Source organism: Rutidosis leptorrhynchoides, chromosome 1 (genome assembly GCF_046630445.1).
Source record: "Rutidosis leptorrhynchoides isolate AG116_Rl617_1_P2 chromosome 1, CSIRO_AGI_Rlap_v1, whole genome shotgun sequence".
Classification (NCBI taxonomy): domain Eukaryota; kingdom Viridiplantae; phylum Streptophyta; class Magnoliopsida; order Asterales; family Asteraceae; genus Rutidosis; species Rutidosis leptorrhynchoides.
The window spans coordinates 589,196,505-589,340,683 of NC_092333.1; the positions used below are offsets into that span (position 1 = coordinate 589,196,505).

A 144,179-nucleotide genomic window follows, 5' to 3' on the forward strand; every position below is an offset into this window, starting at 1 on the left:
TTTGACTCGAATGACAAAGGTTGAATTTCCTAAATTCGAAGGGGTAGATGTGAAGGGATGGCTGTATAGATGCAAGCAATTTTTCTATGTTGATCAGGTTAAAGAAAAAGACAAGGTAAGAATTGCTTCCATCCACGTGTACAAGAAGGCATTGAATTGGCACCAACAATTTGTCAAGATCAATGGTGAAGATGTTGAATGGCGAGTGTATGAAGAAGCAATCTAGAAAATATTTGGATCAATTGTGGAAGATCCTTTGGCTGAACTCAAGAACTTAAGGCAAACAGGTTCTGTTCAAGCATATTATGAAGAGTTTGAAATGTTATTAAACAAGGTTGAAGTTAGTGATAAGCAAGCTATCAGTTTGTTCTTGGCTGGCCTGCAAAGGGAGATTGAATTGACTGTGAGAATGTTCAGCCCTAGAACATTAGAAGATACTTATAGTTTAGCTAAACTCCAAGAAGATACTATAGCTGCAACAAAGAATAGGTACACTCCATTGTTATCAACCCCAAGAAATAACACCAACAACTTTGGTGCTAAAAATGTGGCATATTCCACCAATGTTGCTGCTAGTTTACCACCACCCCAACACGATTAGCTTTACCTGTTACACCTTTTAACAACAATAAAGGGCCATAACCAAGAAAATAATTGACACAAAAGGAATATGAAGAGAAAAGAATGAAGAATCAGTGTTTCTATTGTGACCAAAAATACTCTCCTGGGCATAATTGCAGCAGTCAAATATACAATATAGAGATTGCGGTGGATCAAGAAATGGAAGAAATGGAAGAAGAGGGGGTTGAGCAAACTATTGAGGAACCGGATGAGGTGACAGAATTTTCACCACAGCTATCACTAAATGCTCTTACTGGAACAAATGCTTATCAAACCATGAGAGTGGTTGGGCATGCTCAAAAGCAAGATTTACATGTTTTGATAGATTCTGAGAGTACTCACATTTTTTTGGATGTGAATTTAGCTAAGAAATTAGGCTACAGTATTCAAAACATCAGGCCAATGACAGTGATGGTACCTGGAGGAAATAAAATGATGAGTACTGGTGAGTGTGTAGGTTTTAAATGGCAATTCTATGGCAATACTTTTGTAGATGATATGCTTTTATTGCCTTGGGGGGATGTGAAATGGTATTTGGTATTCTGTTGGTTGAATGTGGATTAATGCACTAAACGATAAACTTAAGTATGATTAACCAAAGTGTGATTAACCAAAGAATATGTTTTGATGATGACACATACATATGCATAAGTGATGACTGACATCTTAACATAAAACACGCTAGGTCACTAATCCATACTTTATCTTGCAAACGACCAAGTCAAACATAGGTTAAAGAATGAAATTAAAACTTCAGCTAAACACACGATCGAGGTACGGTCGACCGCATAGTCAACCGTGAAAACTCAAACTGAATTGCAACACAGTTTTGTGAAAACAAGTTGCACGGTCGCCACCACGGTCAACCGCAATGCGACCGCAGTTTTCTCGGTTACCATTTTCGACCAAATAAAGTTTGACTAGTTCCCGACAACTATAATTCATGAAACCTTTCTCAACATGCTTAGAATATATGCCTTCTTCATACTCAACCGAGGTTTGGTCATAAAAACACTAATTTTGATTAATTGCGCCTAATGACATCTTAATGACAAATTAACCAAGATTAGGCATAACACATAAGTGTTAATCAACAACTCGTGATCTTAATTCTTATCTAGATATCCTTAGTATGATCATCAAGTACCAACACACTTAAGCCAATGTCACTAGAACAATGATTGCTATTAGAAATGACTTAGTGATTAATTAAGGCTAAATGAGGAACAATGCTCTCAAGATTAACTAGTAATGACTTGTAGTCCTAAAACACACTTAGATACATTTAGGATGGTCACCAAGTCCCAACTAGAGATTGCTCTTCCCTTGTGCATGTGTTGGACATTAATGTCTGCTTACACATTAATCATGTAATGTGTCATATTGCACATTAAATTATAAGTTATGCAAGTATCTATATAATTGATCCTGGAATAACTATCTCTTGCTATGTGAGTATTACTTGCTACTTGCTAATATGCTTAATACTCATAAACTTGTCAACTTGATTAATATGTTTGCTATGTGCTCATTAGTTAGGATTCAAGTAACTAACCTACTCCAATATATTAAGTGTAAAATGGTTCACAATGAAAGTATAGTAAATTATCTATTTAATCTAGTCTAAGTAACTAAGGGTGATTGCTTATGACTTAACTTTGATGTCTCTACATGCTTCATGATTATCTTATAGAGACATTGTTCAATTAATCTCTAACTAAACTTAAAAAGAACATGACTTGTGATTAATTGAAACTAGGAAGTTAATAACATAGTGACTAGTCTTTAGAATTGAACCAAAGACATTAATGTGACTAACTAAGTCTTGACCAAACTGAAATTTCCCTAAATATCAATCAAGACACTTCTCCAAGAATGTTGGGTTTTCCACTTTTGGAATGATTAGTCACTTTCATGCATTAAGACCAAATCTCACACACTTAATGCATATAGTACTTGTATAGGATGTTGGATTTCTTTTGCAGGTGCTAGAAGGAGTAAAGGTGCCAAAATGTGGTGTTCAAATTTGAGTCAAACTGCTATACAACGGATACCTAATTTTGACTGGAGCACGTACGGTTGCACCACGGTGACCGTGCAGGCAACCGTGTGTCAACGGCTATTTTTTGAATCTCACTATAAAAGGTAAACATTTAAGAGCATTTGAAGCTGACCCTCTTGCATATTTCAAAGGCTTATCTCCAGTGATCACAAGTGCATCAATTACTACTAAAATGTGATCAAGCAAGAGAAGATTCTATGATCTTATAGATATAGAATTGGGTTGTTGTAAACTTATTAATCAAAATCATTTATCTTGTGAGTTTACTTAATGTAATGTATGTCCTAGTATTGTGTTAGGATCATCATTGCAAAGTGTATAAGTCTTGTAACTTCAATTAGTAGAAGCATAGGCTAGCTTAGTGATCTACTTCCTTAAAGGGACTTAGGAAGTTGATTAATCTTATTTGGAGATTAATACTTGTCCAAGATGAAGACAAGTTGATCTAGGTTGGAGTTGATCTTTCAAAGGGAAAGAAAGATTAGGTTTGTTGTCTACCAAAGAAGTTGAAGACTTGTAAATCGGATCTCCACCGGGTTTGGAGAAAAGTGCTTAGTGAAGCAACAAATCCCGATTAGTGTAATCGGGGAGTAGATTAAGATGGATTAGTTAACATTCACCCGAACCACTATAAATCCTTGTGTCTATGTTCTTTACATTACTTCATTTATCATTTTGAACATATACACTACACACATCAAATTTGAGTTGAGTTGGTTGATCAAAGTTAAATCGAATTTGGTGATCAATCGAAAAAGTGTTAAAAAAACGTATTAAGTAACTATTCACCCCCCTCTAGTTACTTACAATTGGTATCAGAGCGGTTGCTCAAATCATTGCGCTACAAATGATCGCGAAAGCGTCAAAATTCATTTTGTGCAAAAACTTGAGTCAACGATTCTCGGATCAACTCAAACTATGGGATACTTAGAAGAATTGGTGAAAGAAGCACCAATCTTTGATAAGATGAATATTGATGTGTGGAAATTAAGATTTGAGTCTTATCTCAAATCCAAGGATTACTACTTGTAGAGAATAATCAAAGTAGGAGACTTTGTACCACAAGCTAGTTCAAGGCTAGTGAAGTCAACATTTCAAAACAATGATGTTTTGAAACAATTTGATGCAATTTCACTACTTCATGGAATTCTTCCTAGTGAAGAAAGGTTAAAGATAATTTCATGTGAAAGTGCTAAAGAATGTTGGGATTCACTATGTTCTCAAAAAGATTTAAACTCTAGAAGTTTAAAGGGTAAGGAATTGGGAAGGATTTGGAAAAGGTTGGTGATTCTCAAGCAAAAGGGTTGGATGGAAATGAAGACTTTTGCCTCATAAGTTCTTTGAACGATTTGGATCAAGATGTTCAAAGTGAAGAAGAGGTTGAATCTCCATTCAAAGAAGATGACGTCTCATGCATGGATTGCAATGAGGTACATGTATTCCATCCTTCTAATTATGAAGTATTGTTAGATGATTACAAGACCATTAAATTTGTGTATGATAGTAGTCGTGACAAAGTAAAACTTTTGGAGAAAGAATTACACAAAGTTAGACAACTTAACAAAGTTTTAATTGATGAAAATAACACCTTGAAAAGAAAACTTGAAAGGATAACTATTTGTGATTCATCAAGAGATAAACATGAAATGAATATATGTCACGACTCTAGCAAATACAAATCTTGTATCAAAGTCCATTTTCCATTATTAGGAAAATGGAGAATATGGGAAAAATGGACCAAGCTAGCAATTCTATGGTAGGGATAAGTCAAGGATTGGGTAATCTTAAAATCAATCAAAATCAATGATCAAAATGCTAGTGAGAATAACCTTCTCAAAAAGACTTGGTATTAATGAAAGGTTTTTCTTACAAATGCAAAATTATTTTTGAAAAATGATTTCAAAAGATTAGTGTAGGAAGCTTACTTGCCTTAGAATTGTGTGTTTATGTGAAAATATGTATTGCATGATAAATACTAGATTAATGCATTTTGTGTATACTATATGAATGATTAAATATGAATATATATATATATATATATATATATATATATATATATATATATATATATATATATATATATATATATGTATATATATATGTATATATATATATATATGTATATATATATATATACATATAGATATAGTATATTACGTGTCATTGATGATTAAACATCGGGAGGATGTAATCATTCAATGTTAGGAAAAGAAAACTTGTCCTCAAGTATTCTATAGAACCTAAGAATCGTCAAAACGCGTTCGAAGAAAGAAGAAGTGAAGAAACAAGTGATCAGAATGATCCACGGCAGCACCACGGCTGACCATATACACGATCGCAGACTCATGTTCTGTACGTGTGAAAATATCTGCACGGCTAACACCACGGTCGACCGTGCTTCGACTGTGCGTGGTCTGATTCTGCTTTAAATTAAACTAAACCCTCACTTTTATTTCTTTTCAACCCACTTCAAAACACACACACCAACACACGGTTGAGGAGATCGACCGCACGGAGAAGAACGCTCATTCCTTCAATTTCAATTCCTACTTTCGGTATGATTAATCCTTGCTTTCCTAACATTTAATTGTGTTTGTATGATGAATAAGGGTTATGAAGAAACCCTAACTAGAATGAATCAAAACCTAAATTGATGCAAACAATTGAAATTGTTCTTGTAGAACAATTTAGAAACGATTGTGGTAATGATTATTGTATATCTATGCATTAATTCAACTTTGGATAATTTTAGGGTTCATTATACATCTAGGTTAGATTTTCATAGAAGCATTGTTCATATGATATGAATGACATTGTTGCAAATTGAGTGTAATAATGTTGAATGTCAAAATATGTGTTGATGATGATTTCAAAAGTCTAGAACACATATGAACTTTGTGAAAATCTTAATCTAGTTGCAAACTCATTGACACTAATGAAGAGTGAAAATGTGAAGAATATTAACATCAAAACACCTAAGTATTGATGATAATTAAAGTTTGCAAAACTTGTTGCCTACAATTGAATTATACACCTTGAATTAATTTGGAGTATCATCATGTAGATAATGGCAAGAACAATGGATGATCAGTCAAGAGGACAAGAAATGGCTCAAAACAAGAACAATAGCAGAAGGAAGAATCATAAGTCTTGGAGCATTCCCTGAAGTAATTGACAAGCTGTTTCAGAGGGATCTACGTTCGTTCGTTCTAATCAATGGACCTATATATCATGAGTTAATAAGAGAATTCTATGTCAACTATACCTTCAACACAGAAACTAAGATGGTAAGATTTCATCTTAACAAAAAGTGGTGGGAATTTTCTCTCAGCACTTTTGGTGAAATTCTGGGTGTTCCTACTGAAGGAATGGAGTTCTACAGTAGACGACACAAACTAGAGCATCTTCCTGGGTTTATTCAAGCTACCGATGTATTAACCCTGCTTTGCAAACCTAACGCCAATCACTCAGAAATCCTATCCAAGGGACTAACCGGAAAGGATCTCCGATTAGATCTAGATATTCTTAACAAAATCATTGACCACAACATCTACTGTCGACTAGGAAACCACTCTCACATTCATGTCACCCAAATTTTTGTCATGTGGGAAATTGAATTAAATATGGGGATTAATGTGGCATTTTTGATGGCATCACGAATGAGCAATCTGATGACTGAATCAACTAGATCTCTTCCGTATGGAATGCATCTAAACAGTCTGTTCAGCTACCTCAAAGTAACACACGCTATTGTTCAACAACCTTCATTCGAGCCACTGGATAAGTCAACTATCATTAGAAGTGGTCATCGAGCAGAATCCTATAGTGGAAGAAGATATAATCTTCAAGAGGATCTCGATGAGATTGAGAACTATCAACCAGAGGAAGAATCGGATGAAGAGGAAATAGAAGATGAAGAAGCAAACTTACGGGAACACCAAGAATTTGTGAATTCGAATTTCAAAACCAAGATCGACAGGATTCTGAAGCGAGAGGAAGAGATTAGTAAAAATCACTCTAGGTTCAAGACAGCGTTGAAAGGATTTGTCAAAACAATTTCTTGTAATAGGTCATAACTTGTGTGTTTGGGATAATAATCTTTAGTTGTGTACTATGTGAAGTGCTTAAATGTTGGAACTAAAATAATTATGTGTAAGATAACTAGTATTGTGATGTTTATTATGTGCTTAAGTTGGTTTTGCTTGCAAATATATAAATCCGTCACTGTACGGCTTCTCCCACAGTCGACCGTGATTCGACCGCAGAACACCTGACAAAATTGATTTGTCCTAACACCTTACATAAATTCAATGATCAATAGATTGCAAGAGGACAAATTGATATCTCTGTCAAAGTACTCTCAATCTAGCTACCTACTCCATTAAAGTTTACTAGAAAACATTCATCATTTGTCTATTAAAGCAAATACATTCAACAAATTCACTTCAACTACTCCAAACATCTCTTTACAAAGCAAAAGTTTTTTTCACAATGAGATCTATTGTTGAAGGGAGAGAAGCTCTTACACATCATCTTACTACCTACTCTCTTGAAAGCTTCTCAAACATCAAGTGGGATGCCTTTCTTAATCTAAGAGGTTCACTCTATCCGCTTCACATCAATGAATTCTATGAGAATTTTCAATTCACACAAAATAATGAGAAAATCTCATTTTCTCTTTATGGAAGAAGTTATTCATTAACGCTTAAAGAATTTGGAAATATTATGGATGTTCCGAATGAAGGTCGAACATTCTTTCTAGAACCAAATTCATTCAATGAATTTCTTGAATGGGTAAAGAAAGACAATGCACTAGATATTATGTGCAATGGAACTCTTAGACCCGAATTAATCAAAAAGGATGGATTCCTTTGTCAACATCTTGCATCGACATATGATCTCTGGCAACAGATCATCACTACAAATGTTTATGGAAAGAAGTAACTACTGGATCAACTGGATGAAAATTAAGTCACCTTCATATGGTGTCTTCTGAACTCCATGAAAGTAAATGTTGCACACTTCATGGCATCAAGAATGCAAAATGTAAGTCAACATTCCCACATGTCACTTCTGTATGGTCTCCATCTAACCAAGCTTTTCGCATATGTTGGAATGACATCTCCATTTCATCATTTCATTCAAGTCTCTTCATATCCAATATGCAAAGCTTCAACCAAGCATATCCAAGAACCTCCTCTTGAAAATCCACCCAACTTTTATTCTCTTTCGACACAGGGACAAAACAGTGTAATTCATGGAAACATTCTAAAACTTGGTCGAAGATTATCACGACTTGAGGACAAGGACAAGGGTCACTCCTCTCATCATGAAAATTGAGCTTCTTTTGACTATCATGTATTATCTATGTATGAATTATCTGTGCTTAGTACGTGCCTTGAATAAAATGTGTGCTTGTTGTGTTTTAATATATATGTTTTTCCAATATGCACAATTTAAGGGGGAGTTTTGTTCTAAGGGCGAGCTTAGTTCTAGGGGGAGCTAACCTTTTTGCTTCGACAAAAGGGGGAGAAAGATGGATACAAGTGATTGTTAACACTTGCGTATTTATAGCAAAATGTCCCTCATCACTTGTATGTTTGTCATCATCAAAAAGGGTGAGAATGTTGGTTGAATGTGGATTAATGCATTAAACGATAAACTTAAGTATGATTAACCAAAGTGTGATTAACCAAAGAATATGTTTTGATGATGACACATACATATGCATAAGTGATGACTGACATCTTAACATAAAACACGCAAGGTCACTAATCCATACTTTATCTTGCAAACGACCAAGTCAAACATAGGTTAAAGAATGAAATTAAAACTTCAGCTAGACACACGGTAGAGGTACGGTCGACCGCATAGTCAACCATGAAATCCCAAACTGAATTGCAACGCAGTTTTGTGAAAACAAGTTGCACGGTCGCCACCACGGTCAACCGCAATGCGACCGCAGTTTTATCTGTTACCATTTTCGACCAAATAAAGTTTGACTAGTTCCCGACAACTATAATTCATGAAACCTTTCTCAACATGCTTAGAATAGATGCCTTCTTCATACTCAACCGAGGTTTGGTCATAAAAACACTAATTGTGATTAATTGCGCCTAATGACATCTTAATGACAAATTAACCAAGATTAGGCATAACACATAAGTGTTAATCAACAACTCGTGATCTTAATTCTTATCTAGATATCCTTAGTATGATCATCAAGTACCAACACACTTAAGCCAATGTCACTAGAACAATGATTGCTATTAGAAATGACTTAGTGATTAATTAAGGCTAAATGAGGAACAATGCTCTCAAGATTAACTAGTAATGACTTGTAGTCCTAAAACACACTTAGATACATTTAGGATGGTCACCAAGTCCCAACTAGAGATTGCTCTTCCCATGTGCATGTGTTGAACATTAATGTGTGCTTACACATTAATCATATAATGTGTCATATTGCACATTAAATTATAAGTTATGCAAGTATCTATATGATTGATCCTAGAATAACTATCTCTTGCTATGTGAGTATTACTTGCTACTTGCTAATATGCTTAATACTCATAAACTTGTCAACTTGATTAATATGTTTGCTATGTGCTCATTAGTTAGGATTCAAGTAACTAACCTACTCCAATAGATTAAGTGTAAAATGGTTTACAATGAAAGTATAGTAAATTGTCTATTTGATCTAGTCTAAATAACTAAGGGTGATTGCTTATGACTTAACTTTGATGTCTCTACATGCTTCATGATTATCTTATAGAGACATTGTTTAATTAATCTCTAACTAAACTTAAAAAGAACATGACTTGTGATTAATTAAAACTAGGAAGTTAATGACATAGTGACTAGTCTTTAGAATTGAACCAAAGACATTAATGTGACTAACTAAGTCTTGACCAAACTGAAATTTCCCTAAATATCAATCAAGACACTTCTCCAAGAACCTTGGGTTTGCCACTATAAAAGGCAAATATTTAAGAGCATTTGAAGCTGAACCTCTTGCATATTTCAAAGGCTTATCTCCAGTGATCACAAGTGCATCAATTACTACTCAAATGTGATCAAGCAAGAGAAGATTCTATGATCTTATAGATATAGAATTGGGTTGTTGTAAACTTAGTCAAAATCATTTATCTTGTGAGTTTACTTAATGTAATGTATGTCCTAATATTGTGTTAGGATCATCATTGCAAAGTGTATAAGTCTTGTAACTTTAATTAGTAGAAGCATAGGCTAGCTTAGTGATCTACTTCCTTAAAGGGACTTAAGAAGTTGATTAATCTTATTTGGAGATTAATACTTGTTCAAGGTGAAGACGAGTTGATCTAGGTTGGAGTTGATCTTTCAAAGGGAAAGAAAGATTAGGTTTGTTGTCTACCAAAGAAGTTGAAGACTTGTAAATCGGATCTCCACCGGGTTTGGAGAAAAGTGCTTAGTGAAGCAACAAATCCTGATTAGTGTAATCGGGGAGTGGATTAAGGTAGATTAGTTAACATCCACCCGAACCACTATAAATCCTTGTGTCTATGTTCTTTACATTACTTCATTTATCATTTTGAACATATACACTACACACATCAAGTTTGAGTTGAGTTGGTTGATCAAAGTTAAATCGAATTTGGTGATCAATCGAAAAAGTGTTAAAAACGTATTAACTATTCACCCCCCTAGTTACTTACATATTCAATGGTTGAAAAGGTTAGGAGATATTAATTGGAATTTTGATGATTTGAGGATGTATTTTGTGTACAAGGGTAAAAGGGTGGTCTTAAGAGGCACAAAAAAGTCAATGTTGCAGTGGAAATATGGTAAAAGTATGGCTAAAGCAATGAATCAACCTCAAGCCCAGCTGTCATCTATGTTTCTGTGCATTTATCCATCAGTCTGTTGTAGTATGCAAGCCACAACAGAAAAGGTAACAAAAGATGACAATACTTTACCTTCTGTGGTTAAGCAATTGTTGGTCCAATATGATGATGTTTTTGCCATACCAAAAGAGCTGCCTCCCAAAAGGAGCCATGAACACAGAATTGTCTTGAAAGAGGGCACTAAACCCATCAATATTCGCCCATATAGACACCTACCTGCCCAAAAAGATGCTATTGAGACTATGGTTGGGGAGTTATTGGAAACTGGTGTTATTAGGCCAAGTAATAGCCCTTTCTCTGCCCCTATAGTAATGGTCAAGAAAAAAGATGGCACATGGAGGATGTGCATTGACTATAGGGAACTTAACAAGCATACTATTAAGGACAAATTTCCAATTCCAATAATAGAAGAGTTGATAGATGAGCTACATGGTTCAAGGGTCTTTTCTAAGTAGGATTTTAGATCAGGCTATCATCAAATCCATATGTATGATGATGATATTTCCAAGACAACCTTTAGAACCCATGAGGGACATTATGAATTTTTAGTAATGCCATTTGGGTTGACTAATGCCCCATCAACTTTTCAAGCTCTAATGAACACTGTTTTTAAACCATTTTTGAGGAAATTTACATTGGTCTTCTTTGATGATATATTGGTGTATAGCCCTACTTTAGAAGATCATATGCAACATTTACAGCAGGTGTTACAAGTGATGAGGAAACACACATTATATGACAAACAATCAAAATGCATATTTGCAACTGCTAAGGTTGAGTACTTAGGGCATGTTATATCAGCTGAGGGGGGTAGCTACAGACCCTACTAAATTGCAGGCAATGAAAAATTGGCCACAACCTACCAATCTTAAACAACTAAGGGGGTTTTTAGGGTTGACGGGCTATTATAGAAGGTTTATAAGAGGCTATGCTAGTATTACCAGACCATTGACTTTGTTACTGAAAAAAGATGCTTTTAAATGGTCCACAGAAACTACTGAATCATTTGAACAGTTGAAGAAAGCTATGATGCAGGCTCCGGTTTGCATTTACCATATTTTAGTCAAGAATTCATCATAGAAACATATGCTTCTGGGGTTGGTATAGGGGCAGTCTTGCAGCTGAATGGTCATCCAATTGCATACTTAAGCAAAGTTTTTGCTGCTAAACACCAAGGTTTATCTACCTATGAAAAGGAGTTTTTGGCAGTGATCAATGCTTTAGAGAAATGGAGAGGTTAATTACTTGATAGGCACTTCAAAATTAAGACAGACCACATTAGTTTGAAATACCTACTGAATCAAAGGGTAACAACTCTTACTTAAATGAAATGGATGCCTAAGTTGTTGGGTTTTGATTATGAAATCATTTATAAGAAGGGAAGTGATAATGTGGTGGCAGATGCTTTTTCTAGAGTGCCCAGTTGCAAATTCTATCAAATTACTGTCACCAACATTTTTAGTGGGTTGCACGATAGAATCAAGGCTAGTATTGATAATGATGTTGACCTACAACAGCTTATTCAAAGGTTACAAATAGATGATGCTGCTTCAAAACATTATCAATGGAAGGAACAACAACTGATCAGGAAGGGTAAAATAGTCATTGGGGCTGATCCACAGCTTAGGTTGGATCTTATTAGTCATTTTCACAATGACTCAATTGGTGGACACTCAGGTTTGCATTCAACTATTAACCAGTTAGCTACTTGTTTCTATTGGAAGAAGTTACACAAGCAGGTCAAGCAATTTGTGAGAGAATGTACCATCTGCCAAAGGTACAAACCTGATTTATCAAGTTACCTACGGTTATTACAACCCATACCAATTCCAACCACTGTTTGGTCAGAAATCACTATGAATTTCATAGAGGGTTTACCTCCTTCTGCTGGAAAGACTGTCATATTTGTGGTAGTGGATAGGCTGAGTAAATATAGCCACTTTATTCCTTTGGCACACCCTTTTACTGCAAGTCAAGTTGCTTAGTCTTTTTTGGATCAAGTGTACAAGTTACATGGGCTGCCACAAGTCATAATTAGTGACATGGATAAGGTATTTGTGAGCACTTTTTCGCAAGAGCTTTTTAAGAGGTTACATTTAAGCATTAGGTTATCCACAGCCTACCATCCACAAACAGATGGACATACTGAAGTGGTCAATAGATGCTTAGAATGTTTCCTAAGGTGTATGACTGGAGACAAGCCAAAAGAGTGGGCCAAATGGTTAGCACTTGCAGAGTATTAGTACAACACTAATTTTCATACCTCTATCCAAACCACCCCATTTGAAGTGTTATATGGTCAACCACCACCAGCTCAAGTGTTATACATCCAAGGTCAAAGTAAAGTGGATGCAGTTGATAGGACCTTGATGGCTAGAAATGAGGTTATCACTATATTGAAATATCACCTCAAAAGGGCTCAAGATAGAATGAAGGTTAATGCAGATAAGCACAGAAGTGAAAGGGAATTCAATGTGTTGGATTGGGTTTATGTTAAACTGCAGCCACATAGGCAGGTTACATTGAGAGGAAGCAAGCAACACAAACTTTCACCCAAGTATTGTGGCCCCTTTCAAGTGGTGGAGAAGGTGGGAAAGGTTGCTTACAAACTGCAACTACCCCATGCTGCACTGGTACACTCAGTTTTCCATGTATCTCAACTCAAAAAACACAAAGGAACACCCCCACAGCATATGGGTAGCTTACCTCATTTGAATAATGATGGTGTTTTAGCTCGTGAACCACTTAAGATTTTGGACAGGAAAATGATGTAAAGGGGCAATTCAGCAGTGGTATATGCTTTGATCCAATGGGTTAATGGGACGATGGAAGATGAAACTTGGGAATTATTGGAGGATCTTATTCAAAAATTTCCAGACATTAGCACTCAATTGTAATTTCCTGTGGACAAGAAATGTTTTAAGGGGAAGGGATTGATATGGAACTTAAGGTCACGTGCTGCTCACATGTTTGTTCAGCTGTAAAAGACACGTGCTTAGCACATGATTGGCGTTATTCTGTTGTAACAGAATTACCTGCTCCAATTAGGGTTATAAGGATTGCTAGTACTCTGTTCTTAGTTAGTTTTTGATTAACGAGTTAAACTCAATTCTCTCTATAAATTCTCAATTGTCAATTGTAATTGAAATGCTATATTGATCCAATACTTGTTCTTGTCTGTAAGTATTCATCAATTTAGCTAGATCTCCTCCAATTTGTATAAATTCAGGTGATCTATATCATTGTATTACTCCCTATTTCTTTTTTACTTCTCCAGATTAAAATTATCGTCACGATAGGAGTTACAACTGCATCGGCTGCTATTCAGCCTATTCTGATATGCAACAGACATGAAATATATTTGTGGAATATTATATTCGACCTATATAAAATAAATAAATATAAATACATAAATATAAATAAATAAATAAATAAATAAATAAAGAGTAATAGTAATATACAATAATAATTATATTCGTAACTTTTTTCATTTCAGTTTATTCTTCGCAATAAATGTAGGTGCTATTTATTTTTTAAGATGTTTTTGTCTGAAGATCTGCGGACCATGTCTGTTAAGAAGATGTGGTCTAAAGGTATGTATGCTGAATAATGAAGAATGTTTGTTTTTATGTCTGCAACATAACTTAATTCTGTCTGCAACACTTAGAAGCACATTTCTAAGTCAGCGAGGCTGCAGACATAATAAGACATTATTTTATCTTATGTCTTCAGAAAAACAAACTGTCTGCAGTAAAAACGTCTGCGGGCGCGCAGACATAAGACATAATAAGGTCTGCAGACAGAAAAACAAACAACTACTACGTTTCAATATAGTACAGTATTACTTTGGTTCATGCCATGTTGATTTTTTGTGGCATGTGTTGTTGATCTACATATGGATTTTAATTTTAAATTTATTTATTCAATTTACAAAAAAATTGCACTATCTAAGAAAACTTGAATTTTTTAAAGGATGATAACAAAAAGTTAAACTGGTTTAAAAAACTAACTTTTAGAGAAAAGCCAAACATTATTGCAATTCAAGAAACTAAATGTAAAAAATTCCCTGAATTTTGGATTGAAAAAATATGGGGGAATGAAGACTATAAGTATGCGGTTAAGAATTCAAAAGGCAAACTCGGGTGAGATACTTACGATTTGGGATCCTAATTCATTTAAAAGTTAACCGTGTTGTTGAACGAGAATCCTTTATTGCGATAAAAGGAATATGAAAAAATGCAAGTAGTGAACTAATAGTTGTCAATGTGTATAGACCTCATACGGACGAAGCTAAAAAGAAAATGTGGGAAGACCTTCGAGATGTGATGAATTATGATAAAGCAATGTGAGTCCTTGTAGGTGATTTCAATGAGGTATGATCCATATCGGAAAGGAAAAAAACCAACTTCCTAGAATATCGGGCCAAAATGTTCAACAGTTTTATCAAAGATAACAATCTAATAGATGTTCCACTCGGGGGGAGGAACTACACACGGGGTAAAATTCAATAAGCTCGATAGATTTCTTGTCATCGAAAACTTCCTCCAGCATTGGCCAAACATTCATGCCATGGTTTTAGATAAAAAAACACACGGATCATTGCCCGATAATTCTTAAGAATTCCAGGCAAGATTTAAAATCCATAAAAATTTGATTCTAACATTTTCATGGCGTCTCAATTTTATTTTACTATTATTATTTTATTCTTAAAATTTATTTTATTTTTTTATTTAAAAAAAAGTTTCTACTTATTGGCCGGAGGTCCACTCGGAAGCAATCTCTTTATTCGTCGAATAGAGACATGGATGACTTTCTCTACTTTTGAAAGTGTTTCACTCTGAGTGGAGAAATGACTGTTTTTATTTACGGATAAGGGAAGGATTGTCTAATCCCACCTCCCTATACACCACTCATGTGATATTGGGTTTTATTGTTGTTTTTGTTATTGTTGTATCGACCTTATAATGTGTTGAAAAACACAAAGTATAGTTGAACAAGACTTTTAACCTTCAACCAGATGAGTAAGTTCACTTACTAAATCTTCCAACCGTTTAGAATATTATAAGAACAACAATTTTATGGAGTAACTCACTCACAAATATGTTATCAGTATGATAATAATCACTAACACTCAAACAATTCTTTGTATTAGCATCAACATCAGAAGGTCATTTGTTCAAATTATTTGAATTTTAATTTTAACTGGATATGTCCCTGAAAGATAAAAACTATATTATTGAAGCAATTTGGCAATGTATCATATAAACAGTAGAAAACAATGTGGAAGAATACTTGTGACATAACTTACAAAATTGCATTATTAACATTGAGTACACGGGCTGAAGATCCAAGGTACTTGTCATTTTTAACAACTACATAAGTGTTAAACCAAGGCTGCTGAAAATCTCAAAGCTTGGAGCACATTCCAATACGAAATGGGAAGCACTAAACGCATAATTTGAATATTAATTAAAGGATAAAAACCAACTCTTTAAGAATCTCTAAGTGTCAAGGTATAACTTACTACCTCCGTCCCATCTTAAGTGTCCCCTGTTGACTTTTCAAAATCTTTCTTTATCAACTTTGACCGTAAATAACTTTATTTGTGTTATATAATATTTGATGAAAATTATATGGAATGAAAACACATTTAAAACTCAATTCATTCATATAATTTCCATCAAATATTATATAGCACAAATAAAAATATTTATGGTCAAAGTTGACAAAGAATGACTTGGAAAAGTCAACAGTGGACACTTAAGATGGGACGGAGATCTCGAGGTTGTTTCAATAAAAATTCCATACGGTTAACTTAATATAGATATAGATTGCTATAAGTCTTCGTCTCCAAGTAAATGTACTCAAAATGACAAACTGAGAAACACAAAGGATGAACATGAAATCATTGATGATTGAATTAGTATATCTTACCTCATTACTACTTTGCACCCGTGTGACACGAGCTTCGTTAGCAAAGCCAGGTTGCCAGGAGAAATGCGGTAACCTAACAATTCCTTATCCGTACGGGATCGGTACAAGCTGTTACAGTCACAAATCATTTGAAGTCATGTGTGATGGATCTGCAGAAGATATTGCTCCTCTACGGTTTGTAAACAATCACAGATTCCCTATTTTAGATATCTCAACAGAGTGGGTACGTGTAGTTCATAAGGTATATTTGACATACGGGAACGGATCAGATAGTAAACCAGCTCCGTTGGACCGATATTTCAGATACTCACATGATAAAAATGTCTATGTTGCACTTGGATGTGACTGTTATGTGTTTTTTCAAGTTCCTCATACCGGCTCCGGAACATGGTTTAATTGCACTGCGATGTGTGACGAAATTGTACCCGATAAAGATATCTCAGACATTTGTAACGGTATGAATAGATGCTGCGAAAGTGGCGTACCAGTAGGAACAAGTGCATATAGTGTTGTAAAAAGAAATAGTGAGGGACTCGAAATGTGCTCTGCTGCGTTGATTACAGAAAAGAACATCACATCCATCTTGTCCAACAGAGAAATTATACACAATTCGTCAGTGGCCTTGAATTGGTTTGTCGCTCTGCATACATGTCTTGAAGCTAAAAAAAGAGGGAACAGTTTGTGTGGCAGGAACAGCCATTGTGTGGACTACAATTTGGGCATTGGATATAACTGTCGCTGTATAGATGGTTACGAAGGAAACCCTTACCTCCCAACTAGGGATGGCGCCCGCGGGTAACGGGCACGGGTTCTATATACCCGCGACCCGCCCGTCGGGTTATTTTTTTTCCTCGTTGAGACCCGTTACCCGCCCACGGGTAAAAAAACTTCGCTCATGCCCGTGACCCGCGGATACCCATGACGCACGGGTTACCCGCGGGTAATAATAATATACAACTTCGTTAAATTTCTTTTAGAAAAGTTAGATAATTTTATTAATTATAAACTATATGTACAAGCTACATGTGTAAATTGACGTGAAAATCAAGTTGTTTACTTATATCGAATATTATATTTTTAATTATTATTGGATTACAATTAAAATCATTTTTAAATTTGATAATTGTATGTATAAACTCGCGGGTAAAGTAAAAAATGTCTCATGAATTAGCGGATCGGGTTTTACCCGCGACGGATAGTATGTACCCGCAACCCGCCCGCGACCCGTCGGCGGGTATAAATTTTTACCCGTACCCGTGCCCGCGGGTAGGATTTAATGATTTTACCCTCCCATCACGGATCGGGTACCCGCGGGTCACGGGTTTTTTCTCGCCCATTGCCATCCCTACTCCCAACTGGATGCCAAGGTAAACCAAATAATACCTCAAAATAAGAGTATAAACTTCGCTAACCTAACATTATGTTCATGTATCTAAACTGAATGTGATGTAAAATCATACATTTTATGATGTACGGAGTGACATCATACTCTACTGAACCATTTATGTTCTTAAAATCTACCCTAAAAATAGTTCAGTGGCAATGTTTGTTGCATTACAATGTATTAGAAAAAGTAACTAAACTATATCGTGGGAACGTCAAAATAGGTATCAACAAATGTCAGGAAGACAGCGACTCTATTTCCGGAAAGCACCATATATTTATTATTATATCAGGTAAAATGTCATTACCATATGTGTAATATAACAAAATGCCTAACTGCCTCATCTAACCTCAGTTTACATGCATGAATTTCAGTAATAATTGGAATTTCAGCTTTTGGTGCATTTGGGTGTTGGGTATTCATAGAATTTAAAAGAAGAAAGAATAATACGATGAGACGAAAGTTCTTTATAAGGAATGGTGGAAACCTATTGAAGCAGAAAATATCAGCTGATAATTCATGTGTTATGAAAATAAAGATCTATGATGCAGATGAGATGGAAAAGGTAACTGACGGTTTTAGTAGACATCGAATTCTTGGAAAGGGAGGACAGGGTACAGTTTACAAAGGTCTGTTACAGGATGGAACGGTTGTTGCCATAAAGAAGTCAAACATAATAGATGAAGATGAGGTTGTACGGTTTGTTAATGAAGTTCTAATTCTAATTCTTGCACAGATAAGCCATAGAAATATAGTTAAGTTGTTAGGTTGCTGTTTAGAATACGAAGTTCCCCTATTAGTCTACGAGTATCTATCTAACGGTAACCTCTCACAGCATCTTCATGATGGGTCACGAGTTTCCAAATTTTTATGGAAAGATCGTGTACGAATTGCAAAAGAGGTTGCAGAAGCATTAGCTTACTTACATTCTTACGCATCCCCAACGATATTTCACAGGGACATTAAGCCAGGAAATATCTTACTGGATAAAAACTACAATGCAGTAGTGTCAGATTTTGGAATTTCAAGGTCAGTACCAATTAGCAGATCGCATTTGACTACACAAATTGAAGGTACATTTGGATACTTAGATCCAGAGTATTTTCAGTCAGGAAAACTAGGTACATTTGGATACTTAGATCCAGAGTATTTTCAGTCAGGAAAACTAACTTCGAAAAGTGATGTGTATGCGTTCGGTGTGATCCTCACTGAGCTCCTAACTAGAAGAAGAGCAGTTTCCCCAATAAACTCGGGAGAAGGCCTGGTTCCACGATTTCAGGACTTGATAAAACATAACCTTGTGATTTCTATATTAGATATGCAAGTAGTTCAAGAAGCTCGAATGGATGATATTCTTCTACTCGCTAAGCTTGCTAACAGATGCATGAAAAAGAATGCAAAGAAACGGCCAAGCATGAAAGCGGTGGTGGCAAAGTTCGACCAATTAAAAGTAGTACAACTTGAGTTTCCTCATCAACGCGTTTCAGATGATGAATGCACTTTTTAGAAGAGCATATTCTCATAACATGTACAAGGTGAATGTGTAGCTCTGATCAAATCTTCTAGAATACTACAGTCAAATCGTATGTTACTGTTTGCATAAGGGATGATTGTTAGCTCAACCGTGAAAACACTACGCACGCTATAAACATATCTGCATCAAGTCCCTAAAATAATGTAGCTTTGGACTCGGATTTATCTATGATATAAGTGATAAGTGATAACCCATAAATTACGAACATGACACCTTTGGTCCCTCTTTTTTCGTATATTTAAAAACTGGCAAGCCAAGGGCAGGCGGGCAGCTAGCCTATTGCCTTCTGAAATTCTTCGCTTTTTCTATGTTACGTCCAGCTCAAGTTTGACCATATGCTAATTTTACATCGGGCTCAAATTTAATATTTTTCATTTTGATTATTACCTGAAATTAAGAGTCATTGGTCCCGGAGAGACCATTTTCTCTCGGAGATATCATCATCATCATACTCAAAATTAATATTTTTCACTAATATCGGTTGGTATCACGATATAATATGTCATGTTGTTCAAGCTCTCCGCCACTGTATGCAATAAGCTCTCTTCATTTCATACGCGTCACCTTTATATTTTTGAAAGCAACTCTATTATAAAAGAACCCGTATCAAAACCACTTTCGGTCAGTACTCGCCAGAATCAGTTCCCAAGATCAAGGGAATACTAAGTGCAAACACACACAAAAGACATATAAAATCAAGGGGATGCTAGGTGTATCTTCAACCATATTCGGGAGCTAGAGGTCAAAAGATTCAAGAAGCAAAAAGTAAACCCCGTTGCAAGTTTTATCTAGTCTAAAGACCCGCCAGCAAGGACACATAAAAAAACTACTCGAATAATATTACAAATACACTAACGAGAATATAATGCATCATAGAAAACTAAAATCATTTAGCATCTTTTAAAGTCAAGCGACAAATCCATTGTATCCCCCTCGACTTGTCCAAACCTCACATTTCAATAGAAGATTCTGCAGATCAAACATATACGTGTTACTTTCGAAAACAATGATGCATGATGATTTCTACTGCTACGTACTATATAACCATAAATTATGTACATAAAACCTGAAAGCTTAGCTACAAATTGATGTCTTAGCATTAAAAATAGATATTGATAATGAGCATGATATAAAGATGATTAGAAGTGGACCAATCAACATCTAGGGTCGATTACTTTAATCTAATTTCCTGTAACAATAACTAAAAGGGAACCACGGGCACCTGCCCCATCAGTACAATCAAAACAAAGTTCCGATTAAACCCAAAAAGGTTCGAGTCTGTTAGGCCACTACACCACCGCCACACGCCACCTTATTCTGCCGCTGGAATATCGTGTTTTTTGCCGGAAACCTAACTTGTCCGGCGTGTTTACTGTCACCACCATCGCCATTGGAATACCCTTGAAATTCCGACCCTAACTTCACCTACAATTAACAATTAACACCGGAATCTCCCACCATATCGTCTGCAATCACCTTGGTGAGATATCTTTCCATATTGGAATCTCCCACGTCAAAATCGTTTTTCCACTGAATCGTAATACAAAGCTCTTGCTGACACAGTTGCTGAACTTACATGGCTTCAAGCTCTTTTTCGTGAACTTGGCATTCACACATCTTCGGCACCTATACTATGTTGTGGTAATGCAGGGGCAATCTACCTATCAGTGAATCCCGTCTTCCATGCACAGACAAAACACAAAGAAGTCTACTTTCACTTTGTTTGCAAAAAGGTTGCTCAAGGAGATTTACGAGTACAATTCATATCTACATATGACCAGATTGCAGCCATTACCTACTCATCGGTTTCTTTCCGAGATCTAAGCTACAGGTCTTCCCCGCTCTTAGCTTGCAGGGGTGTATTATACATATAATGTATAAGCTCAATCAAATAATGGGCTTTAGGGTTTTAGATTAACTTAGGCCCCAAGATATATTATGCTATATATACTTGATGTAATACATTATTCAAGAACACAATAATACAACACAATTTTTCCAGGAATAATAGATAAATTGACTAATTTATTGGACCAACACCCACCCACACCCACACCCACATCTACATAAATATAAAAGTATAACCAGATTTAGGGAACAGTTATTACTTGAATCAATTTGACCATGTTAGGGAAGCAGCAAGAGCTTCAATCAGATGCTTCCAGCTACCAAAATACGCACAAAATACCCCAATATACAAAGGGTAACCAAATTAAACCATATATCAAAGAACATAAGAAAATAACCACATATCAAATTAAACAATAAAGATAAGGAACTAGGTGCACGGGAAATTTACGAATGTCTAAAAGAAATCAAAAACTAAATGGACATTTATGTTACACAAGAAGCCAAAACCCAAGTTAATCCAGATTTTACTTGTTACATTTATGCACCTGCAAAGGAAGAAAGCTGTGATCTGTACTCAATGACCTTGGACTACATATATAGCTTCTGAATCACATATAAATTAATTTACATTCATAGTGCTTGCTCCTTCATTGAGGCATAAAAGCTTGTCAAGAAAGGCACTGAATTTGATGGTAAGCGAATTGACAAATACACACTTTAGTTGAACACCAAATTCCATGAAAACCGAGCTGGCACCACATTATTATTCGGCATGTTGGAGCTTGGTGCATCACCGCTCTCGTGACCATAAGTTATCTGAAAATACAAAGATGAGGAGCTATGTAGTCACCAGAAATTGGCGAAGATGCAAGTAAGCACAGCCTGTGGTAGATGAGAGAATAGTAGGGCTGGCAATATGGGCGGGTCAGATGGGTTAGGAAGCACCAAAACAAGTAAGTTGTTCGTATGGGCCAGTCCTAATCATCCCAAAACGCTCTTGTCCAAATAACTTAGGAGCATTTGGTGCGTCAAATACATTCTAGAATTATATAAATTCGATGACATGTAATTTTATTACTAGCTAACCTAAAAGGTTTATTACATCAGAAGTACACTTCGAACAATTTCACCATATAAATTTACCTGGTATCTCACTTGGCAGAAGATATACGGCGCAATGAGGAAATCCAGCTGCTAGAAGGAGCTGTACTATCTGCATGATTAGTGTTGGATTCTGAAATATTAGCAGGTTTTGTGGGGTATCTTTTTGGGGCAGCAGCCTGAGTAGATGAAGATGGTGGCATCTGTGAATGGCCCATGGTCTGCATTATCAGCATTATGCATTCAGTCTTCATATATACAAATATCTAGAAGCTAGTATTGTGACATCGTTAAAAGCATAATTTTCACCAACAATCTGATATGTAATTGCAAAACTCTAAATGTAATTGCAGCACGAAAAGAGCCCCCTTAAGAAACATTTTGCTATAATACTTAACATCAAGACAAATACATTTTCTTCACTATTTATTTATTCTCTAAACAAATGAAGAATCATTTTGTAAATATAATTAAGTGAAAAAACGTAAAGTCTTCAACTTTTCCTATGTCAATTTGACACATCTCCTGAACTGATGGGATTTTTATATATGTAAATTATACAGTTAAAAAGTGTGTGTGTGTGTGTGTGTACGCGCGCGCGCACACGTGTATGAGTGTACGTGCCTACAAGTGTATAATTCCTTTGATCCTTTCTAAATCAACTAGAAGCAGATGACTCACGTTTCTTTCAGGATTGTCTGCGCTCGTTCTATTCACTGGCGATTTAAATTGCATTCGGACACCAGGACTAGCAGCAGTGTTTGACCTCATACGGTCTGTTAATTCAGCTGAATAAGTAGCCATGTTGCTTCCTGCCATTGAAAAGAAAACAAAACTTCGTAAGTAATTCCTCTTTATGATCTTCAGTATGTAAAGTACAATTTGAATCATGCAAAGAGCACCAAGAATATGTCTAACCTTGATGTTTTTCCATATCCCTACGAATGGCCCCGCTGCTGCTTTCTCCATGAACTGGCTGCAAAACACAGGTATTGAGTTTATGTAACCAAATGAGAACATTAATGCACATTGAAAATCACAATGAAATACATGTAATGCAAGTATTAAACACTAACCAATGCATTTGGCTGAGGTTTATTCTTTTGTGTTTGTTGATATTTCAGGATAGTCCAATCAAAGATGTAATCAAATTCAAATCCTGCATGACAAACATAACATTATTGTTTTTTATTCAACCGTGTTGATTGTTGAAATCACACGATAACACAGAATAATCATCAAAATGCCAAAAATACATTAAAATGTCTAAATGCTTAAGATGCGTAGTATAATCAGAAATTACAATTTAATTTAGATTCACTTCAAATACCTTCACGAGTGAACAACTCTCGAAACAGACGTTTTAAAAATCCATAATCAGGCCGCTGATCAAATGTCAATGAGTGGCAGTAATGGAAATATGATGCAAATTCTACAGGGTGAGACTTGCATAGAACCTTTAAAAAATGAAGGTGAACATAACTATACAAAGAACAACAACAATACTTAAACCTTAATCGGAGTTGATAGAGACAAACCTCAATGGGAGTTGATAACTTCTTTTCACATATTTTGTCATACTTCTGCTTTTTTGTGGCAGCTTTTAGACCCTGCCATGGAAGACTATACAAAAACTTTAAGTCAGTACAATATAATGCTAGAGTCCCACCATAATACAAATAGAATACATACACACACAAAGATCTATATTTGTGACTTATTTGATAATACACCACATATTATAGGAAAAAGTATACCTTCCTCTCAAAAAATATAGAAGTACATAACCAAGAGACTCCAAATCATCACGTCGGCTTTGTTCTGCAAAAAGACCATCAAGATAAAAGTTTACCAAGATTGGGGGCTATTTTGGTAAAAACTACTCTTACCAATTCCAAGATGAGTATTGCAGCTTGCGTAACGTGCTGTTCCAGTTAAGTTTTTATTCTCCCTACAAAAGTTGGTAATTCACATATGACAGTCAATATGCATGTGACGTGACACATTCACATATACATAGATATATAGGTATACGCTCATCAAAAGAAAAGAAAAATCATCAAACTTCATTCAATGGAAGATAACACAAGGAAGTATGTCAAAATGTCAATTTCACTTTATATGTAGACACGTAATATAAGATGATTGAGAATTAGGCAAGGGAAGATGGATTTGGCTTTAATTAGTCTATATATGCTAGCTTTAAATGTATACCTGTACGGAATATGCCGATGGGTTGTTGCATCACGATATCTTTTAGCAAGCCCAAAATCAATAATATAAACCTGATAAAGACGAAAAAATTGAAGTGATATAAGGAAATAATACAAGCATATATAATGATGACATAATGGAAAAATGTCTGGTGAAGCTCTTGTTATCACCTGATTTGCTTTTCGGCCAAGACCCATTAAAAAATTATCAGGCTTTATATCACGATGTAAAAACCCTTTGGAATGAACATATTCGATTCTCGTTATCTGCACAAAGAGATTAGCTACTTAACCTTATGTATAAACAACGGGCGGAAGTATCACAACAGCAATAAAGTTTACTCCAACACACAAACGGAAGAGAGATTACGAAACTTAATGATAATAAAAGTGAGTAACTGTATACATAACTAAAGTAGATGGGCAAGGTATAGATACCATTTGATCAGCCAACATTAATACTGTTTTCAACTGAAATTTCCTCCCACAATATACAAACAGGTCCTCAAGACTTGGTCCCAGTAAATCGATTACTAGAATGTTATCCTCACCATCTACCCCTGACCATTTTATTGCAGGTATACCACCTGCAAGTGGCAAAAGAACATATATATAATTTTTACATAGTAGGAACATAAAATAAAATGACACAACATATATAATGCAAAATTAAACACATACTTCCTCCCTGAAGAATATTGTATAACTTAGCTTCATATAGAAGTTGTGGATGCTTCGTCTTATTGCTCTCCTGTAAAATGCGAAAAAAATATCAAAAATGATGTTCATGTTACACTAAAACATGGCATGAACAGGGGCAAAAATTAAAGGGGACAAGGGGGCCTCGCCCCAAGTGGATTTGCAATCTTTAGTACAAAAATTTTAGATTTTTCGATTTTGCCCCAAAGCTTCCATATTTTGCCCAAAAACCTCCAAATTTTGCCCCAAGGCCTCTATAGTTTTTGCCCAGAAAAAGTTGCTACGCTTTAAAACAAATTTCGCCCCAGGTGAAAAAAGTTCCTATTTCCGCCACTGGGCATGAAGTTACTAATATCATACAGATAACAGACGTGTGTGTATCGATTATGTACATAAGATAAACTACAAATGCTAATAATCAGACATCAACCTAAAACCCAGCAAATTATCTAAGGCAAAAAAAAAAAAAAAAAAAAAAAAAAAAAAAAAAAAAAAAAAAAAGAGCTTAAATTCAGATTCTAAACCTCAAATCCCAAACCCTTACAAAACAATTTCACATCACTTCATCTAACTTTGTACTTCATTTCACTAACATCAATCATTAAAAAAAAAAAAAAAAAAAGAATTGTACAGCTAATTAAAAACACGAAATGAAAATAGTAATTGACTTGAATACTTACGATCTTAACGGCAACGATCTCAAACGTATCAACATGCGTAGCTGCACCAGAAACCTCAACTCAATCAAGTTCAATTTCAATTTCAACTTGAACAAAATCAAAATCAAAATTAAGGTAAATAAAAAAGTAAAACCTAGATGAATTTCACCGAAGGATCCACTTCCGATCTTACGGCCGAGCTTATACTTTCCACCAACTATTCTATCCATTAACTTACAGACCAAACCCTAAGACGAAAGCAAAAGACGCAAAAACGAGAAAAATGGAAGCAGATGGTCTTCGAAGAAAATTTGTATTGTAGGAGATAGAGAAGAAAGAATTATTGGACAGATAAACAAGATTGCGTGTATAATTCTATATTTTTTATTTTTCAATTTATACCATAGCACCCCCCGTCTACGGTCTGCCTTATTTTTTTTTTTTTTTCTTTTTTTCTCAAAATATTATTTTTTATTGAAAAAATTGCACCATTGATGACTTATGTTTACTCCAAATTTCAAGTTAGCCATTAAAGTTTGTTTTTAACATAGTTGGTCACTCAAGTAAGCAAAAGTTTCATGGAGATGGTTTTAAAAATTTTAAGCAAGCTCGAGTCCGGAGACGACTTTAGATATATCCCCAATTATTGAACCCGTATCTAAATTCTTATGAGTTAAAAAGTTTTGTTAGAGGATTTATTAAGATCTGTCAAATTAATTCATTTGCTAAAGTGGAAGATTGGAAGGGAAACAAGTCTTTTTCTAAGAATAAAATTAGCATCTCTTGAGAAGTTTCAAAATTTTATGGGTGGTTACGAAGATGATGATGGTAGGTAGTCTAGTTTCGGTCTTGGTTTATTTCTTGATGGTGTTGTAGTGTTGTTTTTCTTGTTGGTTTTGATCGTTTTATTAAGTTTGTTCTGTGTTTTTGTTGTTCAGGTTTGTCTTGTCTTGTTGGTTCGATTCTGATTATGGTTTGTAGCTATTTGGTTTCGTTTAGTTTATTCAACTCGGGTTGTTTTCATTTTTGAATGAAGTTTCCCTTGAATGTTTGTTTTTTTAGCCGAATAAATTATAAAAATCTTGTTTGACTTTTTTGCAGTCAAATGAATATGATATGACTTTTAAAAGTTAAAAGAATATGAATTTGACTTTTAGTAGGAACTAGTGATAGGGGACGCGCGTTGCTGCGCCATCGTGTAGACATTTTTAACAATATCATGAAGCCTTCAACACTTGTTTACGAAGTTTACATTAACAAAATGTTATAGTGTGCGTTTGATCTAAAGAACAATTATGTTTGAGAAACACATAATTAAATCTTATAAATTTTTATTTGTGTTAAAGTTAGTAGCCCAAATATATGAATTAGGATACAAACGTTGTTGATAAAAGTTTAGGAAAAAAAATTGTAGGAAAAAAGAAGGGTAAAAATAACAAAATAAAAATTAAGCGTAACGTCTTTTTTGAAAAAAAATTAGTTTTAAAAAAATCGGATCAACGTTTTTGTGAAGTCTTTTGGTAAAATTTGTAGAAGAGAATGGGGGGAGAACTAAAAAAAAAATGTAGCTCAGTGCTACTCCTTGTGGGTACAACAGGTTTTTGCGCGATGTACAAATCGGGAAAACGTAAAGTCATGTACTATCCAGTTACTATTCCCTGGCTATGTATATTAGTATTTAGGTATAACTAGTTGTGGAGCCCTCGCTTCGCGCCGGGGGCTCCGTTTTGAATGCGAGTTAAAAAAAAGTCTTGATCTATTTTGTAAAAAAGAATTTTTTTTCGACATCTAACATTGAAGGGTTGTTCATTTTGTGAAAGTTGATTCTTTTAGCGTTCGTTTTTTTTTTAAAAGAAGTTAGTTGATCTATTTTGAAGGGTTGTTCCTTTTATGAAAGTTGACTCCTTTATCGTTGAGGAAGAAAAAAAAAAGTTAATTGATTTTTTTGGTAAAAAAAAAAAAATTTTCGACATCTTTTGGTAACATTGAAGGGTTGATTCTTTTATGAGAGTTGCTTCTTTTATCGTTAGAGACCCAAAAAAAAATGTGAAATGACGAAAATACACCTGGTTACTATTGATGAATAGTGCTTCAGGGTTTTGTCTATTAGATATATCGATAATATAATATAATATAATAATAAAAATATACATATAAATATATAGATATATTAAACCCTAACCTCTAAGACTGTATTCCAGAGTTGAAAATTAGAAGGAAAGATTTAAAGGAAAAAACACTAAAACAATCAATCCCTTTCGTTTCCTTACCTAAAATTAAAACTCAGGAACACCCATTTGTTTTTAATTTTCCTTCACTTCCATTCTTTTCTCTCTAAAGCAAAACTTGGAAACAAAGACTAAATGTAACCCCTAAACCCTGCTAATAACCTATAAAACTGATATAACACGAGAGTCAGCATCACCATTTTGAAAAATGTAAGAATCCCCAATTGAAATACATGTCAATATAGAAGTTCAATTTGACACGGCAAAATTGGAACACAATTGTTAATACGAATACAACTGCAACCATAGCTCTGAAGCTTGTCGTCTCATTTGAGCAGATGGTACTAACTACTTCTTTTCAACTTTATATTAGATTAGATATACTGTAATTGGAATGCCCTACTCATTGCTTATGGACACCTTATATAGGATATTGTCTAGCCCAAGTCTGTTGCCATGATGATTATTGCCCCATTATTTTTTGTTCTATGAATTGAATTTAATATATCAAGACCTTTTTCTTGAATTTAAACATATATCCTGTTGGTGCATAAATGTAAGGCCCTCGCTCAATTGGACTACACACGAGAACTAAGAGTTATACTGTTAGAGTCCATCTATACGGATAGAAGTTACATCCATACGGATAGAGATCCGTAGCACGGAAATGTTGTATCCGTACGGATGAAGATCTCATCCGTACGAATAGAGCTGCAGAGCCTATAAATAGGTAATTTCGGGTTCATTGTTAAGTTTACGAACCCTAACAGCTCTTAGCTGATTCCAGTCATTCATAATCGTTCATAATCAAACCCTAATTGATTCCAAGTCGTTTCTCAAGGTAATCGATCAATTAATCAAGTGTTTTCGACTAAAAACACCATATCGAGGATTCCGCACTCGATTTAGCATTATACGATTGTTAAATCCGTTTAAACGATCCTACATATTCTTCAAGTCCCTCCCATGTTTAGTTTTTTTTAGGATCTTAGGTGGTGAATAGTGCTTGACAACCATTTCCTGCATACATGATTACAAGTCTCCTTGAGATTCATCTAAAGGGAGGTGATGGTTAGTTAAGATTACTTAACCCAACCATATTGTATAAACCATTTAAGGTTACTTAAATAAATTTTGAAATTATGACTTAATTGTACATGAATCTAATAATTTTTTTTTTTTTTTTTTTTTTTTGAAAGATGAATCTAATAAATATAATAATCTAATAAGTTTTGCTTAGACAGGTTCTCTGGTTCTATCAAATGTTTTCCAAATACCTGATTCTTTATGAACTACCATTGATCCACCTTGGAAACAAATACACGGCCAGTACAACAATCTCAAAATAAAATCACTTATTTGGACTAAAACTCATCTTAAAAACAATTATAATGTAACCATTTATTGCAACAAAACAAGGCTGGCTGTCTTCTAATCAATGTGGACCCAAATACCAGTTCCAGGAACACCAAGATAATTCACGAATAACATATAGTATCCAGGCGGCGCAAACTTCCCAGATGGTGGGGCCAAAACGCTGATCAAGTTATCAGTGATATCAATCAACGCAGGAACAATCATTCTTTGGTTTTGCGAGAACCCGTGAGTAGTAAAAGGCGGGTAAACCATTGTTACTTTAACGTCACCTAGTAACAAGGTTTGTTTCTTCGTTTGGAGACTAACTGCAATCTTGAACGGTTTACCATACTTTAGTATCTTATTGCTACCTTTTTCGTCGATCACGGGTCTTATTTCATCGAGTTTAGGGTCTAAGTAATGTGGTGAGAATTTTTCAACTATTAATTCAGTTGGAAAATCAACATTAAATGTGTAGTTTCTGTGTGGGTTGCTACCAGCAACCAACACTTTAGTGTCAGGTAATAATGCTGAAGAATGATGATACATTCGGGCTATGTTTGTGGGCTTCATTTCTTTAAATCTGTTACCAAATGGGTTAAATGGTTGATATAAAAGAGGTGTCAAATTGGGCTCAATTGCATTCTCCCAACCGGATGTACCCTTTTGGGCCCCATTTAGCATAATTAGATCACCTGTTGGTAGGTGTAATAAGTCTCCCATGACTCTAGGTGATGTCATATCTTGTTCATCTTCCCATTGTGCATCTTTTTTCATGGGCTGGATTCTATGACAATCGTTTAAAGCGGGCTCGAATACTTTTTCTATGTAGTTGACTTTTTCAAAAGAATCGGGCTTATTCCCGCCACATATGACAACTTCGACGTTAAGGGCTTGGGTGTTGTCTTGCGACATTTTGAGTGGGAGAAGAGCGGACATTCCTGAAGCAGGGTAGTTTCGGGACCCACCTGGACACTCGGGGTGCTCTTGAATGATTTGTCCTGATGCGGGGTTAAATGTGATGGCTCGATTTTTAGCGAAAAGGAAGACATTTCCGTCTGGAAGAAGGAAAAGGAACGGGTAGAGGTTGTTCTCGATGTATTTGATTGGTTCTTTGGGTGGTGTACATGTTTCTTTAAGGAAAGGTAGGTCGATTTTATTCGGTTTGAATTCGAGTGAAGGTGGAACGATCTCGTAGCTGAATGCATCTCGACCTCCCACAATTATCGCACTCCCGTCTTCTAAGATCTGATTAGATGAATACCTGCGGTTGAGCGAATATATATTAGAATGAGATCTAAACCCACAACATTTGATTATTAGGCTAACGTATACTGCTAGGCTACAATATAAATTTGTTTTATGTCTACACGCCCGCAGACATTTTTACTACGGATTTTTTTTTCTTCTTTTTCCTAAAGACATATGATAAGATAATGTTGTATTCTATCTGCAATGTATTTTTTTTACATACATGATTGATAAATCATTAGATAAAAACATCTTAAAAAACAAATAGCACACTAAAAGCCTTTTAGTATGTATTCCTCTCTAATTGTTACAAGTACTATATTCGACATACCATCTGGAGTCACCAAGAGCGTCGTTTAGTACTATAAAGTCTGCATCTGAATAATCCACAGGCATCATTCTAACCGCTTTATCTCCCGTGTGCGTACCTCCGGTGGCCACCATGTTGCCATTAGGCCATAAGTTTCCCGATGAGCACCACGTGTCACCCGACAACTGAAATAAACATAACCTATGTAAAACAAAATATATACTAAAGCAGTATGATTACTTGATTAATAAACTACAAACCATACCATAACTGTGTTACTTTTTGACGTTTTCCAGTCATAAGCGAGAGCATGAGCCCAACAATCGGGCTCATTGTTTGCATCCGGATTAATCGGGCAGTTTCCCTCGGGTTCCAATTTCCTAGATGAAGGCCCGAGCGACGTAGCATCATACCAAATGACCTGATCATTAGGCATCAACTGTAGTTGCATAGCACTAACACCCACATTTGGGTTATCAATCTCCCAAACGCCATTATAATCTGTCTCAATCTCCGGTGACGAATAATCAGACCTTCCATCGTTCACAATTTTGTTACTGTCGGCACCATTAACGATACTTGGGGCAGGGGCAGGGGCAGGGGCAGGGGCAGGGGCAGGGACAGGATCATTCGGGCAGGCAAACATGGAAATTGCTAAAAATTGGAGGAGAAAAAGTGAAGCCATTAGACCATACAAAGTTTGGTCTTATGTTTTTTTATTTATGATATTTGTAATCTCATTAACGCGTATATTCAATGTGTAATGAAAATTAACAGTAACGGATACTTAAATACTTGTTGGTTTGTTTAAGGCTTGATATAATGTCCTTCAAAGTTTTGCATTTACTGATTCTTGTATCACTAATAACAAAACTTTGAAACTCTTATGAACTATAATTTCCCATGGTCAAATGGTTACGTTTAATAATTGTTTAGTCAATTAGTCGTTAATGTTCTTTTTTTTTTTGTGCTAAATACTTTCATCTAATCACTAATTCACAACAAATTAGGTTGACTTTTTTCAGGCAACACACTCAGACTACAAAACCAAACTTTCACATTTTCATCATACTAGTAAGCTCGCCCGCCTGCCCGCCCAACCCGCCCTGTTTGCCACCTCTAAAATTCAAACACAGTTAAAAAAAAATGTGTGATGTACACCACCAAAAACACCACAAAACATGCATTATAATGTTTTACCGTACAGCTCTAAAAAAAGCAAATTCATTGGTGTATGGTCGTACGGATAAGTGTATGGATCACTTCCCTTAAATATTACTTGCTGAGCATTATATACCAGACTATTTGTAATTGAGTGTGTGTGTGCCGTTTTAACAAAAAACATGTTTAAATTTTAACAGGGTCAGATATAGAAGTCTAATTCATATCATAGACAATTCAATTTCAAACTAGGTTTATACAGAAAAAAGATACAAAAATATCAAGAAAATATCTACCGTTACAACAAACTAAGATTCATTGTTAATCTACTAATCAATATGTACCCAAACACCTTGTCCAGGAACACCAAGACGATTCACGAACAACATATAATACCCAGGAGGTGCAATCTTTCCTGAAGGTGGTGCAACTGCCCATATTATATTATTCTCAACAGTCATTAACTTAGGAACAATCAATCTTTGATTCTGCGAGAAACCGTGCGTTGTAAACGGTGGGTAAACCAACGTCACCTTAGTCTCACCGATTTCCATCATTATGTTAGATTTAAATTTAACTCCAACCATAAACGGTTTTCCATACTTCAACATTTTATCAGTATGAGGTTCCGAAATTGTAGGCCTATCATTATCGAGTTTACAGTCAGTATAAGGCGGGGAGAATTTTTCAACGCGTAACTCTGTTGGAAGTTCGATGTTGAACGTGTAGAACTCGTTCGGGTTGCTACCCGCAACGAGGATTTTGGTGTCGGGTAATAATGCTGCAGTTGAATGATACATTCGAGCAATGTTTGTAGGAACTAGTTCGGTAAATCTTTGACCCATTGGCTTGTATGGTTTGTATAAGATTGGCGTAAAGTTGGGTTCAATAGCGTCCCACCAAGCAGCCGTACCTTTTTTTGCGCCGTTTAGCATTAGAAGGTCTCCGGTTGGGAGGTGTAAAAGGTCACCCATGACACGTGGTGAAGGCATATTTTGTTCGTTTTCCCATTTTGCCCCTTCTTCCATAGGATGAATTCTATGACAATCACTCAAAGCGGGCTCGAATACTTTATCTTTGACATGTTTTAAGTCGACCTTTTCAAATGCGTCGACCTTATTGCCACCACAAACGACGACTTCAACGTTTAGAGGTTGTTGGTTGTCGTCCGAGAACTTTAGTGGGAAAAGAGCAGACATTCCGGAAGCAGGGTAGTTACGGGACCCACCTTGTAACATAGGATGTTCCTTAAGAATCTTGCCTGTTCTTGGTTCAAAGTTAACTGCTCTATTATTGGCGAAAAGGAATATGTTGCCATCGGGTAGTAAGTAAACGAACGGGTACAGATTGTTTTCGATGAATTTGAACGCTCCTTTGGGAGGTGTACATGTTTGTTTGAGAAAAGGGAAGTCGATTTTCTTGGGTACAAAATCGAGTGATGGTGGCACGATCTCGATACTGAAAGCATCTCGACCTCCAACCAATACCGCGCTACCGTCTTCTAAAACCTGATTAGATGCATACCTATGATTGATACAATATCACATTTCGCTTTATATCGATTATGTAAAAAGTACATGTATTAATCGCTAAACTCATTCGACACATACCATCTGAAATCACCAAGAGCGTCTCTCTTTTCGATAAAGTTTGCATTCAAGTCATCTTTAGGTAACATCCTAATAGCTTTGACACCACTAAAGGTGCCTCCGGTGGCCACCATATTACCGTTAGGCCACAAGTGTCCCGATGAGCACCACGGTTCGCCCCATAACTACAAAAGATGGAAATTTATTTAAATGACATACTTATCTAATACATAAGACAAAATATCGCAGATGGTCTATGTGGTTTGTATCGGAATTCACTGGTTGTCTCTGTACTTTTATCCGTGATGGATGGTCCGTGTGGTTTGTTGGAATCACTGATGGTTTTTGTGGTGCAAACCACAAGGACCATCCTTGACGAAAAAAATGCAAACCACATTGACCACCGATAATTCAAATGCAAATCACATGACCATTCGTGATATTTTGTCAATACATAATGATGAAAAGTAGAAACATATATGCATACCACAATGGTTCTACTTTTGGTTGTTTTCCAATCATAAGCGATAGCATGAGCAAAACAATCGGGCTGGTTTTTGGCATCGGGGTTGATGGGACAAGTTCCCTCGGGTTCCAGTTTTCGAGCAGAAGGCCCGAGTGATGTGGCATCATACCAAACGACCTTGTCGTTAGGCATTAACTGTAGTTGCATGGCGGCCACTCCTGCATTTGGGTTATCGATAGCCCATGCTCCTTTATAATCGGTCTCAATCTCAGGTTTCGTGTAATCGACTGCGCCTGGCTGGTTCGGGCCAACCCCTATGTCTCGTGCATCGACGTAAAACCGAGACGTTTGAGATATAAAGAGAATGAAGAGATATGTTCCTGTTAAGGAATCCATATTGAACCATTAGGGTGTTTGCAGTTTGATTATCATACAATACGTATCTTTTATGTATGTTATAGCTTAAGAGTTTGTGGTTGATTTTTTACTATAAAAGAGGTTGAAGGAGAAAAAGTTTCTAACTATAGTTTGAAGGCATTGTTAAACCGTACACAATCAACGATATATGTTTATTACTATTTTTTTTTTTAATAAAAAGCGATTACTATTAAAATTGATTACTACAGTATTAAAATTAAAGGATCATTCATCAGATATCATATCAGATGAAAGACTTCAAACCGATACAATCAACACAACTATAACGAAAGGGCTTGAAAATAGGACTATAGTGCTGTATTTCATCGTTGACTTTTAGGACTATAATGTTGTCCAGGACGTCTAATATTTTATACGTGTAATTTAATAAATACAATACAATAAATTTTTCGGTTATTCCACATCGGATTAGAGGTTGAAAAGGTACATTTGGATCACAAGATTTGTGTGGTTTAAAAATTGGAGTATATTGGTCAAACAAGTGTATGTGGTTGACTAAGGTTGATGCAGCCTTGTAAGATAATCTTTAACGTAGCTTTTTGATCGTTATCACCGTTGTGGCTCACGCCACTAATTCTGCGTGATAGACAAAAAGTTAGAAGACATGATTGATATCATCACTATAAGAAAAAAAGGGGTGAGTGAATTATTACCATACTATCTATTATACAAAAGTTATGAACAGTATTGACGGTATTTTTGTCTTTTTCATTTTTTTTAAAAAGGCCCCCACAATTTGTTCAAAAATTAAAATCGACCTCCCAAACCGGGGGTAAAGTGTCAAATCAACATTTTTATAAAAAATCTTAAATAAACTCCACTCAAATATTCAACGAGTCATATCTTCTCGTCCGCAACGAGTTAAATTTTTCCGACACCATCGTTAAGCTCGAAATAACTTTACGAACACAATGTCACTAACTATACGCAAAACGGACGCTTTTTAAAAAATGCTAAATATTTGAGTCCACATTTCATACACGTTGATTTTTTTCTCACGGGCTCCGTAACTATTTTCATCTATTAACAATATATACATATGGGTCTTATTATTTTTTTAAAATTTTTTTTGTAATTTTTTTGATATTACTCGGTAATATTCTATTCTTAAATCATACGGAGTGTTAATATAAGCTAACGAGTTAATTGCGTTAAATTTTAAAAAGTCAACAACTCCATAGCGAAACGCGAAAATACACATATATTGTTAATTTAAGATAACATCTAAATCTTTGACGGGTTATACCTTTTCGTTCGACTCGAGTTCGCTTCAACGACATCATCGTTAACCACGAAATAATTTTACAAAATAAATGCAATAAAATACATTAGAAACCGAACCCCGGCGCGAAGCGAGGGTTAAAAAACTAGTTATATCTATATATCTAAAAGACATGGTGTAAATGAATAGTAACTTTTATAACCTTCACAAATCTACCCCAAACTTTTTGTTTTTTTATAATTCACATATACTCTTTTTAATAGTTAACTTTACAACTTTTATAAACTTACCACAAACTTTTCCTATTTTATAATTTAACCATTAAACTTCTCATTCATTATAAATCGACCACATAATTTTTCCTATCTAATACCTATTCATCATCATCATCATCATCATCATCATCATCATCATCATCATCATCATCATCATCATCATCATTATTATTATTATTATTATTATTATTATTATTAAATCGATCACATAATTTTCCACTTTATTATTGCATAACTTTTTTTTTCTTATTATAGATTAACTACGTAACTCTTTTTTTAATAAATGTTTTATATATATATATATATATATATATATATATATATATATATATATATATATATATATATATATATATATATATATATATATATATATATATATTGTTGGTTGAATGTTGGTTAATGAACTAAACGACAAACTTAAGTATGATGATTAACCAAAGAATATGTTTTGATGATGACACATACATATGCATAAGTGATGACTGACATCTTAACATAAAACACACAAGGTCACTAATCCATACTTTATCTTGCAAACGACCAAGTCAAACATAGCTTAAAGAATGAAATTAAAAGATCAGCTAAATACACGGTCGAGGTACGGTCGACCGTATATCCAGCCGTGAAACCCCAAACTGAATTGCAATGCAGTTTTGTGAAAACAAATTGCACGGTCGCCACCATGGTCAACCGCAGTGCGACCGCAGTTTTCTCTGTTACCAATTTTGACCAAATAAAGTTTGACTAGTTCCCGACATCTATAATTCATGAAACCTTTCTCAACACGCTTAGAATAGATGCCTTCTCCATACTCAATTGAGTTTTGGTCATAAAAACACTAATTGTGGTTAATTACGCCTAATGACATCTTAATGACAAATTAACCAAGATTAGGCATAACACATAAGTGTTAATCAACAACTTGTGATCTTAATTCTTATATAGACATCTTTAGTATGATCATCAAGTACCAACACACTTAAGCCAATGTCACTAGAACAATAATTGTTATTAAAAATGACTTAGTGATTAGTTAAGGCTAAATGAGGAACAATGCTCTCAAGTGTAACTAGTAAAGACATGTAATCCTAAAATACACTTAGATACATTTAGGATGGTCACCAAGTCCCAACTAGAGATTGATCTTCCCTTGTGCATGTGTTGAACATTAATGTGTGCTTACACATTAATCAAGCAATATGTTATATTGCAATTAAACTTGTTAAAAGCTTGAATTATAAGTTGTGCAAATATCTATATGATTGATCCTAGAATAACTATCTCTTGCTATGTGTGACTATTACTTGCTACTTGCCAATATGCTTAATACTCATAAATGTGTCAACTTGATTAATATGTTTGCTATGTGCTTACTAGTTAGGATTCAAGTAACTAACCTACTCCAATAAATTAAGTGTAAAATGATTCACAATGAAATTATAGTCAATTGTCTATTTGGTCTAAGTAACTAAGTGTGATTGCTTATTCAAGAATGACTTAACTTTGATGTCTCTACATACTTCATGATTATCTTATAAAGACATCATTCAATTAATCTCTACCTAAACTCAAATGGAACATGATTTGTGATTAATTGAAACTAGAAAGTTAATGACATAGTGACTAGTCTTTAGAATTGAACCAAAGGCATTAATGTGACTAACTAAGTCTTGATCAAACTGAGATTTCCCAAAATATCAATCAAGGCACTTCTCCAAGAATGTTGGGTTTACCACTTTTGGAATGTTAAGTCACTTTCATGCAATAAGACCAAATCTCACACACTTAATGCATATAGTACTTGTATAGGATGCTTGGTTTCTTTTGCAGGTGCTAGAAGGAGTAAAGGTGCCAAAATGTGGTGTTCAAATTTGAGTCAAACGGCTATACAACGGATACTAAATTTGGACTGGAGCACGCACGGTCGAACCACGGTCGACCGTGCAGGCAACCGTGTGTCAACGGCTATTTTTTAAATCCCACTATAAAAGGCAAACATTAAAGAGCATTTGAAGCTGACCCTCTTGCATATTTCAAAGGCTTATTTCCAGAGATCACAAGGGCTCTAACTACTACTCAAATGTGATCAAGCAAGAGAAGATTCTATGATCTTATAGATATAGAATTTGGTTGTTGTAAACTTACTAATCAAAATCATTAATCTTGTGAGTTTACTTAGTGTAATGTATGTCCTAGTATTGTTTTAGGATCATCATTACAAAGTGTATAAGTCTTGTAACTTCAATTAGTAGAAGCGTAGGCTAGCTTAGTGATCTAATTCCTTAAAGGGACTTAGGAAGTTGATTAAACTTATTTGGAGATTAATACTTGTCCAAGGTGAAGACAAGATCTAGGTTGGAGTTGATCTTTCAAAGGGATAGAAAGATTAGGTTTGTTGTCTACCAAAGAAGTTGAAGACTTGTAAATCGGATCTCCATCGGGTTTGGAGAAAAGTGCTTAGTGAAGCAACAAATCCCGATTAGTGTAATCGGGGAGTGGATTAAGGTGGATTAGTTAACATCCACCCGAACCACTATAAATCCTTGTGTCTATGTTCTTTACATTACTTCATTTATCATTTTGAACATATACACTACACACATCAAGTTTGAATTGAATTGGTTGATCAAAGTTAATCGAATTTGGTGATCAATCAAAAAAGTGTTAAAAACCTATCAAGTAACTATTCACCCCCCTCTAGTTACTTACAAATGGTATCAGAGCGGTTGCTCAAATCATTGCTCTATAAACGATTGTGAAAGTGTCAAAATTCATTTTGTGCAAAAACTTGAGTCAACGATTCTCGGATCAACTCAAACTATGGGATACTTGGAAGAATTGGTGAAAGAAGCACCAATCTTTGATAAGATGGATATTGATGTGTGAAAACTAAGATATGAGGCTTTTCTCAAATCCAATGATTACTACTTGTGGAGAATAATCAAAGTAGGAGACTTTGTTCCACAAGCTAGTTCAAGACTAGTGAAGTCAATATTTCAAAACAATGATGTTTTGAAACAATTTGATGCAATTTCACTACTTCATAGAATTCTTCCTAGTGAAGAAAGATTAAAGATAATTTCATGTGAAAATGCAAAGGAATGTTGGGATTTACTATGTTCTCAAGAAGGAGGAAACTCTAGGAGTTTAAAGGGTAAATGAATAGGGAAGGATGTGGAGAAGCTTGGTGATTCTCAAGCAAAAGGTTTGAATGGAAATGAAGACTTTTGCCTCATGAGTTCTTGGAATGATTTGGATCAAGATGGTCAAAGTGAGGAAGAGGTTGAATCTCCTTTCAAAGAAGATAATGTCTTAAGCATGGATTGCAATGAGGTACATGTATTCTATCCTTCTAATTATGAAGAATTGTTAGATGATTACAAGACTATTAAATTTGTGTATGATAGTAGTCGTGACAAAGTAAAACTTTTAGAGAAAGAATTACACAATGTTATACAACTTAACAAAACCTTAATTGATGAAAACAACGTGTTGAAAAGAAAATTTGAAAGAATGATTATTTGTGATTCATCAAGAGGTAAACATGAAATGAATATGTGTCACGACTCTAGCAAACACAAATCGTGTAATCAAAGTCCATTATCTATTATTAGGAAAATTGAGAACATGGGAAAAATGGACCAAACTAACAATTCAATGGTAGGAGTAAGTCAAGGATTGGGTAATCTTAAAATCAATCAAAATCAATGATCAAAATGCTAATGAGAATAACCTCTCAAAAAGACTTTGTTTTAATGAAAGGTTTTTCTTACAAATGCAAAATTGTTTTTGAAAAATGTTTTGAAAAGATTAGTGAAGGTAGCTTACTTGCATTAGGATTGTGTGTTTATGTGAAACTATGTATTGCATGCTAAATACAAGATTGATGCGTTTTGTGTATCCTATGTGCATATAAATATATATATATATATATATATATATATATATATAGTATATTACGTGTCATTGATGATTAAACATCGGGAGGATGTTGTGACGCCCTGTACAAAACCATCATGTACGAATCGTCAACAACAGGTTCATTACACGGTATAATACTACATGATGTTTTAAAATGGGTTTTTGCATTCATGAAAATATAACTTCAAATGTTTTACAAAAGATAACGTGACACAAAGGTCGTTACAAAGCCATTATTCAAAATAATATAAGTTGCGAATGCAAAATAAAAGTTCCATGATTGAGACATCTCTAATTAATGCAGCGGAAGTCTAACACAACGAGTCTGTAACAACAAGTCTATAACACCAAGACAGCAAGTTTAACAGCGGAAGCAACAACGTCTAAGCACATGAGAAATACACGCTTAAAAGGTCAACACGAATGTTGGTGAGCTATAGTTTGTTTGTAATCAGTAATGTAATGTAGACCATGAGATTTCAGTGCTTCAACCAGCATTTCAAAATAGTATGATAAAGTATATGCTTATCCGTGGGCACCCGGTAACTAACTTAACGTAATATTACCCCCTAAAAGTACACTTGGCGAGTGCGTCTGTTTACGAAGTATTAAACACCCGTTGAATGCTAGCACCACTAGCCCGAGTGGGGATGTCAAATCCTATGGATCCATATCTAAGATTCGCGTTCACCGGTCATAAACCAATGACTAAACGTTACCGAGCTAAGGGGAATCTTTGCGCTGTTATGTCACCCACACATATATAAAGTTTAAGTACTCGTGTCTAGTATGTGAAACATAAAAAGCGCATGTATTCTCAGTCCCAAAAATAGTAAAGTAAAAAGGGAAGCTATAACTCACAGTGAATGTGCGGTAAAATCGATACGAAAATGTAAGCAAGTAGTAAGTCGGTCCAAACAAGTAAGTTGGTCGATCCAAAAGGTCCTCAACCTAAGTCAATGGTTACTAAGTCAGTATATTGTCCCCAGAAGTTTAAAAGAGAATGAATTAAGTTTAAGTATCATCATCATCATCATCATTCGTAAAAGATAAAGTAAGTTTTCAACAAGAATAGAGATCGAAACAAAAGGCTAACTTCGGACAGCTGCTACGATCTCTATACAAACTGAAAAGAAGCGTGGTCATTGGCCAAGGCTCCGTATGTGAGTCCTCGTACAGCTGTACAATTTTCAGATCCTACCTCGATGTCGTTTGACCATGGCGACGGTTCAAGCGCGAGTAGGTCAGAATTTTCAGCACGTCGTTACAAAGCCGTAGTGACTTTCGGAAGGCTATAAATCCTAAACCGTATATCGGATTTAGGCGAGTCCTAAATGAAAAGTCATATACTCGAACCGATCTATCTGAAAATGAATTTTTCAGAAGTCCTAGGAGTCTGATCAGACCCCGAAAAACAGCAAACAAGTGCTCCGATGGGTTTCTTGGTGCTTGATGCTCATCACGGTTCTCATCCTTGATGCGTGTAAGCTTCAAGTGTACAACTCTTTGATGTTTTAGCATCACTTTGACCAAGTTTCAACCATCAACACATAACTAAGAGTAAAAGCTAACATTCTACAAGTTTTGAACATCAAGGTTGTCTCTTTATTGCATAAACACAATAAAGCTTCAACCTTTGTCCTTTTGACACAAGTTTATGCATCTTCATCATATGAGATGATGAAGACTTGATTTTTATCACCATAAAGATCATAAAAAGGTTTCAAGTAAGTGAGATCTACAATAATAGCTTAGATCTTCAAGTATTAAGAAACCCTAAGCTAGAAAGCTTGGATCTTTACAAGATTAATGAGACCATAAGCTAGAAAGCTAAGATCTAGTAAAAGTAATGAGACCATAAGCTAAAAAGCGTAGATCTTTAACAAAATAATGAAACCCTAAGCTAGAAAGCTTGGATCTTTAATGTTCTTGAAGATCCTTAAAGCAAAAGGCTAGATCTTCAAGTTTCATGAAGATCATAAACACAAGTTTTGATCTTTTTAACAAAATAAAGGGATCATAAGCTAGAAACTTAGATCCAACAAAGTAATGGAGATTCAAAGCTAGAAAGCTTGAATCTTTCATGTTCTTGAAGGATTCAAATCAAAGTTTGAATCTTTAAGATATAACAAGATCAAAAAGCTAAAAAGCTTGATCTTATAAAGATGATGATGATGTCAATTCTATGAAGAGAAAAAGAAGAAGAAGAAGAAAACTTAAAACTTACAATTTTTAGAGTGAGAAAGACTAGAGAGAAAATAAGAGAGCAAGTGTGCGTAAAATGAGAATGAGATCAAGTGTAAAATGGATGAGATTAGCTTGGTATTTATAGGGGAATGGGGTGGTGGTGGCCGTAGGTTGTAATGGGGGACAAGGGGGACACCTTTTTGCTTTTTGGTTAGTGGTGGTCTAAAGGTGGTGCTTATTGTTAGGATCCCATGCAACATGTGTGGTAATGATTAACAAAAATGCTAGTATGTTGGCTCTTATAAATGGGTTTTTATCCTACATCTTAATGGGTCACTAATCCATAAAAATTGGGCTAATTAAATGGTCCATTAGCTAGAGTAGGGTGGGCTCAAGTCCAACAAGGTAGAAACTCCAACAAGACTAACTAGTATGCATTAGTAAATTACTAAGCGTAATTAAGCATCCAATAACCAATGAATTGTCATTAGAAAATAACAATTAGTATTACGTAGTCATAATATTCCGATTACGACAAAATTTAAACGTGTACCAAAGTACATAGCTCGTTTAAAACGTCAAGTGACACTAACGGTCATAAAAGCATTCGAGGATCAAGTTAAGTAACTAAGTACTTAATAGCACGTTTAGAAAATATAAACGAAAGTAATCAACATAAGTAATGATCCCAGAAAATATAAACCAACACAGTACGCACAAATACGCAGTTTCGTGAAAGTAATAAGCACAGATACAAGTTGAAAAGGTCGGGTCGTTACATTACCCACTTGTTAAAGAAAATTTCGTCCCGAAATTTTGAGGAGTGACCAACAACGGTACCGAATTTGAAGAAGAAGGGGCGTCTCAAAGTTCCGTGAGACTCGTGGGTTCAGAAGTGAACTATTTACCTTGGAAGGTACTTGGGTGTATAAAAGTAAGAATATGTATATGCCATTGATTAAGTCTCTTGTCCTAAGAGATCAACAAATTGATTTTGTTTCTGGTTAACATGAGTATGTCGTCTGAATATATATCCACAAAAGGAAAGATGATGTTTTTAGCCTTACAGGCATCTTCAGTAAGCTGGATGCATGAAATGCATCATGAATGTTACCCAACTCATCTAAAGCAATTGAGCGCTTATGCCGCAATACAAAGTTGACAGGTAGAATGGAAAACATGGTGATCACAACCATGCGATCATATCCTTAGATGGAATGAAAGCACAGTTCCATAATGTAACTATATCCTTTCAGTTACATGCTGAAGTTAGGGTTAACATCAACTAGAACAACATATAGTTGCAACCAACGAAGGAAGGAATGTATAGAGTAACCACATCAGTGTTATAGACGTTTTAAGTAGTCCCTTCCAAGAGGATAACAAGATTCATAGATTCTTAAAATATTTTACATTACATTTCCGAAAGAAAATCGCACGAAAGGTGTGATCTTTGAACGAGAGTGAGCTCTTCCAGGCGGGTTGATCTGAATTTATCCTTATACTTAAGGGGATGCGCGGATGAGAAGATACGTAAACCCTTGGTCATAAAGAATGGTTTACTCTAAGTGAAAAGAATCTCAAAAACGATTCCTTGTATCTCAACCTACTGATTCATAGAGATGATGTTTACGAGGGGGTTGCGATTAGCCGTGAAATATCGAGAGTAGAAACCCACCTAGTGCCTTTCCTACAATGGGGTGACCACTGAGTGTACCTTAGAAAACTGATTTATCGGCCCGCGTTTTTGCCATGTCTAACCTTAAAAGGAACATTTTACGAGCGCAAAGACTTCCTAACAAATTTTTATAAATCTGCCATCCAAAGTGGCTCAAGAGTTTTTTAATAAAGATCTTAATAGTAAGCTTCATCCCTAACGGAGGGCGAGAAGAAGTGTGATCCATACATGGTGTAGTCTAATACGAAAACCTTTAATAAAATCAACCAAGGAAGTTTTGAAAAACCTTTAAACGTTTGATGTGAAAACATAAACGGAACGAAGTTCCTAGTAAACTTAGAAGTATGTATAATGTGTACCATTTTGCACAAAACTATTTGACCTAAGTAAAACAACTCAATAAAGGAGCGATTTTTAAATAATTTGAAGGTGTAACTTAGTATGTACTAACCAAAATAAGTAAGGGGGAATTTATTAACTTAATTATATACATACATATATGATTTAATAAATCGCATAAGTGACAGAAAATTTTTATTACTTTCATTTATCCATAAATCTCGTGAGGACCGCACAAATAAACAACGTATAAATTTTTTGAAAAACATAGTTTTTCGTATTTCAGAGGTTACGATTTGAAAAGTTCGAGTGAAAAATCTTTGACATGAAAACTATGAATTAAATGTAGTTTTGATAATTATTAGGACATAAGTCTTTGGGCCAAAAATGTTCACATGCGAAGCCGTTGCTAAAAAGTGAGGTATGAAGGATAGAGCATGAGGATGAGAAGTTAATCGCTTCTTGACTTTGCAAAATGCCAAGTAGGTTATGACTAATATTAAAGTCGGAATACTGATGGTGTTAATATCACTAAGTGAGAATCTCTTGGAATAAGTCAGGACTTAGAGTTATGTATGTAACACCCCGTCAAATCCCTTTAACAGAATGTTAACTCTGGTCCCAGTGCTTGGCTTGACTTCTACGTAACAGCAATATTCTACAGCGAAAGCAATTAATACCCGAGAATAAAACACGCAAAACGGGTCAACAATAATGTCGAGTGAATCTACAGGTTTTAGGTAAACAATACAGTATGTTTAAAAAATAACATTTCGAAAACGTTTACTAGTGAAAGACCACCAAAGTTTAATGTTAAAGTTTTTAGACAACACCGTTTCTCATTTCAAAAGTTTGTTGACACTACCATGTCAAATTTCAATCATTTGTAGACAACACCCTGTCAAGTTTTATCTCATTTGCTCGTAAATCACAGTTTAAATATCGTTGCATAGTATCTGAAAAACAGTTATCAGAAAAATAGTTTAATTTCCTTGACCATGAGATTCTATCGCTGCATACACCGAGCACCTAAATACTAGCATTAACCCGAGTATAGAAGCCACTATACCCGCCTTTACCTCCTAAAATGTTATACACTTGTTCAAATGTATTTAATGTTCAAAATAAATGCACCACTGCTTTTATAGTGGGTGAGGTTGTCAACCTAACGGATCCGTCCATCTAAATTGTGCTTACACCGATGGTATTAAAAGTATTCAAGCTAGAGGCTTTTTGAACAAAACTCAGTATGCATATGTGTAGTACTCATGTCAATATAAAGTAATTTGAAAATGTAAATATAACAGCGTGTATTCTTATCCCTGAAAACATATATAAAAAGCGGGACTGTAGACTCACCTTTGAATAAGCTCGGAATGAAAAGTGAACAAATAACTTGTACGGGTTATAGCCGAGTATGCAACCTAAGTATACGTATGTAGGTTGGTCAATATATGTACCTTAAATAAGTGTGATTTCATAGTGTACGTTGTCTTATTGCTCGACTCGACGCATTTCAAAGTAAAAGTCAACTATATAATGCAAGTCAAACAAAGTCAACCGAAGTCAAACCGAAGGTCAAACTTGGTCAAAGTAGTCAACTAAAGTCAACATCAGTAGGTTCATGTCAAATATTGGTCAACATGTCAAACCTAATTCAAACAATACGTTTTAGGTCATGAATGATCATTTTCGCAATTTCAGTTTATCGTTATGCACAAAGTTTATGAACACGTAGCATACTTAGCACATTATCTCATAGTAAAAAATTCATGTAAATATGACAAACTCCAGATCATAAATATACTTAAAATCTATTCCAAAAAGTCTGGCTAGGGACTCATACGACAATTAAAAGTCAGGAATCAGAAGGGATACATTTGGGGTTTGCCAAGTCAGTTTCTGACCGCGCACTGATTTCATTTTGGCTATAACCGGAGTTAGGAACATGAAATTGCTACAAGACCAGTGGTCATAGTTCAAGGATAATCAAAGTAACACATATAAAAAATCTAGCAACTTTTGTTTAGCCAATTTGTACAGTTTATTCGTGCAAGTTGAACATTCAGTTTTCAGGTCAAATCAGAATTCACATAAAGTATGGCTCTATTGTGCCCAATGCATAAGGTTTCAGAGATTGACATAAACTAACAATAAGTCATATATCATGTTAAGTTTCATTTTCCATAAGCATACATTCTCAAACAATTCATATATTCCACAGAGTACAAAACCGTGATCAATTTATAGATTCGATTCTCATTTAGTTAGTCACATTCGCATGCAATTATCCGAAGATCTAGATACAATTAGCCAATAATATCCACATGAAATATAAAGTAATTTTTGTCTACTTTTCAAATATACAAATCTTTAATCACAAAAGTTAACACATTTTATCATACAAGGTTATTTTCATGCAAGTGCTGTATAAAACTACTTTTACACTAATTCAAGCATATCTCGGGCTATACATAAGCAAAAGACATGATATCCTAGTCTAACTTGAGTGTTTTTAAATTATATTTCCAGTGGTATAAGTCTCACATGAAAATTCATTGTCTATCAATACCAAATTTCTGATCAAGCAACAAATACACAACGATAATTCAAATCGACATAACTTAATCATACGGAAACGAAATCAAGCGAATCCGAAGCCTAAACTTAATATTTTTTCGCAAGGAATCTGATTATAACATAATAATTAACATTTGAAAAATCAAAAATTACTGATCACATATAACAGACTGAAACCCGGGCTAGTTGTAAGTTGCCTATTTTACCCTTAGGGTTTGTACTTAGTCTTAAGTGCTTTTATTTCAATTATTTTATTAGTGTTTTATTTTAATTGTGTTGTAACCAGTTTGTGACAAGGGTCCCAGAATAGGTTTGTTTATTTTAATTGGACCTCGTTTGGGTTACCTAATCTTGTGCGAAAGATATCAGATAACTGGTAAATACCCGTGTGTTGTGGGGTATGGGTTTTTAACCCCAAAATAAGTGTAAAGGCAGCTAATTCCCCTCATTTTGTTCCTGAACCTTCCTCCCACTCTCACTCTCACCTAACCTCATCTTCATCATCTTAAACAACCCTAAATCATTTGATCTTGAATTAAAGCTTGATTTTGGTGTCAAATCATTCCTTGTGTCATTGTGATTCTAACAAGGTAAAGTTTGTAAGATTTCATGATCAAATCTGTGATTAAATGGGTTTTTAAGTTAGTTTTTATTAAAATGGGATTTTGTGTCAAATTGGTTCAATTTGTTGTTGTTTGTGCATAAAAGTTGTGGGTTTATGTTTTTAAATGTCAAGTGTACGAGTCGTGTTCAGTTTTGAGGTCAAAAATGTGTCCAAAGTCGAGATTTGGTGATTTTGGGTTGAAACCCGTCACTTTGCTGCTGTTGCAGCTGATGAACTACCTTCGGCAGATGGTCGTTGACCATCGACCGATGGTGAGGACGATCGGCCGATGGACGAGACCGTCGACCGATGGTGTATGATTTCTGACCAGCGGATGTAATTTTGACGATCAACCGATTGGGGGAGACCATCGACCGATGGTGTGTTGACGATCGGCCGATGGATGGGACCATCGACCGATGGTCTTTGGCAGTGAAATTTTACTAAGTGTTGAATTATAGCTGTTATGCTGTCCGTGTGTTTTTATGATTTTCAGGATGTAAATTCTGAAAATGCATAAGTGTTAAGTAGACCTTTTGTGGCGCTTTTTGTGACTGATTTTCTGTACTGTGTTGTTTTGTGTTAACGGACAGAAACTAACTTGATTTGCCTTATGTTCAGGTGATAAGGATAAGGAAGCCGCTCAGTGATAGATTATCTGAGCTAGTTGCTGGTATTCGGTGAGTGGGTCTATCTACGGATAGAGTTTAAGTAGCATATCATGCTACTGTGGTTGACTCTTTTACCATGCATAGTGTAGGAATTTCTATGTTAGAATAATATCGTTTGCCTGATGTTGTATGTGAATTATGTATACACTGTGTGAATGGCACCAGTCGGGCCTAGGGAGACTGGGGACTCGAGACCGTGCCTAGGAGAGGTTAGAGTTCGTATGAGGTCAACCGTGCCTAGGGGAGGTTGGGTCCATAGGCTACTAATTGTTGAGTATAGTGTGAACGATGCACCCCCTGCATCTGGATAACTATACTGTGAATTGAGTAGCAGGGACTATCGGTAGACTCAGGCCCGATCAGCTGAGAGTCGTGTGCTCGTACAAGCCGCCGATCCTCGTATTGTCTTATTGTATGCTAGTTGGTAGTTAGAAAGTGTTGTTGTTAGTATATAGCTTGTGTGTGGCTTAAGCTATATCTGTTAGATAGATTCCATTCACTTAGCGGTGCGCTAATCCCCCACATGTTTTCCCCTTTGCAGGTTTAGGTACTGCTAGTCGAGATGGGTATGGATGCAGAAGACATGTTTGACAACCCTACTCTGATGTGGACTTTTGTTTAAATAATGTTTTGTAATAACGTAACACTGTTGTGTAAGCTTAAACTTAATTATACGGTTTAATGTAATGACGTGACTTATATTGTGTTTATTATTAAAGTCTTCCGCTGTGTATTGAAAAAAAAAACAATGGCCGGTGTTACAAGTTGGTATCAGAGCATGGTTTGGCAGCAAGTACGTGCGCGTACTTTGTTCCCAAACCCTGAGGCAAGTCAAACATGTCTGTGGGAGTGGGGGCTAAGTGAAAATAGGATATGTGTGTGTTAGTTGTGATTGAACTAACTGTTATCCACTAAGCTTTTGTGTGAGCTGTTTTGTAGCACAGGTATGGCTGATAGAAACGCAACTAGCCCATCCAACCCCGGAACATTCAGAGCACCAGAAGAGGGTGTTGATTCAGATGAGGATCAGAATAGTTACATCCTTCAGTTAGAAAGCAAGCTAAAAGAGGCTGAAGACAAAATTAATGAGCTTGAATTAGCGAGGCATTCTGGGAATGATGCTACACCACCTGGTTTCCCAACCGCGCAATCCCAAACGATACCCAATGTGCACCAGAACCAGTTTCAGAATCAAATACCTAACCAATACTATATGCCACCGCAAAACACTTTTACTTACCAAAATCCCATGATGATGAACCCATACCAAATGCAAATGTTTCATCAACCTTACATGCAACCACCCAAAAGATGTACTTATAAGAACTTCTGTGATTGCAAACCCTCTGAGTTTTCTGGAAGTACTGATCCGACTGTAACTCTTAATTGGTTGCAAGAAATTGAAAGGGTGTTTGAAGCGTGTCAGTATGAACCTGAGCTGAAAGTAACATATGCTAGTCGACTGTTGAAAGGTAGGGCTATGATTTGGTGGGATTCCTTGATTTCCAGTATACCGAAAGAACAAGTGAGTATGATCACTTGGGAGCAGTTTCATGGGAAGGTGTGTGAACAGTATTGTAATCCGTTTGATATGAACCGAATCAAGACTGAGTTTCTTGAAATGAAGATGACACCTCAAATGACGATCGATGAGGTAGTAGAGAAGTATATGGATAAACTGAGGTTTGTACAACAGTGGGTGCCAGACGAAGCGTCTCGTATACAGCATTTTGTTAATATCATTTTGCCAGAGTACCGAACTTTTGTTAGAATGGCTACGTCGTTGTCTCAAGCGGTTGTGATGGCTAAGATGGTAGAAAGTGATGTTCAGGCTGCCAGAAACAGAATGTTTGGTAATGTGCTACAACAAGGTGGGCAAGTATCTGGTCAGTCAGGATCTAAATCCAAGAATTCTAGTGGGTTTAAATCGAAGGGTAAAAGTGGTCAGAGTAGTTCTGGGTCTGGATCAGGTAAAGGGAATTGGTGTCACATGTGTCAATCTTCTCATAGTGGTCAGTGTTCTGAGGCTACAAGAAGATGTTTAAAGTGTGGTGTTGTTGGGCATGAGTCTTCAGCATATCCGTATCAGAATAGTGTGTGTTGAAGTTGTCACAAACCAGGGCATCGTGCAGTTAGTTGTCCGTCGAAGAGCGGTAGTTTTGGGGCAGGGTCAGGGGCGCGTTCGGCATCAGTCGGAGGGTCAACTGCCTCGAGTGGGCAAAAGAGGAAGAACCCTCCAACAGCAGAGGCTAGAACTTTTCAGATGTCGGTTGAGAATGCCGTGGCAACCGACGAAGTGATCACCGGTATGTTTCTAATCAACTCAATACCTGCTCGCGTATTGTTTGATTGTGGTGCCAGTAGGTGTTTTATGTCCCTAGATTTCTGTGCTAAGTTGAAATTACCAGTTACTGTGTTACCAAAGCCGGTTAGTGTAGAAGTAGCCGATGGTAAGATCACACCCGTCACAACGTATGTGTCTGGGGTTTGTATAGAGATTGAAGGGAAGTCTTTCCCGGTTACTTGTTTAGTGTTACCTATTCCTAGCTTTGATGCAGTATTAGGAATGGATTAGTTGAGCTCACTTAGGGCTAATATTAAGTGTGATAGGAAAATGATTACCTTTCGTTCGACCGATGGAACCCGTGTTGTGGCCCGAGGGGAGCGGGGTGGGTATAATTTTCCATTGATAAAAATGATGAAAGCGAAAAAGTCGATGGCAAAGGGTTGTGAATCATTTCTTGCATATGTGATTGATGCGAAGAAAGAAAAGAGAACAGTGGCCGATATTCCGATAGTATCAGAATTTCCCGGAGTGTTCCCAGATGAGTTACCAGGTCTGCCGCCGGTAAAGGAAGTCGAATATAAGATTGAGTTGGTTCCTGGAACAACTCCAGTTGCAAAAGCTCCATATCAATTAGCGCCGTCTGAAATCCGTGAAATGATGTCACAGATTCAAGAGTTATTAGATCGTGGGTTTATCCGACCGAGTTCTTCACCGTGGGGTGCTCTGGTATTGTTTGTTAAAAAGAAAGATGGGTCAATGCGTATGTGTATTGATTATCGTGAACTGAACAAAAGAACTGTGAAGAATAAGTATCCGTTACCTCGAATAGACGATCTGTTCGATCAGTTACAGGGTGCTTCATTCTTTTCTAAGATAGACTTACAATCCGGATATCATCAGGTTCGTGTTGCTGAATCAGATATACCAAAAACAGCGTTCAGAACAAGGTATGGTCATTATGAATTTCTTGTCATGCCGTTTGGGTTGACGAATGCGCCAGCAGTCTTCATGGATCTAATGAATAGAGTGTGTCATTCGTTCTTAGATAAGTTTGTGATTGTGTTCATAGACGATATACTAGTGTATTCAAAGACAGAGAGTGAACATGCTGATCATCTGAGACAGGTTTTGAACTTGTTAAAACGTGAACAACTATTTGCAAAATTTTCAAAGTGTGAATTTTGGTTACGTGAAGTGCAGTTTTTGGGTCATGTGATTTGTGCTGAAGGTATAAAGGTTGATCCGATAAAGATAGAAGCGGTAATGAATTGGAATTCTCCGAAGACTCCAACTGAGATTAAGAGTTTTCTGGGTTTGGCTGGTTATTATCGCAGATTTATCAAAGATTTTTCTAAAATAGCAGGTCCGTTGACTAAGTTGACTCGTAAAGATGTAGCCTTTCGATGGACTGATGAACAAGAAAAGGCTTTTCAGATTTTGAAATAGCTACTGTGTCAGGCACCAGTGTTAGCTTTACCAGAAGGTTCAGACGACTTCGTGGTATACTGTGATGCGTCATATGCTGGGTTGGGTTGTGTATTAATGCAAAGAGATAAAGTAATCGCCTACGCTTCTCGACAGTTGAAAGTTCATGAGAAGAATTATCCAGTGCATGATCTTGAAATGGCTGCAGTAGTGTTTGCTTTGAAACTGTGGAGACACTATTTGTATGGAACCCATTGTGTTATTTGTACAGATCACAAGAGTTTGCAGTATATCTTCTCACAGAAAGAATTGAATATGCGTCAGAGACGGTGGCAAGAGTTGATCAAAGATTATGATTGTGAAATTAAATATCATCCGGGTAAGGCAAATGTTGTTGCAGATGCGCTAAGTCGTAAAAGATCAAGTGAAAATGTGAAATTCCTTCGTTTGAATATAACTTCAGATCTGATCAACAGCTTAAGAACCGTTCAGGCCTGTGCTTTGGAGGACGAACATATTAAATCTGAACAAATGATCAAACGAAAAGTGGACTTAATTGATGACTCACGTGGACTAAAGACTTTAAACAATCGTGTTTGGGTGCCTAAGCTTGGAGATTTGAGGGATTTAATTATGACAGAAGCTCACAAATCCAGATTGACAGTACATCCGGGTAGTAATAAGATGTATCATGATTTGAAAACAGTGTATTGGTTGCCGACAATGAAAACAGATATCGCTCGATATGTCGAAAAGTGTCATATTTGTGCTCAAGTGAAGGTAGAACACCAGAAACCTTATGGTTCGTTACGTCAGTTACAGATTCCAGAGTGGAAATGGGAACATATAACGATGGATTTTGTGACAAAATTACCTAGAACTCAGAAAAGACATGATATGATTTGGGTAATAGTGGATCGTCTAACTAAAAGTGCTCATTTTCTTGCTACTCGTGAGACAGCCTCGTTAAGTGAGTTAGCCGAATTGTATGTGAAAGAAATAGTTAGTCGACATGGTGTGCCGTTATCGATCGTTTCAGACAGAGATTCCAGATTTGTGTCAAATTTTTGGAATAGTCTTCAACAGAATCTGGGTACACGTGTGAATTTAAGTACAGCTTATCATCCTCAGACAGACGGTCAGAGTGAAAGAATGATACAGACTTTAGAGGATATGTTAAGGGCTTGTGTGTTAGAATACGGTGGTTCGTGGGATACACATTTGCCGTTAGTCGAATTCGCGTATAATAATTCATATCATTTGAGTATAGGGATGCCGCCCTATGAAATGTTGTATGGTCATCGTTGCAGAACTCCGACTTGTTGGTTAGAAGCCGGGGAGAAATAGTTTGCAGGTCCCGAAATTGTTCAAATGACAGCCGAAAAAGTTGCAATTGCTCGAGAAAAGTTGAAAGCCGCTAGAGACAGGCAGAAAATGTACGCTGATCCGCGTAGACGCCCGGTAACCTTTATTGTGGGTGAACGGGTGTATCTGAAAGTTTCGTCGTGGAAAGGGGTTATCAGATTCAGTAAACGTGGTAAGTTAGCACCAAGATTTATTGGTCCGTTTCCGATCAGTGAAGTGTTGAACGATCAGACTGTGGTGTTAGATCTTCTGCCAAAGTTAGCCGGTATTCATAATACATTTAACGTGTGTTATCTTCGTAAGTGTAAAGTCGATGATGAAACGCAACTTCTTCCTTTAGAAGATTTAAGGGTCGATTTGAATAAGAAATTGGTGGAAGAGCCGGTCCGTGTAGTTGACCGAAAGGTGACTAAGTTGAGAAATAAAGAGATACCGATGGTGTTGATTGAGTGAAAACATAGTTTGGGTTCTAATATTACGTGGGAGACAGAAGAGTTGATGAAGACTCGTTACCCTCGTTTGTTTGACCAAGACCAGATTCCGAGGACGGAATCTTCTTAAGGGGGGTGGATTTGTAATAGACTAAAACCCGGGCTAGCTGTAAGTTACCTATTTTACCCTTAGGGTTTGTACTTAGTCTTAAGTGCTTTTATTTCAATTATTTTATTAGTGTTTTATTTTAATTGTGTTGTAACCAGTTTGTGACAAGGGTCCCAGAACAGGTTTGTTTTTTTTAATTGGACCTCGTTTGGGTTACCTAATCTTGTGCGAAAGATATCAGATAACTGGTAAATACCCGTGTGTTGTGGGGTATGGGTTTTTAACCCCAAAATAAGTGTAAAGGCAGCTAATTCCCCTCATTTTGTTCCTGAACCTTCCTCCCACTCTCACTCTCACCTAACCTCATCTTCATCATCTTAAACAACCCTAAATCATTTGATCTTGAATTAAAGCTTGATTTTGGTATCAAATCATTCCTTGTGTCATTGTGATTCTAACAAGGTAAAGTTTGTAAGATTTCATGATCAAACCTGTGATTAAATGGGTTTTTAAGTTAGTTTTTATTAAAATGGGATTTCGTGTCAAATTGGTTCAATTTGTTGTTGTTTGTGCATAAAAGTTGTGGGTTTATGTTTTTAAATGTCAAGTGTACGAGTTGTGTTCAGTTTTGAGGTCAAAAATGAGTCCAAAGTCGAGATTTGGTGATTTTGGGTTGAAACCCGTCACTTTGCTGCTGTTGCAGCTGATGAACTACCTTCGGCCGATGGTCGTTGACCATCGACCGATGGTGAGGACGATCGGCCGATGGACGAGACCATCGACCGATGGTGTATGATTTCTGAACAGCGGATGTAATTTTGACGATCAACCGATTGGGGGAGACCATCGACCGATGGTGTGTTGACGATCGGCCGATGGATGGGACCATCGATCGATGGTCTTTGGCAGTGAAAGTTTACTAATGGTTGAATTATAGCTGTTATGCTGTCCGTGTGTTTTTATGATTTTCAGGATGTAAATTCTGAAAATGCATAAGTGTTAAGTAGACCTTTTGTGGCGCTTTTTCTGTACTGTGTTGTTTTGTGTTAACGGACAGAAACTAACTTGATTTGCCTTATGTTCAGGTGATAAGGATAAGGAAGCCGCTCAGTGATAGATTATCTGAGCTAGTTGCTGGTATTCGGTGAGTGGGTCTATCTACGGATAGAGTTTAAGTAGCATATCATGCTACTGTGGTTGACTCTTTTACCATGCATAGTGTAGGAATTTCTATGTTAGAATAATATCGTTTGCCTGATGTTGTATGTGAATTATGTATACACTGTGTGAATGACACCAGTCGGGCCTAGGGAGACTGGGGACTCGAGACCGTGCCTAGGAGAGGTTAGAGTCCGTATGAGGTCAACCGTGCCTAGGGGAGATTGGGTCCATAGGCTACTAATTGTTGAGTATAGTGTGAATGATGCACCCCCTGCATCTGGATAACTATACTGTGAATTGAGTAGCAGGGACTATCGGTAGACTCAGGCCCGATCAGCTGAGAGTCGTGTGCTCGTACAAGCCGCCGATCCTCGTATTGTCTTATTGTATGCTAGTTGGTAGTTAGCAAGTGTTGTTGTTAGCATATAGCTTGTGTGTGGCTTAAGCTATATCTGTTAGATAGATTCCATTCACTTAGCGGTGCGCTAATCCCCCACATGTTTCCCCCTTTGCAGGTTTAGGTACTGCTAGTCGGGATGGGTATGGATGCAGAAGACATGTTTGACAACCCTACTCTGATGTGGACTTTTGTTTAAATAATATTTTGTAATAACGTAACACTGTTGTGTAAGCTTAAACTTAATTATACGGTTTAATGTAATGACGTGACTTATATTGTGTTTATTATTAAAGTCTTCCGCTGTGTATTGAAAAAAAATGGCCAGTGTTACATCACACAATAAACAATTCGGTTTTTGCATTAAACAATCACAACGAGCAATTTTCGCATCTAGTATTCATCAAACATCAAGACTTGAGCAATAGACAACCTAATCCATGAAACCTTAACAAAAATCTGATTTTAAAGATTAGGGTTTATGTAAATATACCTTTGATCACAAAATTAAATACACCAATGCGTAGAGGATGACACGAATTGCGATCTTTGTGTTCATGACTTAAGCTAAAAATCAAAATTGATGGATGTTGTGTTAGGGCTGTTGATTGACGAGCAGAAGGAGAAGAGTGGGAAGAGCTGAGTGCTTTTTCCTTTCTTAATTAGGTTATGGGATTAAATTTTTGCTCCAGGGATCTTTTAATTAGCTTAACTAGGGCCTAAGTAAACTAATACATGGACTAATTAAATCCCTAGTGGCCTAACAAATAAAATAAAAGAGTGTGGGGTGGCAATCGGCTGAATGGGCCCCATGGGGTATCCCCGGGCTCTCGTTTTGCAATTCCGTGTAATCGTGGTCCGTTTTAAGTGTCGTTTAGTCGTACCGAAGGCCCAGAACGCTAACCCGATAGTTAAACGCAACCAATTGTTTAATTTATTAAAAAACCCAATAAATTAAATATTTTAAAAAGTTAATAATTAATAAAATTAATTATTAAAATAAACCCGAACGTTTCGTTGCTCAAAAAGCTATTATCAAAATCGTATCGTTTTTATCGTATTCCATTATCCGAAATATTTATTTGAATTAATATCAACCCATATTAATTATCGTAACCCTCCGAAGATCAAGTATGCATTTATTACACATAAACACATAAAAGTTAAATAATCGCCGTTAAATAAACTAACGAAGGCTAACGGAAGTAACGGAAAAATCAGGGTTGTTACATTACCCACCCGTTATTGAAAATTTCGTCCCGAAAATTTAGTGATCGCCCGCTGAAGTAGTTTCCTAGGGGAACAGTTGCGGATATTTCAGCCTCATCTGGTCTTCACGCTCCCACGTGAACTCTGGTCCTCTTCTTGCGTTCCACCGAACTTTAACGATAGGAATTCTGCTTTTCTTCAACTGTTCGACCTCACGGCCCAAGATTTCAACAAGTTCCTCAATGAAATGAAGTTTGTCGTCGATACGTAGTTCCTCTAAAGGAACAATCAAATTATCAGTGGCTAGGCACTTCTTTAGATTGGATACATGGAAAACATCATGAATACCGCTGAGTGCTTGTGGCAGTTCCAATCTGTAAGCTACCGGTCCAACTCTTTCATTTATCTCAAACGGTGCAACATATCTAGGACTCAGTTTACCTCGTTTCCCAAATCGTACAACACCCTTCCAAGGTGATACCTTAAGCATAACCTTATCACCAACTTGGAACTCTATGTCCTTCCGTCTAACGTCGACATAACTCTTTTGATGACTTCGGGCCGTTCTCTGTCGTTCCTGAATCTGTAAGACTTTCTCAGTTGTCTCCTGAATAATCTCAGGACCTATCAACTGACTATCTCCCAATTCGCTCCAACAAACGGGAGATCTACACTTCCTTTCGTACAACGCTTCGAAAGGTGCAGCTTTAATGCTCGCATGGTAGCTGTTATTGTATGAGAACTCAGCCAGTGGTAATTACTTATCCCATCCGTTTTCAAAATAAATGACACACGCTCTCAACATGTCCTCAAAAGTCTGAATAGTTCGTTCGCTCTGGCCATCTGTCTGAGGGTGATATGCTGTACTCATATCTAAACGAGTCCCCATTGCTTTCTGTAATGACTGCCAAAATATGGAAGTAAATCTGCTGTCGCGGTCGGATATAATAGATATAGGCACTCCATGCCTAGAGATGACTTCCTTAATGTAGATCTGAGCCAACTTCTCCATTTTATCAGTTTCCCTTATTGGTAAGAAGTGTGCGGACTTAGTGAGATGATCCATGATAACCCAAATAGTATCGTGACCTCCCGCCGTTCTTGGTAGTTTCGTAATGAAGTCCATGGAAATACCTTCCCACTACCACTGGGGAATCTCTGGTTGAGTTAATAATCCTGATGGATTTTGATGCTCAGCCTTGACTTTAGCGCAAGTCAAGCACTTTCTGACATAGGTAGCAATGTCAGCTTTCAAATTTGGCCACCAATAAAACGCCTTCAAATCTTGGTACATTTTATCTGATTCTGGAGAATTGAGTACGTTGACTTGTGTGCTTCCTCCAACACTAGTTCTCTCAATCCACCAAACTTTGGTACTCAAATTCGGTTAGCAAAGTACCGTCTTCCGTCCTCCTTGATGTCAAATTTCTTATCCATTCCCCTGAGAAATTCAACATCGACATTTTCTTGTTTGACGGCCTCTCGTTGTGCTTCGCGGATCTGTGATGTGGGATTCGTACGTACAACTATGTTAAGCGCTTTAACCCTGAGGGGTTTCTCTCGCTCTTTTCTGCTTAAGGCATCTGCCACAACATTCGCCTTGCCCGGATGGTATTGAAGTTCATAGCTATAATCGTTAAGTAGCTCTATCTAACGTCGTTGTCTCATGTTAAGATGTTTTTGATCAATTATGTGCTGTAGACTCTTATGGTCGGTGAAGACAGTAAATTTGGTTCCATGCAGGTAGTGTCTCCACATTTTAAGTGCACTTAGAGCTACTTAGAGAACTTTGCATACAACTACTCTTCTCTATGCAAGGTCAATATCGATCGTAGATGCTGCTCATGCTCTTCCTTGTTCTTGGAGTACACCAATATATCATCAATAAACACAATGATGAATTTATCTAGGTATGGCTTACACACACGGTTCATGAGGTCCATGAACACTGCTGGTGCATTCATCAAGCCAAACAACATCACTCTAAACTCATAATGTCCATAACGTGTTCTAAACGCTTTCTTCTGGACATCAGCTTCTTTGACTCTCAATTGGTGATACCCGGATCTCAAATCAATCTTCGAATAATAACTGGATTCCTGCAGCTGATCAAATAAGTCATCAATTCTCGGTAGCGGATACCGATTCTTGATTGTCAACTTGTTCAATTTTCTGTTGTCGATACACAACCTCATCGACCCATCCTTCTTCTTAACAAACAAGACTGGAGCTCCAACTCGGATATTCATGGCTATGTGACCCACCTTCTAGTACCGGTCGCAAATTAGGGCATTACAACTCCGATGTTCTTCACCACAGGAAGCTCTTGTAGTTCTAAAGGTGCAAGTCCGTATATCGTACGCGTAACGGGTGCAGCTGCTGGCACCAAATTAATCCGAGGGCCTTTGGCCTAGCGGTATCAAGGAGTCCTTCTGACTCTGAGGTAACGGGTTAAATTCTCATTTAGTAGATTATTCGTGTAAAATTATCGGATGTTCGACTCATTCAACCCTTTATCAACTTCACGGTGGGGTGGACGTGTAACCTCAGGGCAATCTCTAATGGTCGGGAAATGCTCGGGTCTCTTAAATGTCGGCTCATCTTTACTCACATGTGCCAGAATTGCGATACATTCTCATATCATGTACTTTTGGACCTTCGAGTAATTAGCGTAACATGACGGTGTACTGATCTCTTCTCCGTACACTATTATTATTGGTGAAAGAAATTCGAATAGTCTTCGGGTCGTAGCTGCCTTGGTTGTATCATTAGATAACCAGTTTGTTTCAACCACGAGGTTAAAATTTCCCAGTTCAATAGTTCTATAAAGTACATGTTGTCTAAGGGAGGCACAGGGTTATAAAGGCCGTGACCAATTTCTTTAGCGTTAAGGCTTCCATCAGCACCGGTGTTGACATCATGTATAAGCATTATGATCGGTGAGTGAGAGCAGTTTTGTGAAGAATTTCATGGAAAACGAAATTGAATAAGGTATAATGGAAACCCGAACAAAATCTGATATTTAATCGAAAAGGGTTGGTACAATCTCCCAGACGTGTGTGCCTTGCGGGAAACAGATGAAGTGTAGTTCGCGTCGATGCGTTCAAAGTTGATTGGTAATGTTTGTGGGTATAACGAAAATGATTGCCGCTTAAAAAAAGTACGTTGGGGCAGAATGAGAAAGGATATAGTGACAAGTAGTATTACTAGTAGTAATGAGTGATGGGGTTAGCGATAAGTAGCGATGGATGGTGATAAGCAGTGATGATAGCGGTGGCGAATAAGTTATTAGATAGCATGCTCACATCATAAGTATATGCACATGTACTCTAATGCACCCAATAAGGCATAATGGTCTTCAGTCGGTAGGCTCGTGTTGGAAAACAAAATTATGGATGGCGGATGGCTGAATGATAGGTAAATTGGTAATCGAGTGGACAATATTTACTATGTATTGTGCGGGCGGTTATCAGGAATTCCTCCTCTAAAGACGTATCAAAAATGAGTTGTGATGCACATTAGCGAGTAGTAAAACGCGGAGGTGTTGGTAGTGTCTAGTATTACTTAGTAGTGGTAAGTAGTAATGAGTAGTATTAAGTAGTAGCAAGTAGCAAGGGGTAGTAGTAAGTAGTATTTAGTAATGACAAGCAGTGAGAAGCAGTGATCAGTCGTGACTAGCAGTGAGAGGCAGCGTTGAGTAGTAGTTATCAGTGATAAACAGTACTGAGTAGTGGTATGAGATGACGAGTGTGTTCAAGTAGTGTCTTAGTAGTGACAAGTAGTGATTGGTGGTGACAGACAGTGTCGAGCAGTGATGAGTTGGGTCAAGATCACAAGTTACTTACAAGCTATATTAGCGATTAATTTGCACATGATAAGTTTCTTCTCACATTCGGGGTTATACGGTTTGTGTCCTAAACGTTGTCTATCCAGGTAACCTACTTGACTTGGCCCCAATTCCTTATTTTGCGATGTCGAAACTTCTATATGAGTCACCGTAATGTAATCCCGGTCATTACATTACGCTATCTCACATTTCCATTCGACATTACTCCATAAGTTCAAGATGGCGTAGTCCACATAATTTAGTTAAATCTGGCTTCGTGTGTACGTATGTGTCTCGTGATATAGTATATTTAATCCAAGTCCATGTTGTATGGTATAAGGCATATGTGTATGTGGTGTAATGTGTAGCCCTACATGTAGCATTGTGAAGCAAATAGTGCAGGTATGGTGTATAAAAGTCATCCAAGACACACAGCTATAGACTAGACTTCACGAATGCGCCCTACGGCTAGACACACTAATGTATCCTAGTTCCCTATAGCCAAAGCTCTGATACCAAATGTAACACCCTGTCAAATCCCTTTAACGGAATGTTAACTCTGGTCCCAGTGCTTGGCTTGACTTCTACGTAACAGCAATATTCTACAGCGGAAGCAATTAATACCTGAGAATAAAACACGCAAAACGGGTCAACAATAAAGTTGAGTGAATCTACAGGTTTTAGGTAAACAATACAGTATGTTTAAGAAATAATATTTCAAAAACGTTTACTAGTGAAAGACCACCAAAGTTTAATGTTAAAATTTTTAGACAACACCGTTTCTCATTTCAAAAGTTTGTTGACACTACCATGTCAAACTTCAATCATTTGTAGACAACACCCTGTCAAGTTTTATCTCATTTGCTCGTAAACCATAGTTTAAATATCGTTGTATAGTATCTGAAAAACAGATATCAGAAAAATAGTTTAATTTCCTTGACCACGAGATTCTATCGCTGCATACACCGAGCACCTGAATACTAGCATTAACCCGAGTATAGAAGCCACTATACCCGCCTTTACCTCCTAAAATGTTATACACTTATTCAAATGTATTTAATGTTCAAAATAAATGCACCACTGCTTTTATAGTGGGTGAGGTTGTCAACCTAACGGATCCGTCCATCTAAATTGTGCTTACACCGATGGTATTAAAAGTATTCAAGCTAGAGGCTTTTTGAACAAAACTCAGTATGCATATGTGTAGTACTCATGTCAATATAAAGTAATTTGAAAACGTAAATATAACAGCATGTATTCTCATCCCTGAAAACATATATAAAAAGCGGGATTGTAGACTCACCTTTGAATAAGCTCGGAATGAAAAGTGAACAAATAACTTGTACGGGTTATAGGCGAGTATGCATCCTAAGTATACATATGTAGGTTGGTCAATATATGTACCTTAAATAAGTGTGATTTCATAGTGTACATTGTCTTATTGCTCGACTCGACGTGTTTCAAAGTAAAAGTCAACTATATAATGCAAGTCAAACAAAGTCAACCGAAGTCAAACCGAAGGTCACACTTGGTCAAAGTAGTCAACTAAAGTCAACATCAGTAGGTTCATGTCAAATATTGGTCAACATGTCAAACCTAAGTCAAGCAATACGTTTTAGGTCATGAATGATCATTTTCGCAATTTCAGTTTATCGTTATGCACAAAGTTTATGAACACGTAGCATACTTAGCACATTATCTCATAGTACAAAATTCATGTAAATATGAAAAACTCCAGATCATAAATATACTTAAAATCAATTCCAAAAAGTCTGGCCAGGGACTCATACGATAATTAAAAGTCAGGAATCAGAAGGGATACATTTGGGGTTTGCCAAGTCAGTTTCTGATTGTGCACTGATTTCATTTTGGCTATAACCGGAGTTAGGAACATGTAATTGATACAAGACCAGTGGCCATAGTTCAAGGACAAATCAAAGTAACACATATAAAAAATATAGCAACTTTTGTTTATCCAATTTGTACAGTTTATTCGTGCAATTTGAACAATCAGTTTTCAGGTCAAATCAGAATTCACATAAAGTATGGCTCTATTGTGCCCAATGCATAAGGTTTTAGAGATTGACATAAACTAACAATAAGTCATATATCATGTTAAGTTTCATTTTCCAGAAGCATACATGCTCAAAAAATTCACATATTCCACAGAGTACAAAACCGTGATCAATTTACAGATTCAACTCTCATTTAGTTAGTCACATTCGCATGCGATTATCCGAAGATCTAAATACAATTAGCCAATGATATCCACATGAAAGATGAAGTAATTTTTGTCTAATTTTCAAATATACAAAGCTTTAATCACATAAGTTAACACATTTTATCATACAAGGTTATTTTCATGCAAGTGATGTATAAAACTACTTTTACACTAATTCAAGCATATCTCGGGCTATACATAAGCAAATGACATGATATACTAGTCTAAATTGAGTGTTTTTAAATTATATTTCCAGTGATATAAGTCTCACATGCCAATTCATTGTCTATCAATACCAGATTTCTGATCAAGCAACAAAAACACAACGATAATTCAAATCGACATAACTTAATCATACGGAAATGAAATCAAGCGAATCCAAAGTCTAAACTCAATAGTTTTTCGCAAAGAATCTGATTATAACATAATAATTAACATTTGAAAAATCAAAAATTACTGATCACACAATAAACAATTCGGTTTTTGCATTAAACAATCACAACGAGCAATTTATCGCATCTAGTATTCATCAAACATCAAGACTTGAGCAATAGACAACCTAATCCATGAAACCTTAACAAAAATCTGATTTTAAAGATTAGGGTTTATGTAAATATACCTTTGATCACAAAATTAAATACACCAATGCGTAGAGGATGACACGAATTGCGATCTTTGTGTTCAAGACTTAAGCTAAAAATCAAAATTGATGGATGTTGTGTTAGGGCTGTTGATCGACAAGCAGAAGGAGAAGAGAGGGAAGAGCTGCGTGCTTTTTCCTTTCTTAATTAGGTTATGGGATTAAATTTTTGCTCCAGGGATCTTTTAATTAGCTTAACTAGGGCCTAAGTAAACTAATACATGGACTAATTAAATCCCTAGTGGCCTAACAAATAAAATAAAAGAGTGTGGGGTGGCAATCGGCTGAATGGGCCCCATGGGGTATCCCCGGGCTCTCGTTTTGCAATTCCGTGTAATCGTGGTCCGTTTTAAGTGTCGTTTAGTCGTACCGAAGGCCCAGAATGCTAACCCGATAGTTAAACGCAACCAATTGTTTAATTTATTAAAAAACCCAATAAATTAAATATTTTAAAAGTTAATAATTAATAAAATTAATTATTAAAATAAACCCGAGCGTTTCGTTGCTGAAAAAGCTATTATCAAAATCGTATCGTTTTTATCGTATTCCATTATCCGAAATATTTATTTGAATTAATATCAACCCATATTAATTATCGTAACCCTCCGAAGATCAAGTATGCATTTATTACACATAAACACATAAAAGCTAAATAATCGCCGTTAAATAAACTAACGGAAGTAACGGAAAAATCAGGGTTGTTACAATGTAAGAAAGAGCATTGCTCCAACAGGTGTGGCAAATAGTATCCTTGGGGTAACGCAACAGTTTCGAATGGTTTAAGTGTTAGTGGATGCCCGAAGGCTCTGCATGACGTGACAGTAAGTGCCTTTATCACATACACACACACACACACATGAATCTCTCGATTTCGATGGTTGTAAAGTCTTCATGATGACTTGGATACAAATAACACGAAAAATTTTATATAACAAGCAACGAAAATTTTATATAAATCGTTTAAGGTGACAATGTAAGAAAATAAACGAAGTTCTTAGTAAATATAGACTACTCTAAGTAAAATATTTTTTTGATCAAAAGAATTGATTAAAGTGAAAGTAAAATTTCACATGTACTAGTCAAAAATAAGTAATTATTTACTTTATTATATATAACATATACGGTTTCTAAAATTTATATGAATGGCAATAAAATAAATTTATTTTTATAAAATTTTGAGAGGATCGCACAGTAAAATAGTGTGAGTAAAATTTTGGCAAACAAAATTTTCATATTTCGGAGGTTACAAGTTGGAAAAAGATAGATGAGGATTGGGCAAAAGATTTTGAAAATTTCGGGTGATATTTGAGGTAATAAAAACTATTGAATTTAAATGTGGTTGATGACTATTAGTAGGGCATAAGTCCTTCGACCAAAATTTCTTAAGTGTGAAGTTGTTACTTATAAGTGAGATACGAATGGGAGAGTATGAGGATGAGAATTAACCATTCATTGATTTTGAAATTTTTTTGAACTGGTATGACTAATATCGAAGTAAGGAGGATGATGGTTTGATTATCACTAAATAAGAAATCTCTCGGGATAAGTTAGGATTTAGAGTCGCGTAAGAATGGGTATCAAATAAGATTCTTGGGTAGTCTTTAATATAGAATTTGAATTGCTGAAGTGACGGGATATAATTTGCTGTATCGTTGTGCAAGTTTGTCCATCGTATTGGTCTCCTTCATGGCTAGAAAGTGAGCAGTTTTGGTGAGGCGCTCAACAATAACCCAGATAGTGTCATAACCGCCTAGCTTCGTGATGAAATCCATTGTTATTCCTTCCTATTTCCATTGTGGGATTTCTGGTTGTTGAAGTAACCCAGATGGCTTTTGGCTCACCATTCTCGTGAGGTATACGAATAATCTTTTCACTATAAATAACTTTCGCTTTCATTCTTGAAAGCCAGTCCGTTCTAACTATTTCATCAAAGCTTCCTAACTTGATGAGTATTAGGTTAATCCTAAAGTCCATTCCAACTATTACATCAAGCTTCCCAAATTGATGGGTGTTAGGTTAATCTTAAGGTTCATTTCAACCAAATCTTATTATACTACCGTGAAAAATTCTATCAATCTTCTCAAATAACATCTGCTTGTGCGTAGATAACTAAATGTAATACCCCGTCAGAATCCACTAACGGAATATTAACTCCTGGTCCCACAGTTTAGCGGTCACGCCCTCTATATGAGACGTTTCCGAAAAGTATTTGCATTAATCATGAGAACAAGTCATTTATTTAAAAAAATGTAACTGGAAACATTTGACATCAATGACTAAAGTATATGAACCCAAAACATCAAAGAAAACTGTTTAAATGCGAATATTTGTTCTTGAAATAAAAATAGAAATCATGCTGGACGCCGTCCAGTTCTAGCAGTAAACAACACATAACTTCAAATAAAGCGGAAACACTAGCTCTATGTACCTGAGATGAAACATGCAAAACGTCAACGAAAAACGTTGAGTGAATCTACAGGTTTAGTAAATCATTTCGTAAGTTAGGCCACAAGATTTTCTTGGAAAACATCATAGGAAAAGTATACATTATCATGAGCACTTGATTATAAAACTTTAACCTTTGCGTAGGCCGAGCCCACGTCTTTCGTTTACCCTATACTGGTGATACACCGATCAAGTATACGTGTAACAACTACATAAGCACCTGTTTAACGTTGCGGTGAGGTTTGTCAAACCTAATGGTACCGTCCCTATAAGTCGAGCTTACAAAGTAACTAATATAATCAAGCTAAGGGATTTTTGATCTGAACTCATATGTATATTCTTGGTAAGTTACTTGTGCCAAACACGTAAAACATTTGTAAAAAGCATGCATCTCATCCCTGTAAAAACGTAGTAGGGACTGTAGACTCACCTTAGCAAAAGCACTCGTAAAGATCTTAGCAAACTGTACTGTAGTCGAACACTCTCGACTGAACAACGCAACCTAAATAAGTAAATCATCTTAAGTATGCACTAATAGGTCAAACTTAGTCAACCCATAGTGTACGTAAAGTCCTAGTGCTCAGACTGACTCAACAAACATGTAAAAGTCAACTAATCCAAGCAAGTCAACGAAAGTCAACCAAAGTCAAACCAAAAGTCAACACGGTCAAATAGGTCAACCAAAGTCAAACATCTCAGCAAGTCATGCAAATATAGTCAATGAATCATACTTAAGTCGTATAACATGTTATCGCTCGTAATTTAGTAAATCGCATTTTCCACATCTTAAAGTAAACCTTCGAAAATCATACGTCGTAAAGAAATACACTCATAGCACATAGCACATAATTCATAAAATTATGATCAACTCCAGATATTAACTAGACTTAAAATTGATTTCAAAAAGTCTGGCCAGGGCCTCATACGATAAATAAACATCCAATATCAGAAAGGCTCAAGTTCAGGTTCATTACAGAAAATTCTGCTCGCGCGTCAGTTTTTAAACATTTTTCATAAAATATAGAAAGTATATTTTAATGAACGGCCAATTGGTGTCATCTCAAGACATCCCAAAATTTAAGTGATAAAATAATCAGAAGCATTGCTTTAGCCAATTCGTATAGATTTGCAAAATATTACAGACTCATTAGTTTTTGACCATCAATCAAACATATCATTTGGACGAGCATTTATCTCATGGAAAATCACGTTCTCGCAAGTTCTCATACAAATGAAACATGTCAAGGAACATCTAAAGTAACATATTCCAGAAGCTCAAAGTCTAAAAAAATTCCTAGTTCATTCTAGCAATTTTTATGTAAACTTAAAAACAGATTCAGCATTCTTTATGAACCAAAACTTCGTTTAATCATATCGGAAGCATTACATAACCTTTTGACGCAAATCATTAGTCTAAATTGCATAAATTTTTACAAGGAATACATTAGCACAACTTTCATAAGCTAATACACATAGCATGCAACTCAGAAAATTCGGATTTCATGCAAACCCTAACGTAAACTTCGATTACGCATATCTTGAGCATACGATAACGAAATCACGCAAAATCGGAGTCTAAAATTAATAACTTTTCGATATATTTCTAATTAAACATATTACAAGACCAGATCTCATATCAATTTAATCAGATCATCAATAAATAAATTCGTTTTTCATGTAAACAACGTTAATTTCGCAATCAATCAACAATTAGCAATACTAGACACCATTAATTGAGCACTAGACTCTAATACACCATGTAATTGATCAAAAAACTGAATTAATGAAATTAGGGTTAACAATTATACCTCAAACAATCAAATTGCTTATACTATCGCGTAGAGAACGACGATTCGAACAACGTTCGTATGCAAGCTTTCTTCAGATTTTGAGTTTTGAATGTGTGTGTGTGTGTGTGAAGGCCGACGGCCAAGAGAGGGGAGGGAGGAGGGAGATGTCGACCTCTTTCTATGAATTGTGAGGGTTTACAAGTTTTCTTTTCCTTTTATATCCTAGTTTAGGGCCTTAATCTAATCCACTAATTAATTACATAGCCCAAATAAGAAATTAAAAGTCCAAAAGGGGTGTCCATGGGGTATTCGGACGAATGGGGCCCTACAGGGGTGTCCTGGGCTCGTTTTTCCAATTTACTTGTACGCGCGTGGTCCGTTTCGTTGCCGTTAACTATACCGGGTCTCCGGAACGTTAACTAGTCGTTGAAACGCAATCACCGAGTTTAATTCATGAAATAAATAATAAATTAAAAATAATTTTCTTAAAGTCAATAATTATTGAAAATAATTATTGTGTCATTTTTCCGAGTTCCGTAAACTGAAAAGTCTTCTAGACGATAAACTTAATCGTAACGTTTTCTAGTTCTTTCGCTATCCGAAATAAATCGTAAATTAATATAACATATTAATTCAAACATTTCTCTATTAAGTATGTATTTAATTTCTAATTAAACACACAAGTCTAAGTAACCACCGTTAAATACTTAACGGACAACTAACAATAGTAAACTAAAAAAGTCGGGTTGTTACATTACCCACCTGTTATAAAAAATTTCGTCCCGAAATTTTAGTGGTCATACGCTGTGACGACCCGGGAATTTCCGACCAAATTTAAACTTGATCTTTATATGATTTTGACATGATAAGCAAAGCCTGTTATATTGAGTCTTGGGAACTATATTCATGTATGTAATTACCATTCGACCATTACCGATGATTCACGAACAAATTGTTACAATATATATATATATATATATATATATATATATATATATATATATATATATATATATATATATATATATATATATATATATATATATATAGATACATAAATAAGTGTGTGTATATATATATATATATAAATAAACAAAAGTATATATATAATAATTTGAATTAATAAAATACATTTAATCAGTTAGAATTAAAAATGTAAAAATAATAATTTGAGTAACTAAATTACTGTTAAAAGAAATATATGGATGATATTATCATGAATATATATGATTTCTAATTATTGTAACATATGTATAATGTATAAATAATGAAAATTTAATAAAAAGTTATTATTATGATTATTAAATATTCTTACTTTCATTACTATTAAAATAAATATCAATATTAATAATATTATGATACAAATATGAAATTCGATATGTGCAAACTAGTATAGTATTACTATTATAATTTTTTTTTAATAATTTCTATTATTTAATAATACGAATTATTATCCTTATCATTAGTAATATTAATTATATCATTATAATTATCTTTATCATTAAAAATACTAATATCATCATTTTTTATAATGTTTATCAGAAACATTATTATTTATTGTTATTAATAGTAGCATTATTATTATTAAGATAATTATTATTATTAGAATTGTTAATATTATTATTAATATTATTATGTTATTATTATTAATAATATTCAGTATTGTTATTATTATTTATTAATAGGATTATTATTATTAAAATTAAGTTTTATATTTAAAATTAGGGAAAAAAGGATCCAATCTGTTATGTCTAACTGTTATATATGCGATTTACTATCTCTGATTGATTACAAACGATTCCAAACACTAGCATAAATCCAAATTCTGTTACAGATCGATACAAAACTCTTATCTTTTTTATTTTTTTTTCTTTCTGTTCTTTGATTCTGTCTGACGTCCAAAAACCGTACCAATTGATACATTGTCATTAAATTTTCAACACACTCATTCACAGTGCTACATCAATTCCTTCAACTCCTCATACAACCCTTTACCCACTAAATATCGAAGTTGAAACAGATGAAAAGTAGTCAACCTCTGTTCTTGACTAAATTATTCAAAAACCTCGAATACGAGTTGTTTTTCAGAATCCTTAAATTCGGTTGTGTTTAAAATCATCTTCACAAACTCTCTGTAAAGTTTCATAGATCAATTTATCTTATCAAATTTCAATTTTCAAGTCAAAGTTAAGTATTTAAAAGTCAAAGACTTTGTTCATAGAGAAAATTCGATTTCGGTGTTTTGTTTCTGGATAAATTAAGAATTGATAAAGTTTATAGGATTGAATTAAAACCTTTTTCATGTTTTAACTATTGTCTAAAACATCCTAAAAATTGAAATTTGGATTTGAGTTCTTCGCTAATTTTTTTTTCGAGCATACATTGACTGTATTCATCCCTTCAAATTCGTTTTGTTTTGTGTCTGTTATTTAATCTCACAATGGCTATTGATTCTGTTTTAACACTACATGATTTAATTAAAAAAAAAGAGTTGATGTGGTTTTGGTCGATGATTGTTATGAAGAGGAAGAAGAATATGAACGATAAATTATACGGGTTATATAGTTATAGATATGGTATAAAATCAGAAAATAGGCAACAGTCTGAATGGTTAAGGAGTTATTCGGGTATGCGAGAGGTCAGGGGTTCGAGCCCGGGGGACGGCAGGTTTTTTTAGGAAGCCTATTTTTAAAGGTAGCCATTTTATTATTATTATTATTTATATTATTATTATTATTATTATTATTATTATTATTATTATTATTATTATTATTATTATTATTATTATTATTATTGTTGTTGTTATTATTATTATTATTATCATTTTCATTATGATTATTATTATTATTATTGTTATTGTCATTATAAATTGTTATTATTATGTTAAAATTTATAATATGATTATTATTATTATTATTATCATATTAGTTAATAATAAGTAATATCACTAATTATTATTAGTATAATTATTAAGTAATGGTATTATTATTATTTGTATTACTATTATTATGTATCATGAATATCATTTATTATTATTACTATCAATATTACTATTGTTATTATTAGTATCATAATCATAATTATTTTAGAACTGTTATCATAACCATCAATTTTACTATTGTTATCATTAAATTACTAGTGACTACTAATAGTAATATCAATATCTTTATTATTAAAAGTATTATGATTATGGAAATAAAAGTTTTTCTTTTTAAAGATATTATTATTAAGAATATAAGTATATTATTAGTATTAATATTATTATTTATATCACTAATGAAACCATAACCATTATTATCTTAATTAGTAATATTAAGTAATATAATTATTATCATTTTTATTATTATTAATATTACTATAGTATTACTATAACTATTATTTTTGTAAACAAAAGATTATGTATATAAAAATAAATATAATAACCATAACTTAAATATATAAATACTTTATAGGTTAATAATATAAAAATTATCACTAATAATAATATAAATATTGGTTCGATTACGATTATATGTATTAATGAACATACAAATGGTATAGGTTCATGAATCCGAGACCAACCCTGCATTGTTCAGTTGTTCAATGTCGTTATATGTATTTTTACTACAAAATACATGATGGTGAGTTTCATTTGCCTTTTTACCCTTTATATTTTTGGGCTGAGAATACATGCGAAATCTTTATAAATGTTTTACGAAATAGACACAAGTAATCGAAACTACATTATATGGTTGAATGATCGAAGCCGAATATGCCCCTTTTGCTTGGTAACCTAAGAATTAGTAAACCGATCTACTAATTGACGCGAATTCTAAAGATAGATCTATGGGCCCGACGAACCCCATCCAAAGTACCGGATGCTTTAGTACTTCGATGTTGTTTTATATCATGTCCGAAGGATTTCCCGGAATGATAGGGGATATTCTTATATGCATCTTGTTAATGTCGGTTACCAGGTGTTCAATCCATATGAATGATTTTTGTCTCTATGCATGGGACGTATATTTGTGAGAAATGGAAATGAAAATCTTGTGGTCTATTAAAATGATGGAAATGATTATTTATGTTAAACTAATGAACTCACCAACCTTTTGGTTGACACTTGAAAGCATGTTTATTCTCAGGTATGAAAGAAATCTTCCGCTGTGCATTAGCTCATATTAGAGACATTACTTGGAGTCATTCATGACATATTTCAAAAGACGTTGCATTTGAGTCGTCGAGTTCATCAAGATTATTATTAAGTCAATTGTAGTTGGATATATTATGAAATGGTATGCATGCCGTCAACTTTGGATGTAATGAAAGTTTGTCTTTTAAAAATGAATGCAATGTTTGTAAAATTGTATCATATAGAGGTCAAGTACCTCGCAGTGTAACCAACTATTGTGAATCGTTTGTAATCGATATGGACTTCGTCCGGATGGATTAGGACGGGTCACTTCATCCGCCGTAGTCGTCTCCTCGGGAAACAGTTGCGGATACTTAAGCCTCATCTGGTCTTCACACTCCCACATGAATTCTGGTCCTCTTGGGGCATTCCATCTAACCTTAACCAATGGAATTCTGCTTTGCTTTAGTTGCTTAATCTCGCGATCCATAATCTCAGCAGGTTCTTCAATGAAATTAAGCTTAGGATCTACTTGCACTTCATCTAATGGAATCACTAAACTTTCATCTGATAAGCATCTCTTCAAATTGGAAACATGAAAAGTATCGTGAACCTCGCTAAGTTCCTGCGGTAGTTTCAATCTATACGCTACCGGTCCAATTCGTTCGGTAATATCAAACGGTCCAATATACCTCGAAATTAACTTTCCTCTTTTTCCAAAGCGCACTACACCTTTCCAGGGTGACACTTTAAGCATAACCTTGTCTCCAACTGAAATTCCAAATCTTTCCTTTTAAGATCTGCATAGCACTTTTGACGATCTCGTGCTATTTTCATCCTTTCTCGAATCTGCACGATTTTCTCAGTCGTTTCATGTACAATCTCCGGACCAGTTAACTGACTATCTCCTAACTCAGTCCAACATAAAGGCGATCTGTACTTTCTGCCATACATTGCTTCAAAAGGCGCTGCCTTTATACTCGCGTGATAACTATTGTTATAGAAAAACTCTACTAACGGTAGATGTCTATCCCATCCAATTCCAAAGTCAATCACACAAGCTCTTAACATGTCCTCTAGTGTCTGAATCATTCTCTCACTTTGACCATCAGTCTGAGGATGGTATGCAGTACTCATGTCTAAACGAGTTCCCATAGCTTCTTGCAAAGATTGCCAAAATCTGGACGTAAATCTACTGTCTCTGTCGGAAATAATAGATAGCGGCACTCCATGTCATGAAACTACTTCCTTTATGTAAATCTGTGCCAACCTCTCCATCTTATCCGTTTCCTTAATCGGTAGAAAATGAGCAGACTTTGTAAGACGATCCACGATAACCCATATCATGTCATAACCTCCTACCATTTTAGGCAACTTAGTGATAAAGTCCATTGTAATATTCTCCCACTTCCATTGGGGAATCTCTGGTTGTGTCAGTAGTCCTGACGGCTTCTGATGCTCTGCCTTAACTTTAGCACAAGTCAAGCACTTACCAACATAGGTAGCGATTTCAGCTTCCATATTAGGCCACCAATATAGTGCCTTAAGATCTTGGTACAGCTTGTCAGATCCAGGATGAATAGAATACCTTGTCTTATGTGCCTCTTCTAGCACTAGCTCCCTTAATCCGCCAAATTTCAGTACCCATATTCTGTCGATAAAATACCGGGTTCCATCATCTCGAATGACAAACTTCTTATCAATTCCTCGAAGTGATTCGGTAGCAACATTCTCTTCTTTCAATGCCTCTAGCTGTGTGTCACATATCTGGGAAGTAAGGTTCCTTCGAATAGTCAAGTTCAATGCTCTAACTCGAATAGGTTTAATTCTCTCCTTCCTACTCAAAGCATCTGCCACTACATTAGCCTTACCAGGATGATAGCTAATGTCGCAGTTGTAATCGTTTAACAACTCAATCCAACATCTCTGTCTCATATTAAGCTGTTTCTGATTGAAAATATGTTGCAAACTCTTGTGATCCGTGAATACAGTGAACTTCGTACCATACAAATAGTGTCTCCACATCTTCAATGCAAAAACTACTGCACCAATTTCTAGATCATGAGTCGTATAATTCAATTCTTGTATCTTCAATTGTCGGGATGCATATTCAATCACTTTCGTACGTTGCATTAACACACAACCATAACCTTGCGGTGAAGCATCGCAGTAAACTACTAAATCCTCGGTTCCTTCGGGTAAAGACAAAATCGGCGCAGTCGTTAACTTCTCCTTTAACAACTGAAATGCAGCTTCATGCAATTCTGTCCACTCATACTTCTTACCCTTGTGAGTCAAAGCTGTTAACGGTCGAGCAATAGTAGAAAATCCCTCAATGAATCTCCTATAGTAACCAGCAAGACCTAAAAATTGTCGTATCGAGTCTCCCATTTCTTCACTGTCTCTATCTTTGCAGGATCAACTTGAATACCATTGACACCTACAATATGACCCAAGAATTGCACTTCTCGCAACCAAAAGTCACATTTTGAAAACTTCGCGTATAACTGCTCCTTCCTGAGCATCTCTAATAACAAACGGAGATGTTGTTCATGTTCTTTCTCACTTTTAGAATATACCAATATATCATCGATAAATACTATAACAAACTTATCTTCGTCAATCTAAACGGCATTACTGTAAATTCATGATGACCATAGCGTGTCCTAAACGCTGCCTTTGGTATATCTGATTCCTTCACCATCATTTGATGATAACCTGATCTTAGATCGATCTTAGAATAACATCCAGATCCTTGCAATTGATCAAACAAGTCATCAATCCTCAGCAACGGATATCTATTCTTGATAGTCAACTTATTCAACTCTCTATAATCAATACAGAGTCTCATAGATCCATCCTTCTTCTTCACAAACAGTACTGGAGCTCCCCACGGTGATGAGCTCGGTCGAATGAATCCTTTATCTAAAAGCTCTTGCAGTTGACTAGACAATTCTTGTAATTCGGGTAGTGCAAGTCTATACGGCGCACGCGCTACTGGTGCTGCTCCGGGAACTAAATTAATCTGGAACTCTACGTCTCTATGCGGAGGTAATCCGGGTAACTCATCTGGAAAAACATCGGGAAATTCTCTAACAATGGCCACATCTTCGAGTTTCTTGCCTTCAGATTCAGTTTTTCTTACATGAACTAACATAGCAAGACAACCCTACCTCATGTGTTTTTGCACCTTCAAACAATTAATAAAATGTAACGGCGTATTGCTTCGCTCTCCATACACCATTAAAGGTTCACCTTCAACAACAGGAATACGAATCGCTTTCTGATGACAGATAATGTCGGCTCTATTCTCGGCTAACCAATCCATTCCAACCACAAGGTTGAAACTTCCTAGCTTAATAGGTATCACATCTATCTTAAATGACATTCCAGCCAAAGTCAAAGTACAATCACGGTAAACCTTATCCGCACTCATTAGATTACCATTTCCTAGTTTTATAGAATATAAATTTTCTAATGACGATACAACATTTTTAAGATTATGGCAAAAATCTCTAGACACAAAGCTTCTATCAGCTCCGGAATCAAAAAGTACATAAACATGTTCATTATCGAGAAGAAACGTACCTGTGACTAGCTTAGGATCATCACGAGCTTCACTAGAGTTAATGTTGAAAGCCCTTCCTCTTGCAGGTTCATTAGTCTTACTAGCAGTTGGGCAATCCTTCCGGAAATGACCTTCTTTTCCACACCCATAACACATATTTGTACCAGTCCTACACTCGGCAGCCAAATGTCCATTCCTCTTACACTTATCACACTTTTTCAAACAATCCCCCGGATGATGCCTATTACACTTAGCACACAATGGGAACTTTTCCTTATAACCAGAATTAGAATTTGGGATTGCAGCATTACTCTTAGCAGTATCTTGTTTCTTAAAGGGCTGCTGATTGTAATTCTTCCCTGAGTTATTGTTATTATTCCATTTCCTCTTGTTATCATGAGTTTTAGTCTCATTTGAGGCAGGAGTCTTTCCTCGCTGTTCGGCCTGATCGATTAACTCACTAGCCATCTCAACAGCTTCTTGTATAGTTCTCGGCTTCGAAGAAGTTACACTACTTTGAATCTTCTCGGTCAAACCTTTCGCATAAAGAGTGATCTTGCGACGTTAGAGAGTAACCATATGTGGACACATAAGGGCAAGTTCAAAGAATCTCTTATTGTAACTAGTCAAATCAGTACCCACTAGCTTCAGGTTTTGGAGTTCTCGCTCCATCTTAACATTTTCGGCGTAGGGACAATACTCTGCGATCATTCGTCGTTTCAAATCCTCCCATGAGGTCTCAAATGCTTGATCCATACCTAATGAGTTTGCATAGGTATTCCACCATGTCAACTGTAGTAACCCGAACTTTTCCATGTTTATATATATATTAAATGAAATTGTTATTTACATGATTAAGTGTTTCCAACATGTTAAGCAATCAAACTTGTTAAGACTTGATTAATTGAAATAGGTTTCATATAGACAATTGACCACCCAAGTTGACCGGTGATTCACGAACGTTAAAACTTGTAAAAAACTATACGATGACATATATATGGTTATATATATAGTTAACATGATTTTATTATAAGTATGTATCTCATTAGGTATTTTAACCATGAGTTATATACATAAAAATGAGACTATTAATTTAAGAAACTAGAAAACGATATATATAACGATTATCGTTATAACAACGTATTACTAGGTACATATGAATCATATTAAGATATTGATACACTTGGTTAATTATGTTAAATGATAAGTAAATATATTATTAAGTGTATTAACAATGAAATACATATGTAAAAATAAGACTACTAACTTAATGATTTCGAAACGAGACATATATGTAACGATTATCGTTGTAACGACATTTAACTGTATATATATCATAATAAGATATATTATATATCATAATATCATGATAATATAACAATTTATCATCTCATGTGTTATAATAAACAATGGGTTAACAACATTCAACAAGATCGTTAACCTAAAGGTTTCAAAATAACATTTACATGTAACGACTAACGATGACTTAATGACTCAGTTAAAATGTATATACATGTAGTGTTTTAATATGTATTCATACACTTTTGAAAGACTTCAAGACACTTATCAAAATACTTCTACTTAACAAAAATGCTTACAATTACATCCTCGTTCAGTTTCATCAACAATTCTACTCGTATGCACCCGTATTCGTACTCGTACAGTACGCAGCTTTTAGATGTATGTACTATTGGTATATACACTCTAATGATCAGCTCTTAACAGCCCATGTGAGTCACCTAATACATGTGGGAACCATCATTTGGCAACTAGCATGAAATATCTCATAAAATTACAAAAATATGAGTAATCATTCATGACTTATTTACATGAAAACAAAATTACGTATCCTTTATATCTAATCCATACACCAACGACCAAAAACACCTACAAACACTCTCATTCTTCAATTTTCTTCATCTAATTGATCTCTCTCAAGTTCTATCTTCAAGTTCTAAGTGTTCTTCATAAATTCCAAAAGTTCTAGTTTCATAAAATCAAGAATACTTCCAAGATTGCAAGTTTACTTCCAAGTTTTCTAAATCCATTCCAAGTAATCATCCAAGATCAAGAAACCTTTGTTACTTATAGTAGGTTATCTTTCTAATACAAGGTAATAATCATATTCAAACTTTAATTCAATTTCTATAAGTATAACAATCTTATTTCGAGTGGAAATCTTACTTGAAATTGTTTTCGTGTCATGATTCTGCTTCAAGAACTTTCAAGCCATCCAAGGATCCTTTGAAGCTAGATCTATTTTTCTCATTTCCAGTAGGTTTATCCAAGGAACTTGAGGTAGTAATGATGTTCATAACATCATTCAATTCATACATATAAAGCTATCTTATTCGAAGGTTTAAACTTGTAATCACTAGAACATAGTTTAGTTAATTCTAAACTTGTTCGCAAATAAAAGTTAACCCTTCTAACTTGACTCTTAAAATCAACTAAACACATTTTATATATCTATATGATATGCTAACTTAATGATTTAAAACCCGGAAACACGAAAAACACCGTAAAATCGGATTTACGCCGTCATAGTAACACTGCGGGCTGTTTTGGGTTAGTTAATTAAAAACTATGATAAACTTTGATTTAAAAGTTGTTATTCTGGGAAAATAATTTTTATTATGAACATGAAACTATATCCAAAAATTATGGTTAAACTCAAAGTGGAAGTATGTTTTCTAAAATGGTCATCTAGACGTCGTTCTTTCGACTGAAATGACTATCTTTACAAAAACGACTTGTAACTTATTTTTCCGACTATAAAACTATACTTTTTCTGTTTAGATTCATAAAATAGAGTTCAATATGAAACCATAGCAATTTGATTCACTCAAAACGGATTTAAAATGAAGAAGTTATGGGTAAAACAAGATTGGATAATTTTTCTCATTTTAGCTACGTGAAAATTGGTAACAAATCTATTCCAACCATAACTTAATCAACTTGTATTGTATATTATGTAATCTTGAGATACCATAGACACGTATACAATGTTTCGACCTATCATGTCGACACATCTATATATATTTTGGAACAACCATAGACACTCTATATGTGAATGTTGGAGTTAGCTATACAGGGTTGAGGTTGATTCCAAAATATATATAGTTTGAGTTGTGATCAATACTGAGATACGTATACACTGGGTCGTGGATTGATTCAAGATAATATTTATCGATTTATTTCTGTACATCTAACTGTGGACAACTAGTTGTAGGTTACTAACGAGGACAGCTGACTTAATAAACTTAAAACATCAAAATATATTAAAAGTGTTGTAAATATATTTTGAACATACTTTGATATATATGTATATATTGTTATAGGTTCGTGAATCAACCAGTGGCCAAGTCTTACTTCCCGACGAAGTAAAAATATGTGAAAGTGAGTTATAGTCCCACTTTTAAAATCTAATATTTTTGGGATGAGAATACATGCAGGTTTTATAAATGATTTACAAAATAGACACAAGTACGTGAAACTACATTCTATGGTTGAATTATCGAAATCGAATATGCCCCTTTTTATTAAGTCTGGTAATCTAAGAATTAGGGAACAGACACCCTAATTGACGCGAATCCTAAAGATAGATCTATTGGGCCTAACAAACCCCATCCAAAGTACCGGATGCTTTAGTACTTCGAAATTTATATCATATCTGAAGGGTGTCCCAGAATGATGGGGATATTCTTAAATATGCATCTTGTTAATGTCGGTTACCAGGTGTTCACCATATGAATAATTTTTATCTCTATGTATGGGATGTGTATTGAAATATGAAATCTTGTGGTCTATTGTTACGATTTGATATATATAGGTTAAACCTATAACTCACCAACATTTTTATTGACGTTTAAAGCATGTTTATTCTCAGGTGAATACTAAGAGCTTCCGCTGTTGCATACTAAAATAAGGAAAAGATTTGGAGTCCATGTTTGTATGATATTGTGTAAAAACTGCATTCAAGAAACTGATTTCGATGTAACATATTTGTATTGTAAACCATTATGTAATGGTCGTGTGTAAACAGGATATTTTAGATTATCATTATTTGATAATCTACGTAAAGCTTTTTAAACCTTTATTTATGAAATAAAGGTTATGGTTTGTTTTAAAAATGAATGCAGTCTTTGAAAAATGTCTCATATAGAGGTCAAAACCTCGCAACGAAATCAATTAATATGGAACGTTTTTAATCAATAAGAACGGGACATTTCAGTTGGTATCCGAGCGTTGGTCTTAGAGAACCAGAAAATTTGCATTAGTGTGTCTTATCGAGTTTGTTAGGATGCATTAGTGAGTCTGGACTTCGACCGTGTTTTCTTTAAAAATGATTGCTTAACATTTTTGTTGGAAACTATATATTATTAACATGTATATATTATGTGATATATTAATCTCTTAACATGTTTGATATTGTGTGATAGATGTCTACCTCTAGCACAAATTCCATTGACTCACCTAATAATAACGAAGAGTCGAATATATATTGGACTGATTCACAAGTTCCCGAAGAAGATCCGGAAGAAGAATCAGAACCGGAAGAGGAGGAACCGGAGGAGGAAATAGAACCGGTGGGGGAAATAATAAAACGGTTAAGTAAAAGAAAATCCTCAACCAACCGACCAAGGTTAATTATGGTCAATGGTGTTTCCGCCAAGGAAGCAAAATATTGGGAGGATTACCAATTCTCCGATGAATCGGATTCCGATGAGAATTCAGATGATGTTATAGAAATTACCCCAACTGAATTTAAAAAGGCAAAAGAAAATAATAAGGGAAAGGGCATAAAAATAGAGAAATCTAATTCCAACCCCGATGAACTTTATATGTATTGTCAACCCCCGAAGCCCTTAAGTTGTAACAATGACCCGGGAACCTCTAAACCACCAGGTTTTTCTAAACCGTTGTGGAAAATGACAGCTCGTATTAGGGGAACATCATATATCCCTAGAAACTTGGCAAAACGAACCAAAACCAAAGAAGAAGAAATGAGCGAGTCGGAATAAGATAGTTGTATTGGTGTGGTGTAATATATGTAATATAGTGTGCTTATGCTTTATGATATATGTAAAAATTGCTTGTATTAATAAGTATTTTTTTTTATGAATCTAACTCTTGTCTATTTTATAGTATAAAAACACAAAATGGATAGACAACCCAATATTTTAAGAGACCTACCCGGAGACATGATTGATGAAATCTTGTCTAGAGTCGGTCAGAATTCTTTGGCACAACTATTTACGGCGAAATCAGTTTGTAAGACATTCGAAGAACGTTCCAAGAATGTCTTGGTTTATAAGAGACTTTCGTTTGAAAGATGGGGGATATCACATTGGGAAACCCATAAGTTACGATGTGTTTACTTTGACGCATATATTGCGGGGAACCCAAATGCTATTTTACGCAACGGGTTAAGAAATTATTTTGACTCAATGTATCCGAATATAAGACTTCATGATTTAGAAAAAGCGGCTAACATGCAACATAAAGAAGCATGCTATGTTTACGGGTTAGTAATGTTCGCTTCTCACCAAAGTGAGAAAAAGAACATCGGGCTACAACTATTAAACAAAACATTCCCACAAGTGACGGAGTCGGTAATTGGGGTAAGAAATGAGGTTATTAGGTTATTACGAGACTGTTGGTCATTACGTAACCCTCGTCCCTTTGACGACGTTACAACACGCTGTCTTATCAACGGCCATAACGGTTATGTTCCACAAGACCAAGGATGGGAAGTAGTCCTAGTAAAACCAGAATGCATGACTTGTTTCTGGACGTATGAATTACGTGTCTTTATTTCCTTTGCCGAACGACTTGTGTACTAGCTAGAATTATCTTCACAACTATCTTGTATCAAAGTTATTGTGTGCTATATTTCATGCTTTATGTAAAATAAGCGGTATTGTAAGTTTGTAAAATATTGTATAAAAGTTTGAACGCGAAATATTATTATAATCAGTTTTTCATATAGAATTATAGTAGTTGAATTGTATATTAGCTACTAAGTATGAACTTACCGGGTAGGTACTACCCGAATTTAAACTTATAAAACGCTAATATGAAGAAAAAGCTTTTATAAATGAGTTCATATTATGCTACGAAATACTATTAAATACTCTTAATATTCTGTATGATTAACTTGTTCCATTTGACTATTTTGAAGGAAATCGCACCGACTACTCAACACACCGTGAATATGAATGAAGAGGAATTCCGTACTTTTCTAGCTTCAAACATAGCCGCAGTACAGGCTGCGCTACATACCAACAATAACCTTGGATCTAGCAGTACAGGAAATCGTGTAGGATGCACCTACAAAGAATTCACTGCCTGCAAACCTTTGGAATTTGATGGAACCGAAGGACCGATCAGATTGAAACGGTGGACTGAGAAGGTCGAATCGGTGTTTGCCATAAGTAAGTGTACTAAAGAGGACAAAGTGAAGTACGCTACGCATACCTTCACAGGTTCTGCATTAACATGGTGGAATACCTATCTAGAGCAAGTGGGACAAGATGATGCGTACGCACTACTGTGGTCAGCATTCAAGCACTTGATGAACGAGAAGTACCGTCCCAGAACCGAGGTCAATAAGCTCAAGACAGAACTTAGAGGGTTACGAAACCAAGGATTTGATATTACCACGTACGAAAGACGATTCACAGAATTGTGCCTATTGTGTCCGGGAGCATTCGAAGATGAGGAAGAGAAGATCGACGCGTTTGTGAAAGGATTACCGGAAAGAATCCAAGAAGATATAAGTTCACACGAGCCCACCTCCATACAACAGGCATGTAGAATGGCTCACAAACTTGTGAACCAGATTGAGGAAAGAATTAAAGAACAGATGGCTGAAGAGGCCAATGTGAAGCAAGTCAAAAGAAAGTGGGAGGAAAACGGTGATAAGAATCACCAATACAACAACAATAGCTATTACAATAATAATCGCAACAATTATCCCAACAATCGCAACATCAATCGCAACTACAACAAATGGCCCAACAACAACAACAACAACAACAACAACAACAACAACAGCAGTAACTACAACAATCATCCCAACAACAATAACAACCGCAACAACAACAACAACAATCAGAAGCAGCTATGCCAAAGGTGTGAAAAGTACCACTTGGGGTTCTGCACCAAATTTTGCAATAAGTGTAAAAGAAATGGTCATAGCGCGGCGAAGTGTGAGGTCTACGGACCAGGGGTTAACAGAACGAAAGGAACAAATGGTGTCGGAACGAGTAATGGCGGAGCAAGTAGTGTCGGAGCAAGTTATGCCAATGTAGTTTGTTATAAATGTGGAAAACCGGGCCACATTATTAGAAATTGCCCAAACCAGGAGAACACGAATGGACAAGGCCGCGGAAGAGTTTTCAATATTAATGCGGCAGAGGCACAGGAAGACCCGGAGCTTGTTACGGGTACGTTTCTTATTGACAATAAATCTTCTTACGTTTTATTTGATTCGGGTGCGGATAGAAGCTATATGAGTAGAGATTTTTGTGCTAAATTAAGTTGTCCATTGACGCCGTTGGATAGTAAATTTTTACTCGAATTAGCAAACGGTAAATTAATTTCAGCAGATAATATATGCTGGAATCGAGAAATTAAACTGGGTAGCGAAATATTTAAGATTGATTTGATACCAGTAGAGTTAGGGAGTTTTGATGTAATAGTTGGCATGGGCTGGCTGAAGAAGGTGAAAGCAGAGATCGTATGTTATAAAAATGCAATTCGCATTGTACGAGAAGAAGGAGAACCCTTAATGGTGTACGGAGAAAAGGGCAACATGAAGCTACATCTTATTAGTAATTTGAAGGCACAAAAACTAATAAGAAAAGGTTGCTATGCTGTTCTAGCACACATTGAGAAAGTACAAACTGAAGAAAAGAGCATCAATGATGTTCCCGTCGCAAAAGAATTTCCCGATGTATTTCTGAAAGAATTACCGGGACTACCTCCACATCGATCTGTTGAATTTCAAATAGATCTTGTACCAGGAGCTGCACCAATAGCTCGTGCTCCTTATAGACTCGCACCCAGTGAGATGAAAGAACTGCAAAGCCAACTACAAGAACTATTAGAACGTGGTTTCATTCGACCAAGCACATCACCATGGGGAGCTCCTGTTTTGTTTGTCAAGAAGAAGGATGGTACATTTAGGTTGTGTATTGACTACAGAGAGTTGAACAAACTTACCATCAAAAACCGTTATCCACTGCCGAGAATTGATGACTTATTTGATCAACTACAAGGCTCGTCGGTTTATTCGAAGATCGATTTACGTTCTGGATATCATCAAATGCGAGTAAAGGAGGATGATATTCCAAAAACTGCTTTTAGGACGCGTTATGGTCATTACGAGTTTATGGTTATGCCGTTTGGATTGACTAACGCGCCAGCTGTGTTCATGGACCTTATGAACTGAGTGTGTGGGCCATATCTTGATAAGTTTGTCATTGTTTTCATCGATGACATACTTATTTACTCAAAGAATGATCAAGAGCACGAAGAACATTTGAGAAAAGTGCTAGAAGTATTGAGGAAAGAAAAACTGTACGCTAAGTTTTCAAAGTGTGCATTTTGGTTGGAAGAAGTTCAATTCCTCGGTCACATAGTGAACAAAGAAGGTATTAAGGTGGATCCGGCAAAGATAGAAACTGTTAAAAAGTGGGAAACCTCGAAAACTCCGAAACACATACGCCAGTTTTTAGGACTAGCTGGTTACTACAGAAGGTTCATCTAAGACTTTTCCAAAATAGCAAAACCCTTGACTGCATTAACGCATAAAGGGAAGAAATTTGAATGGAAGGATGAACAAGAGAAGGCATTTTAATTATTGAAGAAAAAGCTAACTACGGCACCTATATTGTCATTGCCTGAAGGGAATGATGATTTTGTGATTTATTGTGACGCATCAAAGCAAGGTCTCGGTTGTTTATTAATGCAACGGACGAAGGTGATTGCTTATGCGTTTAGACAATTGAAGATTCACGAGCAAAATTATACGACGCATGATTTGGAATTAGGCGCGGTTGTTTTTGCATTAAAGACTTGGAGGCACTACTTATATGGGGTCAAAAGTATTATATATACCGACCACAAAAGTCTTCAACACATATTTAATCAGAAACAACTGAATATGAGGCAGCGTAGGTGGATTGAATTGTTGAATGATTACGACTTTGAGATTCGTTACCACCCGGGGAAGGCAAATGTGGTAGCCGACGCCTTGAGCAGAAAGGACAGAGAACCCATTCGAGTAAAATCTATGAATATAATGATTCACACTAACCTTACTACTCAAATAAAGGAGGCGCAACAAGGAGTTTTAAAAGAGGGAAATTTAAAGGATGAAATACCTAAAGGATCGGAGAAGCATCTTAATATTCGGGAAGACGGAACCCGGTATAGGGCTGAAAGAATTTGGGTACCAAAATTTGGAGATATGAGAGAAATGGTACTTAGAGAAGCTCATAAAACCAGATACTTAATACATCCTGGAACGGGGAAGATGTACAAGGATCTTAAGAAACATTTTTGGTGGCCAGGTATGAAAGCCGATATTGCTAAATATGTAGGAGAATATTTGACGTGTTCTAAGGTCAAAGCTGAACATCAGAAACCATCAGGTCTACTACAACAACCTGAAATCCCGGAATGGAAATGGGAAAACATTACCATAGATTTCATTACTAAATTGCCAAGGACTGCAAGTGGTTATGATACTATTTTGGTAATAGTTGATCGTCTCACCAAGTCAGCACACTTCCTGCCAATAAGAGAAGATGACAAGATGGAGAAGTTAGCACGACTGTATTTGAAGGAAGTCGTCTCCAGACATGAAATACCAATCTCTATTATCTCTGATAGGGATGGCAGATTTATTTCAAGATTCTGGCAGACATTACAACAAGCATTGGGAACTCGTCTAGACATGAGTACTGCGTATCATCCACAAACTGATGGGCAGAGTGAAAGGATGATACAAACGCTTGAAGATATGCTACGAGCTTGTGTTATTAATTTCGGAAACAGTTGGGATCGACATCTACCGTTAGCAGAATTTTTCTACAAAAACAGCTACCATTCAAGCATTGAGATGGCGCTGTTTGAAGCACTTTATGGTAGAAAGTGCAGGTCTCCGATTTGTTGGAGTGAAGTGGGGGATAGATAGATTACGGGTCCGGAGATAATACAAGAAACTACCGAGAAAATCATCCAAATTCAACAAAGATTGAAAACCGCCCAGAGTCGACAAAAGAGCTACGCGGACAGTAAAAGAAAATATATAGAGTTTGAAATTGGAGAAATGGTCATGCTTAAGGTTTCACCTTGGAAAGGCGTTGTTCGATTTGGTAAACGGGGGAAACTAAATCCAAGGTACATTGGACCATTCAAGATTATAGATTGTGTCGGACCAGTAGCTTACCAACTGGAGCTACCTCAACAACTCGCGGCTGTACATAACACTTTCCACGTCTCAAATTTGAAGAAATGTTTTGCTAAAGAAGATCTCACTATTCCGTTAGACGAAATCCAAATCAATGAAAAACTTCAATTCATTGAAGAACCCGTCGAAATAATGGATCGTGAGGTTAAGAGACTTAAACAAAACAAGATACCGATTGTTAAGTTCGATGGAATGCTCGTAGAGGACCCGAGTTCACCTGGGAGCATGAAGATCAGATGAAGAAGAAATACCCGCATTTATTTCCAGAAGATACGTCAACACCTTCAACTGCTTAAAATTTCGGGACGAAATTTATTTAACGGGTAGGTACTGTAGTGACCCGAACTTTTCCATGTTTATATATATTAAATGAAATTGTTATTTACATGATTAAGTGTTTCCAATATGTTAAGCAATCAAACTTGTTAAGACTTGATTAATTGAAATAGGTTTCATATAGACAATTGACCACCCAAGTTGACTGGTGATTCACGAACGTTAAAACTTGTAAAAAACTATACGATGACATATATATGGTTATATAAATAGTTAACATGATTTTATTATAAGTATGTATCTCATTAGGTATTTTAACAATGAGTTATATACATAAAAATGAGACTATTAATTTAAGAAACTCGAAAACGATATATATAACGATTATCGTTATAACAACGTATTACTAGGTACATATGAATCATATTAAGATATTGATACACTTGGTTAATTATGTTAAATGATAAGTAAATATATTATTAAGTGTATTAACAATGAAATACATATGTAAAAATAACACTACTAACTTAATGATTTCGAAACGAGACATATATGTAACGATTATCGTTGTAACGACATTTAACTGTATATATATCATACTAAGATATATTATATATCATAATATCATGATAATATAACAATTTAACATCTCATTTGTTATAATAAACAATGGGTTAACAACATTCAACATGATCGTTAACCTAAAGGTTTCAAAACAACATTTACATGTAACGACTAACGATGACTTAACGACTCAGTTAAAATGTATATACATGTAGTTTTTTAATATGTATTCATACACTTTTGAAAGACTTCAAGACACTTATCAAAATACTTCTACTTAACAAAAATGCTTACAATTACATCCTCATTCAGTTTCATCAACAATTCTACTCATATGCACCCGTATTCGTACTCGTACAATACACAGCTTTTAGATGTTTGTACTATTGGTATATACACTCCAATGATCAGCTCTTAGCAGCCCATGTGAGTCACCTAACACATGTGGGAACCATCATTTGGAAACTAGCATGAAATATCTCATAAAATTACAAAAATATGAGTAATCATTCATGACTTATTTACATGAAAATAAAATTACATATCCTTTATATCTAATCGATACACCAACGACCAAAAACACCTACAAACACTCTCATTCTTCAATTTTCTTCATATAATTGATCTCTCTTAAGTTCTATCTTCAAGTTCTAAGTGTTCTTCATAAATTCCAAAAGTTCTAGTTTCATAAAATCAAGAATACTTCCAAGATTGCAAGTTTACTTCCAAGTTTTCTAAATCCATTCCAAGTAATCATCCAAGATCAAGAAACCTTTGTTACTTATAGTAGGTTATCTTTATAATACAAGGTAATAATCATATTCAAACTTTAATTCAATTTCTATAACTATAACAATCTTATTTCGAGTGGAAATCTTACTTGAAATTGTTTTCGTGTCATGATTCTGCTTCAAGAACTTTCAAGCCATCCAAGGATCCTTTGAAGTTAGATCTATTTTTCTCATTTTCAATAGGTTTATCCAAGAAACTTGAGGTAGTAATGATGTTCATAACATCATTCAATTCATACATATAAAGCTATCTTATTCGAAGGTTTAAACTTGTAATCACTAGAACATAGTTTAGTTAATTCTAAACTTGTTCGCAAATAAAAGTTAATCCTTCTAACTTGACTTTTAAAATCAACTAAACACATGTTCTATATCTATATGATATGCTAACTTAATGATTTAAAACCTCGAAACACGAAAAACACCGTAAAATCGGATTTACGCCGTCGTAGTAACACAGCGGGCTGTTTTGGGTTAGTTAATTAAAAACTATGATAAACTTTGATTTAAAAGTTGTTATTCTGGGAAAATAATTTTTATTATGAACATGAAACTATATCCAAAAATTATGGTTAAACTCAAAGTGGAAGTATGTTTTCTAAAATGGTCATCTAGACGTCGTTCTTTCGACTGAAATGACTACCTTTACAAAAACGACTTGTAACTTATTTTTCCGACTATAAACCTATACTTTTTCTGTTTAGATTCATAAAATAGAGTTCAATATGAAACCATAGCAATTTGATTCACTCAAAACGGATTTAAAATGAAGAAGTTATGGGTAAAACAAGATTGGATAATTTTTCTCATTTTAGCTACGTGAAAATTGGTAAGAAATGTATTCCAACCATAACTTAATCAAATTGTATTGTATATTATGTAATCTTGAGATACCATAGACACGTATACAATGTTTCGACCTATCATGTCGACACATCTATATATATTTCGGAACAACCATAGACACTCTATATGTGAATGTTGGAGTTAGCTATACAGGGTTGAGGTTGATTCCAAAATATATATAGTTTGAGTTGTGATCAATACTGAGATACGTATACACTGGGTCGTGGATTGATTCAAGATAATATTTATCAATTTATTTCTGTACATCTAACTGTGGACAACTAGTTGTAGGTTACTAACGAGGACAGATGACTTAATAAACTTAAAACATCAAAATATATTAAAAGTGTTGTAAATATATTTTGAACATACTTTGATATATATGTATATATTGTTATAGGTTCGTGAATCAACCAGTGGCCAAGTCTTACATCCCAACGAAGTAAAAATCTGTGAAAGTGAGTTATAGTCCCACTTTTAAAATCTAATATTTTTGGGATGAGAATACATGCAGGTTTTATAAATGATTTACAAAATAGACACAAGTACGTGAAACTACATTCTATGGTTGAATTATCGAAATCGAATATGCCCCTTTTTATTAAGTCTGGTAATCTAAGAATTAGGGAACAGACACCCTAATTGACGCGAATCCTAAAGATAGATCTATTGGGCCTAACAAACCCCATCCAAAGTACCGGATGCTTTAGTACTTCGAAATTTATATCATATCCGAAGGGTGTCCTGGAATGATGGGGATATTCTTAAATATGCATCTTGTTAATGTCGGTTACCAGGTGTTCACCATATGAATGATTTTTATCTCTATGTATGGGATGTGTATTGAAATATGAAATCTTGTGGTCTATTGTTACGATTTGATATATATAGGTTAAACCTATAACTCAGCAACATTTTTGTTGACGTTTAAAGCATGTTTATTCTCAGGTGAATACTAAGAGCTTTCGCTGTTGCATACTAAAATAAGGACAAGATTTGGAGTCCATGTTTGTATGATATTGTGTAAAAACTGCATTCAAGAAACTGATTTCGATGTAACATATTTATATTATAAACCATTATGTAATGGTCGTGTGTAAACAGGATATTTTAGATTATCATTATTTGATAATCTACGTAAAGCTTTTTAAACCTTTATTTATGAAATAAAGGTTATGGTTTGTTTTAAAAATGAATGCAGTCTTTGAAAAACGTCTCATATAGAGGTCAAAACCTCGCAATGAAATCAATTAATATGGAACGTTTTTAATCAATAAGAACGGGACATTTCATCAACGCACCATCAGATAGCTTACTAGATGCAAACTTCTTTTTATCCGCCTCTCTACAACCATTGATACGGAAAACTGACTCAAGCTTCTCAAACCAACGAGTCAAACCAACTGGACCTTCGGTGCCGTTAAATGAGGATGGTTCATAACTCAAGAAAGTCTTGTACGTACACCCTACTTGTCCATTGTTTTGAGTATTAGTCGTATCTTGATTTCGCTGATTTGTAGCGTTCACATTGTTACTATTAGTTCCGTTTCGGAGTTCTGCCATAGCTTCGGTTATTCCTTCGGAAATCCACCGACGAACATCAGCTTGGAAAACTGGCTTGGGCGGCATTATCTTTCTGGTCAAGATAACACATTCGGTTAGTGTCAATGAAATCGACATATAAAATATACTAGCAATGGAACGATGCATAGTAGCTAATATTAAATCGTAGCGATTCTAGTAGCACTAGTGATATTTAATAGCGATACATAACGTTTAGTAGTAGCAGTAGTAAGAACAATGTACACTAGTAACATTATCACTAACACAAATTGCCATTAGTAAGCCAACACTTAAAGAAATAAACTTCTTGTTCCAAAATTCATGAATAACCAGTAAAAGTAACATATTCCTCATGTCATAAGTAAAACCACATAAGCAAAGCCACAACTAATAATGTAAGTGTGAACATCATATAATAAACAGTAATAATCAAATAATGTTTGATTGCGTGGAATAATCTAGTCGAGCGATCTCTATTTGCGTTTCTGGAGTTCCTTCAACAAGTACTCGACCATTTTCTCCAAATTTTCAACTCGCACGGTGAGATCATTTGGGTTGTTGTCATTAGTAGCAGCAGTGGAGGTACTAGGCTTAGGAGTAGACGTAGAAGCATCACAGGGATGAAAACGGCGACACATCTCAAGTGACTGATTATCATAACGAAAACTCCTATAAAATGGGTTTTACGCCGAGCAGGTCCTTTCGGGATCCTACGGTGGCCTCTCGGTCCATAGGGGTTAACATAATCGGGTTTAACAAAAGGTGTTTGGGGTGAATTGGGTACATCAGGTTCGGATTCGGATTCGGGTTCCGATTCTTCTCCGGAATCCTCTGCAGGTTCCTTTCCCTTAGGCTTATTCTCATGCTCGGTCTCCATCTCGGGTTCCGATTCATTATCATCCACAAACTCGAGTATCGTGTTTCCTTGTGCTTGCACGGTTTCCTCGAATTCCGTGTCAGAGTCGGTGAGAATGATAGGATTAGAAGAAGTCATCTAGCACTCAAAGAAAACACAAAGTTAGTCACTTAGTAATCATATCATATTAGATACCAAGTAATCATTGCAATTTCATCTATTATGGTTCATGCAACTTAACGAGTCTACGGTTACAGTCTAGACGCACCAGTTTTCCTAACGTTCGACTCTCTAATGCAGCCTAGTCCTAGGTAACCGATCTGCTCTGATACCAAATGTAATACTCCGTCAGAATCCACTAACGGAATATTAACTCCTGGTCCCACAGTTTAGCGGTCACGCCCTCTATATGAGACGTTTCTGAAAAGTATTCGCATTAATAATGAGAACAAGTCATTTATTTAAGAAAATGTAACTGGAAACATTTGACATCAATGACTAAAGTATATGAACCCAAAACATCAGAGAAAACTGTTTAAATGCGAATATTTGTTCTTGAAATAAAAATAGAAATCATGCTGGACGCCGTCCAGTTCTAGCAGCAAACAACACATAACTTCAAATAAAGCGGAAGCACTAGCTCTATGTACCTGAGATGAAACATGCAAAACGTCAACGAAAAACGTTGAGTGAATCTACAGGTTTAGTAAATCATTTCGTAAGTTAGGCCACAAGATTTTCTTGGAAAACATCATAGGAAAAGTATACATTATCATGAGCACTTGATTATAAAACTTTAACCTTTGCGTAGGCCGAGCCCACATCTTTCGTTTACCCTATGCTGGCGATACACCGATCAAGTGTACGTGTAACAACTACATAAGCACCTGTTTAACGTTGCGGTGAGGTTTGTCAAACCTAACGGTACCGTCCCTATAAGTCGAGCTTAAAAAGTAACTAATATAATCAAGCTAAGGGATTTTTGATCTGAACTCATATGTATATTCTTGGTAAGTTACTTGTACCAAACACGTAAAACATTTGTAAAAAGCATGCATCTCATCCCTGTAAAAATGTAGTAGGGACTGTAGACTCACCTTAGCAAAAACACTCGTAAAGATCTTAGCAAACTGTACTGTAGCCGAACACTCTCGACTGAACAACGCAACCTAAATAAGTAAATCATCTTAAGTATACACTAATAGGTCAAACTTAGTCAACCCATAGTGTACGTAAAGTCCTAGTGCTCAGACTGACTCAACAAACATGTAAAAGTCAACTAATCCAAGCAAGTCAACGAAAGTCAACCAAAGTCAAACCAAAAGTCAACTCAGTCAAATAGGTCAACTAAAGTCAAACATCTCAGCAAGTCATGCAAACATAGTCAACGAATCATACTTAAGTCGTATAACATGTTATCGCTCGTAATTTAGTAAATCGCATTTTCCACATCTTAAAGTAAACCTTCGAAAATCATACGTCGTAATTCATAAAATTATGATCAACTCCAGATCTTAACTAGACTTAAAATTGATTCAAAAAAGTCTGGCCAGGGCCTAATACGATAAATAAAAGTCCAATATCAGAAAGGCTCAAGTTCAGGTTCATTACAGAAAATTCTGCTCGCGCGTCAGTTTTTAAACATTTTTCATAAAATATAGAAAGTAGATTTTAACGAACGGCCAATTGGTGTCATCTCAAGACATCCCAAATTTAAGTGATAAAATAATCAGAAGCATTTCTTTAGCCAATTCGTATAGATTTGCAAAACATTACCGACTCATCAGGTTTTGACCATCAATCGAACATATCATTTGGACGAGCATTTATCTCATGGAAAATCACGTTCTCGCAAGTTCGCCTACAAATGAAACATGTAAAGGAACATCTAAAGTAACATATTACAGAAGCTCAAAGTCTAAAACAATTCCTAGTTCATTCTAGCAATTTTTATGTAAACTTAAAAACAGTTTCAGCATTCTTTACGAACCAAAACTTCGTTTTATCATATCGAAAGCATTACATAACCTTTTAATGCAAATCTTTAGTCTAAATTGCATAACTTTTCACAAGGAATACAGTAGCACAACTTTCATAAGCTAATACACATAGCATGAAACTCAGAAAATTCGGATTTCATGCAAACCCTAACGTAAACTTCGATTACGCATATCTTGAGCATACGATAACGAAATCACGCAAAATCGGAGTCTAAAATTAATAAATTTTTGATATCTTTCTAATTAAACATATTACAATACCAGATCTCTTATCAATTTAATCAGATCATCAATAAACAAATTCATTTTTCATGTAAACAACGTTAATTTCGCAATCAACCAACAATTAGCAATACTAGACACCATTAATTGAGCACTAGACTCTAATACACCATGTAATTGATCAAAAAACTGAATTAATGAAATTAGGGTTAACAATTATACCTCAAATAATCAAATTGCTTATACTATCGCGCAGAGAACGACGATTCGAACAACGTTCGTATGCAAGCTTTCTTCTAATTTTGAGTTTTGAATGTGTGTGTGTGTGTATGTGTGAAGGCCGACGGCCAAGAGAGGGGAGGGAGGAGGGATATGTCGACTTCTTTTTGTGAATTGTGAGGGTTTACAAGTTTCCTTTTCCTTTTATATCCTAGTTTAGGGCTTAATCTTATCCACTAATTAATTACATAGCCCAAATAAGAAATTAAAAGTCCAAAAGGGGTGCCCATGGGGTATTCGGCCGAATGGGGCCCTACAGGGGTGTCCTGGGCTCGTTTTGCTAATTTACTTATACGCGCGTGGTCCGTTTCGTTGCCGTTAACCGTACCGGGTCTCCGGAACGTTAACTAGTCGTTGAAACGCAATCACCGAGTTTAATTCATGAAATAAATAATAAATTAAAAATAATTTTCTTAAATTCAATAATTATTGAAAATAATTATTGTGTCGTTTTTCTGAGTTCCGTAAACTGAAAAGTCTTCTAGACGATAAACTTAATCGTAACGTTTTCTAGTTCTTTCGCTATCCGAAATAAATTGTAAATTAATATAACATATTAATTCAAACATTTCTCTATTAAGTTTGTATTTAATTTCTAATTAAACACACAAGTCTAAGTAACCACCGTTAAATACTTAACGAACAACTAACGATAGTAAACAGAAAAAGTCGGGTTGTTACATAATTATAAATTTCGCAGTTTTCGGCCGAATATCACACACCTTTTTCTTCTTCTTCTTCTTCCTCTGTAATCATAATTATAATTTTAATTATAATTATAATTTTAAATTAATTTTAATAATAATTGGGTTATTGTAAGGAATGTTTTACGGGTTTTAAGTCGGAACTCTGTCCGTGTAACGCTACGCAATTAATCACCACTGTAAGCTATGTTCTTCCTTTTTAAATTAATGTCTCGTAACTATGTTATTATTATGCTTATTTGACCCAAAGTAATCGTGATGTTAGACTAAATATTAAGACATGGTTATTAGATTTTGTACCATAATTAAGGTTTGGACAAAAGACCTACACTTGTGGACATTGGACTATGACTATTAATAAATAGGGGGTATTGTCTAATTGAGCGACAACTCATTGGAACCTGTCGAACCTATCTTCAAATTAGTTAATCTAATAATTATTAAAATGATTATGTATGTCCTATTTAGTGACGTTTATACGACATCTTTTACGATCATTTAATTAATTACCTGGGTTGGGTAATTGATTATTCATTCTGATCAAGTGGGTAAATTAATATTCATATCTCATTAAAACAGGGATGGATTACATACAAGGATAATTGGTGTAATTGTTAACAAAGTAATAAAACCTTAGATTACACGCAGTCGATAACCCGGTGTAATCATTAAACAAAGTATTACAACCTTGTTACAGTTTGAATCCCAAATTAGTTGGAATATTTGACTTCGAGAATAAGGTTAATTTGACGAGCATTTTATAATTATGACCGATGGACTATTATGGAAAAAAACCAGATAGGTATCAAATAAATCCAGGACAAAGGATAATTAACCCAGATAAATAAATTAAAATCAAAACGTCAAACATCATGATTACGGAAGTTTAAATAAGCATAATTCTTTTATTGTATTTCTCATCATACTTTTAATTACTGTCATTTTATTATTCGCAATTTTATATTTCGTCATTGTTATTTATTTTACGCATTTTAATTATCGTCATTTATCTTTACGCTTTATTTAAAATCGACAAACCGGTCATTAAACGGTAAACCCCCCTTTTATAATAATATTACTACTTATATATATATATATATATATATATATATATATATATATATATATATATATATATATATATATATATATATATATATATATATATATATATATATATATATATATATACACACACAAATATAGTTGTTAAAAAATATAGCGTTAAACTTGGCTAGCTCCCTGTGGAACGAACCGGACTTACTAAAAACTACACTACTTTACGATTAGGTACACTGCCTATAGTGTTGTAGCAAAGTTTAGGTATATCAATTCTATAAATACTAGTCCTTAGGATTAGACGAGTGGGAAACGGGTTCAGAAAAACATCTGAACTAGGAAAGAAAAATTTTCCAAGTTGGTACAGCGAATAGCAGACATGTAGCAAGAACGTAATCAAGTATAATAACTACAGCAGCCTAGATCGTCTACAGTAATACATAGCATGAAAATAATAACAGTATCAAACAAAGTATCATGCAAAAAGTAGATAGTAGCATGCAATAGCGAGAATAAGCAGTAGCATACAGCAAGTTCACATAGCAGTAAAAGTAAGCAGTAGCATGCAGCAGTTCCGCAGAAACAAGTAAACGAGTAAGTTGTAGATTAGTCCTACTAGTGAATCCTACTCGACTCGGTCAAGACACACTAATGCAACCTAATTCCCTACAACCAATGCTCTGATACCAAATGTGACGCCCCGTACAAAACCATCATGTACGAATTGTCAACAACAGGTCCATTACACGGTATAATACTACATGTTGTTTTAAAACGAGTTTTTGCATTCATGAAAAGATAACTTCAAATGTTTTACAAAAGATACGTGACACAAAGGTCGTTACAAAGCCATTATTCAAAATAACATAAGTTGCGAATGCAAAATAAAAGTTCCATGATTGAGACATCTCTAATTAATGCAGCGAAAGTCTAATACAGCGAGTCTGTAAGAGCAAGTCTATAACACCAAGACAGCAAGTCTAACAGCGGAAGCAACAACGTCTAAGCACATGAGAAATACACACTTAAAAGGTCAACACGAATGTTGGTGAGCTATAGTTTGTTTGTAATCAGTAATGTAATGTAGACCACGAGATTTCAGTGCTTCAATCAGCATTTCAAAACAGTATGATAAAGTATATGCTTATCCGTGGGCACCCGGTAACTAACTTAACGTAATATTACTCCCTAAAAGTACACTTGGCGAGTGCGTCTGTTTACGAAGTATTAAACACCCGTTGAATGCTAGCGCGACTAGCCCGAGTGGGGATGTCAAATCCTATGGATCCATATCTAAGATTCGCGTTCACCGGTTCATAAACCAATGACTAAACGTTACCGAGCTAAGGGGAATCTTTGCGCTGTTATGTCACCCACACATATATAAAGTTTAAGTACTCGTGTCTAGTATGTGAAACATAAAAAGCGCATGTATTCTCAGTCCCAAAAATAGTAAAGTAAAAAGGGAAGCTATAACTCACAGTGAATGTGCGGTAAAATCGATACGAAAATGTAAGCAAGTAGTAAGTCAGTCCAAACAAGTAAGTTGGTCGACCAAAAGGTCCTCAACCTAAGTCAATGGTTACTAAGTCAGTATATTGTCCCCAGAAGTTTAAAAGAGAATGAATTAAGTTTAAGTATCATCATCATCATCATCATCATCATCATCATCATTCGTAAAAGATAAAGTAAGTTTTCAACAAGAATAGAGATCGAAACAAAATGCTAACTTCGAACAGCTGCTACGATCTCTATACAAACTGAAAAGAAGCGTGGTCATTGGCCAAGGCTCCGTATGTGAGTCCTCGTACAGCTGTACAATTTTCAGATCCTACCTCGATGTCGTTTGACCATGGTGACGGTTCAAGTGCGAGTAGGTCAGAATTTTCAGCACGTCGTTACAAAGCCGTAGTGACTTTCGGAAGGCTATAAATCCTAAACTGTATATCGGATTTAGGCGAGTCCTAAATGAAAAGTCATATACTCGAACCGATCTATTTGAAAATGAATTTTTCAGAAGTCCCAGGAGTCTGATCAGACCCCGAAAAACAGCAAACAAGTGCTCCGGTGGGTTTCTTGGTGCTTGATGCTCATCACGGTTCTCATCCTTGATGCGTGTAAGCTTCAAGTGTACAACTCTTTGATGTTTTAGCATCACTTTGACCAAGTTTCAACCATCAACACACAACTAAGAGTAAAAGCTAACATTCTACAAGTTTTGAACATCAAGGTTGTCTCTTTATTGCATAAACACAATAAAGCTTCAACCTTTGTCCTTTTGACACAAGTTTATGCATCTTCATCATATGAGATGATGAAGACTTGATTTTTATCACCATAAAGATCATAAAAAGGTTCCAAGTAAGTGAGATCTACAATAATAGCTTAGATCTTCAAGTATTAAGAAACCCTAAGCTAGAAAGCTTGGATCTTTACAAGATTAATGAGACCATAAGCTAGAAAGCTAAGATCTAGTAAAAGTAATGAGACCATAAGCTAAAAAGCTTAGATCTTAAAAAAAATAATGAAACCCTAAGCTAGAAAGCTTGGATCTTTAATGTTCTTGAAGATCCTTAAAGCAAAAGGCTAGATCTTCAAGTTTCATGAAGATCATAAATACAAGTTTTGATCTTTTTAACAAAATAAAGGGATCATAAGCTAGAAACTTAGATCCAACAAAGTAATGGAGATTCAAAGCTAGAAAGCTTGAATCTTTCATGTTCTTGAAAGATTCAAATCAAAGTTTAAATCTTCAAGATATAACAAATCAAAAAGCTAAAAAGCTTGATCTTATAAAGATGATGATGATGTCGATTCTATGAAGAGAAAAAGAAGAAGAAGAAGAAGAAGAAAACTTAAAACTTACAATTTTTAGAGTGAGAAAGACTAGAGAGAAAATAAGAGATCAAGTGTGTGTAAAATGAGAATGAAATCAAGTGTAAAATGGATGAGATTAGCTTGGTATTTATAGGGGAATGGGGTGGTGGTGGCCGTAGGTTGTAATGGGGGACAAGGGGGACACCTTTTTGCTTTTTGGTTAGTGGTGGTCTAAATGTGGTGCTTATTGTTAGGATCCCATGCAACATGTGTGATAATGGTTAACAAAAATGCTAGTATGTTGGCTCTTATAAATGGGTTTTTGTCCTACATCTTAATGGGTCACTAATCCATAAAAATTGGGCTAATTAAATGGTCCATTAGCTAGAGTAGGGTGGCTCAAGTCCAACAAGGTAGAAACTCCAACAAGACTAACTAGTGTGCATTAGTAAATTACTAAGCGTAATTAAGCATCCAATAACCAACGAATTGTCATTAGAAAATAACAATTAGTATTACGTAGTCATAATATTCCGATTACGACAAAATTTAAACGTGTACCAAAGTACATAGCTCGTTTAAAACGTCAAGTGACACTAACGGTCATAAAAGCATTCGAGGATCAAGTTAAGTAACTAAGTACTTAATAGCACGTTTAGAAAATATAAACGAAAGTAATCAACATAAGTAATGATCCCAGAATATAAACCAACACAGTACGCACAAATACGCAGTTTTGTGAAAGTAATAAGCACAGATACAAGTCGAAAAGGTCGGGTCATTACAGATGTAATCATTCAATGTTAGGAAAAGAAAACTTGTCCTCAAGTATTCTATAGAACCTAAGAATCGTCAAAACGCACTCAAAGAAAGAAAAAGTGAAGAAATTAGTGATCAGAAGAATCCACGGCAGCATCACAGCTGACCGTATACCCGACCGCAGACTCCTGTTCTGTACGTGTGAAAATTCCTGCACGGCTAACACCACGGTCGACCGTGCTTCGACCGTGTGTGGTCTGATTTTGTTTTAAATTGAATAATACCCTCACTTTTCTTTCATTCCAACTCATTTCAAAACACACACACTTTACACACGGCTGAGGAGATCGACCGCACAAAGAAGAACGCTCATTCCTTCAATCTTAATTCCTACTTTCGGTATGATTAATCCTTGCTTTCCTAGCATTCAGTTGTGTTTGTATAATGAATTAGGGTTATGAAGAAACTCTAACCAGAATGAATCAAAACTTAAATTGATGCAAACAATCAAAATTGTTCTTGAAGAACAACTTGAAAACGATTGTAGTAGTACCTATCTATGCGTTAATTTAACATTGAATAATTCTAGGGTTCATTATACATCTAGGTTAGATTCTCATAGAATCATTGTTCATATGATATAAATGACATTGTTGTAAATTGAGTGTAATAATGTTGGATGTCAAAACATGTGTTGATGATGATCTCAAAAGTCTAAAACACATATGAATGTTGTGAAAATCTTAATGTAGTTGCAAACTCATTGACACTAATGCAGAGTGAAAATGTGAAGAATATTAACATCAAAACATCTAAGTATTGATGATAATTAAAGTTTGCAAAACTTGTTGCCTACAATTGAAATTATACACTTTGAATTAATTTGAAATATCATCGTGTAGAAAATGGCAAGAACCAGGGATGCTCAATCAAGAGGCGGTGAGGAAAGATATAATCCTCTAGCTGATGCAAGATAACGTACAGATGTTTTCGCTAAGGGGTATAAAATACTATTAAATTTTACAACGAAATATTATTAAATGCGATATAATTTTACACAAGATATTTATTTATTTATAGAATGGATATACTTAAACCTTGCTACAACACTTATAGGCAGTGTACCTAATCGTACAGTAGTGTAGTTTTTAGTAAGTCCGGTTCGTTCCACAGGGAAAAATCTTTAAACAAAGCTTAACGCTATATTAGTTTTAATTTATAAAAATACAAATATATATAAAAGTAATATTATTATTTTAAAGGGGGGTTTTTACCGTTTAATGACCGGTTTGTCGATTTTAAAACTTTAGTTGCAGTTAAAACCTAATGTAAAAATAAATACAACTTAATTTAAAGCGTAAAATAAATAATGATAATGAAATTGCGATAAATAAAAGTGCGATAAAATAAAATTGCGATAATTAAAAAGTACGATAATTAAAAGTGCAATTAAATACAATAACAATAATTAAAAGTGCGATAATTAGAAGTCCAATTAAATATAAAATAAAGGAAATTAAATATGAAATAAAAGAATTATGCTTATTTAAACTTCCGTAATCATGATGTTTGACGTGTTGATTTTAGTTTTATGCCCATGGGTTAATTGTCCTTTATCCTGGATTATTTAATATGTCCGTCTGGTTTTTTTCCATAACAGTCCATCAGTCATAAATATAAAGTGCGAGTGTCCTCGTCAATTTATCCTTATACCCGAAGTTAAATATTCCAACTAATTGGGGACTTAAACTGTAACAAGGTTTTAATACTTTGTTATCAATTATGCCAAGTGTCCTTGTACATAATTTCACCCCTGTTTTAATAATTCCATAGACTATTAATCCATTCCTGTATCCGGTTAAATGAACGATTATTCGTACATATAAATACCCCCCCCCCCCCATCGTGTCCGATCGAGTGTATATGGTTATTTATAGGGACGTCCAATTGTAAATCTTTATATTAAAATTAACAAATTATCATTTAGTTAAACAAATATAAAGCCCATTAATAGCCCATAGTCTAATTTCCACAAGTGTCGTTCTTTTGTCCAAACTCCAATTATGGTACAAAGCCCAATTACCCAATTTTAGTAATTAGCCCAAACATCATGATTACTTCGTTTTAAATAAGCATAATAATAACTTAGCTGCGAGACATTAAATTAAAAAGGTTGAACATAACTTACAATGATTAAAAATAGCGTAGCGTTACACGGACAGAATTTCAACTTACACCCTTACAACATTCGCTAACATACCCTTATTATTAGAATTAAAATTAAAATTAAAATTAAAATATAAATTATAAATATAAATTTTACGTATAGATATAGAGAGGATGGATATTTCTTGAATGATGCACCAAACACTCGATTTTATAGGCCTTGTGAATTGGAAAAGATGCTCATGCGATCGCATGGAGTTTCTTCCTCCAGGCCATGCGATCGCATGGCCAGCTGGGGAGGCTCAAAAGTCTTTGTTTTTTTATGCCGACGGTTTTTAAATATAATATAATATATATATTAATTTTAAGAATTAATTATATATTATATTATATTCATGTGCATAGTTGACTTGTAATTTTTAGTCCGTTGTGTCGAGCGTTGAGAGTTGACTCTGGTCCCGGTTCTGGATTTTCGAACGTCCTTGCGTACAATTTAATATCTTGTACTTTGCGTTTTGAATCTTGTAATCTTGTAATTCTAAGACGTTTCTTATCAATAATTGGAACCTCTTTGATTATATTTTGTACTTTTGAACTTTTTGGTCGTTTGCGTCTTCAATTCGTCGAATCTGTCTTTTGTCTTCACCTTTTATTATTTAAATGAATATCACTTGTAAATAGAACAATCGCAACTAAAAGCTTGTCTTTCTTGAGGGATAATGCTATGAAATATATGTTCGTTTTTGCATTATCAAATATTCCCACACTTGAGCGTTGCTTGTCCTCAAGCAATATAGTCTTGAAATACTAGAATCACTTCTTTATTCTTCACACTTTGTACATCAGTGATTTCTTTACGGCGGTATAAACAATGGTAGTAACGATGTGGTTTACAGTCCCACATGACTATAAAATTTAGATCCATTAAGGAAATTGGATCTTTATGAAAACATTTGATCTTTTTGAAAATTAAATCTAGCTTTTACCCTAGATAAGTTTTCCGGAATAACCCTTCACCGGTGTTTGCAAAATATTTTTGTGGGTTTGGTGGGTTTCAGATTTAAAAATTTTAGCTCAAAACTTGCGGTTTTGTGTCACCCACTTGCTAACCTTGTATTGGGAAAGTAACACATCCAGTTTACTTGTTCCGAATATTACCTTTCGGTAAACTACCGTCCGGTTGTAAAGGAAAGCGTTGAATAAGCAACTGTTAAGGCAATGTCCCCTGACATTCTTTTAATTATGGTCTATAACGTGCCGGACGCAATTACTATCCTTGGTAGGAGCAATAGTAAAGCTCACCCTTATGATTTTTCGGTCTGGCACAAGGTCCTGTCTTTGACCATGCTATGCAACCACCGTTCTTACGATTGACACCCGATTTAGTTCAGGTGACCTAATGAATTCCAGGTGAATTCCTAGGATTTTACGTTCAATGGTAATGAACGCATTCAAAAATGGGTTTTCAGAAAACAAATCGGTTTGTAATTTTGATCAAAATATTTTCTCGTTCAAGCTCGAGTTTAGATATCATTGAATTCCATGAGTTTGTAATTCTCAATCTTTAAGGTCAATCTCTAGGATTGAGTAATATCAGGCTTAAAAGTTGATTTTTGATCTTTTAAGGAGATTATCCTTTCTGGGGGTCTGATTCATTAGTCTTATCAAGCTAATTTGCACGGTGCCCCCCATTGTACGAGATAAATCCTTCTCATGGTTAGGATAAATCTGACCACTTGGCGACCCTGTTTTATGCTGAGGTCCGTGGATTTTCTGCTGATTTTAGAGATGACTTTTCTAGATTTTTCATCAACCTACAGCTGGTCTGGACGACAACTTCATGACCTAAATCAAGAAGCGCGTTTCTTTTTCGAAAGACTTTACTTCCTTTTAACGATGGAATTGATTCATCGTGTAGATCCATCTCTTCTTTTCTTTCATCGGGTAAAACAGTTTAGTTTAGTCCAAAGCAAAAGTATCTTCAATTATTTGTTACGGAAATATGTGACATATGTTTAAGATAACTTGGTAATTTTTCCCACACTTGGCTTTTATTTTCCTTTTTATTGTCCTCTATTCCATTTTAAATGAATTTTAACATTTTGGTTTGTTTCTCAATTTATGTCCTTTCCGAGGTAACAATAATTTCGGTGTTAACACCTAGTTTTATCGTTCATAAATATGTATAAACATGATTTTGAGTTCATTTAATTGAAAATTTTGAAAAATTTTACTAGAATTGGGTAGTCAGTATATAAGACTAGGGATGTTCTTTATTATTAGAGAGCACTAGATTCTAATACAACTACTACTTTACTAGTATTTCTAATGGTAACCAAGTGTATAAAGTAAAAATTTTAAAATCCGAAAGAATTTAACCCCTTCCCACACTTAAGATCTTGCAATGCCCTCATTTGCAAGAAATCAGTAACAATTTAAATTATTGAGGGTGATTAGCGTAAAAATGATTAAATTTTACCAAAGTTTTCAAACATATTGGCATTTGTTTGCTGAATGATAAATAGTGCATATCATTTGTTCATTCCGTCTGTTGTCACATCACATTTATTTGTCATCTTGTCGTCAAAATTAGTAGCTTTTGCTGAACTTAATGCCAGTCTTTAAAAATGCGCTGTTTTACCCTGTTTTGTACAATTTACAATATACATACATACAAATATAAACATGCATGGCAATTTGAAATGGGACTTAATATCCCACTTTCAAATCCTAAATGTGAAATATTAGTACACAATAATAATAAAAATAATAAAGATTACATAAGTATATTCAATAACATAAGTTTAAACATGAATAAGTAAAAAGATAAAAACATAAAAATCATATAAATAACCAAATGGAACCAAATCAGTCTGGATAGGGGTTCCAGTTCATCTCATCAGGTGGGTTCCATTGTTGGTTATAGGTGTTCTGATAGGCTTGGTTATAGTCATACCGGTTAAAGGGTGGTCGGATATCGGGGATGTGTGGCGGAAAATGAGCAGGTCGAGTAGGTACATAGTTATTTGGTACCTGATATGATAGCTGGCTCATGATTTGATGCTGATGAACTAACCAGCTATCGTGTTGGCGTCGCCTATAATCCTCGTATACTCGCTCGGAGTTCCACTGCTCATATATACTATGTCTGGCCGCGTTCGTCATTGCTTCCTCATCTATACGAACGTGGACGTCAAGAATAGCATCTCGAAAGACATCCCTAATGTCTTCCGCCTCCTCCATTTCCTCGTCTGAGCCTCTCTCTACCTGAGGATGAGATCCCTCATAGGGTACTGCCTGGTTACGTCTACTTTTCAATACCTTAGCACCCACATAAACTTTCAATCCTAAGGGCTCAACCTATTCTCTACAAAGCTGTAATGGACCTCCTTGGTTCCTATCAATACCTAAATACTCTCCAATGAGAGTAACAAAAATACCTCCTCCTATTATACTCCCGTCCTGCATTCCCTCTACCATTTTAGATAAATAAAAAGCAACACAGTAAGGGATATTGACAAAGCTTCTAGGATCCCGAATACACATTAGGTAGAATAAATCATGTAAGGTAATTTTTTCTTTATTATGACCTCTCTGTGTTATCGAGTTAGCCAAAAATCTATGAATAATACGAAGCTTGGCTCTGTCAATATGTGTATAGGAGTGTCCTCCTACTCGTGTAAAAACATCAAAATGTGACATACGCCTCCAAATGGCGTCAGCGTCAAAGTTGCTATCTACCCTTTCACCATAATGAATCAAGTTTGTACAATCGGGTAGTAGCAACTCACCAGGAGTATATATCTGTAAAGCCCTGGCCATGTCCAGCATGGACATTCTGTGCATCCTACCGCAAAGGATAAACCTAAGAAATCTTCTATCATCTATTCTAACTATATTTGTATCAAGTGATACAGTACTCATCAACTCAACACACCATTCCTTATATACAGGTCTACGAATGGTGAAAAGATGTTCCCAATCTGTAAAAGAAGAACTGCCATACCTTTGAACTAAAAGCTGTCTAACACGGTCAGCTAGATGGACCGTTTCCAAAGGAACCCAATCGATTACCCTTGGCACCTCTACATTTTTTGTTACCAATTTGAATTTGTTCCTTTGATATGTCTCGTAATCTCTCCATCTCCTATCAAATCTCAGATTAGGATGCAGAGTGTGCTCAGGAATCGTTGGGAATTCTATTGCGGCCTCATTGGGAATACTATGAATTCATCAACAAACTGTACCAGATCATAATAAGGTATGTGCTGATCAGGCTGTTGTTGTGGTTCTTGTTGTGGTTCTTGTTCGTGTTGCATTTCTGGTTCTGGTTCTGGTTCTGGTGCTGGTGCTGGTCGTCTAGATGATGATGCTCCTGAACCTCCAGTATCGGCTTTCTGCAAAACACATTAAACACAAAATTTGTGCATCCAAATATGCATTAGTGTTAGCAAAATAATAACTTAAAACAATCACTATAACATGTTAAATCAAAATTAAACTTATACACATTTTCACAATTTTTCACAATTCTACACTTTTCAAATAAGCACATATGAAAATGTATACAAAGTTCGTAAGCTTTTAACTCAAATAACATGTCAAAATAGTCATTACTAATAATTAAACAAGTCTCAAATGGCAATTACATCAAATTAATCAAGTTCATGAATTTTGGACTTAAAAAGTCCACTTTAATCTCCAAAAATCATATTTAGGATCAATGTTTGGATCATTTAACTACCTAAACATGTTACACTACTCAATTTAGCAATAATTCATGACGAAAATAGGCCATAACCTGTTTATATCAAAAAGCCCCAAATTGCTCAAGAACACAAACCCTAGATTTCTAAAAATTTTGAAGTTTTTGGCTTCAAATCATGTTAAATAGCATCAATCTAGGTTATACATGCATAAAATACTAACAATTTAACACTAATTGCACTAGAAATTAACAAAATTGCATTAGGTAAAAAAATTGGTAATTATCACAAAAACTAGGAATTTATAGAGTTTAGGGGTGTAATTTTTACCATTTTGCTGAAGAATGAGAATCTAGGCATGATTAGAGCAAGAAAAATGACGAATTACGGTGGAAAATTGGCGAAATTTGGTGAAGATTTGAGAGAGTTTCGTGTTTGTGTGTGTGTTGTGTGGAGAAGACAGCTCCGCTGTCTGTTTTGAGTCTGGCATGCATTTGGTCCCCATGCGATCGCATGGGTTCCAAGTGCAAACCCCATGCGATCGCATGGGGTGCCGGCTATAGTACTTTCAGCTTTTTTTTTTGTGTGTGTGTGTAAAACCTTATACTTTATAAAACATATAATTAATAAAATTCTAAAAATTTTATTTTCCTTTAGGAGTGAGGGCGTTTCGGATCGTTGTCCTTGTCTGTCCCTCGACAAAATTTTAAAATTTGTCAAATCAAAACGCGGTTTTAAAAGTAAAGATTTTTGAGTTTTTTTTTTAAATGTTTTTGGCATACTTTAGTTCAATAAGATTAAAAATAATGATAATAAAAGTTCTCGTCTCTCCCTCGGGTAAAGCAATTTCGGTTCAACGACCTAGTCTTCAACTCACGACGAATTTTAAAAATCATATTTTTAACTTAGCAAAATAAAGTAAATTTTTGTTTTTAAATTCACACAACTTAAATTTAAAAATGCATAAAATTAAAAATTCACACCAAACTTAAATAAAAATTCATATTATAAATTCACACCAAACTTATATTATATTTTTTTTATACATACAAACTTATATTAATTATATTAATTTTTCAAATATTTACAATTTTAAATATATTGATTTAATTTAAACAAGTTTACAATATTATTTTAATATTAATTTTAAAAACAAAGTAAAAATAAAATTAAAAATCTTTTTGGCTTTTATCCCACTTTAATAAATCAAATATTATCAAAAATATGCGCCCCTCTTTTCGGTAAAGTAATTTCGGTTCCATGACCTACTTTAACTCATGACGAATTTTTGAAATATTTTGGGTTGATTGATTAAAGATATTTATACCTTAAGAATAAACGTTAAATTTCGCAGTGATGTAATAAATTTTTGAATGATATCAATAATTTCGGTCGCCAAACCTAATTTCATCGAAAACCAATTTAATACTTTATAGCGAACAAATTAGCGTTTATTATCAAAAGGTTAAAAATAAAAATAAAAAAATAAAAACTGTACAGACTTACCTGTGAGATAGTATTCTTAGTGATACGATCTATCCCACTCATAAGATAGTCGGTTTAATTGGTTTTCCATAGCTACATAGGCGTAACCTCGAGCATTCAGTGTTTTTTCTTCTAAACATATGAACGGTCCGTCTCTGCATAAAGTAACAAATTCGGTGTTTGAATAGGTTTGATTATTTGAACATTTACCTCCATGTGACCATTTTCCGCATTTGTGACATCCTTCTAGGTGCCGTGCTCTTCTTTTCGCTGCGGATTTTGATTTTCCTTTACCAAATTGTAACTTATTATCTTCGCATCTGGATTCTTTTCTTACTCTGTCCAATCTTTCTCTGATTACTGATACTAGTTCACTCGGAAGTGTGTCATTATTACATTTAGTGATCAAAGCGTGTAGCATTAGACCATGGTTTAGTTCACAGGAAGTCTTCATTTCTTAAAAAAATAAAAATTCAGAATGGGGGGAGAAGACTAGTTCTTTAGGGTCTGCTAGGGAAAGACCATTCGGGTTTCATTTTCGAGAACTACACAAAAACAGAAAATCTAACTCTAATAGAAATACATATTATCCTTTAAAGACTTGATTCTCCCCATACTTAGTTAGTTGTGGTATCGAAATTGTGATTAACTTAGTTGTCGACTTCCATCGGACTATCTATGTAATGTTTAACTCTGTGACCATTAACTTTAAATTCAATTCCATTTGAATTTATTAATTCTATCGTTCCGTATGGAAAAACTCTTTTGACTATGAATGGTCCAGACCATCTTGATTTCAATTTTCCAGGAAGTAGCTTGAATCGTGAATTGAAAAGAAGAACTCTGACTCCTTCTTTAAATTCTTTTAAACTTCTGATTCTTTTATCATGCCATTTCTTTGTTCTTTCTTTATAGATTAACGAATTTTCGTATGCTTCATGTCTTAATTCTTCTAATTCATTTAGTTGACTTAACCGTAGACGTCCAGCTTCATGTAAGTCAAGATTACATGTCTTCAAAGCCCAAAATGCTTTGTGTTCAATTTCTACTGGAAGATGACATGCTTTTCCATAAACGAGTCTGAAAGGTGTGGTTCCAATTGGAGTTTTGTAGGCTGTTCTAAAAGCCCAGAGTGCATCCTCCAATTTAATGGACCATTCCTTCGGATTTGATCCTACGGTTTTTTCTAGAATACATTTTAAAGCTCTGTTGGTATTTTCAACTTGTCCACTTGTTTGTGGATGATATGCAGTAGAGATTTTATGAGTTACTCCATATCTTTTAAGAACTTTCTCAAGTTGATTATTACAGAAATGAGTTCCCCGATCACTTATTAAAGCTTTCAGTGTTCCAAACCTTGCAAAAAGACGTTTTAAAAAGTTGACTACAACTCGTGCATCGTTAGTTGGGAGAGCTTGTGCTTCCGCCCATTTAGATACATAATCAATGGCTACGAGAATATAGAGATTATTATGAGATTTTGGAAATGGACCCATAAAGTCAATACCCCAAATGTCAAATACTTCACATACTTGAATGACATTTTGTGGCATTTCATCACGTTGACTTATTTTTCTGGCCCTTTGACAAGCATCACAGGATTTGCAAAGAAGGTGTGCGTCTTTGTAAATTGTAGGCCAATAGAATCCAGCATCATAAACTTTTCTTGCTGTTAGTTGAGGCCCATAATGCCCTCCTGTTGGTCCTGTGTGACAATGGTTTAAAATTTTACTAGCTTCATCTCCAAATACACATCGGCGTATTATTCCATCTGGACAACTTTTAAACAGATGTGGATCTTCCCAGAAATAGTGTTTTATATCACTAAAGAATTTCTTTCATTTTTGGTACGACAATCCTTTTTCAAGGAATCCACATACTAAGTAGTTTGCATAGTCTGCAAACCATGGAATTTCATTATAATCTATCTTCAATAGATATTCATCAGGAAAGTTGTCTTGTATGGCCGATTCATTTAGAACTTCTAAGTCGGGATTTTCAAGATGAGAAAGATGATCAGCGGCGATATTTTCTGCTCCTCTTTTATCTCGGATTTCAATATCGAACTTTTGTAAGAGTAAGATCCAACGGATTAATCTTGGTTTGGCATCTTGTTTCGAAAATAGGTATCTAAGAGCAGAATGGTCGGTATAGACCACCGTTTTTGCTAGAACGAGATATGAACGAAATTTGTCAAAAGCAAAGACAATTGCAAGGAGTTCTTTTTCAGTAGTTGTGTAATTTGTTTGTGCTCCTTGTAACGTCTTACTAGCATAATATATAGGTTGAAATCGTTTTTCAATCCTTTGTCCTAAAACGGCTCCCATTGCAAAATCACTTGCATCGCATATTAGTTCAAACGGTAGATTCCAATTTGGTGTTATCATGATCGGCGCATTAGTGAGTTTCTCTTTAAGAATATTAAAAGATTTGATGCATTCATCTGAAAAGATGAATGGAGCATCTTTTTCTAGGAGTTTATTCATAGGAGTGGCAATTTTAGAAAAATCTTTTATGAAACGTCGGTAAAAACCGACATGCTCTAGAAAACTCCTAACTCCTCTAACATTGGTGGGATGTGAAAGTTTAGCAATTACATCTACTTTAGCTCTATCCACTTCAATTCCTTCTTTTAAAATTTTATGTCAAAGAACGATGCCTTCTTTAACCATGAAATGGCATTTATCCCAATTAAGTACTAGATTTGATTGTTCGCATCTAATAAGCATTCGTTCCAGATTAACTAGACATGATTCAAATGTATCACCGAAGACTGAAAAGTCATCCATGAAAACTTCCATGCATTCTTCTATCATGTCGTGAAAAATCGCCATCATGCACCTTTGAAAGGTTGCAGGGGCGTTGCAAAGTCCAAATGGCATGCGTTTGTAAGCAAAAGTACCATAAGGGCACGTGAATGTGGTTTTCTCTTGATCTTCGGGTGCTATTGGAATTTGAAAATATCCGGAAAAACCATCTAGAAAACAATAGTAACTATTTCCGGCTAATCTTTCCAACATTTGATCAATGAAAGGTAAGGGAAAGTGATCTTTTCTGGTGGCGTCATTTAATTTTCTATAATCAATACAAACACGCCATCCTGTTACAGTCCTAGTAGGAATAAGTTCATTTTTCTCATTTGTAATGACAGTCATGCCACCCTTCTTAGGCACGCATTGAACTGGGCTTACCTATGGACTATCAGAAATTGGATAAATTAAACCTGCATCTAGCAGTTTAATTATTTCTTTTTTAACAACATCTTGCATATTAGGATTTAGTCTTCGTTGACGTCGCACATACGTTTTATGACCTTCTTCCATAAGGATTTTATGTGTGCAATACGAAGGACTTATTCCTTAAATATCATGAATCTTCCATGCAATGGCTGGTTTATGAGCTTTCAACACAGAAATGAGTTGAGATTTTTCATTTTCAGTAAGAGAAGACGATATTATTACAGGTAATTCAGATTCACCATGTAAATAAGCGTATTCCAAATGGTTTGGAAGTGGCTTTAACTCTAATTTCGGAGGTTCTTCTATCGATGATTTATATCGATATCTGTCTTCTTCTTTTAGCATTTGAATTTCTTCTGTTGTTGGTTCATATCCATTAGCCATTAGTGTAGCTAACATTTCAACTTCATCAATTGGGTCAGTTCCTTCTCCTAAAGAACATTCTCCTGTTCCTTGTAATTCTGGAAATTCTTCTAACAATTCTGCATGTGAGTCTATAGTTTGAATATAATAGCATGTATCATCTGCAGATTGCGATTGTTGCATTGCTCTATTAACTGAAAAGGTAACACTCTCGTCCTCTATACTTAGGGTCAGTTTCTTACCAAACACGTCTATCATTGCTTTAGCCGTGTTTAAGAATGGTCTTCCTAATATGAGAGGAACTTGAGAATCTTCATCCATGTCCAGAACAACAAAATCTACTGGAAATACTAAAGTACCAACTTTAACTAGCATGTTCTCCATTATCCCTCTAGTATATTTTATTGATCGATCGGCTAGTTGTATACTTATTCTTGTTGGTTTCAATTCTCCAAGGTCTAGTTTAGTGTATAGTGAATACGGCATTAAATTTATACTAGCACCTAAGTCTGCTAATGCTTCTATTGAACTAAGACTACCCAAAAAACATGGAATTGTGAAACTTCCTGGATCAGATAATTTTTCTGGTATCTTATTCAACAGTACTGCTGAACAATTAGCATTCATAGTAACAGCCGAGAGTTCTTCCATTTTCTTTCTATTTGAGATTAGATCTTTCAAGAATTTAGCATATCTAGGCATTCCTGAAATCACATCAATGAAAGGAAGATTGACATTTATTTGTTTAAACATATCCAAGAATTTGGATTGCTCGGCTTCAAGTTTCTCTTTTTTTATTTTACTCGGGTAAGGAAGTGGTGGTTGGTATGGTTTAACATAAGGTTTAGCCTTAACTGTGTTATCTTCATTAACCTTTTCAACTACCGGTTCTTTTTCCTTATCTTGATCAGGTTGTGGTTCTTGTGGAGTAGGAATAGCTTCATCAGAAGTTACAGGTATTTCAGGTGGTTTAAGTGTTGTACCACTTCTTGTGGTAATGGCTTTAGCTGTTTTATTTCGAGGGTTAGCATTTGTATCACTAGGTAAACTTCCCGGTTTTCTTTCACCTATTAACCTTGCTAGGTTACTTACTTCTTGTTCCAGATTTTGAATAGAATCTTGTTGATTTCTAAATGCTTGAGCATTTTGTTCATTGGTTTGTTTCTGAGATATGAAAAACTGCGTTTGAGTTTCAACTAGCTTCGTCATCATATCTTCTAAATTCGGCTTTTTATCATCGGTTTGTGGTGGTTTGTTTTGAAAATTAGGTCTTTGCTGGTTGTAAGTATTATTGGATACTTGTTGATTGCTAGGACATTGTTGGTTGTTGTATGGAACATTTCTGTTATAATTCTAGTTTTAATTGTAAATCGGTCTTGGCGATTGCTAATTATTCTGATAATTATTTCCAGGCCTTTGGTTTATGTATGAAATATTCTCTCTTTGTTCCATTGTTAGTTCAATACTGAGACAATCTTTTGTCAAATGTGGTCCTCCACACTACTCACAACTAATTCGTATTGAGTGGATATCTTTAGTCATCTTTTCCATTCGTCTCTCGACAGCATCTATCTTTGCAGAAATGAAATCTAAGTCATGGCTAGAATCGGCTCTAGCTGCTTTAGATGATCTAACGATATCTTTTTCTTGGTGCCACTCATGTGAGTGCGAAGCAGTGTTATCAATAATTTTGTAAGCATCAGTTTCGGTTTTCTTCATAATAGAACCACCATCTGCTATATCGATGTCTTTCCTTGTAGTGATGTCTCATCCTTGGTAGAATATTTGTACTATTTGACAGGTGTCTAAACCATGTTGCGGATATCCTCTTAATAACTTTCCAAATCTTGTCCACGCCTCATATAGAGTTTCATTCGGTTTCTGTGTGAACGTAACAATTTCTCCTTGAAGTCTTACGGCTTTAGATGCCGGAAAGAATTGTTTAAGAAATTTTTCAACTAAAACGTCCCATGTATCAATCGCCCCTTCAGGTAAAGATTCCAACCAATCTTTGGCTTCTCCCTTTAAAGTCCAGGGAAATAACATGAGATATATCTGTTCATCCTCCACTTCTCTTATTTTAAATAGTGTGCAGATCCTATTAAAGGTATGAAGATGTTCGTTTGGATCTTCCTTCGGCGCACCACTAAATTGGCATTGATTAGTCACCATATGTAGAATTTATCCTTTGATTTCATAATCTGGCGCATTAATGTCTGGATGAGTAATTGCGTGACCTTGGCCAGTGCGTTTAGCTCTCATTCGGTCTTCCATGCTTAAAGGTTCCAGATTTTCCATAATTGAATTTGTTGAATCTGAATCACTAGAAGATTCTGATTTAATGGTTCGTTCCTCAACAATCTCTGTTTGAATGATTGGTGGTTCCGGAGGAAAAATTAATGGTTCATGATCTATGAATTGTCCCTGAATATTCTCCGGATTCTCAATTGTGAGGTCGGGTTCAAAAATAGATTATCGGAAATTTGAATTGGAGTACTTGGTCGACTGGATGACGATTCTAAAGAAAAATCAACGGCGGTAATATTTGCTAGATGTCTTGATCTGGTTACAGGTGGTGAACGTACAAAAGGTGGTGAACGTCTTGCTCGGTGCATTCACTGAATATCCTATTAGTTTTTAAAAGGAAAGAAAAATTATATAAGTTATCCAATTAATAGACTTTTCTGATTTTGCCCACGTTTCGAATAGTCAAAAGATGCAGCAGAGGGGCAGGATTCGTTTGGTCTCAATATAATTGAGTACTGTTTGGCTCCAATAACCCGGTCCACGTACAAATCCAACTATTACTACGAACCAGAAAATTTTGATGTCTATAAATTTAACCACTTAAAATAAATTTTCGTAATTTTAAGAAATTTAGATAAGAAGTAGAATAAAAATCTATGTCCTAAAACTAGAATAGCGAGAAATAAGAAAGAAAAAGAGCGCGTCGAAAAAGGTCGAAAAAGAAAAGAAAAAGAAAAGAAAAAGAGCGACTTATAAAATTTTAAAAACACTCGACTAACCCAACCTTATTACTATCACTAACTTAAAATTAAAATTGCAAATTGAGATTAGTAATTGGAGTGATAATTGATACATAGGTAAAAGGCGTCGAAAAATAAAAATAAGAAAGTAGCGCGTTGAAACTTAAAAAGGAACTAAAAACTAAAAATTAAAAGTTGCGTCTAAAAATATTAAAGCTTAAAAGTAAAACTATATCCCAAATGGCAATAACTTAAAAAGAAACTAAAACTTAAAAAGGCGTCGCAAAATTCTAAAGCACATAAATCTTAGTCTAAAGAAAAAGCACTTAAGGGATTTTACGGCAAAACCTAAAATTCTAGATATAAAAATAACTATGGCAAAAATTATATCTTAAAACTAAATACGAGCGAAAAATACAAAAATTATGCTAAAACAATTAAAAAGGGACAAAATATAAAAATATACTAAAAGTTGTAAAAAGTACAATTTTTATAAAAATATTATTTTTATATTATTTATTTTATAAAAGTATTAATTTTATAAATTATTAAAACTAATTAAACATACAAATACAAATTAAATAAACTAAACTAAATTAACTAATAAAATACTAAACCCTAATTAGGTTTAAGTATAATTAACAATAATACTCCGTAATGATTACTGAATTGGTCAACCCTGGCGTGTCTGCAGGGCTCATACGATCGCATGAGTCCTATGTTACCCAGCCATGCGATCGCATGGGCTAGGGTTTCGGGCCACAGAGTGGGCTGCTACAGTACGGGCCGAATAATTTTTTTTTTCAGTTTTGTTTTTGCTGTATTTATTTTTTTCTGGTTTAAATATTTATATAATATATTTATATAAATTAAATAAAACTTATATTTTTGTAAAATAAAGATAAAGAAAATTTTTATATAACTTACAAACTCTTAAAAATATTTATATATTTTTTTTCTTTTTATATTTTCGAATATTTAAAACATATTTATACAAAAGTGTATTTTTTTATAAAAGTAAACTAAAAATAAAAATCTTTTTGTTATATTAGCGTTGCGCTTTCGGCTTTTAAGCTAGATGTTCCCCGGCAGCGGCGCCAAAAATTACTTGATGTTTTCGCTAAGGGGTATAAAATACTATTAAATTTTACAACAAAATATTATTAAATGCGATACAATTTTACACAAGATATTTATTTATTTATAGAATGGATATACTTAAACCTTGCTACAACACTTATAGGCAGTGTACCTAATCGTACAGTAGTGTAGTTTTTAGTAAGTCCGGTTCGTTCCACAGGGAAAAATCTTTAAACAAAGCTTAACGCTATATTAGTTTTAATTTATAAAAATACAAATATATATAAAAGTAATATTATTATTTTAAAGGGGGGTTTTTACCGTTTAATGACCGGTTTGTCGATTTTAAAACTTTAGTTGCAGTTAAAACCTAATGTAAAAATAAATACAACTTAATTTAAAGCGTAAAATAAATAATGATAATGAAATTGCGATAAATAAAAGTGTGATAAAATAAAATTGCGATAATTAAAAAGTACGATAATTAAAAGTGCAATTAAATACAATAACAATAATTAAAAGTGCGATAATTAGAAGTGCAATTAAATATAAAATAAAGGAAATTAAATATGAAATAAAAGAATTATGCTTATTTAAACTTCCGTAATCATGATGTTTGACGTGTTGATTTTAGTTTTATGCCCATGGGTTAATTGTCCTTTATCCTGGATTATTTAATATGTCCGTCTGGTTTTTGTCCATAACAGTCCATCAGTCATAAATATAAAGTGCGAGTGTCCTCGTCAAATTATCCTTATACCCGAAGTTAAATATTCCAACTAATTGGGGACTTAAACTGTAACAAGGTTTTAATACTTTGTTATCAATTATGTCAAGTGTCCTTGTACATAATTTCACCCCTGTTTTAATAATTCCATAGACTATTAATCCATTCCCGTGTCCGGTTAAATGAACGATTATTCGTACATATAAATACCCTGCCCAGTCCGATCGAGTGTATATGGTTATTTATAGGGACGTCCAATTGTAAATCTTTATATTAAAATTAACAAATTATCATTTAGTTAAACAAATATAAAGCCCATTAATAGCCCATAGTCTAATTTCCACAAGTGTCGTTCTTTTGTCCAAACCCCAGTTATGGTACAAAGCCCAATTACCCAATTTTAGTAATTAGCCCAAACATCATGATTACTTTGTTTTAAATAAGCATAATAATAACTTAGCTGTGAGACATTAAATTAAAAAGGTTGAATATAACTTACAATGATTAAAAATAGCGTAGCGTTACACGGACAGAATTTCAACTTACACCCTTACAACATTCGCTAACATACCCTTATTATTAGAATTAAAATTAAAATTAAAATTAAAATTAAAATTAAAATATAAATTATAAATATAAATATTACGTATAGATATAGAGAGGATGGATATTTCTTGAATGATGCACCAAACACTCGATTTTATAGGCCTTGTGAACTGGAAAAGATGCTCATGCGATCGCATGGAGTTTCTTCCTCCAGGCCATGCGATCGCATGGCCAACTGGGGAGGCTCAAAAGTCTTTGTTTTTTTATGCCGACGGTTTTTAAATATAATATAATATATATATTAATTTTAAGAATTAATTATATATTATATTATATTCATGTGCATAGTTGACTTGTAATTTTTAGTCCGTTGCGTCGAGCGTTGAGAGTTGACTCTGGTCCCGGTTCCGGATTTTCGAAAGTCCTTACGTACAATTTAATATCTTGTACTTTGCGTTTTGAATCTTGTATTCTTGTAATTCTGAGACGTTTCTTATCAATAATTGGAACCTCTTTTATTGTATTTTGTACTTTTGAGCTTTTTGGTCGTTTGCGTCTTCAATTCGTCGAATCCGTCTTTTGTCTTCACCTTTTATTATTTAAACGAATATCACTTGTAAATAGAACAATCGCAACTAAAAGCTTGTCTTTCTTGAGGGATAATGCTATGAAATATATGTTCATTTTTAGCATTATCACGTACATTACACGACAAGAAATGGCTCAAAGCAAGAACAATAGCAGAAGGAAGAATCATAAACCTTGAAGCATTCCCTGAAATAATTGACAAGTTGTTTCAAAGGAATCTAGCTTCTTTCGTACTAATCAATGGACCTATATATCCTGAGCTGATAAGAGAATTCTATGCCAACTTTAGTTTTAACTCAGAAACTAAGGTGGTAAAATTTCATCTTAACAAAAAATGGTGGAAATATCCTCTCAAAACTTTTGGTGAAATTCTGGGTGTACCTACTGAAGGAATGGAGTTCTACAGCAGAAGACACAAGCTTAAACATCTTCCTGAATTTATTCAAGCTACCGATGCATTAACCTTGCTATGCAAACCTAACGCCAATCACTCCAAAATCCTATCCAAGGGACTAACCGGAAAGGATCTTTGGTCAGATCTTGATATTCTGAAAAAAATCATTGACCACAACATCTACTGTAGGCTAGGAAACCACTCCCACATTCATGTCACTCGAATTTATGTCATGTGGGAAATTGAATTAAATATGGAAATTAATGTGGCGTTTCTGATGGCGTCCCGAATGAGCAACCTGATGACTGAATCAACTAGATCTCTTCCTTATGGAATGCATCTGAATAGTTTGTTTAGCTACCTCAAGGTAACTCACGCTATTGTTCAACAACCTTCATTCGAGCCACTAGATAGGTCTACTATTATTCAAAGTGGTCATCTATCAGATTCCTCTCGTGGAAGAAGATCAAGTCTTCAAGAGGATCTCGATGAGATTGAGAACTATCAATCGGAGGAGGAATCAGATGAAGAAGGAATAGAAGATGAGGAGGCAAACTTACAGGAACATCAAGAATTCGTGAACTCAAATTTCAAAACCAAGATCGACAGGATTCTTAAGAGGGAGGAAGAGATTAGCGAGAATCACTCTAGGTTCAAGAATGCATTGAAAGGATTTGTGAAAACAATCTCTTGCAGTAGGTCATAACTTGTGTGTTTGGGATAATGATCTTTATTGAATACTTGTGTGCTCTGTGAAGTGCTTAAATGTTGTCACTAAACAATTATGTGTAAGATAATTAGTAATGTTATGTTTATTGGTGTTTAAATTGATTTTGCTTGTATACCCATGCAGAAAGATAAATCTGCCACTGTACGGCTACTCCCACGGTCGACCGTGATTCGACCGCAGAACACCTGACAGAATTAATTTGTCCTAACACTCTTACACAAATTCAATGATCAATAGATTGCAAAAGGACAAATTGATATCTCTATCAAAGTGCTCTAAATTTAGCTACCTACCCCATCAAAGTTTACTAGACAACATTCATCATTTGTCTATTAAAGCAAATACATTCAACAAATTCACCCCCACATCAATTTCTCCAAACATCTCTTTGCAAAGCAAAAGTTCTTCACAATGAGGTCTATTGTTGAAGGGAGAGAAGTTCTTACACATCATCTTGCTACCTACTCTCTTGAAAGCTTCTCAAACATCAAGTGGGATGTTTTTCTCAATCTAAGAGGTACACTTTATCCTCTTCACATCAATGAACTCTATGAGAATTTTCAATTCTCACAAAATAATGAGAAAATATCATTTTCTCTTTATGGAAGAAGTCATTCATTAACGCTTAAAGAATTTAGAAATATTATGGATGTTCCGAATGAAGGACAAACATTCTTTCTAAAACCAAATTCGTTCAATGAATTTCCTGAATGGGTAAAGAGAGACAATGCACTAGACATTATGTGTAACGGAACTCTTAAACCCGAATACATCAAAAAGGATGGATTCCTTCGTCAACATCTTGCATCAACATATGATCTCTGGCAACAGATCATCACTGCAAATGTTTACGAAAAGGGGGAACTACTGGATCAACTTGATGCAAATGAAATCACCTTCGTATGGTGTCTCCTGAACCCCACCAAAGTAAATTTTGCACACTTCATGGCATCAAGAATGCAACATGCAGCTCAACATTCCCATATGTCGCTTCCGTATGGTCTCCATCTGTCCAAACTATTCGCATATGTCGGAATGACATCTCCGTTTCACCATTCCATTCAAGTCTCTTCATATCCAATATGCAAAGGTTCAACCAAGCAGATTCAAGAACCACCTCTTGAAAATTCACCCAACTTTTGTTCTCTTTCGACACAGGGACAAAACAGTGTAATTCATGGAAACATTCTAAAGCTTGGTTGAAGATTGTCACGACTTGAGGACAAGGACAAGGGTCACTCCTCTCATCATGATAATTGAATTTTTCTGACTGTTATGAATTATCTATGTTTAGTATGTGACTTGAATAACATGTGTACTTGTTATGTTCTAATATATGTTTTCCAACGTGCACAATTGGGGGAGCTTTGCTCTAAGGGCGAGCTTCGTTCTAGAGGGGAGCTAACCTTTTTGCTTCGACAAAAGGGGGAGAAAGATGTATACAAGTGATTGTTAACACTTGCGTATTTATAGCAAAATGTCCCTCATCACTTGTATATTTGTCATCATCAAAAAGGGGGAGAATGTTGGTTAATGAACTAAATGACAAACTTAAGTATGATGATTAACCAAAGAATATGTTTTGATGATGACACATACATATACATAAGTGATGACTGACATCTTAACATAAAACACACAAGGTCACTAATCCATACTTTATCTTGCAAACGACCAAGTCAAACATAGCTTAAAGAATGAAATTAAAAGATCAGCTAAATACGCGGTCTAGGTACGGTTGAATTGCAATGCAGTTTTGTGAAAACAAGTTGCACGGTCGCCACCATGGTCAACCGCAGTGCGACCGCAGTTTTCTCTGCTACCAATTTTGACCAAATAAAGTTTGACTAGTTCCCAACATCTATAATTCATGAAACCTTTCTCGACATGCTTAGAATAGATGCCTTCTCCATACTCAATTGAGTTTTGGTCATAAAAACACTAATTGTGGTTAATTACGCCTAATGACATCTTAATGACAAATTAACCAAGATTAGGCATAACACATAAGTGTTAATCAACAACTTGTGATCTTAATTCTTATCTAGACATCCTTAGTATGATCATCAAGTACCAACACACTTAAGCCAATGTCACTAGAACAATAATTGTTATTAAAAATGACTTAGTGATTAATTAAGGCTAAATGAGGAACAATGCTCTCAAATGTAACTAGTAAAGACTTGTAATCGTAAAATACACTTAGATACATTTAGGATGGTCACCAAGTCCCAACTAGAGATTGATCTTCCCTTGCGCATGTGTTGGACATTAATGTGTGCTTACACATTAATCAAGCAATATGTTATATTGCAATTAAACTTGTTAAAAGCTTGAATTATAAGTTGTGCAAATATCTATATAATTGATCCTAGAATAACTATCTCTTGCTATGTGTGAGTATTACTTGCTACTTGCCAATATGCTTAATACTCAAAAATTTGTCAACTTGATTAATATGTTTGCTATGTCTTACTAGTTAGGATTCAAGTAACTAACCTACTCCAATAAATTAGGTGTAAAATGGTTCACAATAAAATTATAGTCAATTGTCTATTTGGTCTAAGTAACTAAGTGTGATTGCTTATTCAAGAATGACTTAACTTTGATGTCTCTACATACTTCATGATTATCTTATAAAGACATCATTCAATTAATCTCTACCTAAACTCAAATGGAACATGATTTGTGATGAATTGAAACTAGGAAGTTAATGACATAGTGACTAGTCTTTAGAATTGAACCAAAGACATTAATGTGACTAACTAAGTCTTGACCAAACTGAGATTTCCCAAAATATCAATCAAGACACTTCTCCAAGAATGTTGGGTTTACCACTTTTGGAATGTTAAGTCACTTTCATGCAATAAGATCAAATCTCACACACTTAATGCATATAGTACTTGTATAGGATGTTTGGTTTCTTTTGCAGGTGCTAGAAGGAGTAAAGGTGCCAAAATGTGGTGTTCAAATTTGAGTCAAACGGCTATACAACAGATACTAAATTTGGACTGGAGCATGCACGGTCGAACCACGGTAGACCGTGCAGGCAACCGTGTGTCAACGGCTATTTTTTGAATCCCAATATAAAAGGCAAACATTAAAGAGCATTTGAAGCTGACCCTCTTGCATATTTCAAAGGCTTATTTCCAGAGATCATAAGGGCTCTAACTACTACTCAAGTGTGATCAAGCAAGAGAAGATTCTATGATCTTATAGATATAGAATTTGATTGTTGTAAACTTACTAATCAAAATCATTAATCTTGTGAGTTTACTTAGTGTAATGTATGTCCTAGTATTGTCTTAGGATCATCATTACAAAGTGTATAAGTCTTGTAACTTCAATTAGTAGAAGCATAGGCTAGCTTAGTGATCTACTTCCTTAAAGGGACTTAGGAAGTTGATTAATCTTATTTGAAGATTAATACTTGTCCAAGGTGAAGACAAGTTGATCTAGGTTGGAGTTGATCTTTCAAAGGGATAGAAAGATTAGGTTTGTTGTCTACAAAAAAAGTTGAAGACTTGTAAATCGGATCTCCACCGGGTTTGGAGAAAAGTGCTTAGTGAAGCAACAAATCTCGATTAGTGTAATCGGGGAGTGGATTAAAATGGATTAGTTAACATCCACCCGAACCACTATAAATCCTTGTGTCTATGTTTTTTACATTACTTCATTTATCATTTTGAACATATACACTACACACATCAAGTTTGAGTTGAATTGGTTGATCAAAGTTAATCGAATTTGGTGATCAATCGAAAAAGTGTTAAAAACGTATCAAGTAACTATTCACCCCCTTCTAGTTACTTACAAATATAATATAAATAGTTTTTCCTATTTTATTAAATAGTTATACCAGTCGTTGATGTTCGTCTCACTTTATCGATTGATCATTTGAATCTTTTCTCTCGACAAGACGAAAGATAAAACAAAAAATGATGAATAATTACTTTCACGTTTATTACAAATCAATCACATAACTATTTTTTGGTCCTTCCTCGACAAAACGAAAAAAAATGATAAATAATTACTTTATCACTAATTAGCTATATAATTAATGTTAATCAAGGGTGAAGAACCGGCGCAAAGCCAGGTGATGTGTGCGAGGTGTATTAGGAAATAGTATTATTTTTACAACGAAATACTATTAAATACGATACAATTTTACACAAGATATTTATTTATTAATAGAATGGATATACCTAAACCTTGCTACAACACTTATAGGCAGTGTACCTAATCGTACAGTAGTGTAGTTTTTAGTAAGTCCGGTTCGTTCCACAGGGATCTTTTTTACAAGCTTAACGCTATATTAGTTTTAACTTATAATTATAAAAATACAAAAATATATATAAGTAGTATTATTATTATAAAGGGGGTTTTTACCGTTTAATGACCGGTTTGTCGATTTTAAAACTTTAGTCGCAGTTAAAACCTAATGTAAAAAAATAAATATAACTTAATTTAAAGCGTAAAGTAAATAACGATAATGAAATTGCGATAAATAAAAGTGCGATAAAATAAAATTGCGATAATTAAAGAGTACGATAATTAAAAATGCAATTAAAAAAATGTCAATAAATAAAAGTACGATAATTAAAAGTGCAATTAAATATGAAATAAAAGAATTATGCTTATTTAAACTTCCATAATCATGATGTTTGACGTGTTGATTTTTAGTTTATTCTCATGGGTTAATTGTCCTTTGTCCTGGATTATTTGATATGTCCATACGGATTTGTCCATAATAGTCCATCAGTCATAATCATAAAGTGCGAGAGTCTTCGTCAAATTATTCTTATTCCCGAAGTCAAATATTCCAACTCATTGGGGATTCGAATTGTAACAAGGTCTTAATACTTTATTTAATGAATACACCAGGTTATTAACTGCGTGTAGTCCAAGGTTTTACTACTTTGTTAACAATTACACCAATTACCCTTGAATGTAATCCACCCCTGTTTCAGCAAGTCTATTAACTATTAATCCAGTTCCATATCCGGTAAAATGAACAATTATTGGTATTTATAGATATCCACCCACCGTGCCCAGTCAAGCGTATGTGGTTATACATAAATACGTCAAATTATAAGTCTATATATTAAATCAACGAGGTATCATTTAGTTAATATAAAACCCATTAATAGTCCATAGTCTAATTTTCACAAGTGTCGTTCTTTTATCCAAACCCCAATTATGGTCCAAAGCCCAATTACCCAATTTTAATATTTAGCCCAACATCACGATTACTTCGGCATTAAATAAGCATAATAATAAATTAGCTACGAGACATTAATTTAAAAATAACATTAACCATAACTTACAGTGATTAAAAATAGCGTAGCGTTACACGGACAGAATTTCGACTTACACCCTTACAACATTCGCTAACATACCCTTATTATTAGAATTAAAATTAAAATTATAATTATAATATAAATATAAATATATATACGTTGATAGATTAAAGGAAAAAGATGTGTTAAAGTTCAAGCAGAACCGCGAAATTTATAGGCATGTGGCCACAAAAAGTGGCCCATGCGATCGTATGGAAAATAAGCCTACAGGCCATGCGATCTCATGGAGGTAGGTACCAGCTCACATAAGTTTGTTTTCTTGTTTGCCGACGTTTATAATATATAATATAATATATATATATATATATATATATATATTAATTTTAAGATTTAATTATATATTATATTATATTCATGTGCATAGTTGACTTGTAATTTTTAGTCCGTTGCGTCGAGCGTTGAGAGGTGACTCTGGTCCCGGTTCCGGTTTTTCGAACGTCCTCGCGTACAATTTAATATCTTGTATTTTGCGTTTTGCTTCTTGTACTCTTGTAATTTTGAGACGTTTCTCATCAATAATTGGAACCACTTTTATTGTACTTTGTACTTTTGAGCCTTTTGGTCGTTTGCGTCTTCAATTCGTCGAATCTGTCTTTTGTGTTCACCTTTTATTATTTAAACGAATATCACTTGTAAATAGAATAATTGCAACTAAAAGCTTGTCTTCCTTGAGGGCTAATGCTATTAAATATATGTTCGTTTTTAGCATTATCAAATATTCCCACACTTGAGCGTTGCTTGTCCTCAAGCAATATAGTCTTGAAATAAAAATACTAGAATCACTTCTTTATTCTTCACACTTTGTACATCAGTGATTTCTATACGGTGGTATAAACAATGGTAGTAACGATGTGGTTTACAGTCCCACATAACTATAAAAATTTAGATCTTTAAGGAAATTGGATCTTTATGGAAACATTTAATCTTTTGAAAATACGATCTAGCTTTTACCCTAGATGCAAAATGTTTTTGTGGGTTTGGTGGGTTTCAGATTTGAAAATTTTAGCTCAAAACTTATGATTTTGTGTCACCCACTTGCTAACCTTGTATTGGGAAAGCAACACATCCAGTATACTTGCTCCGTATATTACCTTTCGGTAAACTACCATCTGGTTGTAAAGGAAAGCGTTGAACAAGCAACTGTTAAGGCAATGTCCCCTGACATGCTTTTAATTATGGTCTATAACGTGTCGGATGCAATTAATATCCTTTGTAGGAGCAATAGTAAAGCTCACCCTATAATTTTTTAGTCTGGCACAAGGTCCTGTCTTCGACCATGCTATGCAACCACCGTTCTTACGATTGACACCCGATTTGGTTCAGGTGACATAATGAATTCCAGGTGAATTTCTAGAATTTTACGTTCAATGGTAATGAACGCATTGAAAATGGATTTTCAGAAAACAAATCGGTTTGTAATTTTGATCAAAATATTTTCTCGTTCAAGCTCGAGTTTAGATATCATCGAATTCCATGAGTTTGTAATTCTCAATCTTTAAGGTCAATCTCTAGGATTGAGTAATATCAGTCTTAAAAGCTGATTTTTAATCTTTAAGGAGATTATCCTTTCTGGGGGTCTGATTCATTAGTCTTATCAAACTAATTTGCACGGCGTCCTCCCTATTTTACAAGACAGATCCTCTCATGGTTAGGATAGGTCTGATCACTTGGCGACCCTGTTTGATGCTGAGGTCCGTGGATTTCCTGCTGATTTTAGAGATGACTTTTCTAGATTTTTCATCAACCTACAGCTGGTCTGGACGACAACTTCATGACCTAAATCAAGAAGCACGTTTCTTTTTCGGAAGACTTTACTTCCTTTTAATGATAGAATTGATTCATCGTGTAGATCCATCTTTCTTTAAAATATATTACAGTAAATTGGGTAAAACTGTTTAGATTAGTCCAAAGCAAAAGTATCTTCAGTTATTTGTACAAAAATATGTGATATATGTTTCAAATAACTTGGTAAATTTTCCCACACTTGGCTTTTATTTTCTTTTATTTGCCTTTTTATTGTCCTCTATTCCATTTTAAATGAATTCTAACATTTTGGTTTGTTTCTCAATTTATGTCCTTTCCGAGGTAACAATAATTTCGGTGTTAACACCTAGTTTTATCGTTCATAAATATGTATAGACATGATTTTGAGTTCATTTAATTGAAAATTTTAAAAAATTTTACTAGAATTGGGTAGTCAGTATATAAGACTAGGGCTGTTCTTTATTATCAGAGAGCACTAGATTCTAATACAACTACTGCGTTACTAGTATTTTTAATGGTAACCAAGTGTATAAGGTAAAAATTTTAAAAATCCAAAAGAATTTAACCCCTTCCCACACTTAAGATCTTCCAATGCCCTCATTTGCAAGAAATTAGTAACAATTTAAATTATTGAGGGTGATTAGCGTAGAAAAATGATTAAATTTTACCAAAGTTTCCAAACATATTTGCGTTTGTTTGTTGAATGATAAATGGTGCACATCATTTGTTCATTCCATCTTGTTGTTACATCATATTTGTTTTTCGTTTTGTCGTCAAAAGTACTAGCTTTTGCTGAACTTAATGCCAGTCTTTGAAAATGTGCTGTTTTACCCTGTTGTGTACATGAAATAAAATACATACTATACAAATATAAACATGCATGGTAATTTGAAATGGGACTTAAAATCTCACTTTCAAATCAAATATGAAACATTAGTACAACAAATAAAAATATTAAACATTACAATAAAAGTATCATAATATAATGTGTTTAAACATAAATAAACAGAAATAATAAAAATTAAAAATCATATAAATTACCAACCGGAACTAAATCAATCTGGATAGGGGTTCCAGTTCTTGTCATCGTCCGGGTTCCATGGTTGGTGATAGGTGTACTGGTATGCCTGGTTAGGGTCATAGAGAGTAAATGGCGGTCTCATCTCGGGCTGGTGTGGAGGATAGTAAGCTGGTCGGGTCGGGACGTAGTGCTCCTGAGGTGACAGTCGGCTCATAATCTTACGCTGATGATAGTCCCATCTATCATGCTGTCATTGCCTGGAATGCTCGTAATCATTCTGGGATTGCCACTGCTCCATCCGACGAAATCTCTCTGCGTTTGTCATGTCTACCTCATCTACACCCTGGTAGACATCAGTCATAGCCTCTCGAATGACATCCCTAATGTCATTCGCTTCCTCCATTTCCTCGTCTGATCCTCTCTCTACCTGTGGATGACTACCTTCATAGGGTACTGCCTGATTGCGTCTACTCTTTAATACCTTAGCACCCGCATAAACCCTCAATCCTAAAGGCTCAACCTGTTCTCTACATACTAAAAGTGGACCCCTTTGGTCCCTATCTACACATAAATACTCTCCAATGAGAGTAACAAAAATACCTCCTCCAATTATCCCCCCTTCCTGTATTCCTTCCACCATTTTAGATAAATAAAAACCAACACAGTAAGGGATATTAACAAAGCCTCTTGGGTCTCGAATACACTTTAGGTAAAATAAATCATGTAAGGTCAATTTTTCCTTGTTGTGACCTCTCTGTGTAATCGAGTTAGCCAAAAATCTATGAATTATACGAAGCTCGACTCTGTTAATATGTAAGTAGGTATGTGTTCCTCCCTGCCCAAAAACATTATAATCTGACATACGCCTCTAGACGGCGTTCGCATCAAAATTCCTATCTACCCTTTCACCACGATAAATCAAATTAATACAATCGGTAGTAGTAATTCAGCGGGCGTATATATCTGCAAAGCCCTTGTCATGTCCAGCATGGACATTCTGTACATCCTACGGCCAAGTATAAACCTAAGAAAACTTCTATCATCTATTCGATCTACATCTACATTTAATGCTATAGTACTCATAAGCTCAACACACCATTCCTTATATACAGGTCTACGAATGGTGAATAAACGTTCCCAATCGGTAAAAGAAGAACTACCATACTTTTGGATTAAATGCTGTCTAACTGAGTTAGCAAGTTGGACCCTTTCCAAAGGATCCCAATCAATTACCCTTGGCACTTCTACATTTTTCGGTATTAGTTTGAATTTATTACTTTGATATGCCGGGTAATCCCTCCAGCTTCTATCGAATCTCAGATTAGGATGTAACGTGTGTTCAGGAATCGTTAGGAATTCTACTGGTGGATGTATCGGAAATACTATGAAGGCATCAACAAATTGTAGCGGATCATAATAAGGTACATGTTGATCAGGTTGATGTTGTGGTTCCTGTTGTTGCTCCTGTTCGGGTTCATATTGCATTTCTGGTTCAGGTTCTGGAGCAGGTCGTCTAGATGATGATGAAGAACCTCCAGTTTCAGTATTAGTGAATCTCTGCAAAACACATTAAACACAAATTTTGTGCATCCAAATATACATTAGTGTTAGCAAAATAATAAATTAACATAATTACAATAACATGTTAAATCAAACTTAAACTTATACGCATTTTCATAATTTTAACAATTCTACACTTTTTCAAATAAGCATAAATGAAAATGTTTACAAAGTTCATAAGCATTTAACTCAAATAACATGTTAAAACAACCTTTACTAGCAATTAAACAAGTCTCAAATGGCAATTATATCAAATTAATCAAGTTCATGAATTTTAGACTTAAAAAGTCTACTTTAATCTCCAAAAATCATGTTTAGGATCAATGTTTGGATCATTTAGCTACCTAAACATGTTACACTACTTAATTTAGCAATAATTCATGATAAAAATCGACCATAACCTGTTTATATCAAAAAGCCCCAAATTGCTCAAGAACACTAAAAATCAAATTTAAAGAGATTTAGGGTTGAAGTTGTTACCCTTTTTGATAAACTCCTTATCAAATTCATGTTTAGAGCGGATTGTAGCAAGAAATTTGGTGAATTTTGGTGGAAAAATGATGAATTTAGAGGTGTTTGTGTGTGTATGTTCATGTGTATATGTGTGTGTAAGTGTGGGGACAGAACACAGCTCGTTGGGTTTTATGTTTCTGGCCTGGATTCCAGCTCCATGCGATCGTATGGAGTTGCAGTGCAAACCCTATGCGATCGCATGGGGTCCGGGTACAGTACTTTTTCCTTTCTTTTTTTTTTTATTTATAAAAACCTTATACTTATTAAAACATATAATTAAATAAAAATTAAAATTTTGTTTCTTTTTAGGGTGAGGGCGTTTCGGATCAATGTTCTAGTCCGTCCCTCGACAAAATTTTAAAATTTGTCAATTCAAAGCGTGGTTTTAAAAGTAAAGATTTTTTTGGGTTTTTTAAATGTTTTTGGCATACTTTAATTCAATAAGATTAAAAATAATGAAAATAAAAGTTCTCGTCCCTCCCTTGGGTAGAGCAATTTCGGTTCAACGACCTAGTTTTCAACTCACGACGAATTTTTAGAAATCAATTTTTAACTTAGCGAAATAAAGTAAATTTTTGTTTTTAAATTCACACCAAACTTAAATTTAAAATGCATAAAATTAAAAATTCATATTATTAAAATTAAAAATTCACACCAAATTTATATTATATTTTTTTATACATACAAACTTATATTAAAAATATTAATTTTTTCAAATATGTATAAATTTAAATATATTGATTTTAAAAGGTTTACAATATTAATTTAATATTAATTTTAAAAAAAAGTAAAAATAAAATTAAAAATCTTTTTGGTCTTTTATCCCACTTTAATCAATCAAATATTATCAAAAATATACGCCCCTCTTTTTGGTAAAGTAATTTCGGTTCCATAACCTAGTTTAACTCATGACGAATTTTTGAAATATTTTGGGTTGAATGATTAAAGATATTTATACCTTAAGAATAAACGGTAAATTTCGCAGTGATGTAATAAATTTTTGCATGATATCAATAATTCCGGTCGTAAAACCTAATTGTATTGAATACCAATTTAATACTTTATAGCGAACGATTTAGCGTTTATTATCAAAAGGTTAAAAGCAATAAAATAAAAATAAAAACTATACAAACTTATCTGTGAAATAGAATTTTCAGTGACCTGCTTTAGCCCACTCATAAGATAGTCGGACTAATTGGTTTTCCATAGCTACATAGGCGTAACCTCGAGCATTCAACGATTTTTCTTCGAAACATATGAACGGTCCTTCTCTGCATAAAGTAACGGACTCGGTATTGGAATATGTTTGATTATTTGAACATTTACCTTCGTGTGACCATTTTCCGCATTTGTGACATCTTTCAAGGTGTCGTGCTCTTCTTTTCGCTGCGGATTTTGATTTTCCTTTACCAAAATGTAACTTATTATTTTCGTTCCTGGATTCTTTTCTTACTCCTTCCAATTTGCCTCTGATTAATGATACCAATTCACTTGGAAGGGTGTCATTATTTCGTTTAGTGATTAAAGCGTGTAGCATTAGACCATGGTTTAGTTCACAGGAAGTCTTCATCTCGTAAAACCTAAAAAAAATAAAAATTCAGAATGGGGGGAGAAGTCTAGTTCTTTAGGGTCTGCTAGGGAAAGACCATTCGGATTCCATTCTCGAGAACTACACGAAAACAGAAAATCTAACTCTAACAGAAATATATATTACCCTAAAAAGATTCGAACCTCCCCACACTTAGTTAGATGTGGTGTTGAAATTGTGATTATCGTTATTTTCAATTGGATCATCAACAATTTGTATGTCTCTGACTTTTGCTTCAATCCATTTGTTGATTTCCTCCGTAGCTTTCACAAATTCAACTAACATTGCCTTTTATTTTGGCGATAAATTGGATACTAATCGGTTACATAACTTAAGGTTTCCCTTAATCTTAGCATCGTGAATCCGTTTATAAAGTTTCTTCATTGAACTATTAGAAACGGGTTCATCTAATTTCTTATCATCAACGGGGTTCTTTGTGATCGGATCATCATTAAGTATTTCTTCATCTTCCCCACACTTATGCATTTTTATTGGTTTAACAGTTTTGGTTGGTGGAGATCTAAACTTTCGATTCACAAAGGTGATCGATTTATCACCATCCCTAAGTGTCATTCTACTTTCTCTTACATCAATGAATGCCTCGGTGGTTGCTAAAAATGGGCGACCTAAAATTAGAGGAATATCAAGATTTTCCTCCATATTAATCACTATGAAGTTTGCAACAAAGGTCAAACTTTCCACGTTAACAAGTAAATTATTTGCTATTCCAACCGGGTGTTTAATGGTTAGGTTAAATGATTGAACACCTATTTTGGTTGGTTTTAATTTACCCATACCTAATCTTTTGTATAAGGAAAGAGGCATAATATTTGCACTTGCTCCTAAATCTGCGAGTCCATTATATACAGCATCATCATTAAGCAAGCAAGAAATGATAAATTCACCCGGGTCTCCTGCTTTAGTAAGTCGAGTTGGTTTGTAAACCTTTTTCGGGTGTTCTTTTCTTAGTTCTTTCACTTCTATTTGAACTTCTTGTTCACATTTTTTTTCGTTTCTTGGAATGGGAAGTTTGTATAAGAATTCTTCTTCATCACTCCAATTTGAATCCTCCCGATTTTCCAATTTTGATTTTTCATATGTTGTTGATAACATATTTATGTTTTCATTTTGAAGGTTTTCTTGGGTGGTGAAATTATGATTGACTTCATTATCAACTTCCATCGGACCATATATGTAATGTTTAACTCTGTGATCATTAACTTTAAATTCAATCCCATTTGAATTTATTAACTCTATTGTTCCGTATGGAAAAACTCTTTTGACTATGAATGGTCCAGACCATCTTGATTTCAATTTTCCAGGAAATAGCTTGAATCGTGAATTGAAAAGAAGAACTCTGTCTCCTTCTTTAAATTCTTTTGAACTTCTGATTCTTTTGTCATGCCATTTCTTCGTTCTTTCCTTATAGATTAACGAATTTTCGTATGCTTCATGTCTCAATTCTTCTAATTCGTTTAGTTGGCTTAACCGTAGACGTCCAGCTTCATGTAAATCAAGATTACATGTCTTCAAAGCCCAAAATGCTTTGTGTTCAATTTCTACTGGAAGATGACATGCTTTTTTGTAAACGAGTTTAAAAGGTGTGGTTCCAATTGGAGTTTTGTAGGCTGTTCTAAAAGCCCAGAGTGCATCCTCCAATTTCATGGACCATTCCTTAGGATTTGATCCTACGGTTTTCTCTAGAATACGTTTTAAAGCTCGGTTGGTATTTTCAACTTGTCCACTTATTTGTGGATGATAAGCAGTGGAGATTTTATGAGTTACTCCATATCTTTTGAGAACTTTCTCAAGTTGATTATTACAAAAATGAGTACCCCGATCACTTATTAATGCTTTCGGTGTTTCGAACCTTGCAAAAAGACATTTTAAAAAGTTGACTACAACTCGTGCATCGTTAGTTGGGAGAGCTTGTGCTTCCGCCCATTTAGATACATAATCAATGGCAACGAGAATGTAGAGATTATTATGAGATTTTGGAAATGGACCCATAAAGTCAATACCCCAAATGTCAAATGCTTCACATACGTGAATGACATTTTGTGGCATTTCATCACGTTGACTTATTTTTCCGGCCCTTTGACAAGCATCACAGGATTTGCAAAGAAGGTGTGCGTCTTTGAAAATTGTAGGCCAATAGAATCCAGCATCTAAACTTTTCTTGCTGTGAGTTGAGGCCCATAATGCCCTCCTGTTGGTCCTGTGTGACATTGGTTTAATATTTGACTAGCTTCATTTCCGAATGCACATCGGCGTGTTATTCCATCGGGACAACTTTTAAACAAATATGGATCTTCCCAGAAATAGTGTTTTATATCGCTAAAGAATTTCTTTCGTTTTTGGTACGATAATCCTTTTTCAAGGAATCCATATACTAAGTAGTTTGCATAGTCTGCAAACTATGGAATTTCATTATAATCTATCTTCAATAGATATTCATCAGGAAAGTTGTCTTGTATTGCCGATTCATTTAGAACTTCTAATTCAGGATTTTTAAGACGAGAAAGATGATCAGCGGCGAGATTTTCTGCTCCCTTTTTATCTCGGATTTCAATATCGAACTCTTGTAAGAGTCAGATCCAACGGATTAATCGTGGTTTAGCATCTTGTTTCGAAAATAGGTATCTAAGAGCAGAATGGTCAGTATAGACCACCATTTTAGCTAGAACAAGATATGAACGAAATTTGTCAAAAGCAAAGACAATAGCAAGGAGTTCTTTTTCAGTAGTTGTGTAATTCGTTTGTGCTCCTTGTAACGTCTTACTAGCATAATAAATAGGTTGAAATCGTTTTTCAATCCTTTGTCCTAAAACGGCTCCCATTGCAAAATCACTTGCATCGCACATTAGTTCAAACGGTAGATTCCAATTTGGTGTTATCATGATCGGTGCATTAGTGAGTTTTTCTTTAAGAATATTAAAATATTTGATGCATTCATCTGAAAAGATAAATGGAGCATCTTTTTCTAGGAGTTTATTCATAGGAGTGGCAATTTTAGAAAAATCTTTTATGAAACGTCGGTAAAAACCGGCATGCCCTAGAAAACTCCTAACTCCTCTAACATTGGTGAGATGTGGAAGTTTAGCAATTACATCTACTTTAGCTCTATCTACTTCAATTCCGTCATTTGAAATTTTATGACCAAGAACGATGCCTTCTTTAACCATGAAATGGCATTTCTCCCAATTAAGTACTAGATTTGATTGTTCGCATCTAATAAGCATTCGTTCAAGATTAACTAGACATGATTCAAAAGTATCACCGAAGACTGAAAAGTCATCCATGAAAACTTCCATGCATTCTTCTATCATGTCGTGAAAAATCGCCATCATGCACCTTTGAAAGGTTGCAGGGGCGTTGCAAAGTCCAAATGACATGCGTTTGTAAGCAAAAGTACCATAAGGGTACGTGAACGTGGTTTTCTCTTGGTCTTCGGGTGCTATTGGAATTTGAAAATATCCGGATAAACCATCAAGAAAACAATAGTAACTATTTCCGGCTAATCTTTCCAACATTTGATCAATGAAAGGTAAGGGAAAGTGATCTTTTCTGGTGGCATCATTTAATTTTCTATAATCGATACAAACACGCCATCCTGTTACAGTCCTAGTAGGAATAAGCTCATTTTTCTCATTTGTGATGACAGTCATGCCACCCTTCTTAGGTACGCATTGAACTGGGCTTACCCATAGACTATCAGAGATTGGATAAATTAAACCTGCATCAAGCAGTTTAATAATTTCTTTCTTAACAACATCTTGCATATTAGGATTTAGTCTTCTTTGGCGTTACACATACGCTTTATGACCTTCTTCCATAAGGATTTTATGTGTACAATACGAAGGACTTATTCCTTTAATGTCATGAATCTTCCATGCAATAGCTGGTTTATGAGCTTTTAGCACAGAAATGAGTTGAGATTTTTCATTTTTAGTAAGAGAAGACTATATTATTACAGGTAATTCAGATTCACCATGTAAATAAGCATATTCCAAATGGTTTGGAAGTGGCTTTAACTCTAATGTCGATGGTTCTTCTATCGATGATTTATATCGATATCTGTCTTCTTCTTTTAGCATTTGAATTTCTTCTGTTGTTGGTTCATATCCATTAGCCATAAGTGTAGCTAACATTTCAGTTTCATCAATTGGTTCAGTTCCTTCTCCTAAAGAACATTATCCTGTTCCTTGTAATTCTGAAAATTCTTCTAACAATTCTGCATGTAAATCTATAGTTTGAATATAATAACATGTATCATCTGCAGATTGCAGTTGTTGCATTACTCTATCAACTGAAAAGGTAACACTCTCGTCCTCTATACTTAGGGTCAATTTCTTACCAAACACATCTATTATTGCCTTAGCCGTGTTTAAGAATGGTCTTCCTAATATGAGAGGAACTCGAGAATCTTCTTCCATATCCAGAATAACAAAATCTACTGGAAATACTAAAGTATCAACTTTAACTAGTATGTTTTCCATTATCCCTCTAGGATATTTTACTGATCTATCGGCTAGTTGTATGTTATTCGTGTTGGTTTCAATTCTCCAAGGTCTAGTTTAGCGTATAGTGAATACGGCATTAAATTTATACTAGCACCTAAGTCTGCCAATGCTTCTATTGAACTAAGACTACCCAGAAAACATGGAATTGTGAAACTTCCTGGATCTGATAATTTTTCTGGTATCTTATTCAACAGCACTGCAGAACAATTTGCATTCATAGTAACAGCCGAGAGTTCTTCCATTTTCTTTCTATTTGTGATTAGATCTTTCAAAAATTTAGCATATCTAGGCATTCCTGAAATCACATCAATGAAAGGAAGATTGACATTTATTTGTTTAAACATATCCAAGAATTTGGATTGCTCGGCTTCAAGTCTTTCTTTTCTCATCTTACTCGGGTAAGGAAGTGGTGGTTGGTATGGTTTAACATAAGGTTTAGCCTTAACTGTGTTATCTTCATTATCCTTTTCAACTACCGGTTCTGTTTCCTTATTTTGCTCAGGTTGTGGTTCTTGTGAAGTAGGAATAGCTTCATCAGAAATTACAGGTATTTCAGGTGGTTTAAGTGTAACACCACTTCTTGTGGTAATGGCTTTAGCTGTTTCATTCCGGGGGTTAGCATTTGTATCACTAGGTAGACTTCCCGATTTTCTTTCACCTATCAACCTTGCTAGGTTACTTACTTCTTGTTCCAGATTTTAGATAGAAGCTTGTTGATTTCTAAATGCTTGAGCATTTTGTTCATTCGTTTGTTTCTGAGATGTGAAAAACTGAGTTTGAGATTCAACTAGCTTTGACATCATATCTTCTAAATTTGGTTTTTTATCATCGGTTTGTGGTGGTTTATTTTGAAAAATAGGTCTTTGCTGGTTGTAAGTATTGTTGGATACCTGTTGATTGCTAGGACCTTGTTGGTTGTTGTATGGAACATTTCGGTTATAGTTCTTGTTTTGATTGTAGATGGGTCTTGGCGGTTGATAATTATTCTGATAATTATTTTCAGGCCTTTGGTTTATGTATGAAACATTCTCTCTTTGTTCCATTGTTAGTTCAATACTAAGACAATCTTTTGTTAAATGTGATCCTCCACACTGCTCACAACTAATTCGTATTGAGTGGATATCTTTAGTCATCTTTTCCATTCGTCTCTCGACAGCATCTATTCTTGCAGAAATGAAATCTAAGTCATGGCTAGAATCGGCTCTAGCTGCTTTAGATGATCTAACGATATCTTTTTCTTGATGCCACTCATGTGAGTGGGAAGCAGTGTTATCAATAATTTTGTAAGCATCAGTTGCGGTTTTCTTCATAATGGAACCACCAGCTGCTATATCGATGTCTTTTCTTGTAGTGATGTCGCATCCTTGGTAGAATATTTGTACTATTTGACAAGTGTCTAAACCATGTTGCGGACATCCTCTCAACAACTTTCCAAATCTTGTCCATGCCTCATACAGAGTTTCATTTGGTTTTTGTGTGAACGTAACAATTTCTCCTTGAAGTCTCACGGCTTTAGATACCAGAAAGAATTGTTTAAGAAATTTTTCAACTAAAACGTCCCATGTATCAATCGCCCCTTCAGGTAACGATTCCAACAAATCTTTGGCTTCTCCCTTTAAAGTCCAGGGAAATAACATGAGATATATCTGTTCATCCTCCACTTCTCTTATTTTAAATAAAGTATAGATCATATTAAATGTACGAAGATGTTCGTTTGGATCTTCCTTCGGCGCACCACTAAATTGGCATTGATTTGTTACCATGTGTAGGATTTGTCTTGTGATTTATTAATCTGGCTCATTAATGTCTGGTTGAGTAATTGCGTGACCTTGGCCAGTGCGTTTAGCTCGCATTCGGTCTTCCATACTTAGAGGTTCCAGATTCTCCATGATTGAATTTGTGGAATCTGAATCACTAGAGGATTCTGATTTAATGGTTGGTTCCTCTACAATCTCTGTTTGAATGATTGGTGGTTCCGAAGGAAAGATTAATGGTTCAGGATCTCTGAATTATCCCTGAATATTCTCCGGGTTCTCAATTGTGAGGTCAGGTTCAAAAAATGGATTATCGGAAATTTGAATTGGAGTACTTGGTCGACTAGATGACGATTCTAAAGAAAAATCAACGGCGACAATATTTGCTAGATGTCTTGATCGAGTTACAGGTGGTGAACGTACAAAAGGTGGTGAACGTTTTGCTCGGTGCATTCACTGAATATCCTATTAGTTATAAAAGATAAAAATTATATAAGTTATCAAATTAATAAACTTTTCTGCTTTTGCCCACGTTTCGAATAGCCAAAAGATGCAGCAGAGGGGCAGGATTCGTTTGGTCTCAATATAATTGAGTACTGTTTGGCTCCAATAACCCGGTCCACGTACAAATCCAACTATTACTACGAACCAGAAAATGGATGTCTATCAATTTAACCACTTAAAATAATTTTTCGTTTTGAAATTTTAAAGAAATTTTAGAGAAGAAATAGAAAATTCTATGTCCTAAAAACTAGAGCGTCGAGAAATAAGAAAGAAAAAGAGTGCGTCGAAAAATGTCGAAAAATAAAAGGGTCGAAAAATAATAGGCGTCGAAAAATAAAAATAAGAAAGTAGCGCGTCGAAACTTATAAAGGAACTAAAAACTAAGAAATAAAAGTTGCGTCTAAAAATATTAAAGCTTAAAAGAAATACTATATCCCAAATGACAAAAACTTAAAAAGGTACTAAAATATAAAAACGGCGTCGCAAAATTCTAAAGCACCTAAATCTTAGTCTAAAGAAAAAGCACTTAAGGGATTTTACGGCAAAGCCTAAAAATCTAGAAATAAAATTAACTATGGCAAAATACTACACTTAAAAGTAAATACGAGCGAAAAATACAAATATTACGCTAAAACAAACAAAAAGATACAAAATATAAAAATAAACTTAAAGTTGTAAAAAGTACAATTTTATAAAAATATTATTTTTATATTATTTATTTTATAAAACTATTAATTTTATATATTTAATAAAACTAAATAAACTAAAAATACAAATTAATTAATAAAACTAAACTAAATAATAAATAAATAAAAACCTAATTAGGGTTTTAATTAATTATAATTAATAATAATACTCCGTAATGATTGCTGTTGGATGGTCAAACCTGGCGTGTCAGGTACCCTCATGCGATCGCATGAAATTTTGCCTTCGGGCTCATGCGATCGCATAGGCTAGGTTTTCGGGCCAGGTGTTGGGCTGCTACAGTACCAGGCCGAGAGTTATATATTTTTTTTTCTGTTTTCTGTTTTAATAAATAATTATATAAATAAATAAAAACTTGTATTTTAAAAACTAAAATAAAAATAAAGAAACTTTATAATTTTATATATATATATATAACAAACTATTAAAAATATATAAATATTTTGTTTTTCTTTTTATATTTTTGGTTTTTAATAATTAAAACGTATATTTTTACAAAAAAGGAACTTTATAAAAAATCTTTTTTTATAGCATTGCGCTTTCGGCGTTTTAGCATTCCCCTGCAGCGGCGCCAAAAATACTTGATGTGTGCGTGGTGTACTAGGAAACAGTATTATTTTTACAACGAAATACTATTAAATACGATACAATTTTACACAAGATATTTATTTATTTATAGAATGGATATACCTAAACCTTGCTACAACACTTATAGGCAGTGTACCTAATCGTACAGTAGTGTAGTTTTTAGTAAGTCCGGTTTGTTCCACATGGATCTTTTAAACAAGCTTAACGCTATATTAGTTTTAACTTATAATTGTAAAAATACAAAAATATATATAAGTAGTATTATTATTATAAAGGGGGTTTTTACCATTTAATGACCGGTTTATCGATTTTAAAACTTTAGTCGCAGTTAAAACCTAATGTAAAAAAATAAATATAACTTAATTTAAAGCGTAAAGTAAATAACGATAATGAAATTGCGATAAATAAAAGTGCGATAAAATAAAATTGCGATAATTAAAGAGTACGATAATTAAAAATGCAATTAAATAAAATGTCAATAAATAAAAGTGCGATAATTAAAAGTGCAATTAAATATGAAATAAAAGAATTATGCTTATTTAAACTTCCATAATCATGATGTTTGACGTGTTGATTTTTTGTTTATTCCCATGGGTTAATTGTCCTTTGTCCTGGATTATTTGATATGTCCATACGGATTTGTCCATAATAGTCCATCAGTCATAATCATAAAGTGCGAGAGTCTTCGTCAAATTATTCTTATTCCCGAAGTCAAATATTCCAGCTAATTGGGGATTCGAATTGTAACAAGGTCTTAATACTTTGTTTAATGAATACACCAGGTTATCGACTGCATGTAGTCCAAGGTTTTACTACTTTGTTAACAATTACACCAATTACCCTTGAATATAATCCACCCCTGTTTCAACAAGTCTATTAACTATTAATCCAGTTCCGTATCCGGTAAAATGAACAATTATTGGTATTTATAGATATCCCGCCCACCGTGCCCAGTCAAGCGTATGTGGTTATACATAAATACGTCAAATTATAAGTCTATATATTAAATAAACGAGGTATCATTTAGTTAATATAAAACCCATTAATAGTCCATAGTCTAATTTCCACAAGTGTCGTTCTTTTATCCAAACCCCAATTATGGCCCAAAGCCCAATTACCCAATTTTAATATTTAGCCCAACATCACGATTACTTCGGCATTAAATAAGCATAATAATAACTTAGTTACGAGACATTAATTTAAAAATAACATTAACCATAACTTACAGTGATTAAAAATAGCGTAGCGTTACACGGACATAATTTCGACTTATACCCTTACAACATTCGCTAACATACCCTTATTATTAGAATTAAAATGAAAATTAAAATTATAAGATAAATATAAATATTATACGTTGATAGATGAAAGGAAAAAGATGTGTTAAAGTTCGAGTAAAACCGCGAAATTTATAGGCATGTGGCCACAAAAAGTGGCCCATGCGATCGCATGGAAAACAATCCTACAGGCCATGCGATCGCATGGAGGTAGGTACCAGCTCACATAAGTTTGTTTTCTTGTTTGCCGACGTTTATAATATATAATATAATATATATATTAATTTTAAGAATTAATTATATATTATATTATATTCATGTGCATAGTTGACTTGTAATTTTTAGTCCATTGCGTCGAGCGTTGAGAGATGACTCTGGTCCCGGTTCCGGTTTTTCGAACGTCCAAGCGTACAATTTAATATCTTGTATTTTGCGTTTCGCATCTTGTACTCTTGTAATTTTGAGACGTTTCTCATCAATAATTGGAACCACTTTGATTGTACTTTGTACTTTTGAGCTTTTTGGTTGTTTGCGTCTTCAATTCGTCGAATCTGTCTTTTGTGTTCACCTTTTATTATTTAAACGAATATCACTTGTAAATAGAACAATTGCAACTAAAAGCTTGTCTTCCTTGAGGGATAATGCTATTAAATATATGTTCGTTTTTAGCATTATCACCAGGTCGTCCAACTAGTTTTAATCTAATCGAGAGATAAAATAAAACAACAAAAACTCCATCAATTAAAAAATATGAGACCTACACCCCCTTCACACCCGCCCAAGTCCCCACTATCTATTTTTTTCCATCACATTTGTCACATTACCAAAAATATCATGTAAATCAGCCCATCACACCATCACCAATAAAAATTGTCTTCGAGCACTTGTACTCCAATGTTTGTAAGGCATTTTTGTGCAACTTGGCATCTCCGGAATGTCAGAACGCTCCTTGAGAGTGTTTCAATCAACTAGGGGTGTTCATCGGTTCGGTTTGTTCGGTTTATTCGGTTCGGTGTATTCGGTTTTGAAATTTTTTTGGGCAAAACCAAAAACCGAACTGAAAACCGAATTCAAAGTTAAAACCGAACCGAACCGAAAACCGAATTCAAATTCGGATTCGGTTCGATTTTCGGTTAAAATCGAATATTATGAAAAAACTGAGAACGATGGTAGTTTTAATTGTGGCGTTAACGATGTCTTAGTTAATTATATCCTAAAACAATGATGTACTATTAAATTGTCAAAATTTCGATGATTTATTAATATTTGCAGCTTGAATACGACATTTACTGCTTCTGTTAATAAGAAAAAAGAACATTATGATTTGAATAACATAATTATAATGTGAGCTACCAAATCGTCATATGGGTGAGAACATATTTTATTGATTGGATCTCAAATTATAATGCAATTAAAATATAAATTTACAATAAATATATAAAAATTTTGAATTCGATTTTGAATTCGGTTTTCGGTTAAACCGAATTCAGAATTTTCAAAACCAAAAACCGAACTGAAAACCGAATTCAAATTCGGTTTCGGTTTGACTCGATCCAAAAACCGTTTTTGAAATCCGGTTTGGTTTTTTTCCGGTTTGGTTTCGGTTTGATTTTCGGGTTCTACGGTTTCAAACCAAATACTGACCACCCCTACAATCAACGGAGAAGACAGAGTTTTCATTGGCAGCAACTATTCTTTTATGTGCAGGGATTAAGGGTATGCATTTTTCACATAGAACTTGCTACATTTCATTACCTTTTCATAGTCAAATTTGGCTAAACCCATGGGTCATATGGGCAACAGGACAATATGAGATACATGCATCATATTTTTTTTAGAAAAATTAGGATAAAACATTATCTTTCACCATTTTGTTGAAAAAATCAACACTCATATTGACTTTCTTACATGGTTAGTACCCCATGGTTTGTAACAAATTTCAGATTGATAGAGTTAAAGAATTTTCTTCCTTGGTTTGCACACCCTTCACAGATAGCCAATCACTAACGATCATTAATTTATTCTGTAAATATAGTCATGTGTAATACACACGAAGGTATTTTTGATATTTACATCTTCTCCCCCTTAAACAATTACCTCCATATCAAAATCATCAGAAATTTTTTGATGGTGGTAATTGTCAAAAGTTAAGAAAATGTAAATACCGAAAATACCCTCATGTGCATCACGCATGTCTAAAATTATCGGAGAATATTAGCGGCCATTAGTGATTTAGACTATCCGTGAAGAATATGCAAACTACGGGGATGATTTAGAGCATAAACTTCTTTATTGACTATATCCTATATTTGTTACAAACCAATTAAATTATCCGCGTAATTTTGTCTATTCAATAAGTTCAAATAAAAACAAGGCCGTTTCACATTTTAATTTGAATGAATATCATTCCCACAAGGTCGCCCATATTTTTGGGATGAGATCGGTACAGGTAACGTACCGTACCGATACCGAAAATAAGGAAAGTCGAGAATCGAATACCGTACCGAATACCGAAATCGGTACCGGTACCGGTATTTTCGGTATTATACCCGTTTGTCCCGAATTTACATTTATTTCGATTTATAACTTTTCTTTTTCAATTCACACACACACACACACACACACACACACACACACACACATATATATATATATATATATATATATATATATATATATATATATATATATATATATATATATATATATATATATATATAATAACTAATATTGTCACACAACTAATACCGGTTCGCTCTTTGAATTATATTCATGAATATATCTTTTGACAAGGGTTTCATGGCATTTTGAGAAATAGAAGGTAGTGTGAAAGTTGTATGAAGTAATTTGCATGGGTACGGATACCGAATGAGTATCAAACATATTAGCAAGTAGCAAGTAATACTCACATATAGTAAGAGATAGTTATTCTAAAATCAATCATATAGATATTTGCACAACACTATGGTTTAAGCTTTAGCAAGCTTACTTGCAATATAACATATTGCATGATTAATGTGTAAGCACACATTAATGTCCAACACATGTACAAGGGAAGATCAATCTCTAGTTGGGACTTGGTGACCATCCTAAATGTATCTAAGTGTATTTTAGGATTATAAGTCTTTAATAGTTACACTTAAAAATGTTGTTTTCATTTAGCCTTAAATTGTCACTAAGTAATCTTTAATCGTAATTAGTGTTCTAGTGACATTAGCTTATGTGTGTTGGTACTAGGTGATCATTCTAAGAATGTCTAGACAAGTTTTAAGATCACAAGTTATTGATTAACACCTATATGTTATGCCTAATCATGGTTAAATTGTCATTAAGATGTAATTGAGCATAATTAACCAAGATTAGTGTTTTTATGACCAAAACTCAATTGAGTATGGAGGAGACATCTATTCTAAGCGTGTTGAGAAAGGTTTCATGAATTATAGATGTCGGGAAGTGGCCAAATTAAATTTGATCAAAAATGGTGACACTGAATTCTGCGGTCGCACTGCGGTTGACCGTGGTGGCGACCGTGCAACTTGTTTTCACAAAACTGCGTTGCAGATTCAGTCTGGGCTTCTACGGTCAGGTATACGGTCGACCGTACTTTGACCGTGTACTTTAATGATATTTATTTTTATTCTAAGTTTTGTTTGATTTGGTCATTTGCAAGATTAAGTATGAATTAGTGAACTTGCGTGTTTTATGTTAAGATGTCGATCACTTGTGCATATGTATGTGTCATCATCAAAACATATTCTTTGGTTAAGCATAATACTTAACTTTGTCGCTTAGTCCATTAACCAACATTCAACCAACAAAACTGTTTCGTTTAAACAAATCTGTGATTTCACGGGTCATTTCACTAGTTTATTCTTAAAATTCCATGTAATTAAGGTTTAATCTAATGGTGCCACATAATCAAAATTCTTATATATATATATATATATATATATATATATATATATATATATATATATATATATATATATATATATATATATATATATATATATATATATATATATATATATATATAGTTTTTTAAGCCCGTGCGTTGCACGGGTGTGTAAAATTACGTGAAAAAATGTAATTTGCATTTCATATTAGTATGTAAATAGCGATATTAAAAAAATAGAAAAAAAGAATTATTTAAGAGCCCGTGGTGTTGACAAATTTAAAAAATTCTTTTGAGTTTAAGAGCCCGTGGTGTTGACAAATTTTAAAATTCCTTTTGAGTTTAAAAGTCCGCGGTGTTGACGAATTTTAAAAGTTCTATTTAGAATTATTATTATTATATAAATTATTTTTTGAATAAAAGTGTAACCCGCGAGTTTAATTTTAAAAAAGTTGTTAGTCATTTTAGCAAAATAATGGTACTCGAGGGAGTCGTTATGTATAATTAATATTATAATAGTTAAATTTTTTTACCAACCATACTTTTGTTTTGTTCTCATTCTACTTTTTCCTATACATACAGTAGACCTTACCATATCATATTTTTTTTCCTTATTTAATTTATATTTATATTTATATCATAATCATATATACTAAAATACACTCAGAATTTCGTCGTTTCAGTTGTTTCGTATTGTCGTTTTAAGTTTGTGTTCACACCGCAATCGGTCCCTCAACTTTGGCTCAATTTACACGACCCCTCAAGTTTACATTTTTTCAGGGGTTGAAAGTGTAAATATATGTATAATTATTAAAATAAAAGAAACTAATTCCACCCGAATTTTTAACGGGCTCTATCTTCTCGCTCGGTGCGAGTTAAATTTTTTCGAGACCACCGTTCAACTCGAAATAATTTTACGAACACAACGCGACTAACTATACACGAAACGGACATCGTTAAAAAAACACTAAATATTTCAGGCTATATTTCATACATATACATACACGTACAACAAACAACTCAACCTATTAGACCGGTTGTAACGCACCATCTTCAACGCCGTTGGTGCCTATGTGGCAGTCCGAAAATGCCAACTCGTGGCCGTATCCCGGTGTTGGCAACCTGCATTTTGCCGGCGTTGGTGAGACTCCAACGGAGCTACCAATGGACGTTTTGACCACGTGGATGTTTTTGGTTGGCCACAAAAAATATATCCGTTGCATTGTGCTATTTGAATAAAAAAATTAATTTTAAATTTATTTATCTATATATACACATCTAAATATATCATTTTTACACACACAATATCTATATTTCTATCTTTCTTCTTTAAAAAAAACACATACAATGCAAAATGCATAAAAAATGTTCGATTATATCATTGATGATTCCGATGATGAAAAGGTGGTTAATTTTGTTAAGAGTTTAATGGAAGAAGAAGTGGAGGGAGAAGCGAGTAGTTTACGAGTCCCTCGAACACGGATTTATATTCTAAGGGATCGTGAAGATTCAGCTGTGAGGTTATACAATGGTTATTTTTCGGAAATACACGTGTATCCGGAAAAAAAATTCAAACGACGATTTCGAATGAGCCGTGAATTATTTCTTCGAATCATCGAAGGTATATCTAACTTTAATAGTACCAATATTCCCGATTATTTTTTGTTTTTTAGGGAACGTCCAGATGCAGTT

The 144,179-nt window shown here is 34.7% G+C and overlaps 4 protein-coding genes across 4 annotated transcripts; 1 reads left to right on the plus strand and 3 right to left on the minus strand.

The window, feature by feature from the left end:
* Positions 1–18,335: 18,335 nt before the first annotated feature.
* Positions 18,336–19,391, plus strand: LOC139846753 (wall-associated receptor kinase-like 2). The gene is made up of 2 exons (XM_071836264.1): positions 18,336–18,957; positions 19,006–19,391. The coding sequence occupies exons 1-2, from the start codon at positions 18,336–18,338 to the stop codon at positions 19,389–19,391; spliced, it is 1,008 nt and encodes a 335-aa protein (XP_071692365.1).
* A 2,261-nt stretch (positions 19,392–21,652) lies between these two features.
* LOC139883329 (casein kinase 1-like protein 3) lies at positions 21,653–26,230 on the minus strand. The gene is made up of 15 exons (XM_071867522.1): positions 26,096–26,230; positions 25,963–26,003; positions 25,265–25,334; positions 25,022–25,170; positions 24,755–24,850; positions 24,585–24,655; positions 24,260–24,321; positions 24,128–24,191; positions 23,909–23,993; positions 23,701–23,827; positions 23,447–23,529; positions 23,289–23,346; positions 23,052–23,182; positions 22,413–22,591; positions 21,653–22,085 (listed from the first exon to the last, which is right to left on the minus strand). Exons 1-14 carry the CDS (start codon positions 26,169–26,171, stop codon positions 22,421–22,423), a joined length of 1,284 nt encoding a protein of 427 aa, XP_071723623.1. The 5' UTR covers positions 26,172–26,230; the 3' UTR covers positions 21,653–22,085; positions 22,413–22,420.
* Positions 26,231–29,600: 3,370 nt separating this feature from the next.
* Positions 29,601–31,657, minus strand: LOC139886427 (putative aldehyde oxidase Art an 7; the record flags this gene model as incomplete). Its single annotated transcript, XM_071870247.1, has 3 exons — positions 29,601–30,789; positions 31,108–31,271; positions 31,352–31,657. Coding segments are annotated over 3 exons (1,659 nt in total), but the record flags the coding sequence as incomplete, so codon positions are not given.
* Positions 31,658–32,576: 919 nt separating this feature from the next.
* LOC139846760 (putative aldehyde oxidase Art an 7) lies at positions 32,577–89,875 on the minus strand. The gene is made up of 4 exons (XM_071836274.1): positions 89,467–89,875; positions 34,324–34,682; positions 33,858–34,021; positions 32,577–33,771 (listed from the first exon to the last, which is right to left on the minus strand). The coding sequence occupies exons 1-4, from the start codon at positions 89,873–89,875 to the stop codon at positions 32,577–32,579; spliced, it is 2,127 nt and encodes a 708-aa protein (XP_071692375.1).
* Positions 89,876–144,179: the final 54,304 nt, after the last annotated feature.

Bases quoted from the DNA above. Each gene is read 5' to 3' on its own strand.
- LOC139846753 (XM_071836264.1), top strand. From the start codon at position 18,336: ATGAGACGAAAGTTCTTTATAAGGAATGGTGGAAACCTATTGAAGCAG. The intron at 18,958-19,005 runs GTACATTTGGAT...CAGGAAAACTAG, and splicing joins TTTGACTACACAAATTGAAG to GTACATTTGGATACTTAGAT.
- LOC139883329 (XM_071867522.1), bottom strand. From the start codon at position 26,171: ATGGATAGAATAGTTGGTGGAAAGTATAAGCTCGGCCGTAAGATCGGA. The intron at 26,004-26,095 runs GTTTTACTTTTT...TTTCTGGTGCAG, and splicing joins CTTCGGTGAAATTCATCTAG to CTACGCATGTTGATACGTTT. The intron at 25,335-25,962 runs GTAAGTATTCAA...CGCATTTTACAG, and splicing joins AGATCGTTGCCGTTAAGATC to GAGAGCAATAAGACGAAGCA.
- LOC139846760 (XM_071836274.1), bottom strand. From the start codon at position 89,875: ATGCATCGTTCCATTGCTAGTATATTTTATATGTCGATTTCATTGACA. The intron at 34,683-89,466 runs GTGCGTTGATGA...ATTCCTTAACAG, and splicing joins ATCTAGTAAGCTATCTGATG to GAACATATCTCTTCATTCTC. The intron at 33,772-33,857 runs GTATGTGTCGAA...TATCAATCATAG, and splicing joins GCTCTTGGTGATTTCAGATG to GTATGCATCTAATCAGGTTT.